Source organism: Myiozetetes cayanensis, unplaced genomic scaffold (assembly GCF_022539395.1).
Source record: "Myiozetetes cayanensis isolate MyiCay16 unplaced genomic scaffold, myiCay2020 scf31, whole genome shotgun sequence".
Lineage (NCBI taxonomy): Eukaryota > Metazoa > Chordata > Aves > Passeriformes > Tyrannidae > Myiozetetes > Myiozetetes cayanensis.
Genome location: NW_026087533.1, coordinates 3,443,312 through 3,565,207, shown reverse-complemented (window position 1 = coordinate 3,565,207; position 121,896 = coordinate 3,443,312). Strand labels below are relative to the sequence as shown.

Below are 121,896 nucleotides of genomic sequence, written 5' to 3'. Positions count from 1 at the left end.
CTGTGACACGGGAGTGTTTTGAATGTATGAGGAATAAAATAAAGATATTCCTTAGGAAGGGGGGGGGTGTCTTGCCCTGGGGCGAAAAGCCTCGAGTCCCCCCAAAAATTGTCTGCGAGGAGACGGAAGAATGTAACCCATGTTTACTGCTAGCAACCAAAGTTTGTGTCAAAACCCGTGAAGTTTTATGAAGTGGGGTGGGAGGGGGGGGATAAATCAGTGTGTGTGTGTGTGTGAGGCTCAGGGTGAGCCCTGAGTAAATCACACTTTTCCAAAGAGATTCCCTGCTGGAGTCCCTGCAGTGAGATTCCCCAGTTCCTATCGCCGCAGGTTTTTCTCCCCCCCCACCCCCTCCTGTTCATTTTATTTTTGGGGGGTGTTTTTTTTTTGTACCAACTATGTAAAATGTTGTCTGGGGAAAAGAAAAATAAAACTAATAAAGACCACGGGCAATGGCTGCTGGTGATGCTGTGTGTGTGTGCGTGGTTACTCTTGTTTTTCTCCCCTGGGGCTGAGGAGCCCAGAGCCCAGAACGGGTGTCAGGGCAGGGAATTGGGGTATCCAAAAAAAAACATCACAGACCGGTTTGGGTTGGGAAGGACTTTGAAGGTCATCTTGTCCCACACCTTCCACTATTCCAGATTGCTCCAACCTGGCATTGGACACTTCCAGGGATGGGGGCAGCCACAGCTCCTCTGGGCAACCAGGACCTCCCCACCCTCCCAGGGAGGAATTCCCTCCCGATATCCCACCCAGCCCTGCCCTCAGACAGCGGGAAGCCCTTCTCTGTGTCCCGTCCCTCCCCATGTCCCTCGGATCCCCCTCAGGCTCTGGGAGGGTCCCCCCGCCATGGCCCCCCCCTTCCCCTCACGGCCCCCGCGCACGCGCGCGGCCCCGCCCCGCCCCGCGCGCCGCCGGTGACGTAAGCGGAAGGGCACGTCACCCTCCGGCCGAGGCTGAGGGCACAGCGGCGGGGCGGGAGAGGGACAGGTACCGGGAACGGGAACGGGGCCGGGAACGGGAACGGGGCCGGGAACGGGAACGGGGCCGGGAACGGGAATGGGAACGGGAATGGGACCGGGAACGGGGGCATGCAGGGAGGAACCGGGGCAGGTACCAAGCACCGGCAGGGTAACCGGGCACCGGGGAGAACTGGGAGGCTGCCGGGGTACGTACCGAGACCTGGAGGGGACCGGGGCGGTACCGGCATACCGGGAGGAGACCGAGGGAGGTACCGGGCTCTGGAAGGGAACCGGGGAGCGGGGGAGGTACCAGACACCGGGAGGGAAGCGGGGAGGGCGCCGGTACCGGGCAGGAGCTGGGCACCGGCGGGATGCCGGGAGGGGACCGGGGCAGGTACCGGGCACCGGGGCGGGGGGGACTGGGCAGCGGGTGTCGGGCAGGAACCGAGCAGGAACCGGCCAGCGGGTGGAGGCTGGGGAGAGGAATCGGGCACGGGGGGGAAGGCCCGGGAGGCACCGGGAATTGGCCACCGGAGAGAACCGGGATAGCACCGCGGGGGAGGGCACCGGGAACCCCTCGGGGGTGGCGGTGGTGAAGGCCCGAGGGCCGCCCCGTGCCCGCCTCCCCCTCGCCCGGGGGGGCTGTGGGGAGCTGAGTCACGGCGGGTCCTTCCCCCGCTCGGTGCCGCGGGCGGGGGCAGCGGCGTCCCGGGGCTTTTGGGGGACGAGTCACGGCTCTGCCCCGGCGCACAGACGAGGGGCTGCTCTGGGAAGGGTTATCTTGAAGATGACTGTGTGAAATCGCCCCTAAAAGGCTGATGAGCAGCCAGAGCTGGCGTTGGGGTGTTCTCAGCCCGAGCTGCGCAAGGGGAGGGTTAAGAGCTTTAACAGGTTCAGCAGTTCCTCACCTTAATGTCTTGTGGGTAGAGATCCCTTCCTGAGGGACCAGGCAGAGAAAGCCCACATAGAACAATAGTGCCATCGGTGTCACTGAATCTGCCTCTGCCCCTGGAGGTGAAATGATATCCAGGTGGCTGGATCTGGGCTGTTGCCCCCACAGCTCTCCCAGCGTTGCTGATGTTGCCCACGTCTCTCAGTGTTCCTGATTGGGAGACCTGAAGAAATGTGGGAATTCAGTAAACTCGTTAACTCAAACCACATCTTAAGATTTGATGTGCAGATATTGTGGTAAAAAAAACCAACCAAACAAACAAAACAACAAATCACAATATTTTTAGAGCTGCAGAGGCCAAAGCTCTTTATTTGTGAAGGCAAACAAGTACCAGTGGGTGACATGGGCACAGGGCAGTTGGTGGTGCAGGTTGTGGTTTCATTTAAAGGATTTCCAACACCAAAAGTCAGTTTGTGCTGGTGGCACCCAAATTGTGTGTCTGTACCAGCTTGGCTGGAGGTCTCAGTGCTGGTTTTCCTTGCCACCAGCAAGGATTCACTTGGATGACACAGCTGGAAAATTCCAGAGCTCATTCCTGAGCTTCCCAATTGCCTGCTTATCAAAGGACTTGTGCAGGCATTATAAAGGGCTCCAGAACAGCAGGTCAAAGCTGTTTCTTTCCAAGGTGGCTTGTTTGCTTTGGGCTCAAACAATCGTCTTTAACCCCTTTATTTTCATCTTCCCCTTGAAAAAGGAAAAGGAGCGCTGGGTAAAACATGTCGTGGATCAGAGAGGGCGAGCTGAGCATCATAGAGAGGTTCTGTGCCAACATCATTAAGGTAAGGGATGGGTAAAGAACTGGCAGGTTCACCAGGGTGCAGGGTGGAAGTGTCTCTGGAAAGGGAGCAGTGCTGGCAAGGGTGCACTTAATGCTGGCACGGGATGTACATCCCTGAGCAGCACTCCAGGGTGGGAGGTTATTTAAGCTTAGTCTTGAAAAAGAGCAAGGCTGTAGGCAGAGCTTGCCAATAATGAGCTTACACTGCCAGCCTTCCGTGCTGTGTGCCCTTGCTGATGAAGGCAGGGCATGGGAAGGAGGGAGAGAAGAGGGATGGTTGAATTGGGAGGCTTAAGAAATGAAACTGAGTTTCTCTGGATTAGAATAATAACTCACCAGTCCTAGGAAAATTCTGTCCTTGCTCAGCAGAGGCTTGAGGCTGGTGGTGCTGCCCTTCAGGCCCAGTGAGGTCAGTGGAAAGGAATAGTCCTCTTTGTGGAGGGAAGTCCTATGACCTTCTTTTTGTTTGGTTTTTTTTTTTTATAAGTTAACTGTGAAAAGGCCCTCGAGGTATAAAAAAATGCAGCAGGAAACTGTGTACACCCTCCCCTGTGGCTGCAGAGAGGTTGCTGTGGCAGTGCTGCTCTCCTGAGCAGGGAGGGTAAAGCTGCTTTTTAATTTAGCCAATTGTCAATACTGACATATTTTCTGGAGACCCCAAATTGGGGTTGACAAAGAGGAAATGAACCCCTTACTCATTCCAGCCGCAGATTTCACACCCTTGCACTCCTACAAGCAGGCAGGGCTGCCAGAACCAGTGAGGCTGAACTCCCTGTGGCTGAGGTGCCTGTTCCCCTTCAGGTCTGTTGTGTTTCTCCCTGTTTTCCAGGCAGGTCCAATGCCCAAGCACGTCGCCTTCATCATGGATGGCAACCGCCGGTACGCCCAGAAGTGTCACGTGGAGAGACAGCAGGGACACTCACAAGGCTTTGATAAGCTGGCACAGGTGGGAAGGGTGTTTGATGCCTTGGTGTGGTGCAAGTTGGAGCTGTGTTTGCTGCTGGACTGGTGTTTTGTGTTCATTCTCTTCACCAGAGTCAGGCCCGTCCTTGGAGCTGACGTTTGTCATCAGGATTCGCGGCTTCAGCTCCTCTCTCCTTGTTATCTTACAGAGTCATTCTAATCAACTGTTTTCCCCTCAGTGTTATACTCAGTTAAAATATCTGCCTTCCAGATCTTGAAGCTTTTCTGTCTGTGAAACAGGTTGGAAAAAGTTTTGAAAGGTACAGCACTATAAAATTTATAATGTTACCTACAAGAGGTACTTTCCCTGACTGGCTTAGTCCCATATCTGGCATAGATTCTCATCCTCAGGAAGTGCTATTTTCCTTCTGTTCTTCAAAATGAACCTGAAATTCCCATCCAGTGGGTTTCACTGTCAGCTTTTGACGGTTGCTTCTTTTGATCCAGTCTTGGCATCGTGAGAAACGACAGGAGGGTTTTACAGTGGAGAAGCTGGGTCTTGTTGGCCTCTCTGATTGTCTCAGTCATTTTATGTTATATTTTGTCTTCTTGCAGACACTACGGTGGTGCTTAAATCTGGGCATTCAGGAGGTGACTGTTTATGCCTTTAGTATTGAGAACTTCAAACGCTCCAAGGAGGAGGTGGATGGACTGATGGACCTGGCAAGACAGAAGTTCAGTCGCCTCCTGGAAGAACAGTAAGAGTCCTCCCATGTCTGTCTGTGTCCCACAGGGTGCAGCTGAAGCAGAATGTATGGAGAGATGTGTCTGTGCCTCAGGACCTTGTGTGGGGAATGATCAGTTTCCCTCTATGGAATGGTTTGGGATGATCAAATCCAAGCCAGCTTTGCACACCTGCTGCCTTTCTGCAATCCTCAGCTTTGCTGAAGCTGTTGGTGGATGTAACACAGGGCAGATGTGGCGCTTGTGCTGTGTTTTCTGTGGTCCTCACTCTTGTTGTTGGGTGTAGGGAGAACCTGAAGAAGCACGGGGTGTGTATCCGTGTCCTCGGGGACCTGCCACTCCTGCCCGTGGATATTCAGGAGCTGATTGCCCAGGCTGTGCTGGCAACCAGGAACTACAACAAGTAAGTACCACTCAGTTGAAATTGCTGACACCTCCCATCTTCCCTCTTCTTCCTGAAGGCTGAGACTTGGCAGACGTGCTACACCTCTTTTTTTCATCTTTGTCCCACAGTCACACATAACTGTCACCTGCTGGACCTTCCTTGGATTAGCCTTTCACATCTTTTCCTCTTTTCAGATGTTTTCTAAATGTCTGCTTTGCATACACATCGAGACATGAGATCAGCAATGCTGTGAGGGAGATGGCCTGGGGGGTGGAACAAGGACTGCTCGAACCCAGGTAACTCTTGGCTTTCTCTGTGAGGCTTGCTGGATGACTCCTGCCTCTCTTGCCATCTACACTGCATCAGAAGCCAAGTGGCTTTTAAGTATATCTCATTAAACCAGTAGGACTGGAACAAATGACTGAAAGTTACTATGCAATGTTTGGTTTTTATTATTTCAGTTGTCATGGGGATAGATACACAACCCAGACAGACAAGAAATTTAGCTCTGTGTCTTAAGTTAGTTCAAATGTGAAGGCAGATTTTATGTCACAACAATTGGCTGCTTGGCTGACAGTCTTAGCTATGAGGTCAAACAACAGATGAATCATGAATACTGCACTGTTCCTCCACCCTGAAGGAGATGGAGTAGTTACACTCTGCTCTCTGCTCCAGCTGGAAACCCTCACAGTCTGGTTCCACCACTGTGTTATGTTTCAAAGAGCATGGAGAGGGATGCTCTGTGGGGGAAAGCTGAAGGAGCATTTGGAATAGCCTGTGGAGCAGCCAGCAGTGCCCACCAGAAGCAAGCTGGTGGCAGTTTTAACCTGCCTGATTAAGTAGTGCCACATCCTTCAGGTCAGGATAATAAATTAATGAACTGTGTCTGTCTTCTAGCGATGTGTCAGAATCCTTGCTCGATAAGTGTCTGTACACCAACAACTCCCCCGACCCCGACCTCCTGATCCGGACCTCTGGGGAGGTTCGCTTGAGTGATTTCTTGCTCTGGCAGGTAAAGTCCTTCTTTTCTCCTTGAAATGTTCCATCTCTACCTCAAAGAGTGCTAGTGTTGTCCTGACTCCAGGTGTGAGCTGAGGTGAGGGCTCTGAAACTCTCTCTGCCAAGGGTTAGGCAACTTCTTGGATGGACTGGGGCACCTCTGAGGGAATCTGTTTCTTGCCTAAAATACCTTGCAGCACAAATCTGATGTTGTATCATCCTGAAAACACTTAATAATGAATCACAAATCAGCCTAGGTGACAGCAGTCAAGGAAATCCTGAACTGCTCATCCTTTTGCTCCGCTCCTCACATTTAGGTAATTCCTCATTTGAGTGGTAAATTCCTGGCTTTGATTAATTTAACCTGGCAGTACGTTTCCTGGGAGAGATGTTTGTCATATGTCAGCTAGAGGTGTAGCCCTGTAATGTACATCTAATGTATATGCCTGAGTTGTCACAGTTTCAGGAGTCCTTTTGACTTCCATCACAAAACAAGACCCCACATGGCAGGTTCTGAGGGTGGCAAAGCCAAATCAGCATGACTGGGCTGCTAAGCTAAAACATAATAAGTTCCTAATGCATAAAAAGTTCACGTATTAGCAGTTAAAATACCCAAAGCTGCTTCCATTTCACTCTCTCCTGTGCCAAGCAGTGTTGACCTGCTTGTAAGAGAACATTTGAGTCAAGCTGCTTCACTTAAACCTCACACGTTGTTTTGCATATACAGTTTGGAGCCAAAACACAATTGCCTTTAAGCAACCACATCAAATGTTCCCATTCCAAATTATTTAATTGGCAAGTTCTCAGAAGCTCTCAGGCCTGAGTTGTGGTTACCTACCAAGGCATCCCCCTCTCCTCCCTCCATTTTTGGGCACACCTGTGCCTTGGATGGGTGTCAGTGCTATGAAACAGCACTTTGCTTGCTCCTCTCAGTGGCAGAGGAGTCCTTTTAAGTGTTAGATTTTTTGGTAATGGCCATAGGAACACATTTACCTGCAATTTTGAGGAACCTGATGGCAAAAATAGGCTTTACCCTCGAGCTGAACGATGAAACCTTTCAGGTTGTCTTTGCACCACAATTCATTAATGGCTTCATTAAGCACTTCAAATGCCATGAGTGGGCAGTAAGGAGTATCACTGCATGTCATTTGAAGAATGGCTTAAATGTCATGTCCTGAACCTCAGTTCAACTGTTATTCCCTTAGACTTTGGTACTCCAGTGTTGCTATTTTAGTTTGGTTTATAAGTCTGTGATGCTTAAGCTATTAAAAATACCCCTATGAAGACCAGCACAGCATTAGAAAGAATTCTGATGTCTTTGCAGGACTGGATGACTGGTGTCCCAGCATTAAAAAGTAATTAGAAAGACTCTGCATTGTGCAATTTCAAACTCTCCTGGCTGGTATTTATCTCACTTTAAGTAGAATCTGATAACACAGCATAGGTAAAACCTCTGTGGGGAAACTGGCATAGCTTACCCAACAGAGCTGCATCTTGATTGAACTGTTGGTGATCTTGCTTTCTGCAGACATCCCATTCTTGCCTGGTGTTTCAATCAGTCCTGTGGCCAGAATATTCCTTTTGGAACTTGTGTGAGGCAATCCTTCGGTTCCAGATGAACTACGGTGCTTTACAGGTAAGGGAGCCCCAGGGAGGCAAAGCTCAACAACCAAGTGTTACCTGCACAGCTGGAGATCAGGTGAGAGGGTGCAAAGTGGGAACAGGAATTGTTAGTTAAGATCCTGTTTCAGCAGCAGCTCGTGCCAGATGTGTTGCTGCTCCCGTTGTACCCATGTGGCTTGTTACAACATCTTAGTGAGGCCAGACTCCTCTGCTTTCAGCAATGCCCAAAATGTCTAAAGCCACCCCTGTCTGTGTTACTCACTGCTCATAAACAACCAGTTAAACACTTCGTCAGTGGTTTAGGCCAAGACTGTTGAGCTCACACTGGAACGAGCAGGCAGAATTTCCGTGCTCTTCCTCTACCCCCCCTGTTGTTTTGAGGGCTGTAACAAGTGGGTTTAGAGTTTCCTTTCTGGGAGCTGAAGTGGGGCTGCCTGAGCTGTGAGTCTGTGGACAAGTGTCCTTTTTCTGGTGGGTCCAGATGTACCCGCTGAAGGGATTGTTCCCACTGACATTGTTCCTCTCCTCTTAGATCTGTTGTTGTGAGCTCTCCGTGACCTGGTTCAGATAAATCTGGCCAACTGAGTAGTGGCTTAGTAATCTGGCTGTTTATAAGCAAAACAAGTGTGGGAGCTGGAGCTGTTGATAAGGAAGTTTGGGGGGCAGCAGCCTGTAGAACAGAGATAGCAGGAATTGGCAGGAGGAGGACCTTGGGGTGGTGACTCCTAACCTCCACCATATCTAGTTGCTGAGTGTGTCTGTTCCTTAATTATTTGGGTCCTCTTTTTAAAGACAGGCATTACATTGCCCTTTTCTACCTTCAGGGACCTTGCTCACCTCTGAGAGTTGTCAAAGAGATTACAGCCAGCCATGGTTATGGCTGAATTTAATCAGGTGCAGTCAGTCTGGCAGCATCCAAACTCTCCACGTCCTTAACCTCTTTTATTCCTATTTCTGGCCCAAGTGTGCCCTTTTCCTACCAGCAGTTCATTGTGTTAGTACAGCTAATGGCAGTTCACCTTCTGCATGAAGAGGGAAGCAAAAAAGGCAGTAGTGTTTGTCATTGCCATGAGCTTGGCCTCTGTCTGGAACAGTAAGGTCACTGTTCTGACTTTGCTCCTGGTGCTGGTTTCTGACTGGTAACAAACGCTGCTTCTGTTCCCAGCTATCCTCATCTTTTCTTAGTCCTGGTTTTGTGGCTGGATGTGCTCATGCCATGCTATTATCAAGGTTTCTTATTGTCCACATTTGTTCTCTGGTCAGTTTTGCTCCCTGGAAGGCCCACTTTGCAGTATCTAAAGCTGCAAGGCTTCAAGGGAGACCTCACAATTGTGCAAAGGAAGGATGTATCCCCTCAGAGGAACTGCTGAGATTTAGGAGCTGGATTTTTTTTTCTTTTTCATTTAAAATAGATGATCTTGAAAGGCAAAAGTACCTAGATCTCATGAAACAAATTCCCTTGGTAAAAGGGTTGCTGTCAGTGAGGCTGGTGGGGCCAGGGGGTGACTTGAGAAGCCAGCACATATTCTAGCAGCTGTGTCTGCTTTGGGAATGTGCTGCTGAATTTTGTGATGCTGGAGGCAGTTTGGGGGTAGATGGGCAGCTGGATGGAAGGGGTGACAAAAAAAACTTGATTAGGAAGGATTTGATAGAAGATTTCCTCCTTCCATTGACTCAAGCAGCATCACAATGAATGGCTGCTGTCTTAATTTTCCAGTTACCCTGCTGCTCAACTGGTAGTCCCAGGATCAGCTAGATCTGCTTTTGGGGCCTGGTAGATCTAGGGAGGGAATACAGAATGCATTCTCTGCCCAGCCTGCCCCACGCAGGGGTCAGGCCCAGCCTTTTCTGGTGAAAAAACAGAATTTCACGTTGAGGGTGGAAGTCTTCTGCTGAGCAGGCTGATGGTCCCTGCATTTCACATCAGCAGGGCTACAGCCCTGCAGTGCATCCATTCAGTGGGGGTTTTGTAGCTGGGAATCTTTCTGCTCTCATTCCCAGCACAACAAAAGCTGATTTCCAGTGCCAGACTTGGGCTCAGGGAAAGTGTGGGGAAAAGTGAGTCAGGCTCTCATTAGAGTAATTATTTCTCCTTGCCTGTTTGAAAGACCAGCACTCCCTAAGTGTGTGTGTGTGTGTGTGTGTGTGTTAGGTTATGTCACAATGACCAGTTTAACTGTTTTTAAAAATAGAAGCTTGATATTCCTGCGTGCTGCTGCTGCTGTGTTTGTGTTGTTGGAGGCTGCAGGCCAGGACATGTGCAATAAGGAGAAATCTGAAAGTGGTGTTCTCCAACAAAAGATTTCAAATACTTGGAGGGTAGGCAAGGATGGCTCCTGCCTTTGCCTTATTCCTGCCCATCCTGCTGTGTCTCAAGCCAGTACATTATTAGATCACAGGCATTTGGGAATGCTGAGCCCATTCCTGCTTTTATTCTGAAGCTGATTAGCTCAATACCTGATCATCTGCTCAGAGAATTGCCCTATAAATCATTGTTCTGAATCCCCTAAACCCTTTCAGCTGCCAGGGGAACAGGATCAAAGATGCTGTGATGACACTGGTGAGAACAGCAGTGTGCACGTCTGGGCTTTAAATGTTCTCTTGTAGCTGTTCCTCTGATTCCAATATCTGAGGGTTTTCCACAATGTGTTGTGACCTTTACCTGGTTTAACTAAGTGTGAGCAGAGTTGTGTCTTGGGGAAAGGTCCAGAAGGATATCCTTGTATTTTTTTATAGCCAGTCAAGCAGGCAGCCTCCAAGTGGAGGAGGCAGAGCCAGAGCCACCCTTCATTTAACCTGCAGGTTGATGGGCAAGCAGAGCCTGTGCTGCCTCACAGCTGTACCACAGGTGAGCTGGGAGGCCTGGTGAGGTGCTAACAGTGCCCTGCTTTTCACTCCAGAAGGCCAGAGACTCCTACACGGAGGAGAGGAGGCGACAGCAGATGGAAAGGGATCAGGATTATGTGACGAGGAAGCTGCAGCAGGAAGGGTGTGCGTCCCACGGAGACTCCCGGCGCCGACGGACTCTGCTGCAGAAATGCACGGCCATGCGGGAGGAGAGGATCCAGGGCTTCCTGCAGGCCCTGGAGCACAAGAGAGCAGACTTCTTTGAGAGATTGTGCACGGTGTCTGCATGACACAGGGGCTGGGCCACCTCGGGAAGACAACTTTTAGAGGGAGCAGCTGCTGCCCGGAGGAGCTGGCTTGGTGTGGCCCTGCAGTGGGGGTGCAGGGCTGCTCTAGGACTTGCCGTCCCCGCTGGCCCTGCCCGAGGGCAGGGACAGGGACTGTGACCCTCTCTAGTGCTGTGAATGCTGCTGAGGAAGGTGATGCCGTCCTGTCTCACCTCCCTGCCGCCATGGCAGGCAATGCCTGCACCCTCGGTGACAAGAAGTTGAGCTGCAATGAGCCTCCAGTTCTGTTTGACTCCTCGGGAATTGGCCCAGCCAAACCAATTCAGTCCCCTTAAATCAGTCCTTGGGCTTGAATTCTTTCCATGGCTCTGCAGTAGGGAATCTTCTGCTGAGATTTCCTCTGCTGTCCCATCAGGGGAGCTTTGCTTTCTGGCAGGGAGAGGATTATTCCTGGTGTCAGGGACATTCCCCACTGCCTGCTTTGGAACAGCATCTTGTCTTTTCCCTGACTCTGCTGGGTTGGATAGATCTGCTCTTGGGTTTCCAAAGAGCTAAAAAAGGTGTTGCCAGCCTTGATGTCAAGACAAAAAAGATACTCCAGAGCTTCACCGGGTCCTGTGACCCCTCTGAGCAGTGTGGGGAAAACCCAAGTGCAGAAGATGCTGGTGTTGGACCAGACTGACCTTGGGAAAGGCTCCGAGCAGGCAAGGAAAAAGGATTTGGTTGGGAATTAACCTCATGGCTTAGAGAGGAAAAGAAGTTAGCTAAACCCAGGTGATGGCTACAGAATGCCAAATCCCTCTGAGCCCTCTCCAGAGCTGAGTTCCAGGGAATATGGGTGGGCTTAATTCAGGAATACAGTAGCCAAACCCAAGCCCTGACCCCAGCCAACATGGTTCAGAAGGGCTATTTGGCTGATTTTAGCAGGAGTGGCCAGAGCAGCTGTGGAGTGTTGTTTGTTCTCAGTTTTCCATTGGCAGGGAGCTGGACAAGCTGATTTCCAAGATTGTTTCCGTCTCTAATTTCTCCTCGTTTCTGTCCCCATGGTCCAAATATAAGTGAACGTCTTGATTTTTTTGTTTTTGTTCCTCATGCGCACACAGGTGTGGCAGTACCAGCTATTGCTGGGTTTGAAGTGTTTCTTTTTACCTCCAGGTGCAAACTAGAAAATGCAGATTTAAAAGACTTGTAAGTGCTGCAAAGTGAGCACTTGGCATGTGATTGTGAAGAGGATAACTGCGTTGTCAAGCGGGGAATAAAGCATATTCATACCAAAGTTATTTAAAAAATAAGCTGAATGTTTAAAAGTACATAGAGCTGCTTATTCTAAGGTGTGATGAAGTTGGCATCCAGGTCTAATATAATAATATTTAAGCTGTGACAGGCTCCTCATGTGATTCCTGTTAGCCTGGGAGTGATTTGAAGGTTCTTTTTTACAGTCTAGTTTGAGCAGTTTGATGATATCCCAAAGCTTGGCCAAGCGAAGCTGCACGTGCAGGTACCACCTCTTGTGTATGTAGCAAATAGAATTTGGATAAAGGTGTGCTGAGATGATGGGAGTTGTTGATTTTTAAACTTCTTTTGCTGTATTTTCTCCACATTTCAGGAAACTGTGGGAATAATGCACTCTCCACGAGATGGAACACTGTCCAGTCTGCTTTGCCTGGCTGATGGGGAGGTTCTTCTACCCAAAAAATGTATCTTTGCCTTAAAAAAAAAAAAAAAAAAAGGTTTTCCATTGTGTTATGATTCTACAGGTGACCAAAGCCACAGTGGTGGCTTTCCACAAAGTACTGCTGCAGGTGTGGTAAGTGAAGGATCTGGTTTACAAAAGGTTTGTAGGAGAAGTTTTAATAATCCCTTTTATAAAAGGCATCGCTGGAGTAGGGGAGGAGGAAAAGTCCCTCAAGCAGTGGCTGAAGGTTTGTATTACCTGAGTTTGTATATCCTACTGCATCAGTTATTCCAGTAAATATAATTCCAGTTATTTCCCCTGTAAACCTGCCTTTATTAGAGGGTGGGCATAAGTTACCCAGGCAAACTTGGGAGTTTCAGGAGTCCCATCTTTCCAGTGAATCTGTGGGAATAGAGCCACAGCCTTCTGTCAGTGAGAACTGAACTTCATAATTCACGTTTATGGGGTGAAGATGGGGAAAAATCAGCACGGCTGGAAAGATGTGCTCTCAAGGCCTGAAAAGGCCTAGAGAAGGGAAGGGAGCTGGGGAGGGAAAGGTTGTTCACTGGGCTGTTTTTCAGGATGATTTTCAATTAAAAAGTGAGAAGTTTGGGGCACAAGGAAGTTGTGATGAAGATCCTTAGATTTGAAGCTCGGGGGCTGTGGCTCTGCCAGGTGTGAGGAATGTCCCCCCCTGGAAGCAGCCCAACTCCCTGAGCCGCCTGGCACGGCCATCAATCACCTGTCCTGATCCCTTTAACCATCATCTTAGTGCATTTTAACATTTATTTTTTTTCCCCCTCCTCTTTTCCTTCCAGCAGTGCCGGATACAGCTCTCCCCCCACACATCTCAGGATGGAGGTGGGGTAAAAAAGGGGGGGCTCTGGGCGATTCCTCCGATGAGAGACCACCCTCGGCCTCTCTCCCGGAGGGTGCTGAACGAACAGCTCCGCTCACCTGAGCGCGAGGGGGTGTGGGTGTGTGTGTGGGGAAGGGGGTGGTATATTCCCCTCCACCCCTCTCTTTTTTTTTTTTTTTTTTTCATTTTTACATCCTTAATTTTCACCTTTTCCCCCACACCCTTTTTAATTTGCTCCCCCCCCCCCTTGCCCCTCACGTCCCCTCAGAGGGTTTCCCGCGCTGAAGGAGGAGGGGGGGGGGACTGCGCGCGCGCCCCCCCCTCACACACACATACCCATCCACTTCGCCCCCTCCCCGCCTTTGGCCCCACCCACGTGACCCGCGCGGGCCAATGGGCGCGCGGGGCGGCGGGGATCCGGCTGGAACCGGTTGGGCCGCGTCCGGCTCTATATAAAACTTTATAAACACCCGATTCCAATTAGTGGGGTCGGGGAACACCAGCGCCGCGCGAGCCTTAACGCGGTGCGGCCCCCTCTCCTCCACCTCCTCCATCCTCCTCCTCCTCCTCCTCCTCCCCCTGCCCGCGCGCACCGAGCTGCCAACCCGCCGGCACCGCTTCCCCCACCACCACAGCGCGCCCGGCTCGCTCGCTCTTCCCCCCTCCCACCTTCCCCCTCCCTCCCTCCGCCCCCTCACGCCGCCCAGCGCGCTCCGCTCTCCCTCACACACTCACACCACACGCACACACACACACACATAGGGAGCCATGCCGAAGAGAAAGGTACGTGGTGCTGCCGCCCCCCCTCTCCCTTCTCCTCATCCTCCCCGGTGTCCTTTTTTTTCCCCCCTTTCCCGCTGTCCTCCCCATCCCCCTCCTCACGGTGTCCTTCCCCCTTCCCCCATCACGGAGCCGCCTGTGGGAGGGAGGGAGAGAGGAGCAGACTAAGCGCTAAAACAACCCCCCTGCTTTCCTCCCTCCCGTTCAGGGGCGGTAACGGCGGCGCGAGGCCTCGGCAGGGGCCCGCTCCCGGGGAGGGGGCCCCGCGCAAGGGCGGGAGGGGCCCCGGCGGGTCCCCGCCGGTCCGGACCGGTTGGTTTTGGCGGGAGGTCGGTGTGAGGGGAAGGGAGATGGGGGTGGGGGAGGAGGAGGAGGGGAGCGCCGGTGTGGGGCAGGAAAGGGCGGGAAGCGGCGGCAAAGCTTTGCCGCCAAAACGGCGGGGGCGGGAGGGGAGGGGGGGAGGCCCTGAGGGGACATCGACCCTCCCCACACACCGCACACACTACACAGAGACAGCCCCGGCAGCGCCCGCCCCGCCCGGCGTGGGTCGGTGTGGGGTTGTGCCCCGGGATCCCCCGCCCTGGCCCCGCGGGGAGGGGCTGAGGCCGTGGGGATGGTGCCCGTGGGGATGGTGCTGTGGGGATGCTCCCCCATGGGGGTTAAAATAGCGGCTGGTGGTGCCTGAGCGTGTGTGTGTGTGTTTGTATCCCCCCTCCCATCACCTGTCCCTACAACCTGTGTCCCCAGGCTGAAGGAGAGACCAAGGGCGATAAGGCCAAAGTTAAGGATGAGGTAAGAACTTTGGTGTTTTGGGGAAAGTTGGATCAAGTGTTTCCGTTGGAAGATGGGGCTTAACTTTATCAGAATATTTGGGGGGGGAAGAGTTGGTCTGAATTGATTCTGACTTTTCAAAGTCTTGAGAGTCTTTTAATCGAGAAAAATCTGCTTTTAAACATGAAAATTCTACTTAACTGTCATCAGCTATTAGTGGTTTCAATGACATAGCCTTGTGTTTCTTGAGAACGGGAGAAAAAGGGAGCTAAAAACATAATTTCTGGGGGTTTTACTACTTTGAAGTTGAGAGTTTCTTGATGAGCTTTTGAGAGTTCATATTCCATGGCATTAAAACTCAATCATTTTCCTCTTTCAACAGCCACAACGGAGATCAGCGAGGTTATCTGCTGTGAGTACCCTCTTGCTGGGCAGAGATGTCACAACACTTGGTATTTTGACAATTGAGCATTAGGTGTGTGAGTGTCAGAGCTGTAGGTACTCTGGAGACAACGTTGTTAGTTGGGAGTAAGTTACTGGCTTAAGGAGCTGCCCCATTGTGTGGTGTTATGGGAGTGGTAAAATAATTGACAAATCAAGTAACTGCTTCGATTTCAAATGTTTTGGCTTGCTTTCCTAAAACTGAGCTGTTTGGGCCGAATGTCTTAAAAATGCAGTTTGTTTCTCTTTAAAATAATTTCAGTCAATAACGTGAAATAAGTTATTTTAAGAAAAGTCCCTGGAGCGGGACTAGTCACAAGGACATGTAGTGATAAAGCGAGGGGGAATGGCCTTAAACTGAAGCAGAGTTAGATGGGATATTGGGAAGGGGAATTCTTCCCTGTGAGGGTGGGGAGGCCCTGGCACAGGTTGCCCAGAGAAGCTGTGGCTGCCCCATCCCTGGAAGTATCCAAGGCCAGGTTGGACAGGGCTTGGAGTGACCTGGGCTGGTGGAAGGTGTCCCTGCCCACAGCAGGAGGGTGGAACAAGATGAGCTTTAAGGTCCCTCCCAACCCAAACCACTCCATGATTGTCTAACACAAAGTTTTCTCTCCCTTGCAGAAACCTGCTCCTCCAAAGCCAGAGCCCAAACCTAAAAAGGCAGCTCCAAAGGTGAGTTGTGTCCCTCCTGCTCTGAGAGCTGAATGGGTTGTGAGGTTTAGCTTTGATTGGTAACAGCTAATAAACCTTTGACTAGACTGACCTGTGTTGTCACTTCATAACGTGGCACCGGAAACTCCCAGATTTTACGAAATTTGTGTTAAAAATACCGCAGTGAAGGCTCTTCACAGTGGTTGTCAGTCCCTTAAACACACAGCCAGAGCTGTGCTGTGTTCCTTGGGGCCAACACCCAGCTGTGTGCGGGTCACTGACAGCAAAAATACCACCTTGCCTTTACAGAAGAGCGAGAAGGTGCCCAAGGGGAAGAAGGGAAAAGCTGATGCTGGCAAGGAGGGAAACAACCCTGCAGAAAACGGAGATGCCAAAACAGACCAGGTATCACAGCACCCTCTCTCGCATCAGGATTTACTCCTTTCCCTCTCAAACAGGGACAGGTCTTGGCTTGTGCTAACAAAGAGGAACTGTTGCTTATTTACACCCGTTGCTCATGACACTTAAAGACACATCCCAGACGTGGCAGGTGTTGGTAAAGATTTAAAGTTGTCTGTTTGCCAGATGCTGTTGCCAGTTACTGTTCTGGCTCTGTAAAGTCTGCGCCCATAAAGCAACTTTAAGTTGTCTTTTACGGTGCCTCAAGTGCTAGATTTAATATTTGTTAAAAGTTTTGTCATTTTATTAAAAATCAGAGCACCACAGTCTGGAGAACACTTGTTCTGCTCAGGGAACTTGTTCTGCTCAGGGATTTGTTACTTAGGAAAATGAGTTTCCATTTGTTTTATGTGTTGACTTGGTTCCCCCTTTTTTCTTTCCAGGCACAGAAAGCCGAAGGTGCTGGTGAAGCCAAGTAAAAACGTGTGAATTTTTGATAACTGTGTACTTCTGGTGACTGTACAGTTTGAAATACTATTTTTTATCAAGTTTTATAACAATGCAGAATTTTGGTTTACTTTTTTTTAAGCTATGTTGTTAGCACACAGACCGCTTCGTTGTTGTGTTTTGGGGGAGGGTGGGGAGGGGTGGGGGGAGGGGACACACAGTGGGGGCAAATGTCATTTAGTCTATTTCTCAAAACCTAAATTTTAATAAGAAAAGCTTTTTCCAGTCCCCCAGTTTTTGGAAGAAGGGCCCTTCCTGAAGGGATGTGAGGAAGGGATTCCTGATGCTGCGTGTCGGTCGAGTCCAGGTGAACATCAGAGCTCCCAAGATGCCGTTGCCTACTCCAAAACCTAATGCCACCAGTTTTCCCTTGGTGCCTCCCTGTTTACCTGTCACTCCAAAACCCGGCATTTTTGGGACGTGCCACACTCAATCCCTTTGTCAGGCGATCCGGATTTCTGGTGTCTTAATTTGGGATATACTGGCTCGAAAAATGGGAGCTGCACTTCCTCTTTTCTATTGTGGATCTTCAGATACAGAAACCTGCTTTTAAATCTCGTTCTCCTGTAGAAAGTCAGGGTCGGTTTGTGCAGAGTTGTCAAACAACGCGCTGGTGTGAACGTGTCCACCCTCACTCTAAAAGTTTTCCCTCTTACAAGTGTGAGCTGAAGATTCCTACGGTTCCATAGCAACTTTTCCGTTTCACTCGTCCACAAAGGGAGGGGAGTTCAACAGTTGTTGTAAAATGTTGCAGATTGTAGCCCATGTCCTGCCTAAATTACCATGATTGTTCATGAAAAGTACCTTTAATAAAGCTGGATACGGTTTGGCTTGGACTGTTCTTAATGCTTTCTGATTTCTCTTGCCTTTATTTCATCTCAGGTCATTTAAGAACTCTCTGCGTGCATGCCTGTGTTTATTTTTTTCATTCAGACAATTAATTCAGTCTTAATTTACAACTGCAAAGTGGGGATTTCTTTCCCTAAAAGCAAGGTTTCCTTAACCAAAAACTAGGTTGCTGCAGGATGTCTTGAAACTCGGTTTACCGGGAAGGCCCAAAATGAAGCATGTAAGTGAATCTACTGAGATAAATTATCCTCTTTATTATCCAAAAAAATGGTACTGTATAAAACAGGAATACAGTGATCTTGCAGCCGCTGCAGAGAAAAGCAAATTCTGGTGAGCTTTTCTTGGGGAGTGAAACCAGAACTGGCTCCATAAAACTGATGATGTGTTACATTTCTGCACTTAAATTTGAATATTGTTGCTCCTGCTAATCGAATCCAGACCTGGCTGTGGCAGTGACTAAGCAGGAGATGAGATTTGTTGAGTAGAAATGCACCATTTTTATAGTTGCTACTTAAGACTCCAGAGCAGAGCCAAACCCAAGCCCCCTGTGTAAACGTCTCCTTCAGTGACTGTCAGATTGGAATATCTTCTCCATCTCTGCTTGGCCTTCCCTGGGATTTCAGTGTCTGTTTGTGATTTAAGTTCAGTGACCTGTTTCAACCTGTGCTGATTTCAGAGGGAGTCTAGTGAAAACGAGCAGGGCAAGAGTTCCACATCCAGAGGTTTTCGGAGTCAGGGCGCTGGGAAGTGCTCTGGAGTGGCTGCACCTCCAGAGAGCAGTGAGATGTGCTGCTGTGAACTGCTCCATCTTGTGTTTCCGTAGCTGGTATGTCACATTCGCCCTGGCAAATAGAAATAGCGATGAATAATCCTGGTTAATAATCTTTAATAAACCCCACCCAGAAGAAGCAGCTTAGGAACAGCTCCTGGCCGGTGGGATGTGGCTGCTGGCAGGCTGTGGCTTCCCAGCAGTGGGAGCAGGGAGAGGAGGTTGGTGGTTGTCCAGGGCGTTCTCCACGAGATGCAGCTTGGGAGGAGCCCTGTGTGGGGTTGAGGTGTTGGGAAAAGTGGGAAGCGAGTCCAGGAATAACCAGAATGGCTGTTGGGGTTCTGTGCCGTCTCTCTGGTTCGCTGTGCCTTGTTCCCGTCGTTGGGATGGTGGGAGGTGTGAACTTGGGATTTCCCAACGAATCCCAACTTTCCAAGTGCCAGAGGGAACAAGTCTTGAAGCTGTGGAATGGTCTGGGACTTGGGCACAGCCTGGGTGGTGAAATTGGGATTTCACCCAATAATGTAATTACAGTAAAATAATAATTACATTTTTAAATCTGCAAGTTTGAAACGGCCCACCTTGCTTTTGTAGAGTTTTACCTTGCTGGGCATCTACAAAGAGAATTCCAAAGGAACTGGGTTCTGAAGTGGTTGCTGCTGGCCAAGTTGCCAAGAGGAATGTTCTTGTATTTCCCTTTATCCTGGTCTGAAATCCATGTCGGTGCTGATCCAAACATACCCATGTAAAAGATGTTATAAAGGAGTTTTATATATATATATATATATATATATATATGTAAGAGGTGATCTGTGCCATGACTTGGGGAGGGCTCTGTCTCTTCTCCACAGAAATCAAAGGATATTTTTAGTGCTGAGATTCCAAACTCTCGCTACATCCGAGGTGCTTCCCACTGGACGTGCCCTGCGCTGGAATTATTGGCCTGTTGGGCTTGACTCAACTCGCAGGGCTCATCTATTTCTCCTTAAGCAAATAGAGGGCGAGGGATGCTAAAGCCAGTAAATCCAACTAATTAGTTGTGTAAATTAAAGCTGAGGAGCTCTGTGCTGCAGCCTGGGCATGGTTAGTGGTTAGAGGCACCACAAATCTGCATCGCTGCCTGCCAGAAACGCCTGAAGCTAAAAAGGAAGTTTTTTTTCTGTTAAATTGTAATCATTTTACATGGAAAATGGCCTCTGTGTATCTGCTGGGAATGGCATTTGTGCTGCCTGGTGCAGTCAACAGGCCGGTCTGCTGGGTGGGCTCTGCATCAGCACAGGTTTCTGTCCTGTTTGTAGTGAGTTTTTGGAAACTGGAGACCACCAGTTTGATGGAAATGCACGTGAAAACCCCAACAGTTCTTCCTGTTGGAGGGTACTAGTGCTGTGCAACACTGTGCAGTCATTTTCCAGCTGAAAAGACAGGGAATATCCTCTTCTAAATCAGGCTGAGGATCCTCTCTTGTGAGGCCCCACCTGCAGTGCTGCCTCCAGCCCTGGGCTCCTCAGGGAAGGACATGGAGATGTTGGAGCAAGGCCAGAGGAGACCACCAAGATGATCAGAGGGATGGAGCAGCTCTGCTATGAGGAAATTTTGGGAGAAATTTGTGGCTTTCCAGCAAAGGGAGCCTTCAAGAAAGATGGAGAGAGATGTTTACAAGGGCCTGGAGTGACAGGGCTTCAAATTAAAGATTATTTTAGTCTGTATTATTTGATTATTTAGATTATTTGGACAAAGTGACAGCATCCTCCTCCTGTCCCTGAGCCCTGCCACGGGTGGGGAGGAAAAGGAAGGAGGAAGGAAAATGGCCTGAATTCAGTGAGTGCATCAAGCAGATACTGAGTTTCAGGATCATTTGTGTCAGAAGAATCACCCAGCTTGATGGCACAGGGATTTCACTGTCCCTAAATCATCCCAGATATGGTAATGCCATACCCAGGGACTAATATTGGTGACTATAATTCCTGGGAAATGGCTCCTTATCCTGCAGTTCGTGGAGATGAAATGGAGCTCAAGTTAAATTCACAATTTACAGAGCGAGCCCATCGTTTGTAAGGGCTGGGAAGGAGATGGCACAGGGGGAGCTGGTGCTGAGTGAAGTTGATTGAGGCTAATAAAGAGCTTTAATAAGTTGGCTTTAGAAGATTTCTGATGTGAAAGGCTGGGTTGTTTTTAAAACCTTTTATTGGAAACTGTTTTGTCAATCTTTTGGGGGTTTAACCTTCTCCTTGCAAAGGGAGCCAGAAAATCTATGGCGTGGCAGAAGGAACAGCAACAGAAAGCAGCAGGGAAAACTTCCTAAATGTGAGATCTTTTTTTAAAAGGCATTAAAGCCTCCAAACAAGAACATTTCATTGCCTTAAGTACAACAAACCAACCTGGAGAAAGTGCTTGGAAAATGTAGCAGGAACGTTCCCACAGTGGCTGAGATGACCTGGGTGTGGAGCAGCTCATCCCTCCACCTCCCAAAGCACCTGCAGGTACTACAGGACTTGGCATCCTGCTACTGGACACATAAACCCCAGCCTTTCTATTTTCCCCCCTTCTAAACAGATTTGATAGTGGATTTAATTTATTCTTGCTCAGTTACCTCAATGAGTTTACTTTTGGAGTTACTGTTAGATGACTATTAATCTGGCTACTCTAGATTACTATTTTGGCATTGTCCAGACATATTTTGTTTACCTTTATTCTAATGAAGTGGTATCTTGGTGCCTGTGATGAAATTCAGTGTTACCTCAGCACAAGGGCTGAGCACCCCTGTGTTAGGTGTTCTGAGTTTAGCCCAAGGACTGATTGTAAATTTAGGCAATTAAATTGGATTTTTTTTTCTCATCATTTCCTTCTTACTGGAGACAATACCAGAGGTCGTTCCTGCATTGTGGGTGCCTGGTGAATGGGTTTTGCTGGCCTGCAGCCTGGTGGGAGATGCCCAGGTTTCCCTGCCATGCCAGGATCCAATTAGCTCCCGTGTTGCCAAGCCCTGCAGACAAAAATTCCATGGATACTGAATCAATTTCTCCTGTAAAAAAAATTAAAAAAAAAAAAATTAAAAAAAAAATTACAGAATTAAGCTGGATCTGAGGCACGTTGGCAGGGGGAGGCCGGATTTGGCAGCCCCACGCTGTGTCTTTGCCACAGCCCGGTGGGCTCGGGGATTTGTGCGGTGCCGTTTAGCTCATTAACACGCTTTGATTAACAGCCTGTTCCTTCCCTTCGCCACACGGTGGTACCAGGAAACACAGAATCGCGGCTGGGAGACCAACAAATGGCAGGGAGCGTCCAGCAACAGCTAGAAAACTTGGGGGGGAATGGAGCCTGGTTTGCCATGGTCTAATCTGAGTTATTTTCTTTTAGAAAGCAAGAACAGCGCTGCTCCAGCAACCTCCATCCTCTGCCACCCTCAGAGGCTCAGCATTTGTCAAACAATACTCACCAGAGCAGTCTGAGGCCCCTCTGAGCCTCCCTTTCTAGTTTTTGGCGTGTTTTTGCTCGAAATCCAGGCGGAGTTCTCAATTCCTCATCAGTTTACAGGCATAGCTGTAAACTATTTCACAGGAATCTGTCCATGGTATATCAAGCCTTTGAACTTAGGCTTCCCAAATTCTATTTTAAGAAGCACTGGACTGTTCCTTTTCCTCCTCAGGCCATTATTGCAGCTGCTGTGCCTCATGTCCTGCAAGTCTGAGCCTAAACTAGAGCTGCTGCTATCCATCTCATCTGTCCTCAGCTGGGGAAGGGATACATCATCCTAAACCCGGATTTAAATAGGCATCATGCATAAGCCTGGTCGCTTTAAGGCTTGCTGGCACAATCTGCTTACATCAGACTTGCTGAATCTTCAACCTGAGATCATGAAATAATGTCCAAAGAAATAATACTTTCTTTATTGGAAAGCTCCCTCTGCTCTTTCCTCATTTTTCCTTTTGCTTTCTTGTGCCAGTATTAGAGTACAGGTGCTTTTTCCTCTACAAGCAAAACCCAGGGAGCTGAATTGCAATGTCTGTGCTAATTCACAATCTCTTCAAAAGTCTCACCAGAGCACTTTTTCTGATGCTGTAAAACTCTGGGCCTCCTTTGCCAGGCAGCAACCTTTACCAGCACTGCATTTAAGAGTCACAGAATGTCACGCTGTGGTGTGTCTTGGGCTGAAGCAATGCCATTAATTGCTGGTTTTCCTTCGCTTTTTGCATTATGAAAAGCCTCTAATCGCTGGGTTATCTCCTTCTAGCACGTGCTTCCCATGTTTGCCTTTTCCAAGGAGCGGTGTGTAAAGCTGGAAAGGAAGTGGCTGCTTCCCAGAGCTGGTGGGATTGCAGGGGAAGCACTTGACACCCTCCTGATACTTCCTTGAAGTTGGATGCAAAAGGGAAAGATGAGCTCCTGGTAAGCCAAACTCATTCCTCTGCTTCAGTTCTCAGTGCCTGCCTGGGGCAGGGATTTATGAATTTATTGGGATGGGGGTTTATGCATTTATTGGGGTGGGGATTTATATATTTATGGGATGAAATCACCAAAACACCCACCCAGAATTATAGGGAAAAGGCAGAGATATCCAGTCACAAGTATAAATGCTGTGGCATGAAGACGTGGCAAACACTGAAACCAAACCTTTCAGGGACAGCTGAGTGTGCTGGAAAACATGGAGGTTTTATTCCCTTTTCTCCATTGAACAGGCCCTGTCACCATGCCCTGGTAGTTCCTGGGTAATGACCCTACAGTGATTAGCAAAACAAGCAGAGCAGGGTTCCCATCCATTTGCAGGGAATGCTTTGGGAGTTTGGCTTATTGATTAACTGAGTGAATGAATGATTTTTATCAGCAAGGCAGGGATGAGCCTCTGGTTTGTTTTTGGGGAGGAAAAGCCAGGCTGGACAGGGCTGGTCTAGTGGAAGGTGTCCCTGCCCGTGGCAAGGGTGTGGGATGAGAACGAGCTGTAAGGTCCCTTCCAACCCTAAACCACTCTGGGATTCTATGAAAACACCAGGCCAGCTCAGCCCAGCCCTGGGAATGCCGGTAAACCCTTCCCTCCTGCCCTTGGAGGAGGAGGAGGAGGTCGGGTTGGGGCTGGGACTGACGTGTGCTGGCTCCAGCTCCCTGATATCCTACCCTGTGAGCCTGCCTTGCACACAGGAGCAAACAGATTGTTTGAGATAAACCTCCCCAATGTCACCCCAAGGTCCTTGTCACAGGCTGTGGTGCCTGGACTGGGTGTGAGCGTTCCCAGCCCCTGTGCAGAACTGCAGGGCTTTGGGTTCCCACCCCAGGCTCGCTGGGTTCCTGCCTGGCACGAAGGAGCAGGGTCTGAGCAGGTGACACTGCACAGCCTGGCAGAGGTGAGGGTGGAACTGTGACCTCCCCGTGCTGGTGTGCAGCTCCCAGCACCCTTCCCATGCTCTGCTTCCTTGTGTGACTCCCTGTGCAGTGCCAGGCTCTCCTCACGAGAGGGGATCTTCCAGTGTCCCCACAGGGGGGGTCTGCAGGGTTTTTGCATTTAGACACAGTCCCCATCTTACATCAGGAGGCAAATAACTCCATTTTCCCCCTGAGTGGTGCAAAGGACTGCGGGACCATGAGGGGTAACAAGCACACTCCGTGCAGGCTGCTTTAATTTGTTCCTGAGCTGCTTTGCTTTCTGCCATAACCCTTTCACTTCACTGAAAGATTAATTTCTAAGGCCACAGTGCTGATATTTAAACCCATCTGTTCCTGTGTGTACAGTGGTGATATTTAAACCCGTGCCTGTATCTTCCTCTTCCAAAAGCTTCTGCTGGTGATCTCGTAGAAGGGACATTTATCTGTTGGTAATTGACTCCCATATTAACTTCCAACTGGCAAACAGCTGCCAAAAAACTGTTTCCCATCTCTGTTGATCAATAGTCCCCTTTCAACAAGTATCTGGTGTTACTGAGTGTTAACAGCTAACAGCACTATGATGCTTATACTATTTTAAGGACTGTGGCATATCCTGGGGTCCTTATATCTGATAGAATGCTTTTGAGTTAAATAACGTGACATCAGATGTTATTTATTATCAATTTCCGACACACTGACCCTATTTCCACCGTATCTTGTGCTGGGCAGCTGCCACAGGACATTTATCTCCAACATTATGTCAGTGGCTGCTTAGGTTGAGGGGGAAGATGATTCTGTGCAGACTGTAAATAAAAAAAAAATGAGACAGCAGGTCTGGCCAGGAATGTCTGAAACCAGGTTGGGAGCAAATATCTGATTTCCCACAGGAAAAGGGTGAAAGGAGCCGTTACCCACCATACAAGTCTCACTGAAGCAAAACTCAAACCACCTTCCAGGGCTGGAGCAGTTTAAACTGCTCACTGCCTCTTCCAGGACATTTATTGGCATGAAATAACATCCACTGAAGCTTTTATCTACCCACTGGGTGACAAAATACTTGATTAATCAAGTTTTTACTTTGTAATTTACTGTTAATCAGTGGCTGGAGACTCACAGGAGAGCAAAGCAGAGGCGAGCGAGAGGGGAGGTTCTTGGATTCTTGAACAGGAATGTTGGGACACATTCCTCTACAAAGGATACTTAGTTCTCAGTGGTAAAACTTCACCATCTGATCAACACTACCCTCCCTTCTGCACAGTGATAGAGGAAAGGCACAGCCACAACGTGAGAAAGAGATGGCTTCAATCACATGGGTGCCCACAAAGTTTAGAGGAAGAAAGATAAAAGTGAGTTCTTGCTTTTGGTGCTAGAAATTATCTTTTCTGAGCAGCTCTGGAGAGTGACAATAAAATGAGAGCAGCACCCAAGAACTGGGCAGGTGGACATGTAGCCTGCTAATGGAAAACCCTTTGGGCTGAACTTGCAGTGCCTGGAGGGGAACTAAAGAATAATTTTGAGAGAGGATTTTTCTAGTTAAGAGTCAAGTGGTTCCTCCCTTGTCAGTACTCAGTTTGAGTACTCTTGATAAACTCACCCAGAAGGGCAGCAAGCCTCTCTCCTCAGAGAGCCAGAAAAGGCCCAGCTGGACAGTCCTGACATTTCTCATACAAACCACAAGAGACTCTTTGGGAAGAAGAAGGTCTAAAGAGCAGCCTCCAAGCTCCTTGCTTCACTCAGGAAGGTGGGAGGAGGGAAAGAGCAATTTAATAGTCAAGCACAAAGTACCAGCCTTGTGTGCTGCAAGACATGCAATCCTGCAAAATATCCAAGAGCCTCACTAAATCCAGAATCTGTTTGTTTGGGGTTTTTTTGTAATGCTGATGAGGGACAGACGGATTTTCTTTTGCCAGGGAATCGAGTTTCTGACATCACTGAACCTCTTGTGCCTTTTGTTCACTCCCAAACAAGGAAACCATTGAGCACAGTGTCAATGTATCTCCTACCTGGCCATGAAGCTGAGTCATACCTGTGCTTTGTGCTGCCTGAAGCAGTTTCTAAAACACAGAAAACGAGTATTGTTAGAAGAGAAGCTGGAGACCTGCTCTCCTCTCCTTAAAAGATGAAGGTACCTCTTTCCCCCACCTCTTAAAAAAATTGTGCTGGTGTTATACCTTCCTGTGTAATACAGTCAAGTTATTAGGCCAAAATATTCCCAGCCAGGATCATTTCTCACAGTTTAGAAGATTGTTTCTCTGGCTGGTTTTGGGATGTGGCTTCTCAAGGCTGGATGTGTGCAATGGTCTCTGCTTCCTGAGAGGAGTGAGCAGTAAAATGCAGCAGGTCGTATATCGCTCTGAAATCAGAAATAAAGCTTGGCTTCCCCCTAAGGAAAAGAGTGTTCTGGGGTCTTTGGGCTTCTCAGCAGGATTTCTGACATTCACTTCCAATTGTAAAATGGTTTCTTTATTTCTTTAGGTGGAGTGATGGCATCCCAAACCCCAGGATGGGGTAATTAGGGACAGGTATCTGTGGGTGCCCTTGGCGATGCTGGGCGAGACTTGCTCAGCTTTCAGGATGTTGGCTTGGGACCACAAACGCTGGGATGACATTTTCCTCTCCCTGGGGACTCTGCTGAAATGTGGTTTTGTTTTCCCCTCCCCCTGTCTGGAAGATGCTCTGGAAGGGCATCTTTTTGTGTCCACTTGAAAGGCCCATCACTTGTTTACGAGATCTTAAGCCTAAAAGAACCATAAAAACCCGACTGTACTTAGTGCTGTGTTTACTCAGGTTTCTCCCTGTCTGGGGTCGGTGCAAACAGCCCTGGCAGCCTCACTCCTGTTTACAGTTTCCAATAGTTTTCTCTTTCATGTTGTCACTCCCTCACATAGCCCTGCACTGGAAGAAACTACAACCATAGGAAAAAAAAAAAACCGGTAAGGAGTTGCTTATGTTTTGTATGGGGTTTTGAAAAAGCTTTTTCAGGTAGAAAAAGGATACTATTATGGAAGAAATGCTTCCCTGTGAGGGTGGGGAGGCCCTGGCACAGGTTTGCCCAGAGAAGGTGTGGCTGCCCCATCCCTGGAAGTGTCCAAGGCCAGGTTGGATGGGACTTGGAGCAACCTGAGATAGTGGGAGGTGTCCCTGCCCATGGCAGGGGGGTGGAACAAAATGGTCTTTAAGGTCCCTTTCAACCCAAACTATTCATGATTCGAAGTGTAGTTTGAGCCACTCTTGACCTCTCCTGTGTTGAAGGAAGGGCTGGTCAGGGGAGCTCTCAGAGCTCGGCTGGGGGGTTGTGCTGAGCACTGCAAGTGCTGATGCCTGCAGAGCCCAAGCCCTCAGCAGCTTGCCAGGAATCCAAAAGGCTGGATGGGCTGTGAAACAGCTCCTCAGAGGTCGCAGGAAAACACCCAAAGGTTAGGGCAGAACCACAGGCAATTGGGCAGAGCATTATTGGCCTCGCATAGCTCGAATACCGAAAAACCGAGTCACCTCCCACTCTCTCCCCTCAGATGATGCGAGGAGATGCCTGCGTTTGAAACAGATGGTTTTCTCCTTTTCCTCGGATGTCCGGGGCTGGGTCCTGCACAGGAGCTGGAGCCGGAGCCGACCACCCCCCTTTATTTGCATCCAGGAAAGGGAAGGTAACTGATCCAGGAGACGGGCAGCGATTGTATCCATGACAACCAGCAGATATGGCCTCCTTCCCCATCGCCTTCCCAGGGCACAGCCCGGCTCCGACGGGTCCCTCTCCTCGAGGCACCTCTTGGCTGCAGTTCAGCGTTCCTCAGAGACACGTTCAAAATCCACAAATTAAGCACATTTCCCGGAGCCAACGCAGCAGAATTCCCTGGCCTGAGCTGCGTGTGCCTCACCAAGGGGGCTCCCTGGGAGGGGTTTCGGGAGATCCGGGTGGATCCGGGGATGGTGTGGTTTACACAAACACAGCGCAGGAGCGGGGTGGGCTCGGCAGACTGAGAGTCTGCAGAACCAGCAGGCAAAATGCAATTTATTCTGCTGGAGAAAAAAAAAAAAAGGTTTAAATACGTTAAATCCCCTCAGAAATGCAGGTGAGCTGAGCACAGGAATGCGATTCCCACCTATGCAGGAATGTCAGCAGAGGTTAAAGGTGTTTGCTCTGTGAATAAGCCTCAGTCTGCACAATCCCTGTCCGGGGGAATGGGAGCTGCCTGGGCTGTGCTTCCCTAAGAGCTCTGCATCCCGCTGCCTGCTGCGGTGCAGTTCCTGCATTCCAACCGCTGCCTGGACCTGCCTTGGGAAACGCTGGCATTTGAGAGGCAGCTGCAATCGCACCCGGTGCTGGGGAACGGAAAGAAATCTGTCAGGAAAGCAAAAAGCTGTTAAACACAGCCAGTTTCTCTCATTTCCAGGGAGCCCCTGCTTTATATCTTCAACGTGGTTTGCACCACGCTGAGGAAGAATGTTCCCGGGATCAAAACAGGGTGATCCATCATCTCTTCCTCCATGGTGGCAAAAACAAAGCAGAAGAGGCAAAGAAATGAGATGGTGAATAGAGAGCTGGGGTTTAGAAGGCAGGAGCTGCCCTGGCATTTCAAGTGTGACTCAGTTTCCCTGGGAGGACACTGGGACAAGAACGAGCTCTGGAACCAATTAGTCAATATTAGAAGTACAAAGAGCTCTAATTAATTGACTGTCTTAGCAGATTAAGTCTGTAAATTGTAGCAGGCATTTGTCTGTAAATTGTGGTAGACATTTGGGACTCAGCCTTGTGAGTTCTTGTGCCTTGTGAGGTTTTTGCATTTCCTTGTGTGTGTAAAAGCATGTCCCTGGATTTGGAAAAAGGATCTGGTGAGCCACGGGAGCACTGTGTGGTGATGGGGAGAATCACTTGGCCAGCTCTTGGAACAATGAGGGAAAACTGGATCTGGTGAGGATACAGACCAGTCTCCATCCCCTCTGGAACAGCTTCTTTGGGGATGTTCTGGTTTGGGCTGGGATAGAGTTAATTTTCTTCTTAACTGGCTTAACGAATGTTGTCAGCCCCTCTGCAAAGGAAAACGTTTCCCAGCCAGCTGCAGAGGCAAAAATATCCACAATTGTATTTGAGGAGGATTTGATGGGTTTAAAACCAAACTAAAACCCGCAGCATTTTGAATTTTCAGTGAATGCAGCACTGACAAAGGATCCAGCTGATCCAGAGTCTCTGTTTACCACAGCAGCAGCTCTCCCCAGACTGCAACTGTCTCAGAAAAATGCCAGTCTATATGTTTTAATCACTGTATTTAGCCATGACAGTCACCCAAACAGCAGATTTTGCTTTCCCTACCCAGATCCAGGATCAGGGATGTTTTTTATAGCCGTTCTTTGACTGGAAATACACCCTGGGGGACACCACTGCCTCAATTTCTCTTACCCTGACATCCTGCCCTGGACTTAGCAGCAATCTCCTGAGGCACGTTTCACCTTCTGTTAATCCAACAAGGATTCAGCATTATCTGGTGCAGGAATTGAGGGAAGGTCAGTCTGATAATACCTTTTATCAGCAGGGATATGGCTTCTCTTGGAGTCCTGGAGCTGGGGACTGAGAGAGGCCATGGAGTGTCCACCCAGCATTGCTGCTGAATTGCTGTGCTGTCACCAAGGCCTTTTTTGGGGGTGTTATTAGAATTTTGAGATACTGTAGAGCTACCTCAGCAAGAAGGAGCTGCAGAGATGCAGAGAGTAATAACTCACAAGCCATTTGTAAGAGAGCAATGTCTTTAATTTGCTGTTCTACTAAAAGAAGCGGGTATGATAATCTGGCAGTTTTATTTAGGTGCAGTGGTATCGTGGGTTTAGAGCCATTGTCTTCTTCCAGCCTGAAGCTTCATGATTTCTGTCTTTTGTCAAGTCCAGGGGCAGCCTGCCTGTCTCTGCCATGAAATATGATGGACTTCCTGCATCCCAGGAGACCTGCCAGGGGTGGAAACAGCAGCATTTCTGTCTCCCTCCCCTTCATAGGCCTTGCTCTGGGTATTGCCCACGAACCTTTCACTGTGACCTTGAGAAGGAAAACCTGCTTTCCTACCATAACTCTTACAACACTTCAAAAAGCCATTTATTTTTAACTTTTAATTTTTTTAACTATTTATAATTACAGTTGTGACTTTGGAATCAGAAATTTCCCAGGAGTTAACGACCAGCCTGAGATTCCCCCCTCAGCTGCTGCAGGTTCCTGCTCAGCACCTGATCCTACCTGAATTCCATGCTTGGAAGTTGGGAGGTATTCAGTGGGTCACCTGATGGGAAATGGCCTTTGTGCCTGGCACCACAGCTTAAATGTTCCCTCTGGGCTTGTCACCTGGGTGGGAAGCTCCAAGTGCACCAGGATGTGGTGGATTCATGGGGTCTGGCATTAAGGCACGGCCAAGGTCATCGAGTAGAGTCCCATTCTCCTTCCAAAAAGGAAACAGAGGGCACTGTCCTGCACTCGGCTCCCTCTGCATTCCTACCCAGAGCAGAAGGAAAGGGAGGTGGGTTTGGCAAACCAGTGAAGAAGGTAAATGGGATTCTGGTATTGACATCACCGTGTTATTGATGCCGTTTAGAGCAGGTTGCAGCAGCTGGAGGCTGGATGTAACCAGCCGGCACATCGTGTTCCAGGCAGCGAGGGGAAATCACGGATGGCTTCGGAGCTGAGTGAATAACTCCCCGCAAGATCTGCTTCAGCTTGCTCCAGCAGCAAGTGCCATGAGTTTAATTGGCTCTAACAGGACCTCAGTGAGTACCAGCCAGGTGGATTTGTGCTGTTTAATGCCCTCAGTCTGGGGCTGCAGCACGCGCGGCACAGGCGGGGGCTCCGAGCCCAGGACTCGGAGACAGCGATTCCCAGGCTTGGCTCGGGCACTGTCACTGCAGGAATTTCCTACACTCGACCCCCACACACAGAAAGGATGGCAGCTCTCTCCTAAATCACAATCAGGTCCTGGGGATGACTCACAGAGCAGCTTCACGTGCTTTGGAGAGTCACTGGAATTTTTCAAAGCACCAGGCTCTGGTTTAACTCGGCTTTTTTGGAGTTCACTGCCCCTTGGGAACAGGTAAAGGGCCAAGGGCTGTAGCCTGGGACACCTGCCCTCAGAATGCACAATCCCAGCTCCACTCAGGCTTATTAAATGTTTCCAGCCACACCTTGATGAAGTCAACCCTTAGCGATGTGTCTTTGAACAAGATTTACTTTCTTTTTTTTTTTGGTAACAAATAGTTTTATAATGAAATTTGAAAACACGGTGCATTGGGGTTTGGTAAAACGTAAGTAGAACAAAACTTTCTCCTATTTCAGAAATGTGACAGGTGAGAGTTGCCAGGAATTCTGAACACCTGTACTTGAGGCACCTTTCCTCTGAGGCTCTCCAAAGGTGGATGTGTTCTTTATCCCTGTTTTGTAGGGAGGACTGGGGGCACTGCAGGAGGTGATGAGCAGTGACTCCTGGCACATCTGGAATTTGGAATCCATTTCCCAGAGCATTGCTGGGCAGGGATGAGGCACCTCGAATCCTGGTGCAGTTCTGGGCCCCTCACGACAAGAGAGACATAGAGGGGCTGGAGCTTGTCCAGGGAAGGGAAGGGAGCTGGGAAGGGGCTGGAGCAGCAGGAGCAGCTGAGGGAGCTTTGGGGGGCTCAGCCTGGAGAAAAGGAGGCTCAGAGGGGACCTTCTGGCTCTGCAACTCTTTGACAGGAGGGGGGACCCCGGGAGGTTGGTCGGGCTCTGTTCCCAGGGAACAAGGGACAGGATGAGAGGGAACGGCCTCAAGCTGTGGCAGGGGAGGTTCAGGTTGTATGTTAGGGGAAAATTCTTCACCCCCATCCCTGGCGGGATTTAAAACCCATGTAAGATGCTGCACTCGGTGCCGTGGGTTAGGGGTGCCCTTGGCAGTGCTGGGGGAACAGCTGGACCCGATGCTGGGTGGGGGAGGAGCGGGGGTGCTTTTCCAGCCTGAACGATTCCGCGCTCCCAGCCCACCGCTCCCCGCAGCCGGCGCGCTCCGGGCTGTGCGTGCCGGATGCTCCGGGCGGAGGATTCCCCGCAGCCCCTCCCCGGAGCCTCCCGCCCGCCCCCCGCCCCGCCCCGCCCGCCGCCCCGGCCCGGCGCGGAGCCGGTGGGTGCCCAGCCCGGCGGCGCTCGGAGCCAGCCCGGCGGCGCGGGCACCCGCCGGCAGCGATGCCGCTCGCCCAGCTCGCCGAGCCCTGGCCCGACATGGAGCTGGTCCATCTGGACCCGGAGGTGAGCGGGAACCGCCGGGGCGGCGGGCTCCGCCGAACAAAGGAGCGCCCGGGTGGGACCCCGGCGGGGCGGGGGATGCGGTGCCGCCCGCCCCGAGCCGCTCCCCGGGGCTGCAGGAGCGCGGCCGCCGGAGCCGAGCGCTGCCGGGGCCGCTCCGGGGCTCGGTGTGCGCGCCCGGGGCTGGGGTCGGGGCACCGGGGGGGCTGCCGGGCTCGCCGCTGCCCTTGCAGGCTGTGATGGTTCGGGGAGCGCAGGCAGCGCTTCCAAATCTCCCGGGCACGTTTCCTCCGTTTTGGTTTTTGTTTGGTTTTTTTTCGGGGGAAAACGGACCCCGCTGAAGGCCCAGGGGATAAATATCTCAATTTTGGTGTGTTTTTTTTTTTTCTCCCGCGGTCTCCCTCGCCCTCCCAGCCCCGGCTGCTCGCACAGGCCTGCGCTGCCAACTCCGATCTCGGTCCTGTGTCACTTTGCTGGACGTCTGCTCTTCCCTCCCGCTTGGCTCCTTTTCCTCCTCATTAAGACCCCCAAGCGAGATGTGCGGGATGGTGCTCAGCCCCTGTCCGCGTCCATGGCTCGCGCCACAGCCATTTCCCGATGAAGGGACAGCTTGCAGCAGTTGTCACCCTCTGCAGAGCAGCCGGCTGAGGCACTGTGCTCTGCAACTCTTTAGTTAAACATCTCATCCAGATTGGCACTAGCAGCTCTCCTGGAGAAACCAGAGGGAAGGTGGGGATTTTGTCCCCAGGTGTTTCGCAGTCCGTGGTTCTTTCCTATCGTTCTGGCAGGATTTGATGCCGTCACAGCCCTTTATCGTGCCTGGGGATGTTGTGATGTCTAATCAGTCAGATTTGCTCGTTCCTATTTAAAATCACCTCTTAAGAGATCTCTGCTTGGAGTGCGGGCAGCGTTCCAGCCCTGCTGCAGGGTCAGCGGGGAGGTGTGTTGGCCACCGGAGGCGAGGTTTCCTAATTTTCATCGGCCAGGTGTGGCACAGCTTCCCCTGGAGCCCCCCGTGCAGGTGGGGGCTGTGTGGAGGGTCTACCTGGGCCAAGGGTGAGGAGCGTCTGCTCGGAAGCGCCGCTGGAGTCACAGGGATGAGTTTGTGCTCCAAGGTGGGAGAGGAGGGAAGTCCCGCGGCCATTCCCGAAACCACATCGTGCGCCCGGGGCCAGGGCTGGGAGACAGGGCTTTTTATTTGTGGTTTCTGCCTTCCTAAGTAGGGAGACGCCTGAGAAGCCAGAAAACGCCACTAGACTCACAATGGGAGGAAACTAACGCCAGCGCCCAGGGCTGTGGATGCCGTGGGCGAGATTTCATTGACTCCCTAATCCCGGGTCCCCCAGGTGCCGGGCGGGCGCTGTGTCAGCACCACGGGGTCGCTTCCGAGAGGAAACGGCCCGGGGGGGATGTCCCGTGTGTTTGTCAGCCTGAGTCAGCTGCGGGGCTCCCGGGAGCAGCGGGGACTGTTTTCCTCATTGCACCGGTAAAGGGGTGTGTTAATTGTAAACTGAAACTGGAGGGAGCCTCTGGCTCTCCCCTTCCCCCACCTCACCTTGGCCACAGGTCAGGGTCGGGCACCACGTGCGGGTGATGCTTCTGCAGATCGGGCTGTTTGTATCTCGGGTTCTGGGGTGGGACATCAGCAGTTTACCTCCCTTCGGGTTAAGGTGGTGAGCAAACACCCTCGATTCTGGCGAGGAAAACAATACAGGTGTTCTTCACCTCTACACCTGGGCCAGATGTCAAAGAGCTCGCTGAGATCCAGCACTACCTGCGAGCAGTGGAGAGGGACTAAGGCTCGGGAGGAGTTTTGCACCTCGAGGCTGAAATCGCCAAGGGTAGGGGCCCAAGGGGGAAGTTTTCACTGCTCCTGGGAGAGGTGGCACCACTGAGAGAGCGAGGAGACTTTTCTGGAACACCAGTTACGTAAATTGCCCTGGGATCGGTGCCATCCAGGTTAGAAACCGGCTTCCTCCGACCTTTGCTTTCTGAGTCACGGAGCAGAGGTGCTGTCACAGCGCTGGTGGAGGCATCAGTCCTATTGTTGAGGGATTTGGGGTTTTTCCACTGTGTTCCAGGAGGATTGGCTGTCTGGTGCCCCGTGTCCCGGCCCACTGGAGCTCAGCTGTGCCAGGGAAATGCGTGGGAGTGGGTGGCAGTGGGAGCTTGAACTGATTCCTTGCAGGAGCCAAGTCCTTCAGTCCTGGGGACTGAGCTTTGTAATACTCTTTCCTTCTTTTTTTTTTATTTTTTATTTTTCCCCATTCTGTTTATATTATTCCGAATATTGCTTATGTAGTAGAAAAACCTGGCTGGGTCACAGTACGAGCACTGGAGGATGGAGTTGAATGACACAGAAATTCCTCCCTGTGAGGGTGGGCAGGCCCTGGCACAGGTTACCCAGAGAAGCTGTGACTGCCCCATCCCTGGAAGTGTCCAAGGCCAGGTTGGACAGGGCTTGGAGCAACCTGGGCTAGTGGAAGTTGTCCTTGCCCATGTCCTTCCCAACCCAAACCATTCTGGGATTCCGTGCTTCCATGATTTCATCCCCATAGCGATGGATCTGTCATCAGGGCTCTGCTTTGCTTTAAATTCTTTTCTCATTACCCAAACATACGGCAACGCAACTGACGTGGGATTACGCCAAACTCAACCACTTCAAGCTAATTATTTTTGCCTGTATCATTCTTTACCGAGCAGGAGCTATTCATGAACGACTCCTTCTCAAGCATCGTAGCTGCACAATGCAAAAACTATGATCAAAAGACAAGGGAGGCAGCCGAGTGACTGTCTCTGATATGCTTTGTGCAGAGACTACCTCGGTCTGTTTGGGCTGCAGGAGTTCTCTTGGAGATCTCTATTATTGCAGAATGATTTCCTTTCTCTGAACTGCAATAGGCAAGATCCACACGCTCCACTTAATAATGATAATCATCATCATCATTTAAAATGCCTTGTTCTTGCGTCAAACCAGCAGAAGCTCTGGGGTGAAGGGGTTTCTTCCCCCCTTCCTTCCTTCCTGCCTGAGTGCTTGATGGTTCATCAGAGTTGAGTGAAAGAGCATCTCCTGGGTGCCTGGTGCCCAGGCTGTGTTTTGGGCATCTCAAAAAATGACTGGTCAGAAGGTCCAGAAATAGCAGCAGGCTGCTTTTCCAGCAGAGCTGCCGATAACCCGGGATGGCTTGTGCCGGTGGTGTAACCACAGAGCATGGCAGGAGTGGGGCAGCATCCCCACGGTCCTGCCAGGGTGCCACTCGTCCTGGTTTCACATCAGAGCACACTGGCCTGGTCTGTAAATTGCTCCCTGTACTGGGGATTATGTGGAATTAAAAGGATTTAAAACACAAGACGTCCTAAGATAGATATCTCCCAAGTTCAGCCAGGCACTTGCGTAACTGAGCACACTTGTTTTCCAGGATGCTTTCCTGCCAAGGGAACTTTGGAGCATCGTGTGTGCAGGAGGGTTTCTGTGTCACCCCTCGGGCAGCTGGGGTGGTCACTCACCCAGAGGTGCCCTCCCTGCCGGGCTGCTCCACGTGCCCATCAGATTAGCTCTGTAATCCCTGTTTCCGCTCACCCCGGAGCAGGGCAGGCTGCAAAGCTGCAAGGACAGGCCACTGCTCCCCCCTGGTAACCCAAGCCCTGCCCTGCCACAGTCTCTGTCAGCTCCTCACTGCCCCGAGGGAAGGAGCTCTGCCTCCCTCCTGCAGCACATGTTGCCTGCTTGCTGCCCGTGGGAGATCTTGGGGATTTTCTTGGAGTTGGGATATTCAGGAGGCTCCTTTCCAGCCCTGAGAACAGTGTGCTCTGAGAGGGCATCTGCAGGCAGGGAGGCAAACACACATGTACCCTCGTTTGCCCTCTGTGCAGGGGGAGGGCAGAAATAAAACATTTTAAAGAGGCAAACGTCAAACCAAGAAAGCCACAAACTGTTCCAGCTCTGCTTACGATGCGGTGAATGGCTGTGTTTTATCTTGGGGATGAGCCTGAACTGTGCGTTTCCATCTGGGACAGTTACAAATGGCCCTCGAATTCCATATGAGGGAATAAGGACTGGGTTTGCTCTGGGGTGGAAGGAAAGTGCTTGGCAGTTCTCTCACACATCTGCCTCATGTCAGCTTGAGAGTGCAACTGTTTCATCAAGAGCTTCATCCCTCTGGGACCAGGAAACCTCCCTGGCATGGGCGCTGTTCTCTTTCTTTCCCCATCCCTTCCATCCCCAGGTAGGGTGGATTTCTGTCTACAGCAATGTGTAGGACAAGCCTTCCTCGGAGCAGGGAGCTGACAAAACACAGCACTTGGGGCTGTGGTGGGTCCATGGGTGGCACCTGGTGTCTCCCACCTTACCCTTGAAGCTGAAGGGTGGGACAGACCCTGCACGAACTCACCCCTCTCCTGACACCTGCCCTGTAGATCCGTTCTCCAGACCATGAGCCAAGCACTGCTTCCTTCTGTCCAACACAGAAATTCTGCTTCTTAAGCTGTTTCAGACAAAACCAGCCCTCCCTGAGCTCTGGTTTGGATTAGCAGCCAGTTAGGAATTGTTGATCAGTGACAGCTGAGCCAGTAAACAGCAGTGTGTGTCCAAGTCTGGTTATCTCCAGCGCTGTGTCTCCCCCTTCGTTGTGGGGGCTGTTCATAAACACAAATCTTACTTCACTGCTCAGCTATTCTTTGTGCTGATGGCACCAAGAGCTCCCTGTAAACATCAGGGCAACATTCCTCTGGGAGAACTTGGCTTGGGTGGCGGTGCTGTTGCTTTTTTTTCAGTCGTTGACTGAAAATATTCGTGAACTTAAAAGTTAAGTCGGGACTGAGGTGGGTTGTGGAGCTCAGAGTAGGTCCATATAGATGCAAATATTGCAGAGCCAGAGTCAGGCTGGTGATCTCAGCTGGTGGTGTAGGACTGAGCTGTTCTCTGGGGCAGCACAGGTTGGACTGAGTGGAGAGAGACCTAAACGTGAAGATAAGTGGAAACTCTGGATTACTGTCTGTGGATTTGAAGTGTCTGAAAAATAAACTTGGGCTTAGATTTAGCTTTTTAACCTTACACCTGTTACTGTGAGCCAGGCACGAGCAGGGAGCTGAGCAGTGTGAACCCAGCAGTGGTGGTTTAAAACCCTCCTGTGGGAAGCAGGAGAGTGCCCAGTGAATGTTGTAGAAAGCAAGTGCAGCATTAGAGGGAAGTTTTCACTGTGGCCCCAAAGCTCTGTCAAGACCAGCAATGGGAAGTTTTGCTTGATATTAAAGGTACTGAGATAAATTTGGCCCAAGGGGTGGAAGGGGATAGTGGAGCCCTGAGACAGAAGCCAGGCTGATTGTATCACTGAGTTGTTGCTTCTCCAGGGAAAGAGTTGGCTTTGTTTCTGTCCATTCCTGAAAGGCTCTAAAACCCAGGCATTCCATTAAGAATCCGAGGCCAAAACACATTGGCATTGCAACTCTTCTCTTAGGCCATAACACGTGAAAAGGAGTGAATAAATTTGCCTTGTTCTTTTAGGGAAAGGGAGGATTTTTGGAGCCTGTGACTGCAGTGCAAATAGATGTCAAAGTCTTCTTGCCCTTGTTTTTCTCCACAGTCTGCAGAAAACCTTCTGTACGTGCTTATCCTGCTCTGAGTATCTGTGTCTTAATGAAATCCCACCCACTTGTGCTCCTGCTGGTTTCTCCAGCGCTGAACCTGATCCCTCCTGTGTTCCCCGTGACGGGCTGGTGCCACTCCACGTGGCTCAGGTCACCTGCTGTGACTTTGTGCAGAGCTGGACCCGGGGCCAGGCAGGTGGGGCACAGTTCCTGCAGCCTATCAGCTGGGATAGGGTAATAAATAACTGATGAATGTTCCCTTTAAAGCCGCTGTCACGGCACAAGGGCTGTTAACTGCTGAACCAGTCTCCCTGCTTGCTGCTTCCAGTAGTCTCTCCAGAGGGATAGTGGAGGGACAGCCACAGTGTGGGTGCAGGAGGGGTGGGATGGATCATCCTGCACCCACCACCTCAGGGGTGCACGGGCATGGATGGCATTCACCCCACAGCCAACATTCGGGGTATGAGGAGCCCTGGTTTCATCTGAGGGACTGGTGGAGAGACTTCTCAAGTTAAAAGACAAGAGCCCCCTCGATATATGGGGGGGGGGAGATGTTCAACCACCTTGTACCACGTCCAAAATGCCATCCTGCCCCGTTTGTCCCCCCTGAAGGGCTCCCAAAGCCACCAGCCTTGGCAAGGGGTGTGAGGAGCGACCCCGTGGCCAGCACGTGCTAACAGCAGGTTCTCTTCCTTTGCAGAACGGGCAGGCAGCTCCAGAAGAAGGTGGAAACCCTCCAGCCAAGGTAAAACTGCTCCAGGGTTACATCTCCAAGCCGTCCCTCCGAGGTGGGTGGGGGGTGTGAGCGGGCTGTTTATAAACCCCGTAAGCTGCTGCACTGCGATGGGGATGAGTGCGCATGGCAGCGTGAGGGACTGGAGATGGGCAAGAGGAAAGATAAAACCCCCCATCTTCCTGTCCCTCTGGTCATCCAGACATGCCTGGGAGGTTTCCCAAAGGGCTGCCTTGGTCCAGCACACGGGAGCAGGACTGGAGGCCGTAGCTGAGGGCGAGAAGTGAGAATCCCTGGGGCGTTTCGGTGCCGTGTTTACACCTCTCTCTGTGTTGTGATCTTGCCAGGTGGGATGAGAAGTACAAGAGCATTTGATGGTTTTGGCACAGCTGCCCTTGCTGAGTGCCTGGTATCTGTTTATTCTCTTGCCTTGGTGGGGCTGGGAGAAGCTCCACTTCTGCCAAGTCGCCCTTTGCATCCCCATTGGCATCAGCTGGGAATGGCAGAGGGAGCTGAGCTGCTTTCTTCCACCTTTTGGGCAAGGGTCTTCTTCAGGCACCTAAAGCTCATCCTGCCCCACACATGAACAGCCTGGTGTTGAAGGACTTGATTTCCCTGACATGAGCCCTCCCCAAGTACAGGACTGAGCGCTGATGCTCTCACAACATCCTAATTGTGCCCGTTCCTCTCTGCCCTGCAAGGCACTCCAGAGCAGAAGAGCCATTTCAGTACCGTGAAATCATAATCCTTTCAGGATTTCCTTTCCTGATCCATAACACGCTCCAGCTGTGGAGGATGACACAATGTGTTTGATTTGCCCTGGGCGACCTTGCCGAGCAGGTTGTCAAGAGCTTGTCGTGTGCTGTACCCTCAGCGAGGGCCCCGTGGCAGCTTCTCCCTCTGAATCATCATCCCTGCTAAAGGCTCTGGGGGCTTGTGGTGTTGTTTTTCCAGTTGGTCACGTTGTATTTTTAGTAAAAGAAATTTCAACCTAAAAACCAGTTGTCTACGTTTCAGCCAGGTTTGTTTTTTTGGTGTGGGGTTTTTTTCCCCTGGAATTTTTGGGGATTTCTAGCAGTGCTGTTGCATCCCACTTGCATGTTCTGCTTTTCTGTGCCATTCGCTGGCCTGGCACTTTTCCAGCAGCCTGCAAAGAAATCTGGTGTGGGTCAGATGAAACTCAAGTCACTGAAACTGTGCATTTCCCTCCCCTGACAACAGCGGGTTTATGGTTCCTCACTGTGCCTGCATCTCTGGCACGGGGAAAAAAGTAATCTGTGTCTCCTGGTTGGATTCCAGCCGGGTTTCTAAGACTCGAGACTTTGCCTCTTTCATCTTCAAACACTTGGCTAAACTGCCCTCCCCTAAAAGCTGCTGCAGGATGTTGCTTTAAAAATCATTTAAGATTTTTTTTCTTTGAAGAACATCACTGAGACAAACCCTGGCTGATTGCATCTTGTAGATGCTGCCCCACAGAAAGATCATGAGATAGAGGCCAAAAAGCACTTGAGGTTCCCTTTGCTGCTCTGTGTCTGTGGGACACGGACGTGAAGTCCAAGCTGGAGCAGAGCAGTGGGCAAGTTGTCCAACATCCCACAGCAGGGAAGCCACCAGAGCCCTGTGCTGGTGCAGGTGTCCTGCTTTCCATTTTCCTGAGGCCCCATGGCCAAAATGCCTGTGAGCAGTGTCTTGACAATCCCATTTTGGGTAATTCTGAACACACAAAGCCCTGCTGCGTGGTCCTGAAATAACCTCGGCGGCGTTTTCCAAGTTTGTACAAGGTATGTTTGCCACCAGCACGAGCGAAATCCCTCCTATAAACACATACCTTCGACTCGAGGGCAAGCTCTGCCCTGAGATGCTGCAGATGGGGGCACAGGCAGCACCCAGAATATCTGTGTTTTTCAGTTCACTTGGAGTGTAGACGTCAGCAGCAGCTTCTGGCACTGGCGCTACCCACAGCAAGGACTGAGGCAGGAGAAGCGAGCGGCCGTCACCGTCTGAGGTGACTGTTCTCGAGTTGAAGGTTGCTCAGGCTCCCTCCCACACCCTTCTGTGCTGTGTGTAGAGAGCTGTAGGGGGGAGAGGCACCTTTCTTTCCAGGTTTGTACTCGCTATTCCTTTTGCGGCTCGTTCTGTGATCTCTTCTAAAAATAACCCGGAGCGGCGACAGCGGCGATTACTCAACGCCCACACAGCAGCACCGTCCCTCCCCTGTCCCTGCCAGCGGGATGCTGCCAGGAGGGCAGTTGTTATTTGCCTGGGCAGTGACCAGAGGCACTCTGCAGAGGAGGGCATCCAAGAGTTCCTCAAAAGAGTCGGGAACTCCACGGCCGGTAGCGCGAGGTCGGTGGCGTCGGACGCCTCTGTCGGCGTCTCACCCGCTGCTGTTGCGCTTTGGGGTCTTTGGGCATGAAACACGATGAAATGGTCACTGCAGAGGTAGTGAGGGGGTGTTTTTGGCCTTGTTCAGGGACTGTCTTGCTGCTTTTGTACCTCCAGCTCAGCTTCCTACCGAGGAACAGCTGGTGCATTTCACAACCTCTTGTGGATTCCACCTTTCAAGAACAGTTGTGGTACACAAGTCCCTGCAAGCCCCGTTCCTTGGTGCGTTTGCCTTGGGAATGCCTGCAAGATCCTTGTGCTGGTTTGGGCTGGGCAGAGTTAATTTTCTTCATGATGGCTGTTGTTTCGGTTTTGTGCCGAAAACAGGACGGTCACATCCCTAAAAACAGGCTGCTGATCCAATGCTGCAGAAACAGGAGCCTTTGGCAAATTTAGGTACAAGGATGGGTGTTTTTCTCATCCTCTTTGGTGGTGGTGGTGGTGGTGGTTGAAAGCTGCTCTGCCCAGGGCTGGTTGGCAGCACTGTGCTTTGGTCCTGGGTGCTGAGCCTTGTTCTCCTCTGTGTTCTCCAGATTTTAATTGCCAGGTTGGCTGAAAATGGTCCTTGTTCAGCTGGGGAACAGCAACTGAATTCAGTGGGAGAATGGAACCTCTCATGTCTGGGGTTTGCCAGCCTGCTCTGCACCCAGCATGGCTGAGGGGTGAGCCTGTGCTCCCCGAAGGTGCCAAGTGTGAGGAATTATGCATGGAAGTACAACACCCAATTAGTGAAATCACTTCATAATGAAAAGCAGAGGAGTGGATTTGCAGTGCTGAGTGAGCCCACACTCTCCCAGGAGGGAACGTGGTGAGGGCTGGGGGTGCTGATCAGCTTGTTCCTGGGTGATAATCACAGAGCACAGTGAAAACTGGGGAAGGGAATAACTAAACTCTTCCAGCTCTGCACCATAAAAGAGACCTTTGAGACTGGAGTGAGGGCTGGGATCCTGCACATGAACCAGGCACACGGTGCCCCACCTGCTCAGGCTGTGGGAATGCAGCAGAGAGGAAGATAAGGCTTCTTCCCAGACCTGTGTAGCTCCTGCTGCTTTATCCTCATGTCCTGACCAGGTAAAGCTTGCAGAAAGGTCCTTCCCTGCTGCATCTTGCGAGGGCATGAAGGAATCCTGGGCATGGACAGCTCTGGCCAGTGAAATACCTGCATCACCAACATTACCATCAGTGTGTGTTGTTCTGGACAGAACGATAGAATCACTGAGTGGTTTGGATTGAAAGGGACCTTAAAGCCCATCTTGTTCCATTTTCCACTAGCCCAGGTTGCTCCAAGCCCCGTCCAGCCTGGCCTGTGTGTCCAGCAAGGGTCCAGGTGAGGGAGAGCCCTTGTGCCAGCCTTGCACGTGAGCTCCAGGCTGAGAGTGGGACAGGAATCGTGTCCAGTGGTGTGTGATCCCTGTCAGAGCTGGACACCACTAATCACAGCCTCTTAACGTGGAGGGTTTCAAAACAAACAAGTGGCTGCCCTGCAGTGGGCTGTGTGTGTTTGTACAGCTGCTGCTGCTGCTTTCTCCAACAACTGGGCAGCTGTGGAGCTGTGGGAAGGGGCAGGTCCCTCAGCAAATCCCCTCTCAGCCCACTGCCCCTCTCCTGCTGCTTCCAGCCAAGAGTGCTCTGGCCAATCTGGTCCCCCCTGGCAGGGGATAACCTGGTGGGAGCAGAACCTCTCGTGGTGCTGCCTGGAAATCCGCCTTCCCCCTGCCCTGCAGGGACCGGGCTGCAGCTACGGCTGCTCCCTCAACGTTTGGCTTTTCCAGCCTGTCAGTGCTAAAGCTCCAAGTTCAAACTGGCTGCTCAGTCCTGTCAGCTGAAGGAATCAAGTGGGTTTGTTTCTCCAGCAGTGCCTGACAGCTCCCGGCCTGTTCCTGGCAGAGCGTTTGCTCTCCGTCCTTGGCAAGGCTGGGCTTTGGGGAACAGCAGCTTTCTGAGCTCTTAAAAAACACAAATAAATGCCTGTTTGAGGAGCAGAGTGTCTGATGAGCTGCAGGCTCTAATGAATAATTGAAGAGGGGTCAGTTTACAGGACTTGCACAGGAGGAATGCGGCAGAGGCTGCGGAGCAGCGCTCCAGCAGCCCTCCCACGTGGTGCCCCAACCCACCCAAACCACTCCGGTTTCTTCCCTTCCATTTCCACCCCCCTCGTGGGTTCACAGAAGCTGCCTCATGTTCTGTCTCTAGAAAGCCCTTTTCAGTGAAGGAAAAAAAAAAAAAATTAAAAAATCATGAAAATCGGTTACTTTGTGTTGGTACCTGGAGGAAATCTGTGATCCCTCTCTCTGTCAAAGAGCTCCTGATCCCACAGGGAAGTGAGGGATCCTCCTGCCACCCTCTCTTTGTGCAGGCTGCTCCTGGCAGTCTGAGCTGGGGGCACAGGATTGCTGAAGTTGATTCTTGGTGGTTACAAGAGGCAGAGCTCTGCCAGCACTTCCCCAGAGCCGCAGAGGAATCACGGGCTCCTCTCCCAGACTGAGGGAAAGGGAGATGGAGATGGGGAATGGGGCAGTGGCAGCTCCCTCTGTGCCAGGGACAGCGGTGAGGGCTGGCACTGAAGAGGACCTAGAAGAGCTCAACCAGAAGAACTCATTCACATTTGATTTTTGAAGGGATCAGAGTGGGCTTGTGTCCCTGGATCCTCCCACCCCAGCAGCTGGGAGCTTGGAGTCCCCTCAGCTGGGTTTACTGAGGGTCACTGGCTCCATGACTCTCCCTGCACACACAAAGCAATCTGCCTGAAGCTCTTGCAGCTTTACAAGTCTCAGCTTTATTTGGAAGTGAAGCTTAGTTTGGACACAAGCATTAAATTCCTTCCATAGCTCCAGGTGAAGCTGCAACAATATTTTTCCCCCTGGTTACACCATCCTGCCTGCCAGGGGCTGTCACAGGGCTGGGGACCATCCAGGGAGAGCAGTTCCAGCTCTCTAAGAATTCCTGCCTTGCCTGGAGCCCTTCTCCTTCGCCCTTAGGAAAACCCCTCGCTGTGTGCCTGGGGCAGCCTCAGAGGAGAGGGAAGCAGAGGCTTTGCCTCCCAGCAGTTCCCACTGATCTCATTGCAAACCTGTGCTCTGAGGAAGGAAGGGTTTCCCTGGCACAACTGGGAAATGTCACCCCTTTGGACACTGCAAATGAGGGTGTTTATCCCTCCTTTGTACTTGAAACCTCGGTCTGGGCAGAGCTGCTGGTGGCTCCAGGAGTACTGAGGGGACTGGGGACATGATCTCTTTGTGCTCGCAAAGCACTCTGAGATGTGGCTGCATTGATCTCCACTCTCAGAGTAGGTGGATTTAACTGGACAGCCTGGGCTGGCCTGGCTGCATGTTAGGAATGTGCCTCTGCTTGCAGAGGTGATGGCTCTGCACCAGGATCGGGCAGAGAAGCACCAGGACTGGGGTCAGGAGGGGGCCATCGAGGTCTCCACATGGACAGAGAGCAGGGGGGAAAACTCCTTCAAATATAATTTTAGGGGAACAGGACAAACCAGGGTATTCCCAGTGTTCAGGCTGGCTGTAATTCCCATGCTGTGCTGCTTGGGAAGGGGATGGAGAGTGACCTTCATGCTGTGGCCTCATGACCCACCGTGCAGAGCAGCTGAGCCGTGGCAGGGGTGGCTGCCATTTACATCCATGTTTTTTACCAGCATTAAGTGATGAAACAGTGCTTTGCTACAGCAGATGCTCACCCTGAGCACTCTCACCGGGGTGTTGGTAACACACACAGCTCGGGGCATGTTTTGGACACGGGGTTTGTTGGGTTTTTTTTAGCTTTTAACACTCCTGCAGTTCACAGGCACTGTGAAAACGTGACAGGCACTTCTCCCTCAACGTGCCTTCCAGGAGGGTGGGAGAGAGCTGGATTCTCCCAGCATGCACAGACCAGCCCCTGGCAAGCACCAGGAAAAGGTTTTACCAAGCCCTGGGACCACTTTTTGTGCGTCTTGCAGCGAGGAAGCCGCCAGGAGCGCGTGTGCTGTGGGAGGAGTGTGGAATTCCGGCATTCCTGCGATAGAGAATAGTTTCCACATCCCACGGTAACTCCAAGGGCAGCAAACAAGTCTTGCTGCTTGTTGTGAAACCAGTGTTGTGTTTTATAATTCAGTTAGAAGGAGTTTTCATGTTCTCCACTAAAAACCAAAAGCCAGGTGGAAGGTGGTGCTTCCCTGCTGCTTCCAACGAGTGAGATTCCGCATTTAGGACAGCCTAGGATGGAGTCTCCTGGTTTTACCACCAGCAAGGCACTGAGTTGTTTGGAATTTGCTGAGAGGAGACATTTCCTCCTTGCTGGGAAGTGTGTGCCGGGCTGCAGGAAGGGGAGGCTTTATCCTTTGCACTTTCTAAGTGGAGACTGATTTGCTCTCTAGAAGCTGCATAGCTAAGTAGTTCCTTATCATCTCCTGGCTGCTAAAGGTGTTTCCCTCTCTGGCATCTCATCTCACTGGGCACAAAGTCCTGCTGGCTCCCAGTGCTCCTCTCAGAGCTCCGTGACAGCAGAGGCACCGGAGCTGTCGGGAAGTCTCGGTGGGGTTTGGGAACATCTTTTGCCTGAGCTTGTATCTTCAGCCCAAACAGCTCACTGTCAGCTGATCCTGGCCAGCTGTGGCTTGTAGTGCCTGGAAAGGGTGGAGAAATCGTATTTATTTATTTATTTTTTTAAGACACTTTCGGGATCTGCTGCCAGCATGCCCCTGGAGAGAGCCAGGAGGGGGGAGGAGAGTGGGGAGCATGAGGGGGGTGCCTCTGCTGGAGTCTCTCTGCTCTCTCCATCCCAGACCTGAGCCCTCCCTCTGATATAAAGCAGATATTTTGGGTTCCCCTGGTCAAATGAGTCAGTTAAAAACTGAGCAGATCGAGAAGGATGTTGTGAAGCACAAGGACGGGAGCGCTGCTGTGTGAGCCACCATCTGCCTTCTCCCCTTTTTCACCCTCAGGCTTTGCTTGAGAAAACCCCTCATCCCTCATAATCATTTCTGAGATCCCCCTGTTTTAGGAGTGCTGAGTCTTCCCAGAGGGGTGTTTATGATGTGAATGTTTATGAAATGGATGCTTTGGGCTCTTCCCGTCCTGTCTCGGAACAGAAAAACATTTTGGGCATTAAAGATGCTCCGAGTGCCACCTGCTGGAATGTGCTCGAGGGGTGGCAGGGTGCCCTGGGCTCTCAGCCCCTTTGGGGTGACACAGCCTGTCCTGTGGCTGCAGACACTGGTACCTGTCACCTCCAGCCCCTCTGGGGTGACAGAGACCATCACATCTTTGCTGTGATACCTTCACGTGTTTCCTGCGAGGGTGGGGAGGCCCTGGCATGGGTTACCCAGAGCAGCTGGGGCTGCCCCATCCCTGGAAGTGTCCAAGGCCAGGTTGGACGGGGCTTGGAGCTTGGGTCTGTCTGTGGCTTCCAGGATTTTGCAGTGTTTCCTTCCTCTCCATCCACCTCCACGGAAGGGGATGTGGGTCACTGTCTGACACACAAGGGGAGTGAACGTGCTGGTGAGAGAAGGGGCCATGAAAAAAGGTGGAACTGCTCCATCTAAACACCAAACACAGGTAAAACTCTGCTGCCTTGGCCTGAGGTTTCCCTTTTTAGGGATTTGCTTGTCCCCCCCGTTGTGGGGAGCCAGGATCACTGCTCAGAGAGGGGCAGCAAAGTCCTTCCCAAGGGTCAGCAAGTTAATGTTGCACTGAGCATTTGGCTGCCTCTGTGAATGGAGAGCAGTTGCCCCGAGGAGGATGGCAGAGTGCTTCTAGGATGCTCAGGGTCTCAGGCTTTTGTTTTAAGCCATATGGGGTGAGGCTGCTGGTGTTATCCTTGCCAAGACAGAGCTGGTCATTCACTTCTCCTGCCTGCTCTGCCCTTGCAAGGGTTTGGGCATGAAGGCAGTGATTAACAGGGTTTCTAGACACCAGTGTTACCTCAGCTTACTGGGCAGAGACCTGTCTGTGTCCCCTGGGTTTCCTCCCCCTCCCTCATTTTCGGTTGGTTTTGTTTTTCAGGGCACCAATAAAACAGGAGATGGTGTGGGGTGAAACGTGCACCCTGTTCCCTCTCAGTAATCCCTTCCTGCAGAGCTCCTGCCAGGAATCCGCCCCCGTCCTTATCCACTTATTGGGAAGTTCCCATTCCCGGAGTCTCTGGTGTTCCTTGGCTGTGTTTGTAGCAGTGACTCTGCCCAGGAGTTCCACCTTCAAAGCCACCCCCCTGGTGGCCCTTCCTCCCCAGGCCCTGACATCCCCAAGGCTTCTGTCTGTTAGGAAGTGCCCTTGTTCAGTGGGAATTAAAGGGCTAAGGAAGCCATCTCTGCCTGCAGATCCTCCTGGATTGCTCCAAGAATCTCCTCCTCTTTTAAGTGCTGTCCTTGACCCCAAAGATTTACACTGTCCTGTTTCTCCCTCCTTCTGCAAAAGCTGTTGCTGTTTCTCTGATGACTCATATGGGCACTGGCACATCTTCTCCCTCCATCCTCCTCTGCCTGCTTTTATGAAACACCCAGGACTGAATTCTGCAGCTTCTCCTGCTCTGAGTGTGGCTGGAAGTGGCCGAGGAGCTCAAGCAAGAGCTCTGATGTCTCTTCCCCTTGACCTTTTCCAGTTGTGGGCATTCATATATTAATGCAAAATTAACTCTGTTTCATACAAATGCAGCAAGCCAGTGGTCAGACCCTCACTCTGAGCAGGCAGTGATTCTGGATCCTGATGTCTGGAATGATGTTGGAGTGAGCAAAGCAGAGCCCACAGGGTTTCATGCCTGGAAGTGAGGGCAGCTGGATGGCCCTGGAAGGATGAACTGGGAACAAACCTGTTGGAACACGTGCAGGAGAGCAGGACAGAACCTCCTCTTGGGCAGAGAGGATTTTTAATCTGTTTGAAGTTTCAAATTGTTGTCTTCTTTAATTGTGTATGTGGTGTGTGTAAGCCTGAGAGAGGTGGCCTTGGTGTTTAATCCTTGAGCACAGCCTTGACACTGCAGTGCCCACTGAATTAGATCAAATGAAACTCTCCAATTCTCCCAGCTGGCCTTTATTTTTTTTCTTATTTTTTGGCAATTGAATGGAACTGGTGGGATCTCAAAAAAAGTTCTGCTTGGCTGGACTTCTGTTTTCAGCTGCTTACTCTGACCAGGCTCCTGACCCGGCTCAGGAAGGTGCTTTAAAGATTTATTTTACTTCTCATTATCCTGCTCTGATGTTTTTAGTAATAAATTCGGTTAATATCCCCAGTTTGAGTCTGTTTTGCCCATGCTGGTATTTGGTGAGGGGTCTCTTCTGGACCTCATCTCAACCCGTGGACCCTTCGTTCTTTTTTCTCTCCCCTGTCCGGTTGTGGAGGGGAGTGAGAGAGTGGCTTTGACACCCAGCCAGGGTCAACCCACTGCAGCCTTTTTGGTGCTGTGACTCAGGTTCATGAGGATTCTGAGACAAGGATAGCACTGGGGAGAGATAACGGGCCAAACAAGTCCTGAGTAACATCAGGGAGCGGAATGATGGCGGGGAATTTCTGTTGGGATTGTGGTGGAGGCGCAAGGGGTGGGTTTTGTGTAAATTTTCCACTTTCGTTGGGAGTTGCGATGACGTTGCTTTGATTTTTGTGGGGCGTGGCGGTGCTGACGTGGCGGTGGCAGCTCTGTGTGTGTAGCACAGGCACCTGGTGACAGGTGGGAGGTCCCTGAGCAGCTGGAGCATCCCCCTGAGGGGCAGGTTTCCTGTGGGGGTGCTCAGCTTTCCTGGAAGTCGGTGGATGGCAGCAAAAAAAAAAAACAAGTTCAAATCTGCAGCTGCTGGCACGGCCATCTCACCGTCCCCTTGCTGTGGGCAGCACTTCCTCCTGTGGCAAAATGGCTCACCCTGAGGCACTGCTTCCTTCTCCCCATCCCACCCCCACGCTGCACAGGTCCAGCCTGTCCTCTGTGTGGGCTGGTGGCTCCCTTCAGACACAGGAACCCCAGTGTGAACCCTTCAGTTCAGTGGCTCTGCTCAGGGAGGGATGGAGGTGCTCAGGGACGAGCACCCCACAGGATTTCTCAGGCTCCCAGGGGCACTGAAGGGGATCCACCACAAAAGCACAGACAAAAGGACGAGGTTCTGGCCAACCCTTGGGTTGCAAATGAGACCAAGGGGCCAGCCCTGCCCAAATAAGGCCTTTGCAGGAGGGCAGGTGGTGGCTGGGGAGGTTTCTCTGCTTTGTTTGTTCCCCTTTTTGAGAACCACCACTTGAGAAAAAAAAAAAAGAAAAGAAAAAAGCTCCAGGCAGAGCAGCCTTTGCTCTCCACAACAGCAAACATCAGCCTCGCTTCCTCTGCAGAGCTGCAGCACCTCTTGCTTCCCACTCATTTCAGGCTCCCTCCACAGCAGGAGCTGCTGCTCCACAGGAGGGGTTGTTGCTCTGGAGTAAGTCCCCTAAAACAACTTCATGCAAAAATTGGGAGTGTGAAAAGCTTCCACATTCCATCACCCAGGAGATGGCTGGGCTGGAGGGGTCTGAGGTCATCTTCACCTTCACCCAGTGCTTCCTGGGCAGCAGCTGAAATCTCTGCTGGGAAACCCCCCTTGGTCGGGCGTGGGGCACCATTCCCGCTTGGGCAGCGTGTGGATGTGACAGCAGCTGCCTCTCCTCGGGCTGCAGCTCTTCACACCATCGCCTTCCTGCTTGTGAAACCCTGATCCTTCCCTCCCAGCCCTCAGTGGGATGTAACTGGATCCTTGGCAGGAGGCAAAGGCAATCCCCTGGTTATTCTGATTTCCGTCTTGCAAGTGTCCTGTTTTATGGAGCTGCTGTTGGGGAAGGTGGAGGACGCTGGAGGTTTGTCCTGCGCGGAATTGGATTGCAGGAACTGTGCACTGGGAACCTTTTGTGTGTGTGGCAGCGCTGGATTTGGGGGTTGCCTTTCCTAGTGCTGAGGTGCCAGTGGCAGCAGGAGGTTCATGCAGAGTTTACAGCCTGGTCTTGGCTTCAGTGCCAGTGTCCAACCCACCACCCCTCAGGCAGTGGGCAGGGGGGAAAAAGGGGAGATGTTTTTGAGCTAAAAGAGGGGAGATTTAGATTAAATACAAGGAAGAAATCCTTCTCTCTAAGGGTGGGGAGGCCCTGGTACAGGTTGCCCAGAGAAGCTGTGGCTGCCCCATCCCTGGAAGTGTCCAAAGCCAGGTTGGACGGGGCTTGGAGCAACCTGGGCTAGCGGGAGGTGTCCCTGCCCATGGCAGAGGGGTGGAATGAGATGAGCTTTAAGGTCCCTTCCAGCTCAACCTGTTCTATAATTCTATAATTCTATGATTCCGTGCCCCATCTCAGGGGTTATCTGCTGTATCAGATCCTTTGGGGCCCCACGTGAGGTCTGCACACCAGCGTCTCATGGCAGGGTTGCACAACCCTGTCTGCTGGCTCAGGGGACAGATCCTGCACCGAGACACCGCTCTGTGCTCTGCTCCTCCACGTGCAGGGACACCTGAACAGGGACAGGGATGGGAACTGGCCAAGTCAGGCAGTGCAGACAGGGGGAGCAGAGAGGGAAGAAGGGCTTCAGCCCCCTGGTTCTGAATCGATCCTCTCCCAGTTTCTATGTAAGCAAGGAAAACAGGGAGCCCCATGTGCACTCCCAGTTCCCTCAGGAAACCAGCCACGTTCAGCTGTGGTAAAGTTTTAGCACCTTCAGTGTAACAGAGTTCTTCCCTATATCTAGTCTAAATCTCCCCTCTTTTAGCACAAAATCATTTCCCCTTGTCCTGTCACAACAGGCACTGCCAAAAACTCTGTCCTGTTTTTCCTGGAGCCCCTTTAGGCACTGGAGGGGGCTCTCAGGTCTCCCTGGAGCCTTCTCTTCTCCATGCTGAACACTCCCAGCTCTCCCAGCCTGTCTCCAGAGCAGAGTGGCTCCAGCCCTGGCCTTCTCTGGCCCTGCTCCAACAGGTTCATGTCCTTCCTGCGCTGATCCAGAAGCTGCTGCCTCCTCCTGGCCCCTTCCTTGGAGAGCTGCAACTCCACTGATCCTACAGGGAGAGCACCCCTGCTGGACTCAGCTTTTGTGCTGCTCAGAGCAGGGGCAGGGAAATTTTGAGGAAGGAAACTACGGAGACTCTCAGTTGCTTTTTGCTGCCCCCATGTAGTGCCCGAAATTGCCCTTTCTGTACCCGTTTTTCCTGCGTGTGACACAGGGTGGTGAAGGGGGGGATTGGCCTGACCCTCCTGAAAAGCCAGCTGAGATTTGCTGATGGCTCTTTCCATGCCTAAGCACCCGTAAAGCCCGTCCAGTGTTGTCTCTCGGCCGCTGCCATTGTGCGGCCGCCGCCACACCGAGCGATTTCCCCATACGAAACTGCGGTTTCCTTTCAGCAAAAACTCCCAAAATACATCCCAGTGACATAACTGGGGGGTTCTCGTGCCGCTCCGGGCGCTGCTCCGGGCTCCAAGAGCAGGAACCAGCTTGGAAAGGATGGGAGAATAACAGCCTAAAGCTCTGGAGATGCTGAGGCTCCTCTTCCGCAGCAAGCCAAGGATCCAGGAGGCAAGTGTCTGATAAAATATCTGCTCTGTCTCTTCTGCAGGACACGAGAAATCAGGGAACCGCCTGATTTTAGAGAGCCAGACCTTATCCAGGGTTAATTTACAACTTCTCTTTTGGAAAAAATAAAAAAAAAAGGCATTTTGGAGGGTACAACTGCTTTCTAAGAAGTGTCTTTCCTAGGTGCTGCCAGATTTTGGGAGTGTTTTGGGACCCAGAGCATGTGTTGAAGCAACAGAAATTAAAACAGCTTCTGGTTAGTTGTTGATGAATAGGAAGGGAAATGCCAAGAGCAGAATCTGTTCTGAGCTTTTGCAGGGTGGGTTGTTTTTTTTTTTTTTTTGGTGTGGTTTTTTTTTTTCTCCTTGAATTTAGATGTGACGGTCTCAACCAGCAAAGTGACAAAACGCGAGCAAAAACAAACCTGTCTCTTGGCTTCTGGCTCGTAAAAATCCTCCCTCGAAAAAGAAAAAAAAAAGGGGGGAAAGTGGGAAAGAGGACTCGTATTTTGAACTTGGGGGAAAAAAAAAAAACCCTTGGTATGTGCCCAGCCCCTGATCTGAGGTGGCTCAGCCATCTGTGAAGGCAGCGTTGGGAAGCTCAGAGAAGTTGTCTCCTCCTCTGACTTGAGGGACCTCCTGGGCTCGGCCCGGGCTGGTGGTTGGGGGTGTCTTTATATTTTCCAGGAGCAGCAAATCCCCTTTCCCAGCAGGTGCAGGGATCCCTGTGAAATGCCCCTCTGGAGGCTGTGGGTGATGGAAGGTGGCTGGGAGCTCCCAGGAGCAGCGTGTGCTGGTGGGATGGGCCTGCAGAGAGATCCGTGCTTGTGCCAATGAAATCCATCCGTCCCCATCCCAGGCAGGGTCTGGTGCCTGGTCTGAAGGAGCCAGGAAGGAGCTGGTTTCCTGGTGGGTGGGATCCCCGGGGAGGGGGGTTTTGCTGAGGTTTTTGTGATCACCTTTCACTCAGGAAGGGGCTCAGCTGGGGTTTTGGTGGATGTGGCAGCCAGCTGCCCCGGCATCCGCTTCCTGCAGTGACAGCAGCAGGACAGCCACCTTCTCCCAGCCCCAGAGAGATCCTGGATGCTCCTGCAGCAAGGGCAGAGCAGTGGAGAGGAGGCAGAAGAGGTGACTGCAGGGCCCCTGTGACCTGGAGCTGAAAATCAGTTAATTCCCAACTCTAATCTCACTGCTCTTGTGCAGCTGCTCCCTTCCCTCAAGCCTTGCTTTTCCTTCTCTTCTCCCTCTCCGCAGCTCCTGTCCCACTTCCAGGTCACCCTGTGCCCACCCAGTTGTCACTGCTGGCACTGTGGGCTCCATCCTGCTCTCACACTGCCTGAGAAAACACCAGAGAAGTCACAGCTCGAGCCCCTCTTTGCTCCCTGCAGTCACATGTTTTATCTCATCCCCAGCCAAAGACTTGAACCTCTCGGAGGAAACGTTTCAAGTCTGATTTGAGGGGCTTTTTGGGGGTGATTTTTCTATTCAAACTTGGCTCGTGATCTGAAAACCAGGGGAAAGAGTACCTAGATGAGATTGCAAATCTCTGTACCTTCATCAAAACACACCAGGCTCGGGGACTGAGCTTGCAAAAACCTACTGACCTTGCAAAAACTTACTCCTTCCCTTAAGTCTGAGTTTACTGGAGGAGAAGGAGCTGTTTCCTAGCTGAGAAGCAGTTCTTTCCTGAGCTCCCCTTAAATGCTTCTGCATCTCTCCCTGTGAGGGTTCACAGACTCACATCTGGCCCCAGAGGCAGCATAAACTGACACTTCTGATGCTGCTGGGGACGTGTCAGAGCAGCTGGGCTGGCCCTGCCCTGCCCTCAAGGGATGTGGGGAGCTCTGGTATTTGAGTGTGTTCCTCCTGGTTGCTTTAGAAACTGCTGAGTGTGCCCAGGAGAGGAGCCCAGTCTTTGCCATGGGGGTGCCAAGCTTCCCTGCAGACCCAGGACAGATGCTTTTGGAGCTTGTCCAGGTGTAGCAGAGAGTAAAATCTGATCTAGGCATTAATCAACCTGCCAGAAATTAATTCTCTCTCTCCTTGGTGCTCTGATTCTCGAGGAACATGTGTAACCATGTGCCAGCACCGCGTCCTGAGCACTCTGTCAGAGTTCATCAAAGCCAATATAAATTTATCTAACAGGAGCTGGCTCCAGCTGCTCTCCTGGAGCCACCACACAGCTCAGAATCACATCCCGAGGAGCAGTGGCTGGTGGGACACCAGCAGTGACTGTGAACAGCTCACCCGGTCTTGCTGAACAAGTTAGTTGGGAGAACTTTAGCAGGGTATCACAGCCCCTCTGATGCTTGTCTGTTGTTCCACAGGTGAAATCCGACATCACCTGGATAGAGAAAGACCTCGTGGACTCAGCAGACAAGGTAGGAGAGCCCCTTGCAGGGGGCACCTCGAGGAGACTCATCCGTTTCATTTGCATTTTGCCCCGTGAGGGCTCGAACCACGTCAGGGACCTCTCTGAAAACAAAACCCTTTCCTGCCACCACCCACCCCCTGAGAGCTCTGTGGGGACTGCTGGTACAGAGAGCAGCCACGGCTCACGTGACATCCTGGACTTGGCTTCATCCTCCTCCTCCTTCCTCCCCTCACCAGCCCCCTTTCCGTGCCGTCATTTACGTCTCCTGTGGTTTTCTGATCTTGTCTCCCTGCTGGGGGTGGGCACTTTCAATTGTGTGGATGCACTGGGTGGTGTGTGGGGGATTTTATTGTCTTCTTCTGAGGCTCCTCTCCTCGTGCTGGTAAACACAACGTGGACATTTGTCTTGGCTGGGACGGGATTTCTCAGCTCCTGCCGAGCTCTCCCACACGGCTTCACCGAGCAGCGTGAGGCTTCCCTGGAAGTGGTGATGCTTATCTTGGGGGCAGCACGTTGTGGACACGGTTTCTCCTTCCCTAGGCTGCGGCAGGGCGAGGGAGGCTTGATTTTTTGGGGCCTCCTGGCCGTGCTCAGCATCTGCACGGTGCTGCTCCCAGCTCCTTGAGCCTCAGCGGCCGCCGAGGTTCCCACTGTGGAGCTGGGACCTGGCTGGTGTGAAGTCATTTGGGTCTTTCATTATTGGTTCTCAAAAAAGCACGTTCTGGGGGTGGAGGAGGCAAGACAGTCATAATTTGTCTCTCTGGTCCAAACCAAGATCCCCTTTTCATCCCCCGTGCTCTCTGATGTAATTCAGAAATAATGCTGACACGGGGCTATTTCCAACTACAAAGGTGTGTGGGTGTCTTTTGACTCATTTCGAGGGGTTTCTTTCTTACCTGCCCACCCCAGGGTCTTGCTGTGGAAAACATCTGTCTGCCCTGATGGAAAGGTCAAAGGGGAACAGGTTTGGAGGGGGAAGGAGGCAAAACAAGCCCTCTAAAACCTCTGCTCTGTCCTGCCAATAATCCGAGCCACAGTGGGGTCGGAACCTCTGCATCCAGAAATGCCCTTAAAAACACTTCACATGGACATTCCCAGGGTGTTCTTAGGTAACTCCAGCATCCACAGCAAGGAGTCTTGTGCAGCATAATGCAGGTGAAGGACTGAATGGAAATCCTAGTGGTAGCCATGGGTTTGATTCACCCCAAATCCCATCATGCCTGTGCCGGTGTGACACCAGCTCTCCGAGGTGGTGTCACACTTCTCCGTGGGTTCTCAAGGGCTTTCCTCTTCCTTTTTAAAGAGAAAAGTGGCTTCTCAGTATTTTCCCCTGTTGTGGAAATACCTCAAGGCTCACAGCCTGACGTGAAATTCGGGCAGCACTAGATGGAAATCAGTTTAACTGGGTGCCGTGTGTGTGTTTTCTATCAGTGTCTTGTCTGAGCCAGGGAACCCAAACACGAACGAGGGGCTGTGAGATTATTATTTTTTTTAAAAAAGGAAACCCAAAAAAAAAAAAAAAAAAAAAAAAAAGAAAAAAAAAAAAAAAAAAAAAAGTCCCAACCACAAGAGCTGTCACTGGGGAGTGGGAACGTGAACCTGCCCCCGTGTGACCGAGTCTCTCATCCCCACTGCGCATCTGCCACTGCCTCCATCCACCTGTGTCTCCTCATCCGGCACCCCGAGCGCCCGGGGAGCCCCTCCAAAGCCCCAGGAGCTGGCGGGGGCGGCGGTTCCTGGGGCTGGACGATGTGGATCGGGATGGGAGGATGGAGAGCGACACTAAACTCCCTCGCCTCTGGGCGTTCCTCACGCTGTGGCTGCAGAGGAAGCACCGAGCCAAGCCCTGCAGCCTCCAGCTGCCTGTCCCCAGCCAGCTCAGCAGCCCGGTCAGTACCATGGCCCTGCCTCCCTCTGCTTCCCTTGCTCCCGCTGGCCGCTGCTCCCAAGGGATATTGGGAGCAGTCTGGTTTGCTTCTCTCTTTCTCTGCTTTCTGGGATGGTTTTTTTAAGGGTGTTGTTGGAAGAAAATTGTCTCGGTGTGTGCTTTTGTGCTGGACACTTGTGGTGTGCTGCTAACCAGGCTGTAGAGCCCTGAGTGTTGAATTCCAACCTACAGGAGGAGTCCACGGGAGGGAAACACTCCCTTGTGTCAGCAAGATGCCAAATGGCATCTCAAAGTGTTTCTCAGTGTCTCTATCAGCAGTGTCTGAGCTGGTGCCACTTGTGGCCTCGTTGGTGTGTGTGTGTCTGGCTGCAAACCCTGCCTGCCCTCAGCTGCAGCTTGGGCTGCTGAAACCACTTGCAGTTGAACATGCCAGGTTTTGCTGTTGCAAAGAATTCCCACAGCTGTGGAAACAGGGCTCTGCTGCTCCTGAGGAGTTGTGGTAAGGAGGATCACAGGATGGTTTGAGTTGGAGGGGACTTTAAAGCTCATCTTGTCCCACTCCCTGCCGTGGGCAGGGACACCTTCCACTAGCCCAGGTTGCTCCAAGCCCCGTCCAACCTGGCCTTGGACACTTCCAGGGATGGGGCAACCACAGCTTCTCTGGGCAACCTGTGCCAGGGCCTCCCCACCCTCACAGGGAGGAATTTCTCTGGGTTCTGGATGGGTCCAGATGCCTCAGAGGTGGATACAGGAGCTCACTTTAAATGCTCCTCTCAGCATAGGTGTGTGAGGCTCCAGGGTGAGACGTGTGTGGTCGTGTGCTGGGGCTGTACCTGCTGCACCCCTCGGGAGTGGTGGGCTCCTCTGCCAGCTCTGAGGGACACAGGAGAGAGCAGAGCCACCACCATGGAAACAAAGCCACTTCCTAAGCTGGAGAAAAGCCCAGCCTGGGAGGGGGGAGGGAAGGGTGCTCGGTGCAGGTGGGCAGCCACATCTGCAGGCGCCGGGAGGGTGGGGAGTGGGCTGGGGCAGAGGAGAGGCAGTGCCTGGCACTCTGTTCCTGTTGGGTTTAAAAGATGTTTTTGATTAGGTGGTTCCTGGCCAAGTGTCTGAACAGTTTTAGTAAAAACAAAGTGTAATTTCTTTTACCCCCACCCTCCCCCAAACTCTGCAAGGGGAAAAACGAAATGGCAGCTGCAGCTTTTCTGCAGCCTCTGATGGCCACGTCTGCCCCAGGGTCAGGGAGAACCAAGTTTAACGCACTTTGGAACATAATTGCTGGCCTTTTGAGTCCAAAAAGCAACCAGACCATATCTGCACTGGATAACGTGGGAGGGAAGTGCTGAGGAGCCTGGACTTGCCCTTGCAAGACGTCCAGCTACAAGGGATTTATGGCCTGAGTAAGAGTCATGTCTGTAGGAGTGGGAAGTTGAGTCCAGCCTGCCCTGTGGGAGAGGGGTTGGAGCAGGTCAAGCTCAGAGGAAATCCAAGTTCAGATATACTGACTAGGCATGATAAAGAGAAGTAGAGGGAAAGGCACAGATGGAGGACTAATAGCATAAAAAGTCTCTGTGTATTTGGGATGCAACAGAAAGGAGCACAAGGTGTTTCTGTTGGGGGCTTCAGTTATCAGAGGTATGGAAAAGGTTTGCTGGGAACAGGAGGTGTTGCAGCATCACCTCAGGGTCTGTGGCTGTGCTGGAGTGCTGGCCTGGCTCCTTCGATGGGTTTATTCTATTTATGCTGATTAAATCTATTTTTTCTTCTTTATTTTTTTTTTTAAGCAAAATAATGTGTTTTAAACAAAACATGTGCCAGAGACCTTGGCTTCCCCTCAATCTTCTTGAAGCCTCGAGTCTGTTAAAGCATCATCTGTATGTGCTGAAGATGCACTAAGACTTATGTTGCAGAGTTGCTCAGATTGCCGAGCAGATGGGCTCCAACATGTCTGATTTTTGCCAGCCCTGGCCCTGTTTTGACAACAGTGCCGTATTTTTGTGTGTGTGTGTGTTGTGGGATTTTTAGTGGCATAAACACTCCTGTTTTTGCTACCAGTGCCTTAAAAAGGAAGGTGCTTTGCAAGCACTCCCCCGAAACGCAGTTCAAAGCACCCACAGCGAGCAGAGCTGTTGGGAGAGCACGGGGAGTTTGCCAAGGGTGCCTGGTGCTGCCTGCCCCTGACTGAGTTATTCCAGATGTGTCGACACCTGTGACAAGCACCAGCTTTTATGGTTCTCTCAGACGTGGTTATTGAGGGGTCTGGAGCTACAGGCCTTGCTCCACAATCCAGGAGTCTTGTTCCCTTGTCCAGGAGTCTTTGCCAACCGTGCCCCCTCTTCTTCCAGGGAGAAGGTGTAGTGCAGGAAATCAACATCACACACCATGTGAAGGAAGGCTCTGAGAAGGCAGATCCCTCGCAGTTCGAGCTCCTGAAGGTGCTGGGACAGGGCTCTTTTGGCAAGGTGAGACCACTCCTTCCTGTGTGCCGCCACAGGAGTGACTTTGATGACAAAAGGGACAGTCCCCAACAAAACCGCTGTCCTGGTTCCCACTGGACTGTGAAAATGATGAGCCCACTGAGCAAATGGGTGCTTCCAACCTGGGAGGTGACTGCAGTGATGCCTTTCCTAAGACACTCCAGCCTGGAATGTCCCAATGGCCCTGTAATTCCTTTAGCAGATGATCAGGAGGAGAGCGGGAATGTCCTGCTCGTGAATGCAGGTGTCACACAGGGCAGGAGGGCCTCCTGCAGCTCTGTCAGTAAATCGAGGGCTTGAAGGGCTCAGGCATGTTCCTCCCTCCTCAGAACTGTGTGCCAGGAACTGGTTCTAGCCCCTGTTTATGGTCCAGTTTCCCTTCTGTGAAGCAGGAAGGAAGTAGCCTCTAACTCTTATCTGTTTCAACATGTAAATAATCCCAGTCTCTTACAGACCATCTGCTGGCACATTAAATCAGCTTCATGTCAATCAGTTATCAGCTGACAGTGGGGGCTTGGACAGGACTGTGTGCTGCTTCCTGGGCAAATGCAGCAGTGGCTTTGTAGAATCAGAGAACCACCTGGGCTGGAAAAGACCTCTGAGATCATCCAGTCCAACCAGTGACACTGCCAAGTCCACCACTTGCAGGTGGTGTGTGTTTGAAGCTGCCTAAAACCAGGTAGAATGAGACACCAGGGGAAGGAAGGAGGTAAAAATCCAGAGGATGCAGGACCTGAATAATAAGGAGTTGATCTGACTGACAAACCAGCTGGATTTGTGGTACATTGAAGCATCAGTGCTTCCAGTCACAGCTCCCAGGCATCAGCCAGAGCCCCACAGGAGCTGCAGGAGTGAGCAAGAGGTGTGGAAGGCAAGAGGAGGGAAGTGCAGTGTGAAAACACAAATGCTGCAGTGGCTGGAGGTGGGGGGAGAGGTGAGAGGAGTCCACATACAGCACTTCCCTGAAAACCCCATGGGGGTTTCATGAGGTACCAGCTGCTTTTAGGGTTACTGTGAGGTCTGCCACTTTGGGAGGCATCCAGCTCCTACTGCCGGTGTTTAGTGCTTTGGTGAATGTGTTGTTCTTCTGCCTCAGGTTTTCTTGGTGAGAAAAATAACACCACCAGACAGCAACCACCTCTATGCCATGAAAGTGCTCAAGAAGGCGACTCTGAAAGGTAGGAAGGAGGCTCTTGCTGTGGTGCTCTGATCCCCCAGGACTTGAAGAGCACTGGGGAAATGTCACAGCAGTCCTGGGGTTGTTTAGGTAAAAGAGGAGCATCTTTATCTCAGCCAAACAGCCTCCTTTTCTCTCCATCTGCAACAGACCCTTGTTGCAGTGCTGGAGGTGGGAAGACAGCTGGCTCCAGCTGCCTGGTGCTCAAGGGTTTAAGATTGAGGGCAAGAGTGGGGTACTCTGGGGTTTTCCTGTGCCTGAGCTGCTCCTGTCTTCCCACAGTGCGTGATCGGCTAAGGACGAAGATAGAAAGGGACATCCTGGCTGATGTGAACCATCCCTTTGTGGTGAAACTGCACTATGGTGAGTGTGGAGCTGGTTGGGATGCTGGGAGAGGGGCTGCAGGCTCCAGCAGACCCTTTGCTTTTAAACACAATCCCCTGAACACAAATCCTTCCCTGGAAGGGCCTGTGGTGCCCGTGCCCGCTCCAGCTATTGAATGGGGAACAGAGGGAAGAGGTTGAAACATCAAATCCTTGGGATTAAAACATTAAATCAGGAGAAACTGAGAAAGCAGAGTTAACTAGTCAAGCTGGAGTCAGCTCTGTTCCCTATGAAGTGACCAGTGCCTCTCCTGGGAAAACAGCCCTTTCCACAGAGCTGGAAGGGAACCAGACCCCTGTAAAGGGAGGATTTTCTGCAGTGCCAGAGTGCTGTGGGGAGCTCCCATTTCAGCAGCACAGACAGGCCATCTCCTTTACCTCAGATATCAGCCCTACCTGCATTTAACCCAGTGACCACACAGGGCATCTGCCCAACTGGAGCCACTGGGATTTAAGTGATTAATGGAACACCACAGAGCCTTCCCTCGGTGGAGGGGTCTGATTCCCTCTCCGGCTTGTGTTTCAGCATTCCAGACAGAGGGGAAGCTGTACCTCATCTTGGATTTCCTCAGAGGAGGTGACCTTTTCACTCGGCTTTCCAAAGAGGTGGGTATGCTCTGGCATCTCGGTGGGTCGCTGAGGCTCCCAGTTCGTCTGTGCTTAACGGCCTGGAGAAGGGATTCATCCTTGAGAGGGGTGGAAACAGCCTCCAACCTGCTGCTAGTCCAGAGCTGGCAACAGGAGAGAGTGTTTTGGGACAGCAGCAGCACAGGCTGCAGGTCTCACCTCTGCAGCAGCTTCTGCTGAGCATCATGGTTAATAACAAAAAGAGGGGAGATTTAGATCAGATATTGGGAAGAAATTGTTCCCTGTGAGGGTGGGGAGGGCCTGGCACAGGTTTGCCCAGAGAAGCTGTGCCTGCCCCATCCCTGGAAGTGTCCAAGGCCAGGTTGGACAGGGCTTGAAGCAACCTGGGCTGGTGGAAGTTGTCCCTGCTCACAACAGGGGGTGGGACTGAATGAGCTTTAAGATCCCTTCCAACCCAAACCATTCTGTGATTCCAGGAATGGATACTTTAGGATGGGGGGCGAATTCTGGGAAACCTAAAAACAGCAGGAGGGGGCACCATGGACGTGAAGGGTCTCACTGCTGTCGCTGTGACCCCAGCCCCTCTCCTCTTGCTCTCCCCCCCTGCAGGTCATGTTCACCGAGGAGGACGTGAAGTTCTACCTCGCGGAGCTGGCGCTGGGCCTGGACCATTTGCACAGCCTGGGCATCATCTACAGGGATCTCAAACCAGAGAAGTACGTGTGGCCCAGCTGAGCCAGGGATCCCAGCCCTGCATCCAGCCCTGAGCCTGTAGCCAGCCTTCCCCACAGGCAGGGCTGGAGGTGGCAGTGCCAATCCAAGGCTGCTGCTCCTCGCATCAGTGGCCGTGGCCAGGAGGCAGCATGTGTACTCCACGTGGGTGAACAGCAATCCTGGGCAGCCTCTGGCCTCCAGCTTTAAGCAGTTTGAGAGCCTTTTGGGGGAAGAAGGTGCCAGGCTGGGCCTCTGCATGGCTTGGTTCTCCTTGCCTGGGGCACGTGGGGATCAGAGAGCGAGTGCAACCTGTGGGGGTCATTTGTTCAACGTGAAGATGAGGATGTAGAGAGAAGGGAGCTGCTCCTGGTCCCACTCATGTCTTGGTGGTGGAGCTTAAAGCACTGGGAGAAGGGACAGATAACTTTCTCCTCTGGATTTTGGCAGAGCCTCAGGCCATCCACTGCTGTGCTTGCTCTCACCAGCCTTCACTGCAGGCAGTAAAAACTTGTTTTATCCATTCCTGCTGTAGCATCCTCTTGGATGAAGAAGGGCACATCAAACTCACAGGTGAGGGACTCCACAAGGCCTTGGGCTCCAGCAAGGTCGGTCCTTGAAATGTGGAAGCTTCTTGTGCGACTGCTCGGGGCACGCGGGTGTGTGCTGACAGGCTGTCTCTTGTGTAGATTTTGGCTTGAGTAAGGAGGCCATAGACCACGAGAAGAAGGCCTATTCCTTCTGTGGGACAGTGGAATACATGGCCCCAGAGGTGGTGAATCGCCAGGGCCACTCGCACAGCGCTGACTGGTGGTCCTACGGGGTCTTGATGGTACGTACCCAGCCAGCGAGTCCGGGCACTGGGAGGAGCGGCTGCTCCAGCTCTGAAACACCCAGACAGGGGTCTGTGTGTGTGCCAGACCTGCTGGCCTGGGGGTGTTCCCCACGCTCTCCGTGAGGGGCTGTCCCAGCACCCAGCCAGGAGCACGGGTTTCTCGCGGTGGGCAGCGCTCCCGAGGGGGCTCTGGGCTGTGGGGTTCCTGGGGTGCGTGGGGGTGTCCGTGTCCACCCCAGCGCCGGGATGGCGGTGTCTGTGCAGATCTGGTGCCACCATCTGGCAGCTGCTGGATCCCAGGGCTTCCCCCCCGAACGTGTTTCCCGCTGCAAACCTTGTGGTCCCAAGCTCCTCCTGAGAAAACACGATGCCTGTGAGCTCTGTAAGAGCCGGGCCTGGGACCCCTCGAGCTTTTCATGAAGGGGCAGTGAGATCTGTGCAACCCTCAGCCTTGCCCAAACATGACCCCCCTTTTTCTCTTCCCCTCCCAGTTTGAAATGCTCACCGGTGCGCTGCCCTTCCAGGGGAAGGACCGTAAGGAGACCATGACCCTCATCCTCAAGTAAGAGGAGTTTCTCCCTCCTGCCTGCACAGGAGGTGCTGCTTTTTGAGCCGTGTTGCAATCTGGGGGCTCTCGCAATTCAACGGCGTTGTTTGGCAAGCGGTTTCCTACCAACAGTTAGTTTGGAGGGTGCAGTGTAAATGCCAAGGAGGTGACTGCAGTTTTTGGGGGTGGAGGTGCTGCAGCCAGCTTGTGGCTTGACTTCTTTAAACCTGCAGCTGATTGCAAAACTTCCTCCCCAGAGCGAAGCTGGGCATGCCGCAGTTCCTGAGCGCTGAGGCGCAGAGCCTGCTGAGAGCCCTGTTCAAGAGGAATCCAGCCAACAGGTTAGGTAAGACAATTGTTTTGTTTGCTTCTGAATACACCTGATGCCGTATCGGGGCCTCTCTCACCCTCCTGGGTCAGCAGCGTGTTCACACTCGTGCTCAGTTAATGGTGAGTTGCAGCCAGGTTTCTCCACCCCCCTGTGTTGTATCCACAAGAGTCACCCTCACTGTGTCAGGGGTTTAGTGCAACGTGCTCTGTGGTGCATCTTGCAGGTTCTGGACCTGATGGGGCGGAGGAGATCAAGCGCCATCCCTTCTACTCCACCATCGACTGGAACGTGAGTATCAGAAACGTAAAAGCAGATTTCTCCACCATTCAGCACCAGCAATTCACTTCTGGCAGCGGGAATAGCGTGGTCATGGGGCTTGACCAGCCACCAGCCCCTGTCCCCATCCATCCCAACAATCCCTCCCGAAACTAAAATTCTGTTTGCCACAGAACTCGTGCATAGTTGGGCTGCCTGTCACCTCACCTCGGTTTGAATTTACTCATCTCTCAGGTTTTAATTGGGGTTTGGCACAAGGTTTGCCTTGCACTAAGTGGGAAGGAATCAGGGAAAACATTCCTGGCAAGGAAATCAGGGCGATCACTGGACTGGCATTTCCCAACTGCTTCTGGCCAACTCCCTGCTTTGCCACATGATTTTGTTTCTTCCCTGTTTTCCCTTACTTGGTAAGGGATTTGAAGATCACTCCTAATGCTTCCAAGGCCCCTGCAAGCTGCTAGGCCGACCCTCCAGCAACGCCAGTAAAGCTTATTTCCAATTTTTGCTTCAAGAAGCAATTTAAAAAGGCACTCGTGGGAGTTTTGGGATATGGATGTCCTCCTAAAGCACCTCCTCTGGCCATCCCTGGGGAGATACGTGTCAGCAAAGCCCTAATGGGAGTTAGGAGGAGGTGGGAGAGCCTATCAAGGAAAAGACTTTACAGACACTGCATTTGGAGTGGGGGCAAGTTGCCTATAGAACACTTATTTTCTTCATTTAATATGATATAACCTGTAATATTTCTCCACAAACTGACTCAAGAGCAACCCACCAGCCAGCGAGTCCTCCCTCAGGCTGCTGAGCTGCCGCTAAAAGCTAAGCCAGGGAGTTTCCCAAAAATCTCTCTCCTTGCCAGCCTTTGCACCCTTTGGACCCTGTCAGAGCCCTCTCTCTGTGTTTTGCAGAAGCTGTACCGCAGGGAGATCAAGCCCCCCTTCAAGCCTGCAGTGGGCCAGCCTGATGACACCTTCTATTTCGACACGGAATTTACGTCGCGCACGCCGAAAGGTCTGTGGGGCTTCGCGCAAAGCCAGAGCTTCCTGTGGGAGGTGACGCTCTGTGGTTTAATGTTTAAATGCCCCAGAGTATCTGGTGCCAGCAGGGAAAGGTGTGCCTGGGGCTGGTGCTGCCAGCCCAGGTGGTTCCAGCACTGAGGGGGTGGCCCAGCCATAGAGATGTCGGGCTCTTCTCACGAGTAAGACAGGAGGAAATGGCCTCAGGTTGTGCCACGGGAGGTGTAGGTTGGATATTAAAGAAAACTGCTTCGTGGAAAGGGTTGTCAAACCCTGGCACAGCTGCCCAGGGCAGTGGTGGAGTCACCATCCCTGGAGGCATTTAAAAGACGTGTGGATGTGGCACTTGGGGCCATAGTTTAGCAGTGGCCTTGGCAGGGCTGGGGGAATGGTTGGACCCACTGATCTCAGAGGGCTTTATCAACCTGGATGATTCCAGGATTCTCTGTGGGGTGTTAGGGTGTTGCTGGTGTGGCTCTTGTTTGGAATGAAATCAGCAGCAGCCACAGTTCCTGGGATTGGGGAAGGCTTGCAGAACTAGCCTTCTTCAAGCTGTGTTTCCACTCCTGTTGCAGATTCCCCAGGTGTCCCCCCCAGTGCAGGGGCCCACCAGCTCTTCCGAGGCTTCAGTTTCGTGGCGACCGGACTGATGGAGGATGGCAAGGTGAAACCTGCCCAGCCACCCCTGCATTCGGTTGTGCAGGTAAGAAATGGAGACACTGGAACAGCTGTTTGAAGGTGCAGAGAAATTCCAGGTCTGCACAGTCCAGAGCAGCACTGACAGGAAGCCCAAGGCAGTGTCTGTTGGGAATTCTTGCATCCTGTTTTTCTTTCCTTCCCACTGACTGTCACACTGTGCACAGGTTGGCAGGAAAACGAGGGACTGTGGCTTTTCCTCTCCCCAGGTGGATCTGTGCTGATGGGGGTCTGTAAATGCCTGTGGGTTGAAGGTGCCACCCAAACACACCGTGCTCAGAGCAGACAGCGTTATCCCACTGACCTATATCTGCCTTGTTCTCTTCTCCTCCCTCTCCCAGGCGGGAGGAGAAGCTGTGGGATGTAGCAGACAGTCTGCCAGCTCTGCCAGTTAACTCATCACATTGCACAAACCCTTCCCTGAACCCTCCCAGCACATCTCTCCTCTCTGCCCCTGCAGCAGCTGCACGGCAAGAACGTCCAGTTCAGCGACGGGTACGTGGTGAAGGAGGCGATCGGCGTCGGCTCCTACTCCGTGTGCAAGCGCTGCATCCACAAAGCAACCAACATGGAGTACGCAGTCAAGGTCAGAGCCCTGCCCTCGGAACTGAGCTCCCATGATAGATTTTCGCCCAGAGAGGCTGTGGATGCCTTCCCTCAGAGGGAGGAGAGCGTCTCGCCTTTGCTTGCAGAGCCGTGGCTACACCAGATCTTAACAAATACAACAGACGTAAAACTTCGGGGATTGGGAACGCAGAACTGATGAGGCAGCTAGGGGATTTCTAGAGCTACAGAGAGCAGGGCAGCAGATACGACACAGGAGCTCTGCAAAGCCCCAAACTCAGCTTGTGTGCTTTGTCCTGGCCCCTTTGTCACCCTGTTGTGACTAATGCTGCTTCCCCCTACTCCTGCAGGTGATTGACAAGAGCAAGCGAGACCCTTCTGAGGAAATAGAAATCCTGCTGCGGTACGGGCAGCATCCAAACATCATCACCTTGAAAGATGTGAGTGTCACTTGAGTGGCTTCCCTGTTGTTTTGGTTTAGGAAGTGCAGGCTGCTCAGGGAGCAGATTTCAGCTCCAGCTGGCCCAACAGCCCAGTAAAATATGTCCCTCTGTCTCTGTTATGAAAAGGTTCTTCCCCCAGAGGGTGGTTGGGCACTGAACAGGCTCCCCAGGGCAGTGGGCACAGCCCCAAGGCTGCCAGAGCTCCAGGAGTGTTTGGGCAACACTCTCAAGGACAGGGGGGGATTCTTGGAGTTGTCCTGTGCAGGGCCAGGAGTTGGACTTTGATGATCCTTGTTGGTCACTTCCAGCTCAGGATATTCCATGGTTCTGGGGTGGGGAAGCATCCCCAGAGCCACCTCTGCTGATCTCTGCTTCTTGGTGGTAGAAGCACAAAAGGAAGCCCTTTTTGGTTAATCCCCTCTCCGTGTTTGCTTTGGAAGGTGTACGACGACGGGAAGTTCGTGTACCTGGTGACTGAGCTGATGAGGGGAGGGGAGCTGCTGGATAAAATCCTCAGGCAGAAGTTTTTCTCTGAGAGGGAAGCCAGTTCAGTCCTGCACATGATCTGTAAAACAGTGGAGTACCTGCATTCCCAAGGGGTGAGTGTGGTCTTCCTGGGAATTCTCTGGCATTACGCTGTGCTCCCTCTCCTCCAGGGACTAACTCTGCCTGTTAGGACAATTATTTCTTGCTGGTGTTGCTCTCTTGGCAAAGCAGATGTGGGACCAGAGCAGGGGCTGAGCGTCCTCCGGCAGCTTTCAGACCTCTGTCTACCTGGGGTGTGAGAATGGCCCTTTCTTTGCTCCACAGGTGGTTCACAGGGACCTGAAACCCAGCAACATTCTCTATGTGGATAAGTCGGGAAACCCCGAGAGCATTCGCATCTGTGACTTCGGCTTTGCCAAGCAGCTGAGGGCTGAGAATGGGCTTCTCATGACTCCCTGCTACACAGCCAACTTCGTGGCACCTGAGGTAAGTGCTGACCTGAGCCCCTTTTGGCAGCCCCCCTGTCCCTGTGCTCCCGCTTGGCACAGTGGATCTGCCCCCATTCCCAACTACAGCCTGCCCTGCAAGAGGGAACTACAGAGATACAACTTGTAGTAATGAACAAATAGGAGATCCCAAGGGCAGTCCTCCAACCTGCACTGCCCTCATGAGAGGTCTGCTTAGGGTACTGAGACTTTAAAACCCCAGTGATTTCCTAGGCTGCTTCCCTTCCTCATTAAGTGACTTGTTAAAAGAGGTGGGATGATTTTCCACACAGTTATCCTGGTGAGGAAGAAGAAACCAAATGAAACCAAAGTCTGATTGGAATCCTGGTCTCTTCCCCTTTGTTCTGCTCAGGTACTGAAACGCCAAGGCTACGACGAGGGCTGTGACATCTGGAGCCTGGGGGTTCTGCTGTACACGATGCTCGCTGGGTAAGTGGCTCTGTCCCACTGGAAAGCAGGGCAGGGGCTGGGACCCCCTTGCTCTGCAGTGGCAGCAGGACTCTCCTCACTCACTGCTGCCCAGTGGTGCTCCCTGCCTGTGTCCCAGGCCAGTAACTCCAGTGCTCTCTCCTCTCCTCTCCTCTCTCCCCAGCTGCACTCCATTTGCCAACGGTCCCAGTGACACTCCAGAAGAGATCCTGACCCGGATAGGTGGGGGGAAGTTCTCCATCAGTGGAGGCAACTGGGACACTATTTCTGACATGGCCAAGGTAGGGTTTGATATCTGTGTTACATTCAAGGGTTGGGGTCAAGCACGGCCAGTTGCAGTGAGGCAAGTTTGGAGCAGGCTGGGGAGGGAGGACACAAGAGAGAGAAGAAAACCAGCAGTGTGGCTTCTCCCCCGTGTCTGCTTCCCCTACAGCAGCTTTATTTTAGTTCTGGCTGTGAATATTTGCATGGAAAACCAACCTCGTGCTTGACCCTTGTGGGGTTTTGCTGCTGTGTTATACCTCCCAGGCCTGCCCAAAACACATTTCATACAAAAAGAGTTTGATGTCTGGGGACTTTAAACTTGGCCTCTGAATTAAAAACCTTATTTGGGGGCAGACAGGTGGTATTTTTCTTGCATTTAAAGCATGAAATCTACTAAAGCCTGGCTTTCCAAATGATGCCCTTAGGATTTGGTATCAAAGATGCTCCACGTTGATCCTCACCAGCGTCTCACAGCCAAGCAGGTCCTGCAGCATCCGTGGATAACCCAGAAGGACAGCTTACCCCAGAGCCAGCTCAATCACCAGGACATTCAGCTTGTGAAGGTACAAAGTCTGGGCTGAGCCTTCAGCTGGTTCCTCTTGTACCTTGGGGAAGGTCCAGGTGGGGCAGTGGTGGGGTGGGAAAGCAGGAGGGCAGGTTGGAGAGGTGTGGGGCAGGGGAGGCAATACAGACAAGCTGGGTTTGTGGGGAGATAAAAAAGGGAGGTTCTTTAACAGCATATCAGTGCAGGAGGGAGATCTGAAGAAATAAGAAAGGTGCTTCTGGCTTTGTTTGTGGGCTTGGCTGCGTCTTGTGAAGCCACGAATCTGAAATAGCTCCTCTACACCTAAAGGACTTCTGCACTTAAGTTACATCTCCCCTCCCTTTCTCCAAGGGTGCAATGGCTGCCACGTACTCTGCACTGAACAGCTCCAAGCCAAGCCCTCAGCTGAAGCCCATCGAATCCTCCATCCTGGCACAGAGAAGGGTGAAGAAACTTCCCTCCACCACCCTGTGAAGCCAGGCTGGGCTGGGCTGCAGCCACACAGTGCAGGCACACACTGGATTTTGCACACCTGTGGAAGATGGGGACAGGGGACTGTCAGTGTCTGCACTGGAGCTCCCTTGGGGACCTGCTCTCAAAAGGCCAAGTGCCTTCCTGCTCCTGAAAGACTGGCTCCTCCTTGTGTGGACTGATCTTTGCCGAGAGAACTTCACTGTAAAACTTTTTTGAAGTGTAAATTGTCAATTTTTAAAGACATCCATCTGTGTATATGAGAACTAGAATGTATAACCGATGTCAAGTGGCACTAAAAAGCAGCTCTGATTTCACCCTTCCCTGTGTAGGGCCAGGTATTTGTTGTCGCTACGGCGTTTCTTGGAATTGTTCCTCTCCAACTCCACTGCAGCTGGAAGACTGCATCACCTTTGGGGCTTGGGCTTTGGGGTTTTTCCCTCCTCAGACCTTTGGATGCCCTTCCCAAAGCCTACCTTGCAGCCTCCCAGCCAGCAGTGCTCGTGTCCTTAAAGGACTTCCCTCCCCTTCACTTTCTGTGCGTGTGTTCCACGTAAGGTCGATTTTCCAGCCTCCGTCTCTCCCTCCCTCCCGTGCTCCCCCAGCCCAGCCAGCAGTTCAGTTCTCTGAACAAAAGGGTTTTCCAAACCTTCCCTTAGATGCTCAGCTGTCCAGAACACCCCCTAGGTTTGGCTCCTTCCTTCCCTCTGCCCTCCCCATCTCTGTGTTCTCCCACCACCAGATGGGAGTTTGTCACCTGGGCAGGTGGGGACAACAACGAGACCATCTCCTTGGCAAAGCCAAGGCTTTGGGCTGGCTCTGGCTGCTGCTTTTACCATTTTGGGGTTTCCCTTTCCCTTCAGCAGGAACCTCTGAACCAAACCATCCTTGGTTTTTTTTTTTTTTTTAATTTAACTTTGTTCTCCAGCTTGGTAACTCAGGGTTTCTTTCCGACTCGTACAATAAACGTGTCATTCAGGTGACTTTTACGTTACTGACTGACTTTTAGCTGCAGAATCCGGTTCATTGTGTGGGGACAGCGCTCCTTGCCTGCCTTTTGGGAGAGCTGCAAAGCTGTTCATCTGGCCCTGTGATGGGAAAACCAGCAGTAGGGCTGCATCTCGTGCCACCTCCTCTCAGGTGCAACACCTCACTCCACAGCGATTAGAACCAGTCACGGAACGAGGAGGTGGCAGGATGTGGAAGGGAATTTCTTACTCTCAGGACATTTTAGTGCTAATAGAAACCAACACCTGGAGGCAAACTGTGCTAGAAATAAATTCCTGCCCCGTTCTGACCTGCAGGGAGTTGCTGGAGCTCCCTGGTTCCGTGGTGGCAGTTTTTTGGGAGGAGGATCAGGATTGCTACAAGGGCTGCAAGCACTCACAGGCTCGAGGATGTGACTGAAGCCAGCAAAGGTTCTCCTGTGAATTTCTGCTACTTTTAGCTGACCATGTCACAGGAGAGGAAACTTTCTTTTTTGCTTAGTCCCACTTGGCTCTAAAATGGAGAATTCCATAAAAAGAATTATCTGAGAAGCACAGCTCTCTCCTCCTCTACCCTAATCCAAGCAGGTCCTGGTTTAATCCCTGGAGCAGCCAGTGAGAAGCTGAAATAGTCATTATTTTTTTCTTTTTCTCTATTCCAAGTACAGCTGAGTGTCCAGCGCTGCTGAGAGGAGGAGGCCAGCACCAGTTCACAGTGGATCCTCTTACTGGTATTGCCACTGACCCCAGCAGAGATGGATTTAATGTTTTGCTGAGATTTGGGGAGGGGGACACCATTATCCAAGATGCCTTTCTTAAAAATACTTGTTTTCATTCTGTTCCCTACAACTCCACAGTAACTCTTGTGCCAGTGGTTGTGCTAATTTTAGCTAATTTAATCTGTTGCAACCAATACAATAATTATAAACATCTTTCTGGAGCTGAGGTTGAAGCTGGGATTGAAGTGGACACCTCAGCAGTTTTTCAGAATGCTTCCTACATTGTATTTCCAGGGAAGGCCTGGAGTGAGGGATGGGGCTGGATATGTTGGTGGGAATCAACACTCCCCATCAGCCTCTTGACATGGGCCATCAGGGTCTTCAACCCTGGGGTTTAGGGGGTCTTAAACCAAATGCTTGCCCTGCTTGGAAGGTTAGTTGTATGAAACTGTGAACGTTTTCAGATATCAGTCAGGAAAAGCATTACAACCTTTGCTCAACCCTCCCTGTGCTCTGCTGGTGTGAGGCCAACTGGGGACAACTCAGAGGTGTGTGGGGACAACGGGGTGCAGAGCTCTGTGGGCCCGTGGCCACGAGATGATACCTGGGGTGTTAAACCCCAATGCCTGGGGCATCCAACCCCTCCACCTCACTGGGGTTCTTCAATCAGAAGAACTTTGTGTTTGGTGCAGCTGTAGCTTCTGGAACCTCCATCCTCCTGGAGCAGAGAGTGAACAAGAAGGGCTACACCTTCCCCTCCGGGGCGCTTTTAACCACGTTGTTCTGAGTGATCCATAAGTAAAAATAAGTCTGGATTTTTAGTTCCAAATCAACCAAGTGCTGTTACTTTTTTTAATTCCAGTGCTCAATAAAAATGGACTTGTTGAACTTTCTGTGTATGAGAACTGGAGGTGTTTGTGACGGGTCGGGCTCTCTCCTTTTCCTTTTTGGTTTGGTCCTGACAGTTTTAGACCAAAATACAGTTGGGGCCAACTGTTATCTTAACTGAAATTGCATTATTTGAGGTGAAAGTTGGCTGTCTAATGTCTTTTGGGGGGAGCTGGTGTCTGGGAGAGACCAAATGATCTGCTCTCACCAGAGTTTGGGCTCATTTAGCTGTAACTTGGGACAAAGAGGATATACAGAAGATATCACAAATTTTATGACTTGGAAAGGGGCAGAAGTGGATTTAACTTCCATGCATAAGGAAATCCTTACAAGGAAAACTGCTTGTGTTAGTTCAGGTGTTTAATAGTCAACTTGACCTTTAAGCTTTTGTCCTGTAGGTCTGAATGAAAGCTCAAGGGAGCAGAAATCCCAGAATCCAGCCTCGAATCGCTGAGTCCACCTGGAATTCACCTGTGCAGAAAGGGCATCCAAAGTCAAAGAGCCTGAAAATAACACTGAACAGCTCTATATGATACAGTTGGTGGCCTCCTGGGTGCCACCACCTCCTCGTGGTGGCCACGGCCGCCTTCCCAAGGACATGGGAGGCTTCGGAAGCGCTCGGTGACTACGAGCGTGTTGGACGGTGTGTGGGGCGGACGCTGGCGCTTTCATGGAATATTCAACAATTTAATCCCCCTTTTAAGGCAAAGGAAACATTTAAAATATTTCAAGGCCTTCTTTTTGGCAGTACGTGGGGGCTCTGAATAAAACCTTCACTCACGCCAGGGAAGCTGGAGGGCCGCTGCCACTCCAGTTTCTTGCCTCTGGTTATTAAAACATCAAGCTGTCTTACTGCCTCCCTCCCTTTGTGTGGCACTGAACACCTGCCATTAATACTAATTCGACTCCGGAGAGAAACTCCCTTTCAGATATGCTTGTCTGAAAATAAATTGACATGTAAAAGGTCTCTTTTGTCGCCAAGTGCACGGAAAGTGCCGGGGTGAGGAGCCGATCGCTTACAAAAGGAGCCACCGACTCTTTAAATGACGTGTTGAGAGGGTGAGAAACGGGAAACGTGGTGGGGGTGATGCTGTAACTGCACTGATGTGATACGATTAGAGGAGGATCCCGTAACTACAACCTCTGTTTGGTGTTAGACTTTGAGATTTTGGGTGATTTTCCTCTAAACCCCTCGTGAAGGGCCGGGCTCTGCAGGGACCCCTTTGGAGAAAACTCTGTTTTGTTTAGAAAAATTTGTTGTTATTACAAATAAGTACAGCAAAAACTCAGAGCGTTTGGTGGTGAGCCCTTCAGTTTAGATGTGTAATGAACTCCAGGGCTCGGTTTGTTTTTCCTGGGACGAAAATTTTGTAACACCGGAGAAGGATCCCGTAGCTGCAACCCCTGTTTGGTATTAGACTTGAGATTTTGGATGACTTTTGTCTAAACCCGCTGCTGTCTCATGGTGCAAGGGCCAGGCTCTGCAGGGACCTATTTAGAGAAAACTTTTTTTTTTTTTTAAATCATTGTTATTATGAATATCTGCAACAAAAACTCAGAGCATTTGGTGGTGAGCCCTTCAATTTATATGTATAATGAACTCCAGGGATCTTTTGTTTTCCCTGGGACAAAAGTTTGTATCACTTTCAATTAGGAAGCAGTAAAAGGATCCTTGGTTAGAGTATTTATTCTGTCCTGCAGGCAGCAGTGTGAGCCAGCAGAAGGTCAATATTTTTATTTTTATTAGAAAGAATGATTTCCTTTGAGCTCCTCATGCCCTGGGGAGACCAAGGCTCTCTCCTAAGAAAACAGTGTTAGGTTGATTCTTTAGGCCAGCCTTTGGAGGGGGTGACATTGCTTGGAATTTGGCGCTGAAATGATGCAGTTCCAAGGCTGGGGATGGAGTGTGGGGTGGACCTGGTGTTCAGCTGCTGCACATTGGGCTTCTGGGTCTTCTAGTGAAGAAATCATTCACTTCATAACGAAGATCAAGTTGAAATATGTTCAGGGCTTGAAAGAGGGGGGAGAAAAAAGGGTAATTTTGGCAATTATAGAAACGTTCCAGATTAGTTGGTGTCACGTCTGGTTCATCAAACAAGCAGGAGCTGTCGGTGCTGCTGAGCTCCAGTGCCATCTTCTTTTTAAACAGCAGATGGTGTTAGAAACCTGTAACAGGTGGAAGCTCTTCAGTTTTATGTGAGAGATCAGAAGTAGCAGCAATTTCTCGTCTCCCAAGGGGTAGTTCCTTCCCGAGCTGAACAGCAGGCTGGTCCTCTGCTTGGATAGTTATTATAGAGGGAAAAACTTCTGAATCACACATGTTCTTATGGAAGGAAGTGATTCTGATTTGACTTATTCTGGTTATAATAAAAGGAACCTGGTAATGGCCTCCATAATCCTCTGTTAGCAGCTCTAAAAGAGAGATGTAGAGGGGGAAATGAGCTGTGTTTGCTGGTGTGCCTCAAAATCCGGCTCCAATCTGCCAGATCTGTTGGTTCCCTGTCTATAATAGCACTTCGCATGCTTAAAGTGTTTTATAAACATTTAATTACCGCAGCTTTTGACTCAAAGCCAGGAATCTCTCATTCATCTGCTGCTTGCGAGGGCTGCGAAAATGATATTCAAATTACAGAATTGCAGGAAGGGCTGAGTTCAAACCCCAGTGAAGGAGAAGCTCCTTTAGCGGGGTCTGCGGGCGCCGCGTCTCCGGAGCGAGTTGCTCCTCCAGCGCTGGAAACGGCAACGGGGAGAGATCTGAGGGTCTGCCAGTACCCCAGGACACGGAGCTGCATCCTAATCATGTTAGGGAAATGAGATGCTAAATTCTGCTCAGCTGGTGTCGTATGAACTTCTGAGGCAGGCGGGGAGCGCGGCTCTGTCTAGACTGGAGCCGTGTTTGATCCCCCGGCCCCGCCGTGTCCTTTGCTGCCGTCAGCAGCAGGAAAATCAGTATTTGTTAAAAGTCGCCTTTTTTTTTTTTCCCCACCCACCAAACTACTTGGAATTTTAACCAGCCCAACTCCCTAGCTCTGCTTTAAAAAAAAAAAAAAAAATGCAGGCTCAGAGCATGAGTTTCCTGCCTGCCTCCATCCCCTCCGTGCCGCAGCCCCCCAGGAGCTGTGCGGTTTGTGACACCAAGCAGAAGCGTCAAATAAAGGTTAAAAAAACTTGTAGGGGATTAATAATTTCTCTCCAACCATCTGCCTTTCACCAGCTCCCTTTCCTGCACAGCATATTGTACATGCAGGACTGGGTGGGCAGGAATAGGAATCATTCACTTTCTGTGAAAGTCGCCCAGAGAAGCTGTGGCTGCTCCATCCCTGGAAGTGTTCAAGGCCAGGTTGGACAGGGCTTGGGAGCAACCTGGGATGGTGGAAAGTGTCCCTTGGCAGGGGTTGGACTAGATGGTCTTTAAGGTCCCTTCCAACCCAAACCCTTCTGGTGTTCTATGAAAAAAAAAGAGCTGTTGGCTGGCTGTGTGTGTATTTTGGTGGATTCACAAATAGTAATTGCTGGGCAAGGCAGGAAACCCAGATGAGCAGCGGTTCCTCTACGAGCTGCCCCTGATCTCACTGGCTTCAGGAGGGTTATCCTAAACTACGGAGGAGAAAACCTCCAACTGCAACTGCCAAGATCTCCAGTCTTTACTGTAATTACAAAGGCAGACTGTGAGCCCCTTTAATAAAGGCTGCTGCTGGCAATCAGCCCCTTTTAATGAGGCAGATCCCCAATTTCAAGGCCCTGGATCACTCACTGCTGCGCTCGCTCCCTGCTCGGTGGGTTGTGAGCGCACGAGGAGCAGCGACTCGCAAAATAATCCCGGAGCCCCTTTTCCTGCCCTGTTTAAAGGCGGGGTAGGGAGTTCCTCTGATGTTTCATTAAAGCTGGCTTTTCTCCTCGTGGCAGAGCAGATTTAATCAGACCTGCCTCCTAGTTCCAGCTGCTGGGTTGGAGCGCTCTGATCTGTGCACTGGGTGCACGTCTAATTATGGAGGCAATTCCCATGGATACCGAGAAGAATTGCCTGTACTGGCAAAAAAACGATCCCAGCTGGGAAAACAGGGAAGGAAAATGTGTTGAAATATTCGGGAAGAGGCTTCAAAAGTTTCTGGAAACGCTAAGTGAAAAGCATTTCTGGTGTTCTTGCACCGCAATGTGCAAATCTTGATTATTTTAAAAGTAAGAGAGGGGTTGGTTTGTGAGAGCTAATCCCAAATCGCTGCTTTCTTGTGCTACTGGAGGATCTACCAGCACCACAAAACTGAATTTTCCCCCCTCCTTGTAGCCTGCATCCACTCGGGAATGCTTTCCCACCTTTGCTTCTCACCTCTGCAGCACCAGGGGTGTGTTTGGAGAAAACGGCCCAGGAGCTTGTGTTTCCATCGGGGCACACCCTGGGTGGGGCAGTGCAAGGGCTGGTAATTCTGGTTCCTTCCGTGCTGCCGGGTGGGACCTGGGTAAGTTCCTCCCCTTTGTGCCTCATCCTTCTGAAATGTGTGAATTTAAATAACTTATTTCTGTATAAATTACTGTTTGAAAGGTCTGTTCAAGGCAAAAGAGGTAAAAGGAGAGGGGGAAATACCTGGGCGAGCGCTTCTCAGATGTGGGAAATTAAACAAATATGATTTTAAATGATTTTGTAATTGTTCAGCTGCAAGGCCTCATGTTCAGACTGCATGGGGAAAACCAGATTTCTTAATTTAACTACACAAATTTAAAAGTCTTTCTGAGGGTGGTGTTCGGTTTTTTTGGGTTGGTTTGGTCTTTTTTTTTTTTTTGCTTTGGGCTTCTTTGGAGCTTTTTGGGAACATTCTAATCAGCTCCACAATGGTTTTAACTTGCATTTATTTCACTAATTTCTCTCCAGCAGGAGCTGAGACACTTTCCAAGATGTTGCTGGCTAATCTAAACACACAGAATAAGGAAAGCTGCCGTACTATTAGGGTGGATTTTCATCTCTTTCTCATCCAGGGCACCTGCTCCCCTTTCCCTCCCCTCCTCCCAGTCTTCCCAGCTGTCTGTCTGTCTCATTTATGTCAATTAGGGATTCAATGCTGCCTGATTTAATTGGCCTGACTTTCCCCTCTAATAGAAACCCGAGCGCAGGCCGGGCAGGCAGCAGCTCCCCGCTCTGCTCCCGGGGACAGAGTCGGGAGGGTCGGGGCTTGTTTGTGGCTCAGAGCACAATAACCTGTTTGTTACCCTCCACCAGGGAGAGGTTGGTGACCTCCTAACGGGGATGGGACCCGGGAGATGATGTCATTTGCAAGCTTGGGGGGATTTTGGAGCGGCTCAGGAATTCGTGTGACCAGTCGCTCACCACGGGTTGGCTTCTAGTGGAGAGGTGGAGTTCCCTGGAAGTGTCCGAGGCCAGGCTGGATGGGGGGCTTGGAGCAACCTGGGCTAGGGGAAGGTGTCCCTGCCCGTGGCAGGGGGTGGAATGACACGTACTTTAAGGTCCCTTCCAACCCAAAACATCCCAGGATTCTGTGATTTGCCTCCTGCCAGGAGGTGACTCCACGTGCACCGAGGTTAGCGAGCGGCACAACTTCCCCCGACTGCAGCCACAGAGGGCTCGTCCTTCCGCCCCCGGCACTGCTTAACCACGAGTGAGGTTGACCAAAACCCAGGTTTCACAGGGTTTTGCATGAGGGCCTGACCCTGTGCCCCCTAAGGGCAGCAAACCTACAAGAAAGCCGGCACAGACAAAATGTTTGCCATCCCTCCGCTCTCCCTCCGACAGCCGAATCCCAGGAACCAGCTCTGACCTACTTCCTCTCCCTGGCTCCTCGCTCGCGTCTCCCTGACAAATCTCCTTCCCCCTCAGCAGAAATGTGGGTTTCCCGAGGAGGTGGCCCAGGGAGGTGGCAATATTGAGCAGCAACAGTACCATCTAGTGACTTGGGCTTACAGGGAGCATCGCTGAGCCCGGGGAAGAGGGAATCTGTGAATCTGGGAGGCCAAGAAGGTCCCAGATTTGCAAACGAGATCCTATCTCTTGGCTCATCTGGATTTGGGAAACAAATTGCGCTGATGCTTCAGCAGTCTTGTTTCTTTTTCCAGAGAGCTGTGTGAGGCTGCCTCGGGAGCCGGTCCCGTTTCCAGGCTCCTGACTCCCCGCTGAACCCGGCCCTGCCCCTCGCTCCCTCTGCTGGCAACCAACTCATTGATTTAATGTGTTCCCAGCTCCTCACACACCCACTCGCCCGCACAGCACCCAATCCCGGCAAATGCACCAGAGGAAACCGAGGGCTGGGGTGATTTCTCACTCCCCATACAAGTGCACCTTCTCGCTCTGATGAGCCGCTCGTGAAATACAGAACTGGATGCGTGAAATAAATAGATACAATTCAATTTAATCAATCAAAAATAGGCCCAAAACGGAGCGTAAAGGGCCCGCTCCGCGCAGATCTGAAATTACACACTCGGCAGCTGAAGGGAGGAAATCAAATTAGAGCATTTCTTTCCCCATCAAAGGACATTAGTCCCGATGCAGGTTCGTTCCGCCTCGCCATCGCTGATCGCGTGCAGGACTCATTATCCCTGCCAGAATTCCAGCTGACCGAGGCGCCGTGCGGCTGTGCCGGGTTAATGACGGGCTACGGCGTGTTCTGTGCTTCAGGTGACAACTTTTCGCAGCTGTTTCTCAACACACGTGTGTGCACGTCACCTCTCTCCCAGGGAACAAGACCATTATCGGGCGTACGGAACGCGCCGGATCGGGGAGAGGTGACAGCAAACCCAGCGCTGCAGAACTTCGGCGCTCAAACAACGCTGTCGAGCCTGTGAAATGCCACCGGTACCGGAGGAGAAATTGCTTTGCTGGCTAATCAAACACATCCCCTCCTTGCTGTCAGGAGTGCAGCTCTGCCCTGAGTCCACTCAGCCTTGCTCGTGGGCTGATGAGTGCCTGACAATTTTCTGGTCTCAAATTAAACAGAAAACTAAATTAGCAAATTAATTGTTTGCCGTGTTTTTCCTTAGTCCCCATCAGCTGCCTCAGGACCTGCAGCCAATCCAGAGCCCCTCTCCGCAGTTCCCAGTAGAAGGTGGAGCCCTGTGCTGGGTCCTGCTATCTACCAAGTGTCAGTCATGTTAATTTTAAATTACTTTTGTACAGCTTGGTGTCAAAACGATTAAAGCATGAAAAGAAAAACTGAACTAGAGGGAGGAAAGAGGGGGGGAGAGAGAGAATGAATAATTTACCTTGCATTTACAGCAAGGACACTTGGATTTCCTTAACTCCTGACTCTGAGAAGCCTGAAACTTCTATTTCTTCAACTGTCACCTGCCTGGGACTGTACCTGAGCAGGTGCTCTGGATCACAGAACCACAGAGTGGTTTGGGTTGGGAGGGACCTTAAAGTTCATCTTATTCCACCCTTTGCCATGGGCAGGGACACCTTCCACCAGCCCAGGCTGCTCCAAGCCCCGTCCAACCTGGCCTTGGGCACTTCCAGGGATGGGGCAGCCACAGCTTCTCTGGGTAAACCTGTGCCAGGGCCTCATCACCCTCTGAGTAAAGAATTTCTTCTTAACAAGGATCCTACAAGGATCTGGGATCTAGTTATCTCCTCCCTCATGGCCTCCAGCGAGGTGTTAACTGCTTGCAGCACAGCACCAGGATTTTATCTCAGTTTCTTCCCAGGAAAGGGTTTTTTCTGCACTGCGCTCACCGAGATTGCTGCAATCACCAGCACGGACAAACCCACCCACCCACATATAGACCTTTTCTCCCCTTCCCAGTGCTCCACTCCCAACTGGGTTTTACTCCATAACTCACACATACTGTGCTAGATAATTACACACTCGGAAAACACAGAAATGCCTAATCAGATACAGCCTTAAATGCACAGGAATTAGGGTTGTAGGATTGTGGCGGAGCATCCCTGGAGCTCTTTGCATCTGGCTCACACAACCAGCCCACGTGCACTGTGAAAATGTTGGGTTTGGGGCACAGGCTGCTTTTATCTCCCTTCTTAACTCCATCCATGGACTCTTTCTCTTGCCAGCTACTGAATGGTGTCACCAGTGGTCTTTGAAATACCGTTCAAAAATCTCTTGAGGCCAGAAAAAACAACAAAAGTGGTTGTAAGGGGGCAACTCAACATCCGCAGAAAATGCAAATCAAGTTTAGCCACTGTTGATGTGTATTTGGCTGATACATCAGAGCATCTTCCATTCATTAAAAAGGGGCCTAAACAGTGGGAATTATTTTGTCATGAGGGACTACAACGTGAAATGAGGTGCCTTCAGAAGATGATCACTAGCAGGGTGTCAGAGCTGTTTGGGAAATGAGAGAGGCTCGAGCCTTGAGTGTAACGTATCCTGCAGGATGTGTGTGGGCTTGAACTGATTTGTCAAAAGCAAAGAAAACAATTTCACTAATGGGTGTTTGCTGAAAAATGAGCATGATGTCTTGCAATTTTGTGCTGTCTTGTGCTCTCTCTTCGCTCTCTCTCCTGGCAGCCACGGAGAGGAGACACCTCTGTCTTCTACCTGCATTTTACTCCTTCGGCCTCAGGACTAACTCAGCCTTGCCAGATCCCAAACAGGTCATGCAGAGGGCTGAGAACAGTGTTTGAAACATCCTCCTCCTCGAAAAGCACCTGCCTGACTCCTCCAACGTGCTTTCTCCATCCTCATGGCCGTAGCTCCCGGGACCTGCAGCGCAGCCGTGGTGGGAAAGGCGAACACCGGGGCCCACGCCAGCAGCTCAGGGCTCAGACACTGCCGTCCCCTCTCTGCTCCCCCCTGTTCCTGCTGGCAGCACTCACAGCATGGAACTGGGGAGGTTCAGCACCGTTTAGGAGCTGTGACTGGACAGTGTTATCAGGGGCTGGAGCACAGAGGCGTGGGAAGGGTTCTGTTGTTGACAGTGGGATTCCCTTCACATGACGTTTCTTCAGCTGCTGATTCACGAGTACATCACTTAAATGACTCTTTTTTTTTTTTTTTTCCTTTCCCATTTGGGAAGCTCCTGTAAACTTCCCTCATCCTCCGCCAGAGGCCTGGCAGGAGGCCGGGAAGATGAAGAGCAGAGTCTCTTGCAGCGTGTTCCAGTGATATTTCAGTGATACCACTTCAGATGTAGCGAGTCCCGAGTACTCCAGGCCAATAACCTCAGCTCTCCCTGGTTAAGCTGTGCTTAAGCAGTGCTACAACTGCAGCTTTATAAAACTAACACCTTTTTTTACTGGATTCTGCTAGTCCAGATTCAGCAGAATCTCTGCTTGAGATGAAGTTACTTGAGTAACTTTAAAAATAAAAAATATTGTTGTCAGGCAAAACATTAAATATACAGGTGTAAATAGTACCCTGGATCTGGTAATTACTTAAAATAAAGCACAGTTCTCAACCTGATCATCTGCTTTCCCAAACTAAGCAGGACTGCCCTCCCACCTGGCACCGGAGAGCCAACAAAACAGCAGGAGAGGGATTTGCATCGGATCTGTTACCAACAAATCACTCCCAACTGCAAAATCCTTATGTATCAGTTATGAAATGGTTTCAAATTTTAAACACTCTCCAGGCAGGCAATTAACATCATTAATTGAACAAAATTCAGCCAGAATAATTGATTTGGACTTAATCTCAGAACCTGAGACTTCTCAAGGTGTGTCTTTACCCCCTACACAGCCGTGCTGAGGATCCCCACGCTGGGCACATCATCCCTCCCAGTTCTCAGGAATCACTACAAACACTCCAGTGGTGAATTTTAAAGTGGTCAGTCCTGGAGTGGTTGCCATAAAACCAAGAGGACAAACAATAACTTAGACAAGAGCACACTGAAAAGGACATGTAGGAATAAACCACTTTTCCTCAATTAAGAGTTCCTGAAATCAGGGAGCTGTGGGCTTTTTTTCTCTCCAACACTCGAATTTCCTGCAGCTGAAGAATTTCAGCTCTTTGTTTTAATGTGCTGGGTGGGGTTTTTTTAGGCTTTTGATAATTCTCCTATGATAATTTAAACTATCTACCAGGCAGCATCAAGCTTTGCAGCGCAGAGTAAGAAATGGGCTCTTTGTTGGGGGATGCTTTATCCATTTGAAGTATCCAGGATGATTTATTCTTATGGGACATGTGGACAAAGTGACATTTTCCCATCCTGTGCTCTCTAAACACAGGACTGCAGTCAAACCAAAACCACCAGCATCACAATGTGGTGAGCCATCAGCTTCTCTACAGCGGCTGTTTATTGGGACCTGCCTTTTTTATTGATGGGGAGAAAAAAAAAAAGGAGAAAAAAGAGGATCTGGAAACAATCCATCTCAGCCCAAGTTTTTGAAGGAGTTGTTTTAATTTGCTCCAGAGAAAGCTGTCTGTGCGTAAAGTCACCGGTCTGCTGGTGAGTAATCAGGGAGCTTTTGTGTTTTAATATTTTGATGTTTTGGGGAAGCAGCGCGAGGCTGACAGAATAAATCCGTGTATTTAGACGCCGTTCTGCGCTGGTTGGAGCACAAAGAGCAAAGGAACAAAAGTACAACAAAGAGCAAGTAACTAAAAGATATTAAAAGGGCTAAACCCACACAGCTCATACTTAACTGAGTGGTGCTGGAGGAGTGTAAAGCCGAGAGATGATGCCTACTCCAAGAGCTGGAGGCTGCTCTTTCCAGTAGACCCTGAACTACGAAATTTAAGAGTTAAAACCCACAAAGGAGACAGGACTTCAAAGAGATCCTCCCCCCTCCATTTACATTTGGGGTTTTAGGTTTGTAAATGAAGCCACGGAGAGATTTAGGAGTGGTGTTAAGGAAATGGAAGCACAGGGAAGGTGCGGGGCATCCAGAATCAGGAAATTTCTATGGAAATGCTCAGTCGCTAACAGGATTTACGGGTATCTCCTTGCTCTAATGGATCCTTCTCTTCCACATAATTTCATTACATGTTGCCTGCTTTTCCTGAGTAGCCCCAGCATCCCCGAAACTTGTGGATTCAGCGGAGAAAGGGGGTTTTTTTTGGCAACAGCGAAGAGGATCAACAACTCCACATTTCAAAGGTGGCAAACTGGGAACCGGCAGAGCTGGAGAGAGGAGCTTGTACAAGGCAACAACCTGGAGCAGGCAGAGGAAGTGAGAGGCCTTTAACTGCTGGGCAGAATCGCCCCAGCCCGTATCTAATGAACCACACGGTATTTACTGGCAGTGTTTGTGTATCAGCAGACTCGTTTTCCCCTCCTGTTTTTTCCACTTTTTTTTTTTTTTTTTTTGTGGCTTTCATATGTTATGCATTTTTACTGTTGTCTCGTTGAATAATACGAGTATTAAGCTGTAGATCCCAAAGCCCTCTCAGCTTGGAGACATCCTTCAGCCGACTCTAATGGGAATGAGTTTTACCCCTTATTAAAGTTTTTGGGCAGGGAGGTGAAGAGCAGCTCAGCCACGCCTGGGAAGAAGGATAACTCAGTGCATCCTGAGCAGGGAGCTCGATGACCTCAGAGGTCTTTTCCAACCTGATGGATCGTGTGGAAGCACCACAGGTGTGCGAGCTGGCCCCGTTTCCTCAGTTTTTTCACCCAGGAAATGCGAGCCCTTCCCCAGCCGAGGAGGCGGCCGGGCTCCCCCGCAGCCTCGGCAGGCAGAGGGCAGCAAAGGAGCCTTTTCACTTTTTTTCTTTCCTTCTTTTTTTTTTTTTTTTTTTTTTTTTTTTTTGTTCTCAGCCCCGTTGCAGTCGGAGCTTTCCAGCCCGATTGTGCTAAAACGCTTTCTGTACCGGCGTTCGCGTTTTACCAGCCCGGCCTCCCCTCCCCCTCAGCCCGCTCCCAGCCCACGGATCCAGGGATCGCCCCCCATCCCAAGGAACACGGGGGGAATTGCGCCCTTTAGGGGGTCGTTGCCTCCTGTCCCCCCACCTTGGGTGAGGGTCTTTTCGCCCCCCACCCACCCCATTGCGTTCTCCCCATCGCTCAGCTCTGGGGGTTGCTGAAGGGAGCTCTCCGCGTTGTGAGGGGGAAAGGGGGGTCTGCCCCCCACTCCCCCGGGTTTTGAGGGGTAAAGTGTGCGTTTGGCCTCCCCCCACTGGGTTACGAGGGGAAAACGGGGGGCCTGCCCCCCCTCCCCCAGCCTGCACGGCGGTTACGAAGGAGTTTATCCCTCACTTCTCCCTGCTCCACCGGCACAGGAACTGAGGGGAGGTGGGGTTGTTTGAGGGGTGTCAGCGGGCTCTGGGGGTGTCCGGGCATGCGGACAGGGAGCTATGACGTGCCCCCTCCTTTCTCCCATTCCCGGCCTGGGACTCTTTCCCTCTCGCTTCCCCCGCTCCCCCCCCCCGCTCCTAAGCGGGAGTTTCCAGGAAGCGCTGAGGAGAGCCGCAGCACCGCGCAGCCTCTCGCACAGCGCGCTCCTTCCGCCGAGGCCGTGGCAGGAACGCCAAGTAGTCCCAACCGCCTCCTCCGCCTCACTCAGCAAAACGCCCCGTCGCGCCCTCCCTTAACCTGGACACCCTTAGGGGAACGGCAAGGGGGGAGATAAGACTTTCCCTTCCCGCATTCTCCACCGGCGGGATAACCGGGATGTGAGGGATGGGGGGTGGGGGAGGTGAAAAAAGCCCAGCGCCGGCTGCGGCGGAGCGATCCGGAGGCGCGGAGGAGTGAGGAGGCGCGGGGAGCGCTGCGCCGGGGGGGGTGGAGGGGGGGGGTGAGCGGGAAAACGCGGCGCGGAGCCGGAACAGCGCCCCCCCCTCCCCCTGCGGCGGGGGCGGGAACAGCGCCCCCTCTCCCTCACCCTCTGAGGGGGTCGCTGTGAGGCGGGGGGCGAGGGGGACGCGCCAAAGTTTTGGGAAACTTTCCCCTGTTTGAAGGTTGAGGGGTCGTTACTAAGCTCCCCACACACACACACCTCGCCGCCTTCTCGCCGCGCTGCCCTGAGCGCCCTCAGAGCGGCTCCCACAGCGGCGCCGCCTGTGGCCCCCCGTCCCCGTCCTTCAGTGTGTCAGCGCACCTGGGTTTTTCCCCTCATTCCTTCCCTCCCTCCTTCCCTCCCTTCCAGCCGGGGAGCCGCTCTCCCTGCGCCCCACAGATAAGGCGCTGGGCTCACCCCACCCCACGGGGCGCTCGGTTGTGCTGGATAAGCAGGGCCCCGCCACGCTGAGGGGAAGTTTGCCCCGTTTTTCCTCTCCCCCCTCGCCCCCGGGTGTTTGACTTCGCACAGGACCCTCAGCGCACCCTCCCTTAACCCTGCAGGGAGCTGCGATCACCCCTCACACCTTCCCCCCCCACACACACCCCGCCAATCCATCCCCCTGTCCCGGTTACACTCGTGTCCTCCTATTAACCCTGTGCAGAGAGGACAAAAGCTAAACTATGATCCTGGCTCTGCCTTTCTCCACCACCACCACCACCACCACCCCCCTCCCCTTCCCCATCCCGCTCCCGGCTCCATGAGCTTCACATCCTCCTGCTAAGGCTGAAAGGAACAAGAACAAGAGCTGCTGATGGTTGTAAGGCCTCGCTCGGCTCTCCCCACCCCCTCCGCCGGCACCATCCCCCACTGCAGCTCCCATGGACTCGTATCCCTCCCATTAACGCTGAAAGGGGAGGACAGGAGCTCTGATGGGTTTTTCTCAGGCTCTACTCTTGTTTTCTCTCCCCCCCACCCCACCCCACACACACACACCCCTCTACCAACCGGCACCAGCTCCACAGCCCCTGCAGAAGTGCGGGGCTGGCTCTGCCAGCACGTCCATGGATGATGCCCCTTTCCCTCTGAGCACATCCATGAAACGTCCCTTCCCTCTGAGCTCCAAGGGGAAAAAAAAAAAAAAAAAAAAAGAGAGAGAGAGAAAAAACCACCCTCGTTTTGCTTATTCATTATAAGCGCTTGGCAGTGTGCTGTTAGAAACGTGCGATCTCTTGTTTTTAGAAGCATCTGTGCTTTAAGAATAAGGTTTTGTCTTCCTGAATGTGGCTCTTCATAATAATCTCTTGAAGTGCTGCGTTTTTGTCCTTAAAGTTCTATTTTATTACCTCTTCTGGATCGGTGAAGGTCGGTTTAACCCTTTAGAGATGAAAATCAGCAGCCACTTTAGGGAAATGTTGCCTTTTTCTTTACTAATTCATGGTTGTAATAATATTTTATCGAGGATTTTTTTTTCCTCCCCACAGTCCAGTCCTGCATGCTGAAGGAAGTGTGTGCTTCAGCACTGATTAAAGTCATGTATGAGTTAATGAGAAGCTTGCAGAGTATGTGAAGCAAGAGAAAATCTTTAACCAGCTCTGCTGTTCCTTCTACATACCACAAACTTGCACGCTGTAACCAGAAGGTGGATTGAATATGTGTGAAATGCTGCAGTAGGAGACTCTGAAATCGCATCACAGGTGGATACTCACTCAATTTAGGCATTATCCTTTCAAAATACCTTAAAGTTGGGTGGGTTTGGGTTTGGTTATTTTTTTTTTTTTTACATATTTTGAGACTTCATATTTCCACGTACATTGAAATCCTTGGATGAAAGGTGCTGTAAGCTTAGAAAGTATTATTTTCTGGATTGTTATTTTTTTATTTTAAACAGTGTTTTCCCCTGTGCTTCCCAGGTTAATAGATTGATAACACAGAGGAGCCTCTGAGGTGCTGGAGGAACCAGCAGTGGTGTCAACATTCCAGTTGTGGGACTTCTAATTTAAGAAACATATTGTCATAAGGAATAAGATCAAGGCTGAATCCTGCTTGCATTTAGGTCCAAATGCAAAATATGCTTTGTAAGGAGTCCCCAGGGAACCCTGAGAGTAATTAAGTAAAAATAAAACCTTTCACTTCAGCCCCCCCCTTCCCCTTTTAACACAGACGAGTCAGTGCGATGCTGTTCTCATTCCACCATTTTCATTACGTGCCCTGATATTTCTTAATTTTGTATTGCATCTGAAATCCTCGAGTGACTTATAATTTCTGTGATTTGGGGGTATTTCTAGACCATACTTTTTAAAGAAGTCATCTCACTGTGGCCCAGAAGGAGCCATTGAACAGTCATTCTCATAAACAGCACTGAACTTCTTTCAGCCTCGCTTTTCCAAACACCTTTTTTTTTTTTTCTCCCCCCTCCTGTAATTTTAATCCTTAACTGCTGAATTCCCTTTTCTTTGCATTAAGTAAATATTTATTAATACCAGTTGAGGGGTGTTTTTTTCATCTTTTTAAAAGAACAGAGCCTTGTCACTATGATGATCCTTTCGTATTGAGGAGATGACATAAAAAAGGAGTGAAGGAGAGTTGTCTTGTGCTGGAAAATGCCATTTTTGGAAAACAATACTATAGGAAATGGAAATGAAAAATACATTTTATGCTGGTGGGAACTTGTAATGAGGCTAAGAGAGGATTTGATGTCTCAGAAAAGCAATGATTACAAGGGGAAAAGCAGGACTTTATCATCCATTTGTAAAAGTTCTCGGGCTGAATATCCTTTTGGGGAACTGAAATTTGGCTCAAGTCTGCTTATGAACATCTGTTGAATGGAATTTTAAAAAGGCACAGATTATAATCTTGGTTTCTGTTGGCTGTTTAAGATGATAAAATAAAGCAAAATAAATGTTTCTGCAAGTACATTTGGGGAGGTTTTCTGTTAATAATGAGGTGGGTGAATGTTCAGTTGTCTCTACTGCTGGTTACCTGGTTGTATATGTGTTTCCATACATTTTTCTCCTTAGCATATAAAATATTCCCTCTACCCCTTTCAGTAGCTGTTTAATTCCATTTGAACCCTCCTTGTAAGCTTTCAACTTTTGGTTGTTTTGCTTGGGGTTTTTTTTGTGACAGGAGGCTCTTGGATTTTGGCATCCGTGACATTTTTTGCACCAAGAACACAGTGATACATCTGAAGGGAAATTCTGAGAGCTCTGGGATATTCCCAGAATCGCTTCGATTCACATCCTGTCCCTCTGACAGGATTCTGTAAATTCAACCACTTTGTGTCCACTGGCTCTGGGTAGCACCACTTCAGCACCTATTTCTGCAGCATTTGTGACCTCCAGTTATTCAGGGAGGTCTTCACTGTAATTTTCCCTCCTATTATTTAGCCTCTTTTCGCAGCCTGATGTTTCTTTTGCTGTTGTTTTCTCTTCCAAGGGAGGATGCTGTGAGTGCTTCAGCTTAAAATTTAGGTCATCTCCGATGGAAGAAGGGAGACCTAAAAAGTAAAAATAAGATTTCAATGTGCCTTTAAAAGTGACAAGTCTTTGGGAAAAAAACCAAAAGCACATATGAGCTCACCTGTATTTTGTGGCAGTAGGGAATGGAGGGAGCTTCTCTGATTCCAGAATGAAAGCTGAGTACCTCCTTGGGAGCGTGGTTTCTCCTCCATGTTTTCCTGATCCTTCATTTTCACACCTGATTTGAGCTTTAATCACTCAAATTATTCATAGGCTTGCCCTGGAAAAAGAAGAGAGTGACCTCTTCCCATCTGGAGTAGGTGGATTTGCCACCAGCAATTGTAAAATGGATGACTTAATGATGGGTTCTACGCTTAGACTTTTGAATTCTGTGATTTCACCGTGTTCCAAGAGTTCTGCACGTGGTCTTTTCTGAACTGCTAGGTTGAAGTTATACCACAGGGGTTTATTCTTTTTGCAATTTATCTCTTAGCATTTGGGCTCCTGTCTACAAAATGTTGATGATCCTCCTGAGCTCCTGAGTCACCAACGCACACGTGCCTCGCTCAGGAACTTGTGAGTCTGTGTTGTTTGCTTTCTGCTCCTCCCAGCAGCCTTCTGCAGTTTTATATGTATTAAATGTGCTAAGCTTCATCTGGCCTAGATGTACAATAAATACCTTAGTCAATGCGGTTAAGTCCAGTTTCCTCTATTCACCCAGAAGAGATTTGTTTCTTATCTGAATTGTTCCTCCATTCACAAGGAGAGAAGCCTTGCACAGCCAGAGCTCACCTCATAAATCACCCAGACAAACGGAACCTGGGGCAGCAGGAGATACAAAATGGGAGCAGTTGTGATTTGGGCTCCACGAGGCTGTGCTGTGGGAACCTGTGTCCCCACGAGGTGACTCCCGTGGGCTCAGCAGCCACGTGGTGTGTTTGGATGGTGGCTCCCTATTTCTTTAAGGTTGTCCTTCTCTTTCTCTTGGTGGCTTCCAATTGACAGAATAGGTCTATTATTGATAACTTTTTTTAATCAAAATACTAGAAAGACCTTCTTGGTCTTCGTCCAGGCTCTGCTCTGTATATGCAGATACAGAGTAATCTACTCACTAATTTATTTGGCTCTATCACAGAAGATGGGGCTACCAGCCAGCAATCTGTGCAGCCACAGCAACTCAGAGGACCTGGAGTGCAGGTTCTGTGCCAGCAATGGGAACACAGAGGCTACACCTCCTCCTATCCCCAGAGTCACCCTGTGGCTGTTTCTGCTGGTGAGGACTCTTCTGGTGGCTTCCCAAGCTGCTCTTTGCTTGGTCTCCTGCCCAAGTTCGACAGTTCCTCTCATTTTCGTTCAACACCAGGTTGTTGACATCAGTTCTTTTATGATGTCCTCATTACTCACAATTCTGAACTATTTTTTGTTGGCCCCTGTCCTTGCTTCCCCCACTCCTTCCAAACTCACTTTGAGGACCCTCCACAACAACCTCGACTCCCTTAGTGACGATCCTCTGCAAGGTTAGAGCTTCCTGGTGGTGTTTTGTCCTTTCTGAGCAAGGAAGGGCTGATATCTCTGACCTCAGTTGTTGCTTCGCCTCCTCAGCCCTCCCAGGGCTCTTGCAGGCGCTTTCAGTCCTGCCTTAAGGTCTTGGATTTGCTGAGGTTCCCCTGCTAGTTACGTTTCTTCACATATATCCTCTTCCTACCATCTGCTGCCTTGTGTTCTGCTCCTCTCAGAAAGGTAAGTGACCAGATTTCATGCAACGTCCTTCTGACGTGGTTTTCTCAGCGTTTAATTAAAAGGTTCTGAAAGAACAAAGCAAATTAGAATTCACCCGTTCTGTGCAGGCACTTTAAGTGAGGAGGGAACAGCTCAAGGAGGACCTTGAATGAATCTGTAACCAAAATTTCGTGCATTTTTTCTTTTTTATCCGAGGGGTATATAGTATCAAATTAATTAGGAGAGGTTTATTACTGACAGAAGTTCAGGTTGTTATTAGAGAATGCCATCTTCTCTAGAAACTCTTTTTTTTTCCTTTGGAATTCAGTAGGTCTCCTGAGTAGTATTTACTTTGGAGTGAGTGTGTGGCTGTGCCTTGTTAGATAAAAGCTGCAGTACTAAAACTGTTTTACTGAACTTAGCTCCTGACCTGCCTTCTGAGGCCACAGCTACAAAGGGATGATACATCAATCTAGTTTGTTTGATCTAATTACAGCTGTTTAACCATCCTGAGCACAAGTGCACTCACCCTACTTTGTTATGCTGATTTCAGGTATTTTCACTGTTAATCGGGTGCACGGTGCTTGGTTCTTTCTTGTATTAATTTACCTCTCAGGATACTCTCAGCAGTTATCCCATGGAGTGGTGTTCTGCTGCTCAGCTGGATGTTACTTTTCACAACGTGTTGACAGGGAATTCTCAGGAATTTGGGCATTCTGTGGGTCGACCTGACAAATGACTATTCCTTTTCTCCTGCCATCCATTGGTTTGGTTTGTTTTGTTTGGGGTATTTTTGCTTGTGGAACTTCTTTTTCAAAATGCTGCACGAAGAAGGAACTGGGAGATCCATTACAATGCATGTCCCTGTGAAGTGGAAAGGTTTAGTTCTCTGGCCTCACAGAGCTTCTGCTGCTTTGATAATGGAAGAAATGCAGAAGGAGAAAAGGTGAGATGTGATCAACCTGCTCCTCCTGTAGGGGATTTATCAGGAGCAGTTTCCCCAGTGGGGTTCCTGGGTGTAGCCCTGATAGCACAGGGCACTGGTGCAGAACTGGGATGGCCTGGAGCGGCAGCCAAACATCAGGATGACAAAACTGCATTCCTAGAAACCTGTGTGAGCTCAGCTGCAGGGGCAGGATACAACCCAAAACTTCCCTTCACATGCAGGAACCCACTGCCACCTGTGGAAGGGTGGATTTGTGATTAATTCCAACAGAAAGCCACCAGTTTTGTCAGGAGTATTGTCATGGGATCTCTTTTAATGTATATAACCCTGTACAGGGCCTTGCTCATCAGTGGAGGTGATTTACCATGGAATGGGTGTAGAGTGGTATTACACAAACTTGTTAGAAAGTTTGAGCTTGCCCTGATGTGTCCAAAGGTGTGCCAGGGGCAGGGAAAGATGTGGAAAGGTGTGTGGAAGCAAGGAATGGAAAGATCCTTTCAGTGTTCTGCACATCCAGTGAAAAGGCCTCCGTGAAACAGTCATTTTGTAAGGAAAAACTGCATTAGGATTTTACAAACATGAGGTAACATAGCAATTTAATAAGAGAAACAGTGTTTGACTTTGCTCACAGTCACTGTGAGGTGATGTCGAGCTACCGTGGGCCGAGGCGGAGCTCGGTGGAGATCTCCAACAGAACTATCAAAGCGGTTTGACTTGGCAAAATCAAACTAATAAAACAAGAAATATTTCGTCTGAGATGGCTTGTGAACTTTAGGCTCATGGTGTCTGTGTGTTTGCATAGGGGATGTGCTCAACACACTCCCTCAGCTCTCTGGAGCTGGCAGCTGGAAGGAAGTCCTCCAGGTAACTTCCTGAAGTGGCAGACTCTGACAGGGGCCCAAAATCGTGTGTTCCTCACCCCAAAGCCCACTTTTCTGATTGAGACATTCCTTCCCCACCAGTATTTTTCTTCCTGTGTTTGCTGTGATAACAAATATATCTGTCATAGAGCCATCAGGAGGTCCTCAGCTCCTGTCCCTCTCTGAGATAAGACAGATGCCTATCTGTATATCCCACACAGATGTTTGTGTGTCCTGGCCTTAAAGAAATCAGCAATGCAGGGTTTTCTACAAACTTCCCATACAGTGTTCTCATTGTTCAAACATCACTTTTGTTACTTTACCAAATCTCACTGTGAATTTGGAATATTACCTCTTTATTTCCAGCAGACATGAACATTTGGTTGCTGATAAAATGGACTGCTGGTATTTCATCCCTTCCCATGAGCTCTCTCTTTTTTTCTTTTCTTTTTTTTTTTTTTTCTAATTGATTAAGCAAATCCAGCATTTCAATTTGCTCTTTAAGGTTAGATTTCCTCGGCCTCCCAGCATTCTTGCTGCTCTCTTTGTGCTCTTTCCAGTTGCTTTTGTATCTGCTTTTATTTTCTTACGTGGCACCTGAAAACGGGTAGAATATTCCAGCTGAGATTTCACTGAGTTCAGCAAGATAATTGTCAGGGGTGTCCTACGTAAAGCAGCTTTATTAAATATTTCTGTGATGTATTATCTTTATTGTGCTGACTCAAATTCAGTTTGTGGTCCATTATAAGCACTGTCTGCCCAGCCAGTTGCTCCCCATCCTCATCCATGCCCGTGTCTGGATCCTTGGCTGGGAAAAAAACTCCTCTGAAAATGCCATCCCTGAAAACAAGGAGCTGAAGAGGCTTTTCAAATGCACCCTTCTCGTGACCTCCAAGTGTGTCAGCCTGCCAGTGGAAGAGGAATTGTGAGGTAATTGTGAGATAATGTTCATTTTCAGTATTGGATGAAAATTATAATATGTTTTGTCTTATTATTACTCAGAAAGTGTTAATGTCCTGGAAGTTGTGAGCTGGAAAGGGAGTGTTTGTTTGCAAATGGGAGAGAACACACGAGTCTTAGATTATCATTTTCTTGCTAAATGTTTCACTCTCTCATTAACAAGACAAGCAGAATAATTAGTTAATGGCCCTTTTTAAAAATAATAGAGTCGCTAGAGGTGAGATGAACCAAGATTAAATCTGAAAGGCGTTTGAAGAAAGAAGAAAACAACAACAGAAAAGTTCTGGGATCCTGGTTTGCTCCAAAAACATTGATGACGTGAAGATACAATTGGTGGCTGTGAGGTGTCCTCTGGTGAGAACACCGAGAAAAAGAAAAAGGTGAAGAAAAAGGAAAGAAAGAAGGAAAACCCCAAATGAAAAGATGCTTTTTGGCTCTGTGCTAGAGCGTGCTATTGCTCACAGAGAGGTGAAGAGGTGGCAGACCCAAGGAAGGAGTCTTTGCCAGCACAGAACACCGTGGTTTGTTGCTTTATTGCCAAAGCAGGTGTGTTTTGTGTGGAGAGATGAAGAGACCTGAGATGGAAGGAAGAGGTGATCCATATTCTTGGATTATTACCTATGATAGAAGCAAAGAGCCCTTAGCAAAGCCAGACCCGTGGTGGGAGCGTCTGGAAGGTGCAACCCTTTGGGATTTTTGGAAAGCTGTACCCTTAGAAAGTCCTGGTTTTCCGACAGTTCCCTGCAGAGGCAGAGGACCCCTCCCTCCTGAGGTGACAGCGTGTGCAGGCTGGGCTCCACAAGGATCACTGCTTAGCTCTCCAAGCACTGTCTGACACAGGGAATGTGCTGAGCTGGTCCCTTCTCCAGGGCCCACATTAATTCTCTCTGTGTTCCGTGTTCCTTCACGCTCCTGTGACCCGGATGAATTTACCAGGGAGCTGAGCGGTGTGCTCAGCTTTCCTGTGTACATTCCTTACACTTCTGCCCATCCTAATCCGGCTCCTTGCACTGTGATGCAGTCCCTAATTATAAATTAAATCCTACAACCTGCCTTCTCCGACTCGTCTCATTCAGAGTTTTCTTTTATCCTTGTTATTTGATGTTTGCTTCCATATTTTATTTATTGCATGTAATTCAGGTGCTGCGGTAAATACAGAATTACTAATTGTCATGGATTTTCGTTGTGCTCATCTCTAGAGTGTCTCGATACTTTTTAACCACCACACATGTCCCTTCACAATATTGCAGAGGTTTTCCTCTCATTTCACTGAGGCAAAGCAGGGAAATTAATGGCAAAGCTTTCAAAGTTCTCCACTCTATCTGTGTGTTCCAGAGCGACAGTAAACTGATTCCCAACCAGCCCCAGTAACTTAATTGTGAATATCTTCCTCACCAGGTTGCAGAAGAGCTTTCAGAGGGGCTGCTGGTGCTGTTATTCCCTCTTCATTTGGAGATTCCTAACGCTGGGCTTGAGGAGTCTCTGTTGGCTGCCTTACACCAGGATTTTGAGGAAATTGTATCCCACTTCATCCATAAGGACATCAACCTCCAGCATAAAAATAATGAGTCCCTTCCAACCTTGGTGCCCCACTAGAAGGACTCTATAAAATCTGGTTTTTCTAATAGTAAGACATTCTATTCTAGCAATCAGCTTAATTGTGCTCAGGCCTTTAGACATATATTTGGTGCCTACACAACCCTTGAGTTTAAATACCTGTGTTCAAGGCATAATCTATGTATAAAGACTCATCCTGTCCTCTCTTCCCTTTCCTTTGTTGGGGTTTGCTGAAATGAGGCTTCAGTCTTCTCTGCTGGCAGATTCTCTGCTCTCAGAACCAGCCCAGGGAGCCTTTCCTGTGACTGTCCCAGCCCTCACGTGTCATTCTTGAAGAGAAGCTGCACCCAAAATTCTGTAAGAGAGCCGTAACATCTGGATGTGCCTTACCTGGCCTTCAGATCTCACCTGTCACCTTCACTCCTGTGACCAAATAACGCTCCTGAGCCCTCACCCTTCCCTGTGAATTGTGATGAATTCCCCGTTTACAGGAGTTTGGGCTGTCAGTCCCCGTGGGAACAGCCTTGTGATTTGCATTAATCTTATTACTGCATTCCACCAGTCCATTCCTCGGGATTCCTGTGCTGTTCCAGAACCTCATCCGGTTCTTCATTTAGGATATCCCACTCCTCTGCACTGATGATTTTTGATTTTGTCAGTAGCTATCTGTGCTAACACCCTTTTTCCAATTCCTTGTGCTTGTGTCACTTGAAGCCAATCCTAGCCCCGGATCTGAGAGCAGAAGCTTTCAAAGCACTCGATCTTTAGCCCAAAAGTTTCCCATTTCAGCACAATCCAGCGCTGGATTTTTAGTGATTTTTTTTCTACCCAGAAAATTTTTCTTGCACTGATCTTCCTATTTTCCAATTTAACTTGTATTTTCACATGTTGCACCAGAGCAAACCCTTTACTGGTTTTGGGGGCTGTGGGATCAACTGTGTCTTCCTTTACCCAGAAAAATCTGCTTCCTTATCAAAGAGAGACATCAGTTTTGTCTGGCATGATTGCCTGTGTTAAACATTTTTTTTTTTTTTGCATTTTATCTCTTTTCTTTCCTCTACATCTTTGCCCCCTCCAGAGGAAAAATAATTTACATTTTGCATCTTGCTGAGGTCAGGTTAATTAGCCTCTAGTTGTCTGGACTTACTTTCCAGGTATTTGTATTGATTTTTGGGGTGGTTTTTTTTTCTCCTTTCTCCCCATAATAGGATGCCAACTTTTTATTATTTTTTTTTTAATTCTAGAAGTGGCAGGAAAAAAAAAATCCACTCGTTTGCATCACAACTCAACTGTAAGGTTCACGTTTTGGTTGGGTTTTGCCTGTTGGTGGTTTTTTTTTTTGGTTTGGCATTTCTGCATTTTTAAAGAAAGATGCTTCGTCACGACTATGGATGCAGTAAAAAGTAATGAATTGCAAAGTTCTTTAAAAAATAATGATAATGAGAAGGTTCTTAAGCAATGATAGCTGGATCCAGGGCTCCGTTATCCTGTGGGACTGTTGATAAGTACCAGTGGCTGATCACTGACGTGCAGGACTTCTGATCCTTGTGCTGCTTGTGCTTTATTTAAACCGAAAATGAAGTGAGCTGGGGACTCTGCACTCGTGCATGAGGTAGTCCTGAGCAAAATACACTCTAAGAATAGACAAAGTAAACAAAACAATAGGGGGACAGTGAATCCAGGGGGTCAGGATTACGTAGGGGAGGCTCCAGAGCTCTCAGTGCCTTCATGAACCCACGGCATGGGAAACCCGAGGTCAGTCACTGTGTTTCCTGCAGCTGGGAAAAGCAGTATTTTTAAATACTTTGTTTCATGAGCTAATTAATTCCACTCTTTTCTGACAGCTAAACCGAATAGGAATCTTTCTGAGCAGGTTTCACTCAGGTACCCAATTCTATCTAATTAAACGTTGGGATTTGGGGTGTTTTTTCAAGGTTATTTTTTTGGGGGGGGGGGTTTGCCAGACATACTCGACATTTTTCCAAATATTTGAAAATTGTGTCTTTTTTATGATTCTTCAGCACGTTTTACAGAGGAAGTTCTGACCAATGCCTTGGTTTCACTGAAAATTCATGTGCTATGCCCAGGCTTTATAAAGCAGAGCTATTGCCGAGGTGTGATCACGGGCCCCTCTCAAGTCAGAGATAACTGAGAGATAAAAATGACCTCGTTTCACAGTCCCACAGCTGAACTCTGAAAGGTCCAGCCAGGGTGGTCAGAATGTGTTTGAAATTCTTTTTTTGTTTGTTTCTGAGTGAATGTCACTGAGGGACCAACTTTGTGACATTCAGAATCTGACTTTTGAGGTCGATGGGCTGGAGGCCTCGAGCAGAAAATCAGCCCCATCCCCACACACAGCCCCCCGTGTGAGTGTGAATTCCTGATGCTCCCCATGTGGGGTGATTACAGAATTCAGACTGTGAAATGCACATTTATGGGTGGCTGCTGAAAGGCAGATAATTAGGATTTCTCCCTGACCCTTCCCTGAGCAAATGTTTCCAGGCTGCCCAACGCCTTGTTTAGGTGGGATATTGGGATTGGTTTGGTTTAGTCGTTTTTCCACCAGTTATTTGTGCCTGCCTTTGCACAGCTGGAATGAAGGGACCGCTACCAAGTGCTCTCCCCATAGCATGAATATTTAATAGTTTGTGTGTTCTTTCTCTGTGTCGTGGGTGTGCCTATGTAACACCAACAAAACATCTCAAAATCAGGTTCTGCACGAGATTCTCAAAGCACGTCATGGGATTGAGTCACAAGTGCTGAGTAAACTGCACCATTGAAGGATTTCACCAAAATTTGGATTTGCCACATGGTGGTATTTCATGGACCAGCATGGATTCAGCGAACTCCCCTTCAAGATTTTACTCCAGTTTGATCCAATTTCCCAGTATGGGTGAACTGGTGTCCCTTAGAAATAAAAGAAAAAAAATCTTTAGCCCCCTGAAAAGAGGATTCTCTTTGTTTCTCAGATGTGCAGATACTCATGTTCTCCAGCTCTGAGCTGCTATGAGTCTGCTGGGCGGATCCTGCAAAGTGCTGAGTCCATGGCTAACTTTAAGGGAGTAGATCCTTAAAATCACCGGGACTGCTGATGTTTAAAATTACACAGAGACTTAAGTACTCTGATGGCCCCCGGCCAGTGGCTTTCACATCTTCTAGGACTGAGCCCCAAGGAGACACAGTGAACGGCTGCAGCTGAATTTCCTTTTCCCATTTGAAATATAAGGTTTAAAGCCCAAATTCTGACAGCTGTTTAATTAAAGGTACTCATTTTAACCGTGAGGAATGTGATACGCAGCGTTGCTACGCCTGGATCCTTTCTTTCTGCCTCTCCTGGCATCCCAGCTCACTCCTCTCCAGCGTTAGTGCAGGGCTTGCAGTTTTCAGTGCTGCTCCGTTCCTGCTTTATCCTCTTCCATCTTTTCCATCTGCTTTATTCTGTTTGGAAAATGGCAATGTAGAATGTGTTTGGTGTAACCTTAATCCTGACCAGCATCTGGGCTCCGTTTAAAAAAAAAAAAAAAAAAGAAAAAGGCATCTACTGCAAGGAAGGTTTCTGTATATGTTTCCCCACTTTAGTAAAACAAAGTTGGGGAGGGGGGGAAAGAACCAAAAATAACCGTGGCAAAATTATATTTATTTTAATTGATGTGTTAATTAATATGTGGGGTTTAATGTGTTTTTCCTGCTTACATGGACAAACCGTGGGGTTTGTGCTCTCACCTCTGTCCCGGTGGGGGTTGTGTCAGAGGTAAACCGGATTTGGACCATTTTGGACCAGGAAAGAAAGACCGGGGGGAGGGTTGGGGGAAGGGGAGAGGGGGTGGTGTATTTAAATCTGCCTTTAACAGCCTCCCTGCTAATTACTCCCGGTACGTAAAAGTTCACACCACCATAAAACACGGGATGCGCTGAAATTCCTGCCTGATGCTTTCTGACGCTTCCCTATTCAACTTTCCCAGGCCCGGTGCGAGGCGGCTCCCTGGAACATCCCGGTGGACGGGCAGGGCGGTGACACCGCCGGTGTGTCCCCCCCGATCCCCCACCCCGTCCCGGACACCCCACCCCACCCCAGGTCGGTGGGGCCGGTGCTGCGGGGCTGGGGCCGCTCCCGGGGGGCTTCTCCGGGCACCCCCCCGGGCCCCGGGGCTTGGCCACCCGTGGCCGCGGAAATGCAGCGAGGGGTCGTGGGGGCACGGGGGGACTGAGCAGAGGCTCGGGAACTGCGTCCCCCCAACCCCCCGGAGCTCCCCGGACCGCCCCAGAGCCCGTTCCGATGGCAGGGATGGGAGCGAGGAAGGCGCTTCCCAACCCGCTGCGCTTCCCGGGGCGGGGGTCCCGTCACCCCCCCCGCCCCAGCCTTTCCATTCCTGCTCCTGTTGGATCTTCCCGAGCCGCATTTCCCCCGCGCTCCCAGCCCAGGGCTCTTGAACTTCAGTCCCCGGCAGCCACAGAGGTCGCTTCTGAGCACCACGAAAAGGCTTTTTTCATTATTTATTTTTTTTTTCCCCTCCCCAGCTGAGGCTCTCCCTCCCTCATGGCCAGAGTGGAACAGCACGTTTAAATCCCGAACTCGGCTTTCCCACGTGGTGTCTCGCTGAGCTGCTGTCACAGCCACGCCGGGAGAAGCAGCTTCTGCCCTGCCCTGCCGGGAAGGCAGAAGGTGATGAACATTTGTAATCAAACTGTAATTTCGGGACACCTTCACCAAACCCCGAACTCGCTCTGAAAAACTCCCTCTCCTCATGATCAGGCTTTTTGATTCCACCACCAAGGGCACAGATAATGAGGGGATTAAAGTTCTGCCCCACCTTCCTGGGTGCCTGCTTTGAAGGGGTGGATGTTTGTCAGCGATTCGGGGGTTAATTCAGACAAGTTTATTTCACATTCTGGGTCTGCACACATGCAAAGAGCACGTGTGGTTTGGGGTGAAGGATTAGCAGCGCGTAGAGGGAGACAAAAGCAATTGTGGATGTGAATGTAGGGTATAGTGGGTGTGTGTATAAGCATTAAATCGGGGGGGGGCTGTTTTTTAGGTGACTTTTCACCCCGTTCAGAGATCACGGGCACAAATGCGCCGTGTTTCAACACTCACTGGGGAGAAAGGGAAAGGGAGGGGAGGCAGGGCCGTACCCAAGATTGAATCTAGCCTTCAGACCTCGCTGTAATCTCTACGGGAAGGTGTCCCCTACTTTTAATTATTCAGCTCAAACAGACCTAGGGCACACCACATCTCCAAGGCCTTTTCCCTGGTGTCTCTAGGAGGCAGCCTTCATCGAGCAAGCAGATCAAATCTTGGCAAAAAGAGCACCGAAGGATGTGAACCCCTTGGAAAATTCCACTTCCTGCCCAGCACTGCGTGTCCTTGGGTCTCTCACTCATTCCCATGCACTTAACGAGGGATTTCTGCCTCGGGCTACCACACCAACTTTCTAAATAAATGCCGAGCTGCCGCGCACACCCGAGCTCGGTGCTCTGCAGTTAATCTCAGCTCAGCACCAGCTTTCTCTCTCCTCTCTTCCTACTTCCCTCCATTTTATTTCTCCGCTGGTTTTTCTCTTCAGCAGACTCCAACTCTCTCTCCTGCTGAACTTGCCGGGAACAAAAGGCTCCGTTCCCGATCCAGCCCGCAGTTGCCGTGAGAAACTTCCTCGCCAGCGCTGTCTGTCGCTCCGCTCTCCCTCCCTCGCTCCCTCCCTGCCTCGGGAAAATGGCAGTGCGAGAGCTTGATGAAAAGGGGGAAAAAACCTTCTTTCTCAGCGCCTGCCTCTCCCGCAGCAACCCCCATCCCTCCCCAGTCGTGACGCCTGAACTCAAACTTCTCTAAAAATACACTTTAGGAGGGCAGAATTTCACGGGAGGGGATGTAATTTTTTTTTTACACCCCACTGAAAAGAGGCGCCGAGGTGGGGGAAAGGCCGAGGGACGGCTTTTTCCAGGCAGGAGAACCTGCTGCTATCCCCTCCCGCCAGGTCCCCACGACTTGGAATACAATAATAGTTTTCCTTTAGTGGGAAAATCCAGGCCCAGAGTTGAGATCTTTCTCTTTTCGCAGCTTTAAAAAAACCTTTTTTTTTTTTTTTCTCCCCTTTTTTAACTCTTCACAGTGGGGTTCGCAGCGGAACGCGGCTGCTCCTCCAGCCCACCCGAGAGCTCCCAAATCTGGTGGGATTCAGGGAAACCAGACGGCTGGCTCCGGATCCAGTGCAGGGTTTTTTGCAAACTCCGGTCCGCGTTTTGATTTTTTTTCTCCCCCTCCCCCTTTTTCTCTCTCTCTCTCTCTCTCTTTTTTTTTTTTTTTTTTTTTTTTTTTTTTAAGTAGATTTACTCTTCCTTCCCCGAGCGCACCGGAGCGCTGGTGTCCGAGGGCGGCCGGGATGCGCCCCCGTGTTTTAAATAAAAGGGGTTCGCTCCTTCCCTTGCACTTCGTTACTGTTTTCCTCCCCTTCCCGATACCCCTCAGTTTTCCCCGGAATGACTAAATTCCACCTCCAGCCTCATTTTCGCTGCTGGGCGAGCGCTGCTCCCCGAATCCGCACACACGTGCCCCCAAAACTTGCGGCTGCCCCGCTTTCCCCCGCCCACCCCCGCGGGTGGTTGGGGTGGGCGATGGGGGCGTGGGGCGCGGGACACGCGTGGCACCAGCCCCGGCTGCCCCCGGGGTCGCGCAGGGTGCGCGGGGTGTGGGAGTGTGGGGTGGCTGCGCTCCCGCGTCCCTTCCCCTCCGCAAACTCCGCTTCGCTTTTTCCTCCTCCTCGCCAGCGCTGCTAAAATAATGCATTTCCTCGAGTCAGGCCGAGTCCACTTTCCTGCCTTAAAATGCATCCAAAGTTTCGCAGCTCGCTGTCAGATGTCACCAGCGGGCTCTCGCTGAGCGGCCGAGCCGGGGGCTCGCTCCCTGCCCGCGGAAAAACTGGCGTGGGAAGCAGCAAAACCCTGGAAAATCCACGCCTGCCTCTGAGCTGCTGCGTTCAGCAGAAGGGACGGAGTTACCTTCGGCTGGAAGTCGCAGCGCAGACCTATTGTGTCTCCCCCCAAAAAGGGAGGTTATACAATATTTTAACCTTATTTTTAGGTGGGTAAATAAGCGTTGCCTTGCACGATGCCCAGCAAACAAATGATTCAAATAACATTTATCTTTAGTGGTGCTGAAGCCACAATGGGAGCGTTTAACCTAGATACGACAGTGGCTAAAACACTGCAAGGAATGGGCTGGGCAAATATAAACATATTTACAGGAAATGCAATTTTCTTTGGCAAACCCCCTCTCAGACAAGCTGAGGTACAAGAAATAACCTTTCCTCGCTCCATCCCATTTTTTGCAGCGTGCTCCATGAATTATAATAGATGGGTCTCTTGTTCTTGGGTCCAGCCTGCACATCTCAGCACGCTGTGCCTCTCTTCAGTGAAATGGAAGAGCATCCTCCTTCGCCCGACCACATTAATTCCTCCTCAGCTCGTTTCGCTCTGGCTTAGTTGCGCTTAGTTAATACTTTATTGGAGAGGCTGCACCCAATTCCCGCAGCCACAAATCCAGTCCGTGTTTGTAGCCAGGGAAAGGCTGGGGATAATGATAACTTGTGTGTGTGCGAGCTGAGCTGAGGCAGCGCTGACTTTAGTCCGGTTTCCATGTCAACGATTCAGTCCATATTTGCCATCACACAGTTGGCAGAGCCCGATTTTTTTTTTCCTCCTGGAGGGGGGAGACACTACTCCTGTTTCTAGTACTCTAATCTAGACCAGGTTTCCTAAACTGCCTTAGTGCTGGGTTAAATGGCACGGCCACCTTCATGAAGGAGACTTCCAGTCAGGAGGAGCCAGCGCTGTGGCGGTGGCCTGCAGTGCCATGTGAGCGCTGGTTTTCCAGCCTATCTGAGAGCCAGGGGCTGAGCCGGGCTGAGGGAAGCGTGCTCAGCACTTGGGGACACGGGGAAGGGAGCACGGCTGCTTAGCAGGGATCGCTCCAGCTGGGAAAGGAGTTGATGTGTCAAAATGAAAAGTCCTGCGCGGTCCTGGTGGTCGTTACACCCCGGGGATGACGGGGGCTGGCGGGAGGATTTTCAGCTCCGAGGTGGCAATGTTGTTAAGAGCTGTACTGTCATCTGCTTCCCAATCCTCAGAGCTGGAAATTCATTGAATGCCTCAGTATTGAGTAAAGTGCCAGGGCCTCATTGATGAGGCGTATTCCAAAATCTGCTTCAGCTTTCACAAACATTTGGTAAAGTGAGTGTCTCCTCATTGTGTGGGTGGCTGGGGAATCCGGGCTGCTTTGCACATTACCATCAACACGGGGTTTCATAGTCTGACACAGTGCTCCTTGAAGGAGATTCCAAAAGACCCACACAGGTAGGGAGGTGTGAGCACGGGATCTTTATCTGGATGTGCCTGAGCTGCATCCCAAGCGCCTGAACTGAAGGGGTTAAACTTTTGGTGGTGCTCGGTTAATTGGTGGGGCTTTGGACTGTGGCCTTGGAGTTGGGGAGATGGGTGCTCGAGGTGGTTCTGGGGTTAAATGGCAGAATTCTCTCCAGTTTGTTGGCATTTTTTAAAGTTTATTGTAAATGAAATATCCGAGGAAGAGTGTTTTGCTGCTGTGGGGCACTGTAGCCCACCGCAGACATTAACAAAGCCACTGGGCCTCACTTTGGGAGAGCCCAACCTAATGTTGGAAGAGTTTTTCCCGATCATTCTTTGTCCTTCCAGAACCCAGGGTCTCATCAAATAACTCCTCCGAAGAGAGGACGCAGACCAATTTTTGTTCTAGCACGTTCCACAGTTTCCAAACTCTTCTGAAGAAGAGTATCTTGGTGTTTTTGCTGCTCTGTGTCCACACAGATCTCACTAAAGCCACGGAGCCTCTCGTGTGAGATTCCAGCATTGCACTGAGGTTCCAAACCTCATGAAGGCCTTTGAGTGTTATCACAATACTGATATCATCAATTATCACCCTTTCCTTTCTAGTAGTTTATTTACAGCTGTGGACAAAGACCAACCTGCCAATTTGGTGGATGGAATCTGCTCCACGTTGCACACTCAGCTGTGCAGGCTGTGAAATGGCAGAGCAGCTTTGTTTGGGCCCTGCAGAGCAGTTTATTGCTCTAGAAAACATTTAAAATTTTGCTCTTAATCGCTCTGTCCCTCCTCTCCTCCCACTTTCCAGCTTTGGAATAAACCCCTTTGTTCCGCCACCTGCATTCTACATGATAAGTATTTTATATTACAAGTTCTATAATGAGCGTGAGGGTTGAGTTGATGTCAGAAGACACTGACACCTTCACTTCACTTTACTTCATCCCTAACTGGCACATGGTGCTGGCAGAGATCCAGTTCTGCCACCCGTGGCCTTGCCTCTTGTGCTGTACTCGAGTTTCCCCAGTGTCACCGGTTAAAATGGGATTCCTTGCAGTGTGCCCTGTTGGTTGCAGGGTGGGTTTGGGCTGAGTCTTTCGTGTTTGTCAGTGTATGGGGGTTACATCTGCCCCATTTTCTCTTTTGGGGTGATGTTCTAAAATGGCAGCCTCAGACCTCAGAGTGCCTTTTGACTCTCCACCCACTGTTTTCTCTCTCCTTAGAGTCACATTTACTTAAACTTCACTTCTCCAAATATTTCCATATTCCAGAGGAACACCGGTACACGGAACCCAGGCCTAATCCATACCATGCCTGCCATTTGTACTAGAAAACTGTGTCCTAATTTATAACTTCTTGGTGTTTACAATCCAAATAACTCATCTTTTTGTACCTTCCGTGCCCTGCTGCAGCCCAATACCATTTGAAGTAAAACAAGCAGGTACAGAGCCCGGTGGCATATGCCAGGCCGTGTCCAGAACAGAGTTCCAGGTATGCTCCTCTCCTCCCTACTCCCGCTCTGGCAAAGGCCTCAGGGATGGAGGAGGTGGGAATCTGGGTCTGAAAGGGTTGCAGAAGAGCATGGCCCAGTTCCCAGTTCACCTCTCGAGAGTCGGGGAGCTCCAGCACCACGACTGCCAGAGAGCCTCCTTGTCCCATTGCCCAACGTGTTGTGTCTAGACGCGTTCAGGTGGTTTTGGATCTGGGAATTCCTGGTTCCGTGCCCACCGCCCTCGCCTTGGCAGGAGCAGGGGAACCGGACTTTCTTGGATTGTCCTGCGCGTGCAGTCACAGCCCTGGCGCGCCGCCAACGCCTTTTCCAGAGGGACACGGCCAAGCGGAGAGGAAATGACAACCGCTAACAGTTCGCAGAGGGCTTAATTCTAAATGGAATTTCTAGGGACAAAGAAGAGGCGCTTCGGCAACCCACCGGCCCAAAGTCCCCCGAGCCCGGCGGCTCCGGCGAGAACCCGGAGGGGCTCCCGCCGCGGGACATCGCCCCGCTGCCCCCCGCTCCCCCCGCGGGAGCGCCCCGGGGCAGGTCCGGGGGGCGCGCTGTGCCCCCCCATCCCGCCCCCGGCTCCGCCGATCCGCCGCGGGTTTTGCGAGCGGCAGCTCCGCGCCGGCGGCGGCCGGGGCCGGCCCGCTCCTCCTTTGTGACGGGGGGGAGGCTCCGCTCCGGGCCGGGCTGCGCTCCGCTCCGGGTTTGGCAGGCGGCCGCGGCGCTGGGTAAAATGGCAGCGCTGAGCCTCGTGTCGGACTGAGCCCGCTCGGCCGAGCAGAGTCGGAGCTCGCCCAGCCCGGCCCCGCCGCCGCTCGGCCCTGCTCCGGGGACGGCGCCCGCCCGCCCGCCGTGTCCCCCCTCCCTCCCTCCCGCCTCTCCCGCACCCGGGAGCCCCGTCCCAGGTCCCCCCCACCCCCTTTCCTCCTCCTTCCCCCCCACTCCCTCCTCCTCCCCTTTCTCCGCCGGCTGCAACCGAGGAGGTACAGCGGGGCCAGGCCCCGGGAAGCCCAGCCCAGCGGAGCCCTCCCCGCCTCGCCGAGCAGGCCGGGGGGGAATGAGCCCCCGCTGCCCTGAAGAGCCGCCCGCCGCCGCCTGAGCGGGGAGAGCAGAGCAGCGAGGCCTCACGCCGGCCGGCCAGGCAGGGAGCAGCTCGGGGGGACCGGTCCGGGGGGGTGGCTGGGTGGGGAGGGGGGGGATCATGGCTGCTCAGGTCGCCCCCGCCGCCGCCAGCAGCCTGGGCGCCCCGGCTCCATCCGAGCTGAAGAAAGCGGAGGCGCAGCAGCGGGATTGTCCCCCGGAGGAGGCGGGGGGTGAGGCGGCGGCGGCGGAGCGCGGCGAGAAGCAGGCGGAGAGCGAGGGCCCGTCGGGGAAGGAGCTGCAGGACGGGGCCGAGAGCAACGGAGGGGGCGCAGGGGCCGAGTCCGACCTGAAGAGCTCGAACGGGAACCCGGGCCCCAGGCCCGCCGCCGCCGCCACCCTGAACAATAACCTCCCGGAGCCGCCCGGTGGCGGCGGCGGCGGCAGCGACGGGGTGGGGGCGCCGCAGCCGCCGCCGCCGCAGCAGCAGCAGCCGCCCCCTTCCCACCCGGCCGCCTTGCCCCCGCCAGCCTACGGCTTCGGGCAGCCCTACGGCCGGGGCGCCGCCGCCGCTGCCTTCCACCAACATGGCGGACAACAAAGCCCTGGCATGGCAGCGCTGCAGAGCGGGGGCCTGGAGCAGAACTACCCGGGGCCGGCGGGAGCCCCCGCGGGGCCGCCCCCTCCGCAGAACTCGCACGGCGCCGGGGCCGAGCACGGCTTCCCCAACCACCAGTACAACTCCTACTACGCGGCCGGGCGCAGCGCCGGCTCCTACCCGCCTCCCCCCCAGGCCTACGCCCTGAGCTCCCCCCGGGGCTCCGCGCCGCCGGCCGCCAAGTCCCCCGCGGCCGCCGCGGCCGCCGCCGCCTTCCAGCAGCAGCAGCAGCGCTTCGGGGTCATGGGTCCCTCGGCCGCCGGCGGTGCGGGAGGAGGGGGCACCACCCCGCAGCCCACGGCCACCCCCACCCTCAACCAGCTCCTCACCTCCCCCAGCTCCGCCCGCGCCTACCAGGGGTACCCCGGGGGCGACTATAGCACCGGGCCGCAGGACGGGGCGGCCGCCGCCAAGGGCGCCGCCGACATGGTCTCGCAGTACGGCGGGGGCAGCGGCCAGGGCTGGGGAGCAGCGGCCAGCGGGGCCCCGCCGAGGAGCCACCACGCGCCCATGAGCCCCGGGAGCAGCGGCGGAGGCGGCGGGGGACAGAGCCTCGGCAGGAGCCAGCAGGTACCGGGCCGGGCCGCGCGGGGCCGGGCGTGGGGGGCACGGGTGCGGGGGTCGCGGGGCTCGGTGGGCTCGGGGTGGCGGCGGTTGTCCCGCGGGTCCCCCCGCCGGGCCGGCGCTGCCGGGCGCTGCCATTGTCTGTGCTGCTCGCTCGCTCTATAAAATGGCTGCCTCGCCGCCTTCCCTTCCTCCTCTCTCTTTCCCCAGCCTTTGTGCGGGGATCCCCGGCCGGCCCGCACGCCGGGGGTCCCGGCCGGCCCCGGGGGGCTCCGGCGGGGGGCAGCGGGTCGGGGAGGGCGGCGAGGGCCGGCGGGGCCGGGCGCGGGGGCCGGGCGGCGAAGGGCGCGCCCGGGACAACGCGTGGCCCCGGCAGCGCCGCCGCCTCTTCCGCGGCCCCACGACCCCCGGGCGCTGTCCCCGGGCCGGGGGTCCCGCACCCCTCGGTGGGGCCCGGCGAGGTCCGGCGGGGCGGGAAGGGCGGCGAGGGTCCGGCGGGGCCGCGGTGGCCGCGGGGCGGGCGGAGGGGCCGCGGGGCCGGGGCGGGAGCGCTGGCGGGGAGCTGGGCGATGGGAGCAGCGAGTGCGGATCGCTTGGGTTTGGGATTTGAATTATGGAGGTAAAATCCTTCTGTCAAAGCCAGGAGACAGTTGGTCTTAGGTTGACATCCCATCTGTGATCTGATTGGCTCCCCATCCCCTGCTCTTGGCCATTTATAATTGCCTCTGATGTAATGGTACAACCATCCTGATGAGCTCATAAACTTCCACACTCGCCTCCTCCGCCAGCCCCGGGACGGGGCAGCCCCGCGCCCCATCCCCGCATCCCCCCCGCCGTGACCTTGAGCCCCGCATCCCTCTGCCCCCGCTGCTTCGTGCCCCGCACGAAACGGGAGGCGGTGGCACTTTGTTTGTACCTTGGGTTTATTTTCCTTGTGATGCTGGGTTCAGCCTGGAATAGAGTCTGTGTTGTCGGAACGGTGGCAGGGCTGCTCCGCACAATGGGCTTGCTGTTTATTTTGGTTATGTGACTTTCCCTCTCCGTATAAATGATTTCTTTGATGGATCTGAGGGATGCGTTTGTTCCTGCCTGGTTTTGGCCCTTTTCAAAGCTGGGGCTGTTTGGGTTCTCTATGAGATGGGAGAAGGTGGGGGGGTTCTGGGCTGTGTTACAGCCTAAAGAAGGAGAAAACCCCAAGCAGTCAAACAATCAGAACCAAACTTGTGGCCGAAACACTGAAAAAGGTCAGTGACCAAGAATTGCCGGTTTATGTCCAACAGGGCTTTGATGCAGGACACGAGGCTCCAGCTGTGTGTCTTAGGGCACGTTTAACTTACTTTGAATGAGCACTGATGTGTCTCTTTCCTCCCATAAATAAAGGTGCTTACTACAGGCACTCAGGTGCAGGTTGTGGTCAGGCTCAGTAGTGTCACAACTCTTTGCTTTTCAGAGGAGTGAAACTACGAAAAACAAGCCTGAGAATTATCTTTATCATTGTATGAGTAGGATTCCCTGTTTGCTGGAATACAGATAGCCAGAAAAAGAGAAGAAAGCAGTACAGTGTATGCATCAGACATTTTAGATATGGGGAGAAGAGGTGGCTGTATCTGGAAACCTTGATGAAAAGCAGGTTCCTCTCCGTGTTCAGATGAGCATCTCCAAGGCCTTGTCGTGGCCTCGTGTGGGACCGAAACTTCCCTTTTCGTTCTGTGTACTTTGCTCCAACTTCAGGTCGGGGTCGGAGACGTTTGACACCGTGTGGGGTGACACGCAGAGTTTCCCTTCTTGCTCAGAAACTTCTCTTGTGCTGATCTGAGAATGGCTTAATTTTTGTTCTTTGATTACCAAAGGCAACGTCTGCTGCAGCATCTTGAATTACTGGGTTGGCTTTTCTGTCAGGTCGGAATTCTGCTCTCCAAGAGAGCAAATCTCTCTGCTGGGGCCATCAAACTGTCCAGGGGTGACTGGTAGTGAGTGTTCCAGGGTATCCTCAGGGAAGATTTCAGCTCTTTGGGAGCATGGTCACATATTCCTGCCATGCATTTGGACTAATGTCACAGTTGCAGGTACGAAGTCCTTCTGAGGTGCTTTGTGTATCCTGAAAAATCTCAGTGTAGATAAAACGTGGGTTAAAATGCTGGTTGAACTTTTCAAGCAGGTATTTTCCTACAGTTCAGTTCTGTCAGTGTTCTGGTATAAATTTGGAAAAGGAGCTTATTTTGTCTTGGAAAAAGAATTTCACTTGATTCCACGAGCTGCTGATACGTTGTGAATTAATAATATCTGATTAAGTAGCCCTATAAAATGGAATTATTAATGAATAGTTATTCTGAGAGTTAGTTGAACTTGAGGAGGTACAAACAGTGGGTATGAAAAGTGAACCAACAACTCCCCCATTCCAAAAACCAAATTACTTTCTCCCCAACCCTTTTTGTGCTGAGGATTACTGGACTCAAACTGACAATTTTTTTTTTTCCTGCTGGAAAAAGAACTTATCTAATGAAAAAAAGCTTCCACGTGTCATCTGTGCTGCCCACAAGAAACTGTTGCTTAATAATAATGATACTTCAGCCCTAAATTAAAGCCTCCTTTGGCTGTGTACTCCTAAATTCCATGGGTTGGGAGAATTTAAAGCTTTGTGTCTTCTCTTTGTCTTGCACAGCGACGAGCAGAGCGGGTCCTTCCCACCCAACTTCTGAGAAACTCTGGGAGAGCAGGAGCAGAGGGTGACTCACCTGACAGTAACCCCACAGAGAACATCTCCTGGTGCAGGCTGGGAGAAGAGGATGTGGGAAGAGCACGGGGTTCCTCCACTCGGGAATCCTTGGGGTTGTTTGGGCCTGAGAAGCAGGACGGTGCCTTTAATTCCTGATGCTCCTCAGGAATCCTCAGTGATGCCATCAGGAGGGTTTCTTCATCACTTGGCTCGTCAGGAGAGGCAAAGTAATTTCTGGCGTGAAAGTTGTTTGGGTGGAATGTTCCCCTGTAGTGAAATGAGTGTAGTCACTTACACCAGGTGGACTCTGGTGATGAGTAACCCTGATGGAACTTCACTCACAGCCTGTCCCGGGGAGCTGGTGCTGAGTGGGAACCCAGTGAAGACAAGGATGCTCCATGGTTTTTGGGGACTGAGAGAGAGAGAGGACTTGGCGTTTTTTCCGGATGACCTTTCTAGCTGGGAAACACGGAGTAGGATCAAGAGATCAGGATGAGAAATCCGTGGGAATGACTCGTAAGAAACCAGGCCAGGGATCCTAGTTTTCAATTTTTCCAGCTCTCCCGTGGATTTGTTTCCACCCCTTCCCCTCAGAGCATGTGGCAGCCCTTAATAATACACTTTTTTTCCCCAGTGTCCTGGGATTTAAAGGAAATTGCTTGAGAGAAAGGATTTCCCTGCCTTAAATAGATGGGCATTTCTCATGGCACGTGCTTTGGCTACAACAAAGTGTCTCCTGTAAGGGGAGCAGCCTTTGGATCACATTAAACATTGACATCTTGGGTAACCTCCCCATAGGTGCCTTGACATCTCTGGGCCTCTGTTTTAAGTTCAGTGAAAGCAGTTTAAAAATCATATGTTAATAAAAACAAAAAATAATAAAAGAAAAAGAGCTTTTGGGCCTGTTGCCATACAATAGCTCTTTTTTGTTGACTTAGATTTCAACTTTAGTAGCAAGTGAGGCATGAAAAATGTTGTTGGAAATATGGTTTTTAAACTAAATTGGCACCAAATGGCTCTGTGCTGCCAATGAGCTGTGATGTCTTGGAATGGGAAACTGGGACCTGGCTCCTGTTGGCTCGTGCAGGGTTTTTCCTTGCTTTGCATTGTAAAGTCAGGAGCCCTCGAGTTGTGTGCTGTGCACTGGAGCTTTCCAACAAAGAGGAGTGTGGTGCATCTTCTTTTCTCTGAATGAGTGATTTTTAGGGCTTGGCTGTTTTAGAAAAAGCAGGAAAATCGTGCTAGTGTGATTTTTTTTGTTGTTAAGATCTTGTGAATTCTGGTGTGGACAGTGGAGGTTTTGCTGCTTTGTCTTTTTTAAACAGTTCGAAATAAACTAAGAGTTTAAGATACTCTTAAAATCTCTTGTTTCCTGCAGTAGCATCTCCTTGATGCCCAGTTTTGAGGTTTCCAGTGTTGTCAGGCAGGATGTGTGTAGGATACAGGACAATAAACCTCAATCCTGACTCTCAGCTGGAGCTTTTATTTTTTCCTGCCCTTATCACCCCCCTGCTTTACTGGGAAACCTGGGACAAACCACCTGATTGTTGTGGTGAAATAGGGTTAGCAGGGCTTGCCTACTGCCTTTTATGAAGTTTAATTGAATTGCTCTGTGAATCTTTATTTATTTTCTGGGTTAGGGGAGGGTTTCTATCTTTGGTGTCTCTCTTGTAATCATGTTGTTGGTTGCAGGACAGAAATGTGTTTTCTGGAAGGTTTTATGGTTGACTTTCAGACTTTTTTTTTTTTTTTTTTTTACTAGATTGCTTAGCAGTTTCCTAAAACTGTCCAGTTTAATTCCTTTTACCTGCTACAACTTCTGTTTCCTGTTTTCCTTCAACAAGCTGGCCCAGCTTCTTCCCTGTTCTTAAATAATATTAGAAACTGGGGTTGGGGGAGGCATGAGAATCAAATGTGCTGTTATAAAGCTGTGTCTTGCTGTTCCCATCAGCTTCCTCTGTCCATAATACTTTGGGTTTTTTCTGTTGACTTATTTGAGAACTCTGGTCAATGAGTACTGTGTTACAGAAGTGAGACCCTGTCCCATGAAGACTGTTTAAAAAAAAAAAACCCAGCAGCTTTCCTTCAGAGAGAAAATAATGTCTAAAATTAGGCTAAATAGTGCAGCTGCTGGTTTTATCTGTTACCTCATACACGACTTTTCCACCATTTTTCTCTCCCTACACTTTTCAAAGGAACACCACCAGTCAGAAATCCTGGTTTTTCCCCCTCTTGCATCTGTGCTCTCGGTAATTAAAATATTAGAGGAGAAAAGATGCCCTTTCCAGTTTTTACTTGGCGTATTTGAAATTCTTTGTCGAGTCAGTTTGGTTTCTTTTTGCTTGTTGAATTGCAACTGCTGTGTGGTGGATTGCTCTGGGGAGAAACTCATCAGCGTGCCATTGCCCGGTTCCTGCCAGGAATGTTGGAAACTCTCAAGGAGCAGAGGCAGCACAGCAAAAACTGAAGGCAGCAAAGTGGTGGAGGGAGGATGGAAAAGATAAACTTGTCAGTATTTAGTGTTGCTCTTATGGCCACTGGCTTTTCCTTCTGGGAGAGTCCTTAAACCATCAGCAGGGACGGAAAAATGATATTTCCCTTTTTGTTCTGGTGGAAAAGAAAGGAAGGATAGCTTTTTGCTGGGGAAAATAAGGCTTTGGGAAGTCCTGCAAAAGTGGGGTTTTTTTTTGTGTCATGTGCTGATTTGAGAAAGTTCAGGCTTTAATTTATCCAGGGGTTGTGAATGTGCAGTGGGAAAACTGTAGTGGATGTCTGCTAGCCAGAGCCATAAATCTCCAGCTGGAAGTGAATGACAGGTGGGATTGGAGGAAAAAAGCTGTTTTCTTTGGCACTCTGGACCAGAACTGCTGTGTCTGGGTCCCTCCTGCCTGCTCTGGGGTGACACCAGAGGAGCTGCTGCCTTTTGTGGGTTTTTTTTCCTTCAGTGGATGGAAAACAGGGAAGTTCCTCAGCTGGAGAGAGGCTGGGTGTGCTTTCTGGGAGCTCAGGAGGACCATGCTGTGTTCCTAAACCCATTCCAGTAAAATTCCAATGCTAAATTTAATGTCATCTCTGCTGCTTGTGGTTGTTCAGGCTGAGGTTCTGCAGGAGTTGGTTTTCAGGCAGCCTTTTGTTTCTCCCTGGTGCTCAGAGGAGAAATGTTGGGGTCTGAAGTTCTCACAGCGACTGTTCCTCAGTGGGAGCAGCTGAGATGCTCCCATGGGAATGTGCCAAAGTGAGGCACCAGGGCTGGCACAGGGTGGACAGTGGGATATGGGTCTTCTGAGGCTCATCCCGTGCTTTGAGAGCAGTTTTCCTCCCTGGTTTTCGCTGAGTAGACCCTTTCACTGGAGTTCTGTGCTCAAAGCAGCGCCCAGGCCTGGAACAGGAGGAGCTGCTTCTCTCAGGACTCAGCTCCTGTACATATTTTACCAGTTCCACATCTTAATCAGATGATAATGGATATTAACATATGGATGAGGGAGGGGTTCCCAGTTCTTAGTCCTTCATGCCCCTACACTCCCAGTGTTGTAACTCAGCAGTTCAGTCCTGCAGCTTGAGCATTTTTGAGTTGTTTTTTTTTCCCCAAGAGCATTTCCAGGTTTGCCACAGTGACTTTCTGGAGTATTTCTGAGTTTAAGTGAGAACTCAGTAAAGTATTTACACAACGTGGGCATGAGCTTTCTGTAGTGACATGTAAAGGATTGCTGCATAATGACAGGTAAACTTCATAAAAAGCTGCTTCAGAATTCCTCAGCAAATATTTTTTTTTTTTTCTTGATGTGTTCAGAGTGAAAGGATAACTGTAGCTGGAATCTAATTTCTGATTGTGTTCTTTTTTATTTTTTTCTGGGAGAGAAAAGGGGCAAAAGTGGGTAGGAGCAAATAAGGAAAGGGGCTTGGTTCATTCTGTAGGTGTGGTAAAGAAATTTATTTATGGCAGGGTGAGAGAGTGGAGATTGAGAGTGTGTGTGTTAATTCCTATGAAATTCCCGTGAAAAATCAGTTTGTGTAAATAACTCTGAAAAAGCTGCTGCTCCATTACAGTTATTGGCATTTCATGCAATAACCAGCATGTCATTATTTCCTTAAGTCAGCTCTAGTAATTGAAACTCTTTCAAGGACAAATTCAATTGCTATTAACTTTTTATTTTGTTTTTCTCCCCCCCCCCCCTTTTTTTTTTTTTTTTTTAATTTAACTTCCTCTTTCTCCTGAATAATTAACATTGGTTCAAGAAGCTCCAGTGCAGACTTGAGGAGTAGTTTTTGGAGAATCTATGGGGAACCCTGATGCAGTTGATGTCTCCTCTGTGTGGAGCAGAACCTGCTGCTTGCCCTGTGTTTTGTAGGTGCACTTGGCTCTGTGGTGAGCCAGAGAGGGCCAAAGATGACTTTTTTTTTGGTGGGAAGTGATGGTGACACCCTGGATGGGACTGGGAGGAGGGAGGGTTTTGGTGGTCACCAGTGTCAGGCCGTGGCCAAAGGTAGCAGTGACTTTCCATCCTGAGAGATGGAAAGAGAGACTCTTCTGTCAGAGAGAAGTTCTTGAAGTTTGGAGGACTCTGGAATTTCCCCCCGGGGGTGGATGAATGGGTTGAACAAGTACTTTCCCCCCTCCACTCACTTGTGAAATTTCATTCAGGTCTGACTGAGAGAAACCCTGAAAATCACCGTTTCCCTTCTGATGTCAGCACGTTCTGGCACCCTGCCTGTGAATAACCAGCGAGAATGTTTGAGAAGCTGGGTCCAGGCCACAGCTCCAGCTCCAGCTGCACCTCCAGACGTGGTGGGGGTCCTGCTCTGCCCTGCCCCAGCTGGGACTGAGCTTTGGGAAGTGCTCAGGCCGGGGCACAACACGATCAGTGTGGGCAGTGGGTTTGCACCTTCCCACCCTGTCAGTGCCCACAGCAAGTGGTTTCAGCAGTGTGAGCATGGTTTGGGCAGCACAAGGCATGGGAGAGGAAGGGCAGCTGCTCTGAGAATGGCCATTCTGGTTTGGGTTTCAGCCCTGATTTAGATCTTTTTGGTGAGGAGGATGTGCAGTGTGGTCTGTGCTGCCTGACAGATCGTGCTGTTTGTTCCTTGCCGGTGTTGTCTTTGTGGGCGATGATTTTTTCCTTGGATGTGAATTGGAAAGGTCACCAAGCCCCCTGTCCTGCTCCAGGGCAGGATCAGCTACACCTGAGCACAGGCCAGGCAGCCACCAATGTGATGGAGCTGTCTCAGTGCTTTGGTGGATATGAGGGAAATATTCCAACTCAAATCATCTTAATTGCATGTCTCTTGTTGTCCTTGGCTCTCAAGGTATGGAGAGCAGAGGCAAAAGTGTGGAGTAACCTGCTTTCAAACGTGTGGCTTTGTGCCTGGCCCCTGTTTCCATGAGATAAACTCACTGGTTGGGTTGCAAAATGTCTCCTGTGCTTCCAGGTTACTGTGCTAGGTGGGAATTGCTTTGGAGGGATTGGACTGTCCTGCTTTGCCACCTGAACTCTACCAGGGTCCCGGGGCTGACCGGGCTTGCTCTGTTCTCTGTGTGGGCTCCTTCCTGTTGGCTTGTTTGGAGTTTTGTACTTCCTAACAGTCTGATGATGGATTTAAAGTCCAAATGACTGTAGGACTATGCACCCTGTGCGAGTTTAGGAGGAGAGTCTGGTATTCATTAACTCTGTGTAAATAATTAAACCAGTGCCAGGCTAGAGGTGGTCTCCCCTCAGCCCTGTTCCTGGTGCAAGGGTTTGAACAAAAGTTCTTATCTCTGTGCAGAAGATCCTTTGAAGCAGTGGAAGTGCTGGAATTAGTTACAACTTGGGGGTTTTCTTTCTTTAAATTAGAGTATCTCTGACTTTGCAGCTTGCATGGCTAATCAAGGAAAAGATGTCCCATTCAAGGCCAGTTTACCAAGTGTGGTCACATGTTCCAGAAACTGCCTTTTTTTTTTATTAATGTGCTGTGGCTGCACGTGTTGTGTCGGTGTTCTGAGAAGTCCTGGAGTCCTGCCCCTCGGACTGTGTGGGTGGGGGTTTATTTCTTTATTATAAAACCCCCCAAACTCATTACCTTACTGTTCTGTGGGTCATTTGTGGTGATTCCAGCGCTTCGGCTCCCCTGGGAAGGATTCAGGGCAGCTGCTGCGTGCAGCAGAGTTGAACATTAATTTTCATCTTTGAGTTATATGCCGACAATTGAACAGTGTTGTGATAGGAAGCATTTAAGTATCAAAGTATCTCCCAGTCTTTCAGGCTCTCATGATAGACCTGCAAGGCTCGTACGAGCAGTTCTCCACGTCCCTGCAGCCTTTCCTGTGGGTGGGCATGTGGGAAACCTTCAGAGAGGTGCTCAAAGCCATAGCTCAGAATCCAGGTTAATGCTCTCACTGCTGGATCAGACTTTCTCTCTGGCCATGTGCACCTAGAAGAGTTTTCACAGGATCACAGGCTGGAAGGGCCCTCTGGAGATCAACCAGTCCACCCCCCTGCCAAGGCAGAGTCACCCGGAGCAGGTGACACAAAGATGTGTCCAGGTGGGTTTGGAATGTCTGCAGAGAGGGAGACTCCAAACCTGCCCCTGTGGAAAGAAGTTCTTCCTTCTGTTGAGGAAGTTAAGTTTTAGTTTATGGCCATTGCTCCTTGTCCAGTCTTCAGGCACCACTGAAGAGAGTCTGGCACCATCCTCTTGACAGTTTCCTTTGGCTCAAGGAAAAAGCATCTCCCTGGGAATGTGGTTTCTGGCAGCCTGTGGGGAGAACGTGTCTCCCCTGGAATAGGGCACATTGATGGGGAAGGGACTTCCAGGGGGCTGGTCCTGGATGAGGGTTTGTGGTAGAATTGACATAAACCCCCCTGTTGTTCGTCTCTTGCTCTGGAGGAGAAGCAAAACACCTGGCTGGCTGCTGCCTACTCTTGGGTGTGCAGAAGACACTGGCAGAGTGATCCTATCCCAAATTATCCTGTCTGCCTGTACTTGAAAGATCTTTCTGAGCCCCTTCCCTGTCCTTCCTGCTCGGTTCACGGGGCGTGACGGCGTTGCAGAAGCTGGTTTCCACGTTAATTGTGATTGATTAGCTTGCAATCTAGGACAAGATTTCCTTTGAAAAGCTATATGCTGATTTGGTGTCAGGAATTAAAATCAGATGAAGTGATTAGTGTTCTGTGAGACATCCCAGAGCAATCCAGTGCTCCTCAGCTCTCAGCTGTGTTTCGGCCCTTAACCCTTCCATCCCTTTTCCTCCTTGGAGCTCGATGCTAAATCTGCTCAGGTGAATAACTCAGTAGGTGTGTTGTACCAGCAGACCGAGGTGTAATTTGCTGCTGAGCTTCAGAGTGTAGCTTTAGTGGCTTTAATGATGAATGCAGAGTGTGTTGGGAGTGCACTGTGTCAAGGCCACAGCGATGCTTGTACGGATTGGGGAGCAGGAATTAAGGTGAGCTTTAAATGTGATCACTCTGTAAATGGCAATAAACTGTTCAGAGTTGTCACTGCTGTCAAGGCACAGTCATGTCTCATCTTCCTTTTCTCCTATGAGTTGTCTTACGGTTTCTTGTTATACCTGTTCCTGAAACCAGTGAAGGCTTTGCAGCGTTGGCCGTTCCTCCTCCCCCCCATGGCATTGGCACAGTTGGGAATTCGTGTATCTTTCTCCCCAGCTGCCAGCACATGCTCCTCCTAACTCGCTCAGCAACTCCTCACGTTGTTCATTTTGCCTGGAAAGAAAGCTGGGTTTCTCTGGATGTGGGTGAAATGAAAGCCCAAGGACAGAAGCGAATGTGGGGCAGCAGAACCAGGCTTCAAAAATCACTAAAATCACTGTAACCAAGGCCTAGTTGTGTGTGTGGGTTTTTTTGTTTTGTTTTTTTAATTATTAGCATTTTTAAATAACAATGACCTTGTGTCACTTGGGATCTGCGTTGGACTTGCCAAGAGTAAGGAACCTGATTCATGGCTGGGTGAAAGCTCCAGGAGTGTCTTCCCTGCTGTCTGGGAGCTTGGCTGCAGCTCCAAGTTTCTTGCCTACGTTTCTTCCATCTCCCCCAACCTCCTCTTCCCAACGCAGGCACGACAGCAGCTCTGCTTGCTGGATGCAAATAGATCTTTTGGGTATATAAATACTGGAGATTGGTTGTGGTTTGCTATAAAGTTAACCAAGCTCATCCCTGGTAAATGCAGATGGTAACTTGTCATTACTGCTATTTTGAATATTTTTGGTTCCGTGGAACCCAAGTGGAGGCTTGGAGGTTGAATTTTAAGGCTAAAATAAGAGAAGGCTCAATAAAACCCGCAAAAATAGCACCCAAATTTGTCAGCTGCTGTAATGACAAGGGAAATAAAGTAACTCTTCTGTTTCCTATTAGCAAAACAAAGCTTTGTTACCTTGTTTTGTGTTGGATATAAAACACAGAGGGGTGAGGGGGGTTGGGATTTACTGATGTGCTTCCTAATGAGGTGACACTGGGGCTGGTGCCAGTGCAGTACATGGTGTGTGGTGACAGTCACCTGCTGCCCTGTAACCCGGGGGTGTCTGAGATACTCTTGAGGTAATCAGTGGATGCTTATCCCATCCTCCTGGCTGGAATGAGGCTGTGCCTTTGGCCACTTGGAGCTGCCTGACCCACAAAACCCCATCCCAGAGCAGAGGTGGTGTCCGACACGGAGCTGTGAGTTTGAGTTCTGGGTGATGAGCGTGGTGGAGCCACACAGGGTTTGTGTTCACTTAAACTGGGATTGCCTGTCTCTTCCACAGCTTCATCCCCAAAACCTCAGGCTTCTTGGATCGTTTTTGGTCTTCCATAACACACACTTTTAAATGAATTCAGGTATTCTGCAGGAGCAGGGGGGAGCCTGTGTGATGCTGAGACGTGGCTTGGAGCACCTACAGGCCCTGACACGCAGCTCCTGGTGAAGCAGCAGCTGCTGTGGAGGAGATGGAACTCTGCAAACTGGGATGAGGCACTTCTGACAGCTGTACCTCTCTCACACAGTGCTGTGTGTGCAAGGAGAGTTAGGAGCATGGAGCCCTGACCTGATCCTGAGAGGATCCTTGGTTTAAGCTCACACCAAAACCCAGCGTGGGAAGAGGTCATGGGAGTTTGTCTGTCCAGTTGAGTCTGTTCAGCCTCCATTTATTCTGGTGTAAAATGAGACAGATTTGCAAAGTGATGAGATATTCAAATACACTTGGAGCTTTCAGACAGACACAAGTGGGTAGAAACCTGTGCTGCTGCATTTTATGGCTGAAGAGCTAGAAAGAATTTTTTTAGAAGGCTGGGAGGCTGTGCTGGAGGTGTTTTATCAACTCTGGAGTGTGCACCAGCACCCATCAGATTTCTGTGCAGAGGGTTTTCAATGAATTGATAAAAGCAGGTTTATTCCAGCAAGTAAACTCTAGTGAACTTCTTGCACTGGCTCTTCCTTCAGACCTAACGTTTTGGAAAACATCCACTGTGTTCAGTAGCAAAAGACATCTGTCCATAAGATCAGCACTGCTTGTTTTAAAGGAAATGGGGGGTTGTGGGGAGTTAGCTGAGTGATTGAAGTTTGCCACAGGTTGCTGTGTCTGATGGTGTTTATGGGGCACCTGGAGCCCTTTCAGGTTTTCAGTAGTGCTTGGAGCAAATATTTAGTGACTCTGGTGATCTGGAACAGCCACTCTCGTCCTGCTCGGACTGAGATCACTTCAGAAGGGGTGACACTCAGTGCAATTCTGCTCTTCCATCCTAGCCCTTCCTCCACTTACTTTTTTTTTACGGCTTGCTCTTGGCCCAGTCCCATTTCTGTGGTACAACACGAGCCTGCTCTGCTCCTTGCAGCGTGGAAGTCGGCCTGGAACGAAAACGCTGCAGTGAGACACTCAAACATCTTTTTGTTGACTTGCCTCCAGTTCATTAGAGCAGACGTAGGAGGTTGGCTAAAGCCTGATTTGATATTCAGGAAGGAAGTTTCTTTCCATCTTGAAAGGAGCAGCACCTCGTTACAAGTGTCACATGTTCCTTGGGATCATCTCCCGTGGAGCTGAGGCGCAGTTTTCTTTACATCTTGGTGTTGCTCAGATTTTGGGAGGAGTCAGCAATGACACTTGGGGTAAGTTGGTTGAATAATGTGCTTCTTAAAGTGAGTTGAAGTCTGAGAGTGAGGGGTAGCTTGTTACCTAGTTATTTGGGTAGAAAGAAACTATGTTTTTGTCCTTAAATGTAAGTTGAAATTATTGGAGAAATTACATAGGAATTGTATAGAGATGACACTGTCTGAATATCAAACTGCATCATCTGACCTCGACTGGCTGGGAAATGCCTGAAAATGTCACTGGTCTGCAGATACTCTAAAAGGATTGCAATCCTTTGTTAATTTTGGCTGTAGTTGAGTCAGTAAATGGTGTTTGTCAGAGTCTCCTGCTGTGGTAAAAGAACCATGTAAATGGTTCTCAGCTCCTGCTCCCACATCAGGGTCTGATAAAGAAGGAACTGATGGCCCAGCCAAGTTGTCCAGGCTGGCCTGTCAGGGACAGGCTCAGGCTTTGGGCTGTTCTCTAACCCAGAGCCCCTGCAAAGGCCTTACACTGTGGTATTTTGGAACAACGTGGATGTTCAGTCACGGAATCAGAGAATGGGTCAGGTTTCAAGGGACCACAGTGGGTCAGCTGGTCCCACCTCCCTGCTCAGGCAGGGTCATCCCAGAGCACAGGATTGTGTCCAGGCAGCTCTGGAATACCTCCAGTGAGGGAGACTCCACACTCTGGGCAGCCTGTTCAGTGCTTGGTCATCGCTTGGCATTGTTTTTTGCCTCTTGTGCCATGGCTGGGCACCCCCGAGCAGAGCCTGGTCCATCCTCTGCCCCCTCCCCTCAGGTGCTTACAGACACACCATGTCATTGTGGTGCTGGCAAGAGAAGGATGGAGGGAAAGGGAATGAATCCTCTGGTTGTTGCCTGATTTTCAGGAGGAGGGGGATCCCTTGTGCTGTTTCTGCAGGGATGTGCACCAAGCCTGCAGATTGGAGGGGTGTCCATGAGGAGCCATCCTGTTGCTTGTGCACCCAGGAGGAGGAGGAGGAAGGTGCTGTGAGAGGGCAAGGTTTGCATAAACACAGAGCAGAGTTTCCCCCTCTCCCAGGTCAGCCCATCTCAGTGTTTACAGCATAAATCTTGCTTTCAGGTCCTTTTTGCACAACAGCTTTTCACAAAAAGTCCAGAAAAACGTCCTGTTCTGCCTCTGAGTAGATCCTGAAGATTGCAGAAAACCAGTTGTGTGTCATCTTTAGATATGATAGTGGTTGAAATATTATATCAAGGGTCCTGAGAGACACCTGAATAATGTGGTGTGATAACCAACGTGGCCACGTGTCAGAGAGAACAGCTGACTGAGGAAAGGAACTGAAATCCAGAGCCCTCGGTAAGCTGGATTTGTGCAATTTGTTAAGGCTGGTTTAAAGTCAGGCTGGGAAGGAAAGATGAGATCAGTGAATGCACTTGGTTTAAAACACAGGCAGGCTTGGCACCTTCCCACCCTCCAGTTTTTAATAAAATAAAAAATAAGATAACTCTGCTTGTACTTGGGCACAAACACTGTGCTCCTGGAGGGTTATTTCCAGGGAGGGTTTGAGGGGTGACTCTCTTTTCACTTCCCCACCACATCACCTTCTTCTGATCGCCTTCTTTCAGGGATAAAATGTTCCATAATGATACATCCTGTAAGCAAAACTCCAGCCAGTTTTAATCAATTACAAGAATATTAGTAAGAACCGTGCCTGGGAAAGTCCTCTGAGATGTGTGGACTGGGCTCTTGCTGAGAAATGTTAATGGGTAATTACTGGATTGTGTTTAGCAGGGAAGATACAGGTCACAGGATGGCTGCTGGGAGAGACTCATCCTTCTTCCAGTGATACAACTTAGCATCTGGATTTACAGCAGATCTCCCCAAAGTGGTGTAACAAATGATCGAGGGAAGGAGGAACATTGTGAACTGGGCAGATTTTAAGTTTGCAGGAGCTCCAGATAGAAGCAGGTGCCTGAAGTAGTTTAGAAAACGTCCTGTTTTCCTTCTGTGTTGGCGTCATGAGCTTATTCTGAGGTCTGGGTGTTAGGAGGAGTTTAGAGGAATAGAAAGTGTCTTTGGTCAAACTCTGACCTAGTGGGAAAAGTCAGAAGAAAAACCAGGCTCCTTCCAGTTGCAGAACTGAAACTATTGAGGAGAGGTCAGTTATTTTGGCAACCAGTATTTTAATCTGCATTGGCCATTGATGATGAGATGATGATGATGATACATCACCTGCTGGTTACACATCCAAATCTAAGTTAGATTGTGGGATTTGTGGGGGCAAGGAGGGGGTTTATTTTTCTGTAGCTCACGTAAAAGTGTATTTGTCCTGCAAGTTTCTGAGGGGTGAGTGTTTGTAGCGCTGTGCTGTGTTCCAGAAGTCAGATTTTGGCGCTCCCAAGGTCATGGGTGTGAGTCAGAGCATCCCATCCTGTTCCTGAGTGGAGTGCTGTTCCCAGAGCGATGGTGCTGCCCTGCAGGGAAGGCGAGGAGGGTCACTAGTGGGTGCTGAGCAGAGCCAGCATGGGCTCAGCGTGCTGTCCTGCTGGTGCTGAGGGACTGAGGAAAGTGAATGGATTTCTCAAGTTTAAAAAGGGGATGGAGGGAAAAGCAGAAAAGGAACTGTGCATTTGTGTGATGATGTTCTCAGGAAAACATACTTGTCGTTTAAACTGCCCTGGTGAGATGGTGGATACACCTCAGTGCAGTGTTTACAACGAGGTTTTCTAGGTGTTTTCTTTCGGGAGCATCTTCATCTACTACAGGAGGATCTTTCTTTTCACTTTAACCTCCCCTCAGCCTCTTGTGTCTCTCTTGAAAAGCAGACCACCATGGGAAGAGGGGCAATGGAGCGTGACCCGGCACACTGGCCCTTCAGAAGGCTATAAAAGGCAGCGAGTTCAGGCTGGGGTGTTGACCTTAGCACAGCCAGTTGCACCTTAAATAGATCAGATGAAAGTGCCCCTCACTGGAAGATGAACTGCGTTTGCTCCCAAATGGGGACGGTTGTTGGTTTGTACTCGTTTCTCCGGTTATGGAAGAGTTGGAGTCACTTGTGTGTGGAGTTTCGGAATGGACAGGTGGGTGTGAAAGTGTCTGAAGTGCAAACATGAGAGTGACCAGCTCAAAGTAGGGGTTGCTGAAGCCTCTTGTGTTGCTCATTTGATGTTGCTGTGTCCCACCTCTCTGTCAGTGGTGCTTTCGGTGATGTTGTGGCGTTGCCCTGGTTGTGTGTTGGCACCTGCTGGTGCCAGCTGGTGGAATTGCCACAGCCTGGTTGATTTTGGTGGATCTCCAAGGCTTTGTGCCAGCTTTGGGCAGCACCTCCCCTGCATTCCATGCTTGTTATGAGACCTGTGCTTCGTGAGCAGGTGCCATGGCACTTAACGTAGCTGTGGAGTACGTGGAAAATGGGGTTTGTCTTGCTCAATGCACTGGTGCCTTGATGCTGCAGGCAGTGTAACTCTCACAGTGCCCCTTGGGCATAAAAATATGGCAGAGGTTTGGTTGAGAGAGAGGATTGAGAGGAGATTGAATCTCCTGTCCCTGGAAGCAGTGTGGATGCAGTGTTGGAGGTTGAGACCTCCAAGACCTGACCCAAGTGCTGGTGGGTCATGGCAACCTGAGCTCTTGGTAACTCCAGAGGATGCAGAACATACTAGAAATGGCAAAGGTCAGTGCAGCCTCTTGGCTTTGATTAGGGATAGTTTTTAGAGATACTAATGCTGCGTTGACAAAGCCTTGTGATCAAGACAAAATATTCTTTCCAGAGTGATTCTCTGTTTCCCTTGACTCTCCTGTGGAGGTTCCCCTGCCTGTTTTGGCATGGTTGGTGTTTTTCAATGGGATGGAAGGCACTAGAAAGCTGATTTTGAACCCAGGTTCATCTGTTCCTGAGCCATTGTAGGAGTTCCCAGCCTGCTGAGGTGCTGCTGCTGTCGCTGCTTTTCTGCTTCATCCAGGTCATTGGTTTTGGTAGGAACGGCACGGGACAGTTGGGGGAGCAGGGGTAGTTTTATTCCCTTGCCTGGTTTCAGTGATTAAATCCAATATGACCACAATCCCAACCAGTGAATTCTTGGGGAAAACAACTCCCCTTTCCCAACATTGTCCACCACTGATGCAGTTTTCATAGCCAACACAACAGCATGCTTTGTAACTCCACTGACTGCTGAGACCACTCGTCCTTGCCTTTGGGTGACGAGGGCCTGGAGACACGAGTTGAGGGCCTGCTCTTCTACAAGACCCCAGTTTCTTCACTTCAGTAAGATCCCGTGCGGATCCAGCCTGGGGGAGGCGAGCAATTTGTCCTCT

The 121,896-nt window shown here is 50.7% G+C and overlaps 4 protein-coding genes across 7 annotated transcripts in view; all 4 read left to right on the top strand.

Moving 5' to 3' along the window:
• Window positions 1-921: 921 nt before the first annotated feature.
• On the top strand, window positions 922-12,371 carry DHDDS (dehydrodolichyl diphosphate synthase subunit). Of its 3 annotated transcripts, none has more exons than XM_050326486.1 (9): window positions 922-990; window positions 2,609-2,693; window positions 3,522-3,638; window positions 4,211-4,353; window positions 4,626-4,742; window positions 4,919-5,020; window positions 5,622-5,736; window positions 7,252-7,359; window positions 10,247-12,371. In XM_050326486.1, exons 2-9 carry the CDS (start codon window positions 2,631-2,633, stop codon window positions 10,481-10,483), a joined length of 1,002 nt encoding a protein of 333 aa, XP_050182443.1. In that variant the 5' UTR covers window positions 922-990; window positions 2,609-2,630; the 3' UTR covers window positions 10,484-12,371. The 3 variants fall into 3 exon arrangements, with proteins under 3 accessions (XP_050182443.1, XP_050182445.1, XP_050182444.1); XM_050326488.1 differs by lacking the exon at window positions 922-990 and adding an exon at window positions 1,095-1,113; XM_050326487.1 differs by lacking the exon at window positions 922-990 and adding an exon at window positions 1,130-1,168.
• A 1,252-nt stretch (window positions 12,372-13,623) lies between these two features.
• Window positions 13,624-17,404, top strand: HMGN2 (high mobility group nucleosomal binding domain 2). The gene is made up of 6 exons (XM_050326501.1): window positions 13,624-13,797; window positions 14,542-14,586; window positions 14,948-14,977; window positions 15,628-15,678; window positions 15,967-16,062; window positions 16,500-17,404. Exons 1-6 carry the CDS (start codon window positions 13,783-13,785, stop codon window positions 16,533-16,535), a joined length of 273 nt encoding a protein of 90 aa, XP_050182458.1. The 5' UTR covers window positions 13,624-13,782; the 3' UTR covers window positions 16,536-17,404.
• A 14,242-nt stretch (window positions 17,405-31,646) lies between these two features.
• RPS6KA1 (ribosomal protein S6 kinase A1) lies at window positions 31,647-68,961 on the top strand. Its single transcript, XM_050326335.1, has 23 exons — window positions 31,647-31,781; window positions 38,065-38,109; window positions 53,303-53,356; window positions 57,583-57,699; window positions 58,811-58,892; window positions 59,174-59,254; window positions 59,801-59,880; window positions 60,472-60,578; window positions 61,109-61,146; window positions 61,263-61,405; window positions 61,900-61,970; window positions 62,213-62,301; window positions 62,510-62,574; window positions 63,468-63,570; window positions 64,151-64,278; window positions 64,732-64,857; window positions 65,186-65,275; window positions 65,719-65,877; window positions 66,089-66,250; window positions 66,623-66,699; window positions 66,863-66,980; window positions 67,389-67,526; window positions 67,859-68,961. The coding sequence occupies exons 1-23, from the start codon at window positions 31,719-31,721 to the stop codon at window positions 67,979-67,981; spliced, it is 2,259 nt and encodes a 752-aa protein (XP_050182292.1). The 5' UTR covers window positions 31,647-31,718; the 3' UTR covers window positions 67,982-68,961.
• A 34,535-nt stretch (window positions 68,962-103,496) lies between these two features.
• The window catches only part of ARID1A (AT-rich interaction domain 1A), a 57,377-nt gene continuing 38,977 nt past the window's right edge, over window positions 103,497-121,896 (top strand). The window contains exon 1 of one of the 2 annotated variants that reach the window (XM_050326307.1): window positions 103,497-104,848. In XM_050326307.1, coding sequence (XP_050182264.1) covers window positions 103,742-104,848 — 1,107 coding nt within the window. In that variant the 5' untranslated portion in view covers window positions 103,497-103,741. The remainder of the gene's footprint in view (window positions 104,849-121,896) is intronic. The other variant, XM_050326306.1, reaches the window with a different exon arrangement.

Excerpts from the sequence above, each read along its gene's own strand:
- DHDDS (XM_050326486.1), top strand. The coding sequence starts at position 2,631 with ATGTCGTGGATCAGAGAGGGCGAGCTGAGCATCATAGAGAGGTTCTGT. Across the intron at positions 2,694-3,521 it reads TCTGTGCCAACATCATTAAG|GCAGGTCCAATGCCCAAGCA; the intron begins GTAAGGGATGGG and ends CCTGTTTTCCAG. Across the intron at positions 7,360-10,246 it reads TGAACTACGGTGCTTTACAG|AAGGCCAGAGACTCCTACAC; the intron begins GTAAGGGAGCCC and ends TTTTCACTCCAG.
- HMGN2 (XM_050326501.1), top strand. Across the intron at positions 15,679-15,966 it reads CTAAAAAGGCAGCTCCAAAG|AAGAGCGAGAAGGTGCCCAA; the intron begins GTGAGTTGTGTC and ends TTGCCTTTACAG. Across the intron at positions 16,063-16,499 it reads GAGATGCCAAAACAGACCAG|GCACAGAAAGCCGAAGGTGC; the intron begins GTATCACAGCAC and ends TTTTCTTTCCAG.
- RPS6KA1 (XM_050326335.1), top strand. The coding sequence starts at position 31,719 with ATGCCGCTCGCCCAGCTCGCCGAGCCCTGGCCCGACATGGAGCTGGTC. Across the intron at positions 57,700-58,810 it reads GACAGGGCTCTTTTGGCAAG|GTTTTCTTGGTGAGAAAAAT; the intron begins GTGAGACCACTC and ends CTTCTGCCTCAG. Across the intron at positions 64,279-64,731 it reads CCCTGCATTCGGTTGTGCAG|CAGCTGCACGGCAAGAACGT; the intron begins GTAAGAAATGGA and ends CTGCCCCTGCAG.